This window comes from Populus trichocarpa, chromosome 12, assembly GCF_000002775.5.
Source record: "Populus trichocarpa isolate Nisqually-1 chromosome 12, P.trichocarpa_v4.1, whole genome shotgun sequence".
Classification (NCBI taxonomy): Eukaryota; Viridiplantae; Streptophyta; class Magnoliopsida; order Malpighiales; family Salicaceae; genus Populus; species Populus trichocarpa.
This window is the reverse complement of record NC_037296.2, coordinates 1,998,014-2,117,065: the sequence shown is the minus strand read 5'-3', so window position 1 is coordinate 2,117,065 and position 119,052 is coordinate 1,998,014. Positions and strand designations below refer to the sequence as shown.

Below are 119,052 nucleotides of genomic sequence, written 5' to 3'. Positions count from 1 at the left end.
TGGTTAATGGAAAACACTTTTCAGTCAAAGGAAAATTTGGCTTAGTTTTTAGGAAAGTGTTTTCCTTTTATTTTGAACGAAAAATACTTTTCAGAAGTTGTGAAAAATTTAAAAATATCATATTATTTACTGATTATAACAAATTTAGTCTTCAAATTTTTTATTGCTATATATTTTGTTTTTAATCTTTTTTTTTTCAATTTCACCCCTTGGAATTTGATTTTTATATTAATTTTGGTCTTCTTTTTTATTATTGGTATTTGCTTTTCTCTTATTATTTTTTTAATTGAAATTTTTTATCTATCAAATTTGGTTCTCATTCTTTTGATTGTTATTTATTTTATTTGCAATAATTTATGAAATTATAATTATAATTATTTTAATTTTATTATCTTTTAATTTTTTTATCTGTTAGATTTAATTTTTATTATTTTAATTGTTATTTATTTTATTTGAGATAATTTAGGAAATTAGATTTTTTTTTTAATTTCATTCTCATTCAACTTTTTAATTTGTAAGATTTATTCATCATTATTTTAATAAACTTGAAAAAAAAATTAATATTTTCAAGCTTATTTTCCATGATATATCTAAATACTGGAAATTAATTTGTAATTTATTTTTTATGATACTATTAAATATCAAAAAATAATTCATAATAAAATTATTTTTTTGAAATATACTATTTTCTAGTAAATAAACGAGTATTTATTGATATTTTCTAGGCAGTTAGCAGCCACACATTATAATAGTCTTTGATTGTAGATGATATTTCAAGGATCTGCCTCTCGTACATGCAACGCCAAGATTTTCAAAGTCTGGACTCGTGAAAAGTTCATCATTTCCAGAAAAAACAAGCCAATGGTTTCTCTTGGTCAAGCATCTCATGAATTATGGAGAGGGGTGGGGTTAAAAGACTTGGTGTCTGCGGCCTGAAATCCATTTGAAAAGGACAATCTTGGTCGTGGCAGGAATCTCTCCTCTTCTGAAATTGGGATTAAATTCCACCATTGACGACAAATCAAGCTAAGCACTCACCCTTTAATTTATTTTCTCCAATTTTCAAATATTATAGCAAAAGGTAACATCTGGCTGCTAGCTCAACTTTTGTTTTATCTCTTATATTTAATACTATGTTTCGTTCTCCAAGTGCAAGCGTGATTTGTGATCTACACACACATGTATATACTGAGTAAGTTTTTGTTTTTAAAAAATATTTTTTAATAATTTTGATGTATTAATTTTAAAATAAAAATAAATATTAATTTTTTTATGGGTATAAGCTAACTGGCATGCATTAAATTAATATGCTGTACCAATTGAATTAGATTCTGATCTGTCTTGGTGTACTAAATATGTCGTTCTGTCCAGCATATATTCTATATTAATCATAAAAAGTACTGTTGTAAGATATAAGTATATATTATTTGATAAAAAAAGAGTACTATGTAACCAACAACACAGACCAAGATTATACAAATGACAGAGCTAAACGTGATTGAAATGGCTACTAGGGATTTGTTTACTGGTTTTAGGGTTCGATATGATGGTCTAATGAGATCCCCCAATTTTTCAACTTGAGAAGAAATTTTATATTAATTTTTCTAAAATATAACAATCATTTTTTTTCTTATTGAATCCTAAAATCAAAGGGGAAAAAAAGCAAAATAGGAAGAAAGCTACGTGAATGCCTTGACTATGAAGTATGAACCTCCCATGATCTATTTTCATTCTTAAATTTGGCTAATTAAGATCCTGTTTGTTTTTGTGTTTTCAAAATGCTTTTAAAAAAAATTATTACTTTTATTTTTGTGTTTTCAGATTGTTTTGTTAATTATGCTGATGTCAAAAATAAAAAATATATTATTTTGATGTATTTCCGAGCAAAAAACACTTTAAAAAACAATCACTATTATACTCTCAAATATCCAAGATATTTGTGAAAAAAGAATGAAAAATTGAACTTCCATTATAAGGAAAAAAAAAGATTCTATGATACTTTTAGATTTGGTGGCTTAGATTCTCCCTACATTTTCAAATTAGTTAGATTTGGTGGCTTAGATATTGTGTTTCAATGAGAATTTTAATTGCATAGTACGAGGCGTGCTATTAATTTTTTTCCGAAAAAATATTATGCTTCGACTAATATATGAATTGACTGAAGACATCTTGAAGGGGCCGAATTAAGTTATTGATACATATTAATAATATACATGTCTATTGCGTACGTATACTAATCAATAACTTTGAAATAAGAAAACTATGTAAACAAAATATTGATACAATTAATGTTACTAAAATTATAGTTTTCTAATGACTAATAAAAATCTTATTGGACCATGAAGTGGAGGTGTAAGGTTTATTTCCTTAACTATTTATTAAAAACTTATGTTTTCTAATTTGACAGACATTATTGTTTATATATATAAAAAAAACACAGGTGTTTACGCAGTACAAGGAATGTTATGATAACCTTTAAATTCATGACCAGAGTTATCATATCAAGATAACCTCATAGAAAATAAAAATAATTTAATTTACTTCGGATTAACATGTCAAATTAATTTGTGACTCTGATTATGAAACTGAAATAACCTCGTAGAGAGTAAATAAAAACAAATTATGAATCTTAACTCTTAATTGACCTTACAGATCCAATGTTGAACAATAAAATTTGTAAAAATTTTAATTAAAAAAATAACACAAAAAATAAGTCAAGTCAATCTAGGTTAACTCGTTAAACACTATATCTGGATCACAATGTCGAGATAACCTAATAAAACATGAATTGAAATAAATCATGAAGCCTAATTTTCATTGAAACACAATATTAAATAGTGAAATTGAGAAAACAATTAAAAAAATTAAGTCAACTAGGTTAATCTGCTAAACTCATGACCTGAGTCATGAAATGAGGACAATCCAATAAGTCATGAGACTAAGATAATCTATTAGAAAGAAAAAAAACAACTCAATTTAACCGAGGTTAAAATGCCAAATTCTGTAACCCTAATTATGAGATCAAGATATCGATATAAAAAAAAATCAAAACAGATTATGAAACTCAATTTCCAACCAATTCAATATTGAATGATGAAAAAAAAAATTATACAATCCAAGTCAACTTAGATTAACTCATTAAATATTATTCTCGAATTACAAAACCAGAATAATATTATAGGTTATCTCGTTGTTACAAGAATATGTTAACAAATCTAATATTAAATTAAAAAAAAAAAACAGACTTATTCGCAAACACATTCGAACATGTATATGTACTGGAATTACAGGTGACTGTGGAGCTAGCTAGCTGGCCTGGAATTATTATAGGTTTGATTCAACAATAAATTAACCATGACATGTGCACATTTACGACACAAATGCGACATGACTCGCTCTTCCTTCTTGTTCACATGCCAAGATTAAAAGAAATCATCCATTATGGAAGTCCTTTTCCTAAACAACATGAGAGAGAGAGAGAGGTTGAAAGTGGGATTCCCAAATCTTGATCTTGATAACATCGTTCCAATATGCTTATAGTAAATTATATATATCGTCCTAATTTACCTTATCCCTTAAATCTATGAATCTAGGGGCCGGGCCATCCACGATATGGAGACCGAAAAACCCTTAAAAATTGTAGCTCCTAGCTAGCTCCTCCTCCTCTTCTATATATATGGAGGTTCCACCTCCTCTATCTAAGCATTGAGGTGAAGTAGTGTCCATGGAAGAGAGATCAAGAAATGGGCATGTTTTTGGAGAAGCAGACATGGCGTGGTATTGATCCGGTTCGTCTTCTGTATTTGCATCAGAAGTTCTTCGCTGAAGACGAGCCGAATCAATATCACTCTTGTACGCTTCATTCTCTAATCTTTTATTTGTTTCAAGAGCAGAAGAAACACACTTGTAGCTACTATTTATGATGCCTGACGGTGTTAATTGATGGAGTTGCTTAATTTCTTGAATATTTTTTCTACTCTCTTTTTTCCTCCTCTACTTTTTATATTAAGATTCCTTCTTCATTTTCTTTTGAATGAATTTGGTTAATGTTTTGAGATAGAAAAATTGAATATAATTAAAATATATTCCCTTGCCTTTATTATTTTATTTTGGAATGATAAAGATTTATTTCAAAATTCTTTCAAATTAGGATTCATATTTTGGCTTGATTAATTCTTCATCGTCTATTTTGTTGGATAAAGGTTAGCGAGTTTAATTTTTCGTATATAGAAACTAATCTCATTTACTGTGTTGAAGACATTTATCTCTGGACCAATACAAGTAGAAAACGCGTAAAGAATAAAGTTTAGATTCTAATGTTATTGATATATTATAATTGTTAATTAATTTGTTTCCAATCTTTTCTTCTATTAGTTTTCTTTAAATTCATTGTATTTCTCATAACTATTATCTAAATTAATGGTTGTTTCATTAATAAATAAATCAATTATTATAAAAAAATTCAAAACTATTTTAGAAATATATATATTTTGTATCATTGTTCCTTTTCCTCAATCAACTATATATATATATTCCTGAAACACTGATCAAACACAATATTAAAGCTCATGAGAAGTGTTTTTGTGGATCTACTAGTTCTCCTTCCTATCATTGTTCAAAACATTTGTTAATGGATTAAGTTTAATTTCTGATGGTGTCTGAGGTCTTTTCTTCTTCCCATTTTGATGGATATATTGCATCATTGAGAAACACATTGGCTATAACTACTACGATGTGCATCCCAAAAATCTCCTATGCGAAATTTGGTCTTAAAATCAAGTTCTGGGTTACTGTATACTGCCAAAGAAATTAAGTGGTAATTAATGCCAGAGAGTATGTCAGCAGCAGGATAATATATAACCATTCTTATATATCGTGATAGCTAGGCTGATAATTAAGCAGTACTGCTCTTTCATACCTGATATAGTTCATGTTTCTGCCTAGGTTTTCATCATATTGTCATTTTGCGTAAAAGTTATACCGTCTTAATCAAATTTAAGATACGTGAAATATTACATATTTTCTAGCAATAGTCATTAATTCGCTAATATCATGAGTTGAGCTACAATTAGTGCTACAATTAGTTTATTATTTTGTAAAATGACCTTAATTAACATACCTAAATATGTTTTTTGAGACATGTAATTAACTAGTGTCCCAACTATGGCCGTTTTTCGGTTTTTTGATAATTTTCTTTGAATAATGGAAACATCAACAGATAGATTTGACTATTTATATATGGCAAACATTATGGTATAAGTTCTGTTTGTTTTTATGATTGAAAAGTATTTTTTAAAAATTAATATTTTTAAATCGTTTTAATTTACTAAAATTAAAAATAAATTTTTTTAAAAAAAATATTATTTCAATATATTTTCAAATAAAAACATACATTAATAACCGATCGCTATACCGAGGTCAGAAGATAAGATTCTTAATTGATAGATTAATGGGATTCTTAATTGTAACCAATAAATAAAGAACATCTTAGCTATGGCTGCTTTTGCAACCATGGCAATCAATGTCCATACCTGCAGATAATTTCTTTTTACCTGTAAAGGGATAATATTATTTAGTACTAGCTAGGTCAAATCTATTAACAATAACTGAGTGCATATTCAGGTGTTATAAATTTGCCCATGGCGGCACAACCTTACAAATTCCTCGTGATCATACAGTACCAGGGATCGAGCTAGGAGGGACTTGGAGTCTTGTTAATTAATTAGCACAATTGCATGCCCAAAGAATAGGGGGGAGAAAAAGCATTTGTCACTTCTTTTTTATTTCAAGTCAATTCTATGTTTGTCTAGAGCAGCCAGCCTCCCTAGCCAAGTACATTAATTTGATTTTCCATTGTAAAAAAAAAACATGGAATCTAATTTCTTTCACAATTGAAATTGATTAAAAAAAATACATGTGAATCTCCTCCTAAATAACAAAAAAATATCTATTATTGTATTTCTATAACCGTGTTATTATTATCTACTACTTTATATATATATATTGTTAGAACTTAGAATTAGATGTTCAACCAACAATCCTTTCTAATATGGTTTTATAAGAAATACAGGGTTGTCCATATACAAACCAACATAAGTATGCATCATCACAACATCTGAACGGTAAAACTTTTTATTTTTTCCTTACACACATGGATATCTAATTTATCCTCTACTAATGTTCTTTAGATTTGAAAGAGAAAAATTAATAAAACTTTCAATCTCTTTACAATAATCTTTTATATACAACCCTGTAAGAAGAATCTCGATACATCCAAGAACAATTATCCATTATTTATGAAACTTATTTAGAATATTGATGACAATATTTATTAATAATGTAACCATCAATTTAAAATTCAACTTTGATAATTAAAAATAAATTCACAATCTAATAACCACTTATCATTTGTACAGAAAATTAATGTTGCATCAAAATCTAATAACCAATAAACAACAAGTAATTGGTACCCAACTAATTTATCTATATTTTGTTTAATTCAAACTTATTCAATCTAAATTAACACCATCTAATTGTTATCAATCCCATAAAAAAATCATTTTTTCTAAAATTTTCAATTATTTGATAATTTTTTATTAGTGTTCTAACAAAAAATACAAGATAAATGGGCTTGTTTTTATTTTAAAACAGTAAAAATTCCATCCAAAATTATCCCAAACATATATTTAATTTTATATTTAAATTCCCATCACTCTAATCAAATCGAACTAAAACCAACTAAATGTAATCTTATTGTCAAATATCTTTATGGCTCTGGTGCCCAAATAACATATTTTCTCTCGTATCTCTCCTTTTCAAATTTGTCTTCATAATTCTTAGGACACCATTTCTATTCCCGACCCTGCCAAATACTTGCACAGAAATTGCATGCCATTACCTACCTGTTGCCATCATACGTATTGCAGCGTTTTCATGTATATGTTACTGGATTTATAGGTGACTGTGGAGTTTATAGGTGAGTGTGGAGTTTATAGGTGACTGTGGAGCTAGCTAGCTGGCTGTCATGGAATTATTAAAGTTTTGGTTCAACAGTAAATTAACCAGGACTGTTAAAAAAAAAAACAATAATTGGTAATATTTATATTATTTTATCAGATCCAACCTGTTGATGTTGGTTAATGTGAATATTAGTATATTACAAATAATAATAAGTAAAAAAAACAAATAAATGAATATTATGAGTTAAATATGGGTTGTGATTTTAAAAAATCATCCAACAAGTATAACTCGTTTAGTTAGAAAATAATTCTATAAATATTATTTTGTCCTCCTTACTCTTCATTTTATATATACTATAATGTGCATTGCGAAAAACAATTATATCTTAGAAAGTGTAATGGTTTTTTAGAATAATCAATAAATAAGAGAATTTATATACTTAACCTATATATATTTGTAATATATATTCATAAAAAATTCAACTTAACCCTATATTTATCTAACTTGTTCGGGTCCTTTTTTTTTTTTTTTTTTGAATGGGTCAAGTCTATGGGTACCAAATATAGGGTGGATATAATTATGGGTAACAACCCGACCCGACCCGACCATGAACAACCCTAAAATTAACCATCACATGTGCACATTTACAACACAAATGTGAGATGACTCGCTCGTCCTTCTTGTTCACATGCCAAGATAAAAAGAAATCCTCCATTATGCAGGTCCTTTTCCTAAACAACATGAGGAGGATTGATAGTGGGATTCCCAAATCTTGATCATGATAACATTGTTCCAATTAATATGCTTATATAGTCCTTTACCTTATCCCTTAAATCTTTAAATCTAGGGGCCAGGCCATCCACAATATGGAGACCGACAAACCCTAAATATTGTAGCTCCTAGCTCCTCCTCCTCCTCTTCTATATATGTGGAGGTTCCAGCTCCTCTATCTAAGCATTGAGGTGAAGTAGTGTCCATGGAAGAGAGATCAAGAAATGGGCATGTTTTTGGAGAAGCAGACATGGCGTGGTATTGATCCGGCTCATCTTCTGTATTTGCATCAGAAGTTCTTCGCTGAAGACGAGCCGAATCAATATCACTCTTGTACGCTTCATTCTCTCATCTTTTATTTGTTTCAAGAGCAGAAGAAACACACTTTTAGCTACTATTTATGATGCCTGATGGTGTTAATTGATGGAGTTGCTTTCTTGAACATTTTCCCTACTCTTTTCTTTTTCTTCTCTACTTTTTATTAAGATTTCTTCTCTTCATTTTCTTTTGAATGAATTTGGTTAACGTTTTGAGATGGAAAAAATAAATATAATGAAAATGTATTCCCTTGTCTTTATTATTTTGGAATGATAGAGATATAATTTCAAAATTCATTCAAATTGGGATGCAGTTTTTGGCTTGATTAATTCTTCATCGTCTATTTTGTTGGATAAAAATTAACGAGTTTGATTTTTTATATATAAAAACTGACCTTATTTACAGTGTTGAAAACATTTATTTATAAACAAATACAGGCAAGAAACGCGTAAGGAATAAAATTTAGATTCTGATGTTATTGATATACTATAATTGAATTTGTTTCTAATCATTTTTTTTAGTTTTCTTTAAATTTATTGTATTCTCATAACCATTATCTGAATAATTGTTTTATTAATAAATAAATTGATTATTATAAAAAAAATCAAAATTATTTCAGAAATATTTTTTTTATATCATTGTTCCGTCTTTACATCCAAACATATTTCTATATTATTTATGTGTATATTATATATATATATATATATATATATAAAACACTGATCATACACAATATTAAAGCTCATGAGAAGTGTTTTTGTGGATCTACTAGTTCTCCTTCCTATCATTGTTCAAGAAATTCGTTTCTGGATTAAGCTTAATTTCTGATGGTGTCTGAGGTCTTTCTTCTTCCCATTTTGATGGATGCATCATGCATGATTGAGAAGCACATTGGCTATAATTACTACGATGTGCATCCCAAAAATCTCCTGTGCGAAATATGGTCTCAAAATCAAGTTCTGATCAGTTAGTGTATCCTGCCAAATTAAGAAATTAAGTGGTAATTAGTGCCACAGAGGATGTCAACAGCAGGATAATATATAACCATTCTTATATATCATGTTAGCTAGGCTGATAATCAAGAACTGCTCTTTCATGCCTGATATATTCCATGTTTCTGCCCAAGTGTTCATCATATAGTCTCACCTGCTTCCATAGATTGTTACTCTGCGTAAAAGTTATACCGTCTTAATCAAATTTATGATACGTGAGATATATATTACCTGCTTAATTTTCTAACAAATAGGCAATAACGCTAATTAATATCATGAGTTGAGCTACAATTAGTGTATTTATTTGGTAAAATGACATTGATTAGCATGCCGAAGCAGTATACTTTGCCGTCCAAGCTATAGACTAATAGACATTTAGCCCATTGGTGCATGCTCATATATATATTAAGCTCCATTACTGATACCCTCGTTAGATTATTGTCTGATTGCGGATTTAAAAAATCAAAATCCGTACCATGTTCATATTAAGAAAATAATGCTGTGCTTTCTGCTAAATTTCCTGAGAATCTGAAGATGACTTTGAATGATGGAAACATCAACAGGAAAGTTTAAATGTTCATTAATTTATGGCAAGCATTATGGTATAGTGTGAGAAGATAAGATTCTTAATTCATAAATTAATGGGTTTTATTGTAACCAATAAAGAACATGGCTGCTTTTGCAACCATAGTCACCAATGCCCGTAACTGCAGGTAATTTTCTTTTTAATATTAATTATTTAATACTCGGTCAAATCTAGCTACTAGCTGTGTGTTCCATGGAATCTAATTATATATACGTGTGTGTGTGTGTATAGGTGTGAACTCCATGCGTGCAAAACAAAGCAGAGCTTGAATAAAAAAAAACAAAAAAGCGAACAGCTACAACAACAAATTAGTGAATCAAAGAACTATTATTTCGATATAAGTACTTAGATATAAGATATCAAGTAATGCCGTAATTAATATTATCATAAATTTAATTTAAAACCGTTATATATATATAATGAATAATCAAAGATACTTAATTTAAACCGTTAAAAATGAAGTGTTAAAAATAATTTTGTATTAATTTTAGTAATTTGGCATTGGTAATAAGATGGTTGTTGGGGGTGGTGGAATTAGATTTTATAAGAAAACAAAAGTTTGGGGTTGATTTTTTTTTTTTATCTTACACCTCATTTGTTTTTGTGATTTAACTGAGTTTTTAAAAAATTAAAATTTTTTAAATTAATTTTTTAAACATTACCTTAGCGATTACAGTTACTTGGCGCCTTTTCCACGACAACGTCCTTCATGCTCCGGGGATAATTCCCATACTCGCACCGACTAACTTCACTTCATAGACTATCACCTCTTGATTCTCCACGTGTCCCATCAAATACCAAAACATCTTGATTCTATTACGTGGCAATACCTTATAGATCACATGCACAATAACCATGGTGTAGTGACACACAGTGTTCGTTGACTCCAAGTCTTCGGTTATGTGCTAGACCATAAAGAAACGATAAATTGCTAAAAATAAAAATAAAAGATGAATAAGAATTTCTTCCCATTTTCTTTCACTGCCTGCTACCCTCTCCCTATCTTCATCAAACCCTAAAGTTTTAGCTCTGCATTGGAGACTCTGCTGGTTTTTCTTTCTGATCATCAGGTCAGTTTTCTTTCCGTGTGTGTTTTAAGGGTTTGTTTGGTTGCTGAGAAAGTTGGCATGACAGAATGTATTAATATGTGTTTTGTTTCGAGTTGGACTGTTTAATTTTTTGATTAGGAATAATTAAGTAGATTAAATTTCTAATCAAATTATGACAGGTTTCATATATACATATATATAGTATGTATGCACCTTTCTTTTTATTTTTTTATTCTTTGGTTTTTTCTGTGCTTGCTTAGTGATTTATTAGTGAAAGATTAGAGGAAATTTGCTTCATTGTGTGCCAAATCTGATTATCTAGACATCCAATCTACTGTTTTATACCTAAAACAAAGTCTTGGATGTTATGTTGGATATTTTATCAATCTATTTTAGGTTTGAAATTTGTACAGGTTTATGCTATTTTCTGCTTAATTTTTATTAAATTGATAGGAATGGTGAAATTTGAACTCGTGACCATTTAGTTATAAAGGTTTTAATATCATGTTAAAGAACTATCTCAATTTATTAGCTTAAACTATTAAGAAAGATCTCAAAATATGATTTATATTATTTTCCAACGATACATGGATATCGCCACTTAGAGACTACAAATTCAAGAGAAGAAAATTAAAGAAATTTTGAAAATAATCGATTTTGTCTTAGGTATGCGTTCTTGATTTAGACCCTTGAGTCTTAGCAAACATGCATGCGGGTGTTTGTATGTGTGCGAGCGCTTGCCAGAGAAATTAGTTGAGACTTTGGAACAAGGATTTCTTTATGTATGCAATCACGAGTTTTAAATTATATTTTAAAAAATATCAGTTAATGGCATTGCCAAAATCTTTCAGTTTTGACTAGACTATGATGATCCATGAGATTGTTTTCGAACCTTACTATTAGTTCAGCTGTTTGAATTTTGAGAAGAAATTTTGATTTCGGTTTCCCCTTTTTGGCAAGTGAAACAAGAAAAATCCGTCTGGTGTATATTTTCATTATACCTGTTTACATTTGCTCTCAAAGTTGTGTTGTTTGGTTGAAGAAGAATACGTCTATTGTCTAAGAAAATTTTCTGAAACTGATTGCAGACACAGGTACTTTCTTGAATGTGAGTTGGATTTGTGGCATTGCTGTCGGAAGATTTCAAGAAAGCGTTGGACTCTTGATTCGTTAATTTTGCGACTTTTAGGTAACTTGATAAGAGTTGATGATCTATCTGTAGGTTTTCCTTAGTAATGAGATGGCAAGGGAAGTTATTGTCAATGCATCAATCGTTTCAGTATCGGAGTTGCTTTCACATACTGTAGTTTCCATATTTGACACAGTACATGCAGCCAAAGAAGTGCTCATTCAAAAGGAGAATTTCAAGAGATTTTTGACGTACTTGGAGAAGACAGCATATTTCTTGAAAGATTTAGCAAGGTTCAACCTAGACCATTCTGAGAACTTGAATAATGCTGTAGAGATTCTAAATAGTGAGACTAAAGTTGCTAAGAGGCTAGCTGTTGAGTGCAGCAACAAGAACAAGGTCTATCTCTTACTGAATTGTCGAAAAATTGTTAAGCATTTAGAGGCGTGCACGAAAGAGATCGGTCGTGCCTTGAGTCTCATACCTCTTGCCTCTTTAGATGTTTCATTGGGTGTAAGTAATGAAATCAGCAAGCTATGCAAGAATATGCTGGATGCAGAATATCGAGCAGCAGGATTGGAGGAGGAAGTCTTGGGAAAGATTGAGTGGGCAATAAAGGAGGGAAATGTGGATGAATCTTATGCAAACAATTTATTGGCTAGTATTGCTGAAGCTGTTGGGATCTCTGGTGATCGGTCAGCTTTGAAGAGGGAGTTTGAAGAATTCAAGAACGAAATTGAAAATTTCAAGCTAAGAAAGGACATGGCAGAAGCTATACAGATGGAGCAGATCAGTTCGTTTCTTGGAAAGGCTGATGCCACTACATCTTATGAGGAGCGAGAAAGGAAGTACCTTGACAAGAGAAATTCTCTGGGTAGACAAACTTTGGAACCTCTCCATTCATTCTTCTGTCCAATTACTCAGGATGTAATGGTTGATCCTGTGGAAACTTCCTCTGCTAAAACATTCGAGAGAAGTGCAATAGAAAAATGGTTTGCAGAAGGGCACAACCTTTGTCCCATGACCTGCACTACCTTAGACACTTCGGTTTTACGACCTAACGTAACTCTTCGTAGATCGATTGAGGAATGGAAGGAAAGAAACAACTTGGTTATCATTGTTTCCATTAAACAAAAACTTCAATCAAATGAAGACCAAGAAGTTCTTCAATCATTGGGCAAGCTGCAAGATCTGATGGCAGAACGAGAGATGCACCAAGAATGGGTGATGTTGGAGAACTATGTGCCAGTTCTTACTGGACTTCTTGGTGAGAGAAATCGTGAAATAAGAATCCATACTCTGTCCATCCTTTGCATCCTTGCAAAGGGCAGTGACCACAATAAGGTACATCTCAAGACCATTTTCTTGCTTGTGTGCGCACGCACGCACACATTATTTAATTGTTCATCATTGATAAGATAAAAAAAAACCTGAATAGCCATGTAATGTTCTTTGATGGGTCATCATGTAAATAATCTCACTTTCTTATTTTTCTCTTTTAGCAACACAAGGTAGGATGATACTTTGTCAATTCTGAAGAAGATGGATGCCCTCAACTTTCTCACAATTCATCTTTATATATATGTGTGTGTGTGTGTGTGTGTGTGTAATTTTCAGATGTTTTATCAAGTTGAACATGCTATTTTGGCAGGAAAAAATTGCTGAAGTAGATCATGCACTTGAATTTATTGTTCGGTCGCTTGCACGCCAGATTGGGGAAAGAAAGTTAGCCTTGCAGTTGTTACTTGAACTATCAAGAAACAATGCGGTGCGAGATTTAATCGGAAATATTCAGGCCTGTATTTTTCTCCTAGTGACCACATTAAACAGTGAGGAAGTTGAAGCTGCCAGAGATGCAGGAGAGCTTTTGGAGAATCTGTCTTTCCTTGATCAAAATGTTATACAGATGGCAAAGGCTAACTATTTTAAGCCACTACTGCGGCTTCTTTCTTCAGGTATGCTTTTATAATGGTATTTATATTTCTTCAATGATGAATCTAATAACAGGTGTGCTACTCAGTTGATTTAGCGTTTCGCAATGATTAAAAATTCTTATCGTCAAGAAATCTTGGTCATTCATATGCAAGCTTTACTCTGATAAATATCACCGAGTTCAAATGTCTGACCAATGATTATATTTCCTTGAGAAATTAGTGATCAGCCGAGGATAATATTCCACATGATTGCTTGTTAAGATGTGTGTTTAAGGTTGTTTGTCTATTTTCTTACCTAGTAACTTTTTATCGAGATGACTACGACTAGTTTCTTGTCACTTGATGCAGGGCCAGAAAATGTTAGAATGGTCATGGCTGAGACATTAGCAGAAATTGATTTGACTGATCACAATAAATTATCCTTGTTTAAATATGGGGCACTAGAGCCTCTTCTTCGATTTCTCTCGAATGATGATTTAGAAGTGAAAAAAGTGGCTGTTAAAGCTCTTCAGAACCTTTCAAATGTACCAGAAAATGGTCTTCAGATGATCAGAGAAGGTGCAGTTGGACCTCTGTTTGAAATTCTTTATCGACACAGCTTATCATCACCAAGTTTGCGCGAGCATGTTGCAGCCATAATTATGAACCTTGCCATAGCAACTACTTGCCAAGAAGCTGATCATGAGCAGATCTCATTACTGGAATCTGAGGAAGATATTTTTAAGCTCTTCTGTCTAATTTCCTTGACGGGTCCGGAGATTCAGAAGACCATTCTTCGAACTTTTCTTGCAATGTGCCAATCTCCTTCCGGTGTAGAAATAAGAGCAAAACTGAGACAGGTATGCAATCCTATGAGCACTTTTAGTATCAAGGAAAAGAACTCTGACCTTATTATATCCATGGCACTTTTAGATAATGCAATGTCCTTTTGCATACCCAGATTTTCTTTTCTGATCTTGGAACAAATGATCAAAAATAATTTTTGTATGGGTTTAGGCCTCGAACATTTTGGAAGAATTATGTAGCAACTAATTCAAATTGCCTATTCCCTCATTTTTTAATGCTTTTGCTATTTGTAGCTCTCTGCTGTCCAAGTATTGGTTCAATTATGTGAGCATGATCATAGTATAGTACGGGCAAATGCCATGAAGCTATTCTGCTGCTTGACAGAAGATGGTGATAACAACATCATTTTGGAACATGTGGGTCAAAGATGCATTGAGACCCTGGTCAAGGTCATTATGGCATCAACTGATGTGGAGGAGATTGCTGCAGCCATGGGTATTATTTCTAATCTTCCTGATGACCCAAATATAACTTTGTGGCTTGTAGATGCTGGGGCAGTTCAGGTCATTTCTACCTGTCTCACTGATGAGAGCAGAAATGCCTCACACAGAAAGCAGATAACAGAGAATGCCATTAAAGCTCTTTGTCGTTTCACTGAGAATCAGGAGTGGCAGAAGAGAGTAGCCAAAGTTGGAATTATTCCGGTGCTTGTACAATTACTGGTTTCTGGAACTGCTTTGATGAAACAAAGTGCTGCCATTTCACTTAAACAGCTTTCTGAAAGTTCAAGTTCCTTAAGCAGCCCGGTGAAAAAACGTGGTCTTTTCTCCTGCTTGGCTGCACCAGTCACATGCTGCCCTGTACATCTGGGAATTTGTACAGTGGAATCTTCCTTCTGCATTTTAGAGGCTAATGCACTGGAACCCCTGGTGAGGATGCTTGGAGAAGCTGATCTTGGAGTCTGTGAAGCTTCATTAGATGCACTCCTGACATTGATCGATGGACAAAAACTACAAAGTGGTAGTAAGGTGCTTGCTGAAGCAAATGCCATTGTTCAAATTATAAAGCTATTGAACTCACCTTCTGCCAGGGTGCAGGAGAAAACACTGGGAGCTTTAGAGCGAATCTTTCGACTATTTGAATTCAAGCAAAAATATGGAAATTCAGCGAAGATGTCATTAGTTGATATAACACAAAGGGGAAGCAGTAGCATGAAATCCCAAGCTGCTAAATTACTTGCTCAATTGAATGTTCTTAATGAACAATCCTCTTATTTCTGATTGTTCATCTGAAAGATTTCCGTTCTTTTTACACATGTATTTAACATTTCCTTCTGATAACTTGCCTTTACACTAAATTAATGAAATTAGAATTTAATTCTTTCACATATTTTCTTTCATGTTTTCAAATTGTATCCTACTTGTTATTCAGAAACCTTTTGCAGTCATCGACAAGACTAGATTCGTCGACCTCGGATAACTACAACGAAGGTTCTGCAAACATATAGAAGATGCCCAGTTAGATGGCAGCTGATATGCTAGAAAAAAATATTCATGCCAACATTTTAAAAGTAACAGGAAAAATCTAAGAATTTGATAAATATAAAAGGTTGCACATCCTATCAACAAGTATCTCATGCTTATAATTAATTTAATTTAATTAAAAAATTCATTTAAAAAAAACCAGATTCAACATAGATTGAAAAGGAAAAACTAGAGATAACTTGTGTTATTTTCAAAACGACTTAAAATTTTCATAGAAAGTGAATAAATAAATTAATAAAATGTTGAAAGATGAAATTGATAAAAAAAAAACTTAAAAAAAAAAAAAACAAGCAAACACGGGTGAATCTCATGAACTTGAGTTAATTCTCAAGTCCATAATCCATTAAATTCTAGATCTGAGTTCAACTAAGAAGTTAAATACTTTATGAATTAAATCTTGAAGGATGAAATCAATAAATTTAATTTAATTAAAAAATAAATCTCCTTTTAAAAAAAGAACATCTAATAAAGACCGGAAAAAACTCGAGACAACTTATGTTATTTTCAAAATGATAGAAAAATATCATAGAAAACGAATAAAAAGAATGTTGGAGGATAAAATAGAAAAAAAAAAGCTTCAAAAAGAAGAAATAAAACAAGCAAGCCCGAGAGAAAATTCCAGTTTCGGGCTCAACCCAAAAGCTCAACACCTGAAGAATTAATTGTTGGAGGATAAAATAAATTAATTTAATTTAATTATAAAATAAAACTCATTTTCAAAAAGCTAAATTTAATAAACAAGCCTAGGTGAACCTCGTAAACTCGGATTAATCTCTCAAAGCCACAATTCATTGAATTCTAGATTTGGAATAATTCAATAAGCTAAACACTCGGTAAAATAAATGTTGAAAGAAGAAATAGTAAAAAAAATCAATCTAAGAAAATTTTCAAGGTAAAAAATAGCAATAAAAAAGGATTAGATTTGATAGAAAAAAAATTAAGAAAAATAAAATTATTAAAAAACAAACAATTTTTAAAAACCATCCTTGAAAAAAATATATCAATTAAAAGAATAAGAACTAAATCTGTCAGATGAAAAAATCAATGGGGGATGCAATTGAAAAAATTCTGTAATTTTATAAATTATTTTAAATAAAAAAATTATAATCAAGAGAATAGTTATCAAGTCTTAAAAAAATAAAATTTATGGATCGATTTAATTTTTTTAAAGGTTAACACATAGTTTTGAAACCAGGACCGGCCCGGCGGGTCGACCCGGGACCCGGTCGACCTGAGCCTAGGACCGGTCCGGGTCTAAGTAAAAACCCGCCGGGGACTTGGCCCGGCGAAACCCGGTCGACCCGGGTGAGATCCGACTTTTTTTTTTATATATATACATAGACGTTAAACGACGTCGTTTTGACCTTTTAAAAGGCCAAAACGACAAACGATGCAGAATTGTAGACAGGGAGAAAACCTAATTAAATAAAAAGCAATTTCAATCGCGAAGAGCATAGGAGCAGAAGACTCTTGATCACTGTTTCAAATCTGCAAATAAGGTTAGACTCTTGTTTCTCTTCACGACTCTCCTTCTTTCACTCTCTCTTTTTTTTATTATTATTCTTTGTTTTTTTTTGAACTTGCAGTGTCGGAGTCAATTAGAGCCAAAACGAGGTTTTATTTAGTGATTGATTACTTATTTCGCAGATTTGAAAGATATACTGCAACTTCAACATTGTATCTCGGTTGTTGTTGGTTTAGGATTGTTTCAGATGATTCTTTGGTATTTTGAGTATGCTAATTTTAACAGCACTGGAATGAGGCCAGTTGTGCTTACTACTTGGGTTGTCACTGTTGGAGCTGTAAGAAAAACTATTGTCCGCCTCCTTGTACTCTGTGTTTCTATGGGGTATGGTGTTGTGAGGCCTACTCTTGGTGGTCTTACCTCCAAGGTGCTTCTTCTTGGAATTACTTATTTTTTGGCATTCGAGTTGCTTGATATTACCGAGTATGTGGGGACTCTTAACGACCTATCAGGAAGAGCAAGACTGTTTTTAGTTCTTCCCGATGCCTTGCTCGATGCATTTTTAATATTGTAGATTTTTACAGCTCTTTCAAAAACATTAGAACAGTTACAGGTAACCATTTCTGCGTTTAATGTTTTCTAGTCTTGTTGCTATCCTGCTTGTTATTTTTTATCATGTCAGTTTTTCCATTTCTGTTTCGTGTCGTTTCAACTTTCAGGAACTTAAATAAATTAATTTCATCCAGGTGAAAAGAAATGCTGTTAAGTTGGATATCTATAGGAAGTTCTCAAATGCATTGGCTGCTGTAGTGTTTGCTTCTGTTGCTTGGATAGCATATGAGGTATCATTTCTGGACAGAAGCACACCAACTTTTATGAAACCTCTAGAAATTATATTTCTTATGGTAGAACATGTTATATCTTCTGTTTGTCGGTTCAGTGACCTCACAAATTTTGTTATGGAGGTCTTATAGCCTGTTATTATGCCAACACTCTTGGTGTGCATTTGGTATTGTTTGGTATTGAGTAGCTGTTGTGGTTGTGGTTTGAAAAAAGTTGTTTTTATAAAAAGTACTTTTAGTTGAGGTTGGTTTAAAAAAATAGATGTTTGGTTAAAACTGTGGTTGAAATTGAGGTTGAAAAAAAAATAGTTTAATGTGTTTGGTTAAGAATGCTTTTGAAATTGAGGTTATAAAATAATTAAAAAAGATATATATTAATATTGATGGTTTTTAATTTAAATATTGTAGATTTAACTACCACTATTACATCATTAAATAAATAATATTTTATATCAAATATTTTTTATTATTTCGTTATCTTATCTACAATTTCATCACGTATGATATTGTAGTGTTATTGAATAATATTAAACACTAGTTTTTCGAGTAAAACACAATTTAAAAAAAAAATTAACGAGTCAGACACGGTCCAATAACAGTTGAGACACTATTCACGTGAACAATACCAAGTGAGATTCACCTGCACTGTTCACATGAACATGAACAGTGTCCAGGTGAATTCACCACGGCACTGTTCACTTTAAGAAACAGTGCCCAAGTGAATTATCACCTGCCATAAGACGTGGCCGCGTGAGAGCTGCTTCTCACAAACCAGTGGTGTCAACAGGCCCCACATACATAGTAATTTGTGTTTTAATATTATCAAACGAATTGTTTACGTGGTTTGTTTAAAAAGCTGCCGCAGCCGCGTAAACCAACGTATTTAGGATTTGTTTGGCAGTGTGGTTGCGGTTGCTTTTCAAATAGCTTTTCGTGCCAAAATGCATGCCAATGATGTTTTTTTATTTTTTAAAAATTATTTTTGACATCAGCACATCAAAATGATTTGAAAACACTAAAAACATATTAATTTCAAGTTAATAAAAAAATAAAAAATTTTCAAATTTTATCAAAAGCGCTTTTGAAACGCAGAAACAAACAGGGCCTTATACTGGGACAATTAACTAGCACTTTTTTCAAGAAGAGTATCTTGAACTGGATTCTTCATTTTAAGGCGTGCTCCTTGGCATTCAAATATTAATATAACTAGCTGTTGAAAGATTGGTTGTGAGAGGAAGATAAATGATAATGAAAAATACAGATAGTTCTTTAAAGGGTCTGACAGGGGGATTTAGATAATTAGAAGAGGCTCTCTGTTTGCAAAAATACAGGCACTTCTTTCAAGGGTCTGCACAGGGGATTTAGATAACTGGAAGGGGTCTCTGTTTGCGTATACTCTTTTTTGAACCAAAACAAAGGCAATGATTTTTAAATTATAAGGCCAATGAAGTAATGTATATTGTATCTTTGTTAAAATTATGTCAAAGACCAAAAAGCCACTGAATGCTATTTTATTTTGATTGTAGACAAGGTTAAATTAGTAATTTAACAGTTTAGAAAAAATCGAAAAAACGATAAAGCCCTCATTCCCCTGTTTAAGAAATTTTGCTGAAAAGGCTTAATTATTTTGGAGCTAATAGCGAAAGCATAATTTCCGATGAATTCCCTCTTGGTTCACAATAAAATTTTGAGCCATAATAGTTTTTTTTTTTTTTTTTTAAATATGGATAGAGAGTCTCCATCCAAAAGAGTTCTTGTGCAAGTGAACACCATTCCTGAAATCACTTCAAACTCAAACATGAAAGTCCACATCCACTCTGGTTTTTCCTTCCAATACTTGGTCTGAAACTATAGCAGTTCCAAAGATAATGATCTTCTGGAAGAATTTAATCCATTTGATTGCATAATAAGATGAAATCTTCAACAAAGTTTTTCATCTAGGAACCCATTATCAAGCACAGCAGCAACCAGCTGTCTGTATGTATTGACAGAAGTAAATATTATTGTTTCGAAAACGGGGCAAAAGGAGAGTAAAAATATACAGTTTGATCAGAGAACTGGGCAGCCATCTACAATGATCCCTTTGGCAGTTGGACAGCTAGCCAAGAGGCATCCTTCTGGGTTGCTCGAATTGCTTCCCCACCATGTCAGGTCAACATCCCAGTATCCGAGAGCGAAAAAGATCAACAGAGTCATAAAGGCTGTCCCGGCATCAAGGCCACCAGAGAGCACGTAATTATAACGTTTCCACCATTCTGTTCGATATCTGAACAGAACATATCCAGAGAGGAATCCAACAACAATCCAACTGGTGTAGTTCACAGCAGAAGCTGGAGGCATCATTGATGTTGCACCTAACAGGACTGGCATGTGAATGAGGCTGATCCATTCCTTTCTTGGGAATGCTTTATGGAAAATCCAGACTATGAGAGGAGCTACAGCCCCACCGAGAAAGAACCAATTGACACCTCCATATTCGCCAAGGTTGCCAAAGATTCTGCGCGGTCCAACCAGCCCCCATATGACAGAAGCATCAAAAAACACCCTGTCCATCGGGCATTTCCATGGGCCGTTGTCTTGACTACAAAGATTGGGAATGGCATCCATCATCCACCAGGCAGTTCCTAGGTATACGAGTACAGCCACAAGTGTTCCTACCACCTGCGAAGTCATTATGTTCACTGTTGAACCTTGTACATCATGTTATGCACTGATTTGAAACTCACAAAAAACTAACCTGTGCCATGAACATTGATCTAGGTGGAATTTTCATGTAGTGCCCTAGCTTAAAGTCTGCTAGAAACGTTAGAGCTTGAGTCATGCTTATATATCCATACACCTTGAAGCACATATTAGCAACCGGCCGCTCTGGATACATGTACCCTATAATGTATTCCGTGATAACGTTAAGACCTGGTTGCTGTTTACCCCGAAGAGAACAAAAATATCAGGATATTATGATGGGGTTGCACTATATATAACTGAACTTAGCTTGCAAGCAGAAGTCTGAACATTTTTACCTGATTTGTGGTGGCACTGATGATACCGATTGGCAGAGTGAAGAAAAATGCGATGGCACAAGCTAGCAGAACACCCCACCAAGGCAATTGAAGTGATTCATTGTAATGCTCACAAGCAAAGATTATAGCAGCAATGTTTATGACAAGGATGATGTAGAACCACCATGTGGGAACTGATTTGTATTTCTTCATGAGCCTTGTATGTATATCAATTTTCCTTCTGCCCCCAAAGGCCCTTTTGCTTTGCTTCCATAGGTCACTGCATGTGGCAGGTACAAACAGAAAAATTAGGACACACAAGACAACAGCTTCACCTAAAGGTTGATATCTATGTGATGGAGCTTATTACCTTCCATTAAAGAGTAGGACATGCATAACAGTAGCAGAAAGTGTGGCAAATCCAAGGCCATAAGTCATAGAAAAGAAGGTGCTCATGTGTATTGGCCCAAACTTTGCATAAGCATCCCGATCCAGGTGAAACTTTGAATTGATGATGTTAAGGATGTCGTACTCCTCACCCTTTTCTGTAAAAAGCTCATTTGAATATAATGGAAAGTTCTTGGCATTGTAGACATTGAGCCAGTAACAGATGGGTGTCATCACATACATTATTAGGGAAAATCCAACTGCAACATTGGCAGTAGCAAACCATGGACTAGCTAGTGGACTTCCAAGATAAGCAGAAACTGTAGCCCAATCAAACCCTACAGCGCCTATTCCAAGTCCTTGCAAGCCTGAACCTAGTTGCTGAACCAGAACAGACTTGGAACCAAGCCAACAGACCCAAGAGAAGGATGTTAACATGGTGAAAAGATAACCAGGCAAGACATAGTATGCAAAGCTGCAAATTATGACTAGGAGAAAGAACTGGGTACGACTTGTGTAGCCTTTCAGTCTTTTCTCTTTCTCATGTAGTGCCCTGCATTGATCATAGATTCAGACAAACAATTAAAGATACAGCCGTGCTATAAATACAGCAGCCGATCGATTAATACAGATTGCAAATACACATAATTACCTGAACAAAGACACTTGAACCAGATTAGATGGCCACCACATTTCCCCTGGCTCCACCAAATATTTCCGGAAAAGACCAGCCCAACCAAATCCTAGTACCTGGAATACATCCATAGAGCAACTAAAGGATCATCAGAAACCATTCTATGAACTTTCTGCGAAAGGGCATTCAAGATCATACAGAAATACCAGCATGTTAATTAAACAGGGCAAAGATCTGACAAGGAAAAGGAAACAAACCTGAGTAGTAATCATAACAAACAAGGCGGGAACAAAAGTCAGTTTCCTCTTGTAATATAGCTTAACAGCAGTGAGAATATGCGTAGCATAAACAGTTCCAGCACCCGAATTGGCAAATATTGTGATCAGCACATGTTCCTTAATATTAAAAGGTCCAGGATTCATGGTAAACTCCCAGCTTGTACCCTCAAAGAACTTGCGAGTGGTCAGTTTTTTAGCCATTAGATGCCCCAATGGCACCACAGCAATCTGTGCAGAAATAGACGAAATGAACATCGGTTGTGTCCTGTACCAGAAAAACTGGTTTACAAAGGACAAGAGGACACAAGAACCAAGACCAAGAACCCACATTCTGAACGTCAAAACAGGCAAGGTGGGGTCATCAGTTTTCAGAACAGTAAGATCTACTTGCTTTACTGGACACTCCTCTTCATCCTCTATTTCCATGGCCTGAACCTCATTTGCCCCAGCCATGATCTCAAGATTCGCAGATAGTGAATGCCCCAAGAACTGTCTGTCTTTGCTCTTGTATAAAAACGGGTGTAGTGTAGTGTAAGTATCCGCTAGAAGAGCTCTAGGATTTTAAGGAGATTCTTAGCAGAATACAAGGAAAGATTCCGCTTAAAGGCCAGCTAAGTGTGAAATGGTCAGCACAAGGATTCGATGAATTTTATTGGATTCGGATATTTTGCAGACCTCATTATGTGAGCTTGGAAAATAAAGGCACAGTGTCACATGCCTTGTTATCTGGTAGCTGTTCACTCACAGCTTGGTCCACTACGTTTTAGCTTGATTATAAATGTTGTTGTTATTGTTTTTTTAAAGTGGTTTTTATTTTGAAATATATATAATATTTTTTATTTTTTAAAAATTATTTTTGAAATCAACTAATCAAAATAATTTAAAAATATTAAAATAATATTAATTTTAAAAAAAATTAAATATTTTTAAAATATATATAAAAAAAAAGTGACTTTCATTTTCTAGATGCAGCTAGTGCTGCTTCTTTGTCCCCTATGTTGATGAGATTAATAGCGGTAGCAGTAAATGTACGCATGCAGGGCTGGTGGTTGGATCTGAAATTTCAGTTCAGGAGTGGCAGCCAGTTGGAAAAAAAAATTCTCAATATAAAAAAAATGATTTATCATTAGTTATTAAAATATTTTTTTTGAATTGTAACAGGGGTGTTTTTGGCATTCTTGTAACTTTTCCCCATAAAAAATAAAAAGATTTACACCCATTGCAGTAGATAAGCGATACAGAGATCTTAGGATATAGTTTTTTTCCATGTCTGACTCATAGAGAATATTTGGAAATATAATAGGAGTTATTTTTTTTAAGTGTTTTATACTTCAAAATATATTAAAATAATTTTTTTTATTATTTTTTAAAAATTATTTTTGATATCAACACATTAAAATGATATGAAAACATCAAAAACATATTAATTTAAAAAAAAATTAAAATTTTTTAAAAATACTTTTCAATTCGCAGTAACAAACACGAAATGACTGCTTATTAGAGATATAATTTTTCATAACAAAATAATTTTTGAAATTAATTATGATTAGAGATTAACTACAATTAACTGGCACCAAAGCAAGCATCCAAATTAACCCTCTTTTTTTTTTTATTGAGATAAAGATTATGTGTAATTAGAAAGGTTTTGGAGGAGCGGTTAGGCGCGCTCTCATCGCTTACGAGGTTTGGGGTTCGACCCCTCTCTTCGTCTGCAGCCGGTCTCTTGGAGAGCCCTTGCCACCCGGAGCGGGGATTAGTCTGGACAAAGTCTGGGATGCCCTGGTTCACACAAAAAAAAAAAAAAGAAAAAAAAAGAAGAAAGGTCTTCTCTCGACATACATATATGGTCAATAAAAGAAATGTTAGGAAAGTTGAAGACATATAGGCATATAGTCCATAGGTTGAATTTCCTTAGATTCCATGGCTTCTATGAAGTCTAAGTACAGCCTTATCTTTACGACCAAGACAAAGGCCCCCAGTTCCCACCAGTTAGGTTCCTCACAACAAACTTGTCTTAGACATTTATTAGCGCCATTCATCCATCAACTGTTTTAATAAAAACAAAATTGAATTCTAAATGGAATTTAATTTATAAAAATACTACAAAAATATATCTTTGTTTTTAAAATACAAGAAATAAGATAAAGGTAATTAAAAAATAAATTAAATTATATCTCTTAAACTCAATTTATTTATTAATTAAATTCAAATCAAATAATTTAATTACAATGAAATAAAAAATAGAATTATTACAAACAACAACCTGTAAGTACTGATTAACTCGGACAAGACATCGTAGTTGTACTTATCCATGCAAATCATTTTCAACAAGGAGTACAAGAATATTGAATTGCTTTCACATCATATTAACAATTTCTAAATACTTTTTAACAAGTTGATAGATTATATATTTGATTAATTTTATTTATAAATATATTTTTCATCCTTGTATCTCTTTAAATATAGGTAAATAAAAACATCTATTGTATTTGTTTATACAAAGATCAAGATCTAAGAACATCTATCACCTAGGTGAATCAAAGTAAGAATTCTTCGAATTCAGTTTATGTTTAAAGATTTTGATTTTTTTTTTTCAATTCTTAAAATATTTATTGTTCATGCAAAACAGGTAGAGCTAGCGTATAGTCGAGGGAGCATATTAATCATCATTGATTATCTTATAAAGACTCTTCATGAATGATTGAAGTTATCCCAATAAATTTTGAATTAAATATTATTTTTCCCCTCGTTAATTAATTAATTGGAGGAGGATGCAGAGAGTTAAATAAAAATATATTGAAGATTCTTTGCAAGAGTTTCTTTCATGGTGCAATGATTATGTTAAAGCTCCATTAATGGCCTCATTGATGTGTCCTGATCCATCAACCATCAACAGTTTTTTAATAAGAAAGCTGTAGTCATTTTGGACTCTTGAATATTTATTAGCATTGAAAAATTAAGAAATATTTTACTAAATAGATATAATATATTTTTCATTTATATATATGAAATATTTCTTAAAATATGGGGTGTGTGTGTATTTCATATGGATTATTTTTTAATTTTTTATGGGATAATTATATATATATATATACATAAAATATTTATTAATTTTTTCATATATAGTTTATGTATAAAATGCTTTTTAAATTTTTAATGTTAGATATTAAAATCTCACTCATTTTTTTTTTAATATTTTTTTTCAAGTTTACTTGCATTGTTTCGTATCATGCCAAGTTTAATCATTATATATATTATAGATAACATAATGTCTTTAATTTCATGGATGACAATATCTAAGTCTATTCAACATTCTAATCAAAGTTTCCAAGCAACTGACTTTTCTTCGAGTTCACACATACAAAAGATAATGAAAGATTTTAATCATTTAATATTCAAATCTTTATATAAATGACCTAACCTCTCAAATTTGAATGTACAAAACTCTTATATGAACGAAGAGTCATATCTATAAATCAAATCTGAAATGATCAAACCTTGATTGTATGAAATAAATAAATAAAATCTCATATATATATATATATATATATGAAACACAAGGAAGGGGATGCCATTGGCGGCAGCCTAAAATAAGGTTTGAAAGATAATGTTTTGTAGAGGGGACAGAGATTTCTTTTTTATTCCTAGAGGTGTTTCTCCAATCCTTTTTTTTTTTTTTTGTCAAATTTTTTATTTTTGCGAAAAAATAAGCTACCGTTTTGAAGAAAACATGCTTTACATTACTTATTATGTGGAATAATAGTGTTTTTGATAAAACATGTATATGTTTTTGAAAAGTATTTTTCAAATAAAAATAAATTAAAGTAATATTTTTTTAAGATTTTTTTATATTATCACATTGAAACCATTGAAAAACATCTTAAAATATCAGTTTGATGATTTTTATAAGTAAAAAACATTTAAAAAAACAAATTAAATTATAAAAACAAAAACTTTATAAATCAATGAGCAAATTTGAATTTGATGCAACGAGAAACTCTTGTGATATAAATAGGTTCATTCCCATTTAGAAATTATTAGTGAGATGGTTACTGCTATGCCATGGGACAAATAATTTTTTTTATCATAAAAAAAAAATATTTATTCGACACTAGCGTTTTTAAAGAAATAAAAAAATTCTAAAATTTGAGTAATTGAAAAAGATCACATGTGCTGTTAGAGCAATGATTAGGAAAGCAAACAAAAAATATATATATTATGAAGCAAGCATCTCATGGTTATATTAATCAATTAATTTAATTTAATTCAAAAACAAAATTTCTTTTAAAAAAAAACTCAAGGTAACTCATATTACTTTCAAAACAACTTAAATTTTTTATAAAAAAACAAAAAAAATATAGGAGGATGAAACAAAAAGAAACAAGCTTAAAAAAGAAAAAAAGAAAAAGAAAGAAAGCAAACTCAGATTAATCTTTTAAATATGTAATTCGTTAAATTCTACTTTTTAGCTCAACCAAAAAGCTCAACACTTGATTAATTTAATATTAAATAATGATTTATTTTTTAAAAAAATATTATTTTTAAAAAACTAAATTTAATAAAGATAAGAAAAAAAAAAACTCACCGTACCTTTACTATATTCAATGATGAGTAAGTGTTATATAGTTTTGATTAATCAAAATTTTAAGATGATTGTTTACAATTTCTTTTTAAATACTCTTATACATATAATTTGTTAAATAAAATAATGGCCAAGTATTATGTAAGAAGTCATCAAATTAAATTACTGAAAAGTCTTCATTACTCTTGAGTTAAGCCAAGCTTAAGATTTACCAACCTCTCATCATCGATTGGCTAATTCAGCTGGTTAACTAGTTAGAAATTTAGATGTCAGCTTGCATCATCCAGACAGCATTCGCAGTAGAATATTCTCTAGATTTCAAGAGAAAAGGATTGATGGTGGCTTCCTCATAAAATAACTAGAAAGCCCTTATGAGTTGACTTTTCCAGGTCTTCATGATCATGAAGCACTAAATATTGTACTAATGCAGGCTTGCAGAGGAATGGGAAGAGCTGCCGATTAAGATGGATTAATTACTTGAGACCAGGATTACAAAGAGGGATGCCTTCTGCAGAAGAAGAAGAGACGATCCAGGCCCTTCATCGCAGATAATTATAGTTATTAAAAAGCATCACTCTTATATAATTAAGGACCACCGACCCTTGAAAATTAATTTGTAGGAGTTAGGGCTTGGATGATCATTATCATTTAGGTCAAATAATATAGATTATTACTCAGCGCTAGCCTAGCATGCATTTTCTGAACTGTCTAGCAAGGCAACTACAGAGGACTTTTTTTATGAACAGGCAACAGGCCATTGCAGGTCAACTTGAATTTTGTAACCTAAACAATGATGCAAGGAAATAGAAGAATATGATTCGATTTAAAACCCCTGAATTCTTTGCGCTGAATTCGCAGAAACATTATGGGATTAGTGTTTCTGCATTTAGCATTAATTAACTACTGCATTATTCCTGATCAAAGCAGAGATTTTATGTCTTTTGTGTCAATAAAGCGGAACTAATGGAGACAATCTGTTCTGAACTGACTAGGTGGTCTCCGATAGCGCAGCATTTGCCTGGAAGAACAGATAATGAGATAAAGAATCATTGGCATTCCTACTTGAAGAAAAAGTTTCTTAAAGATGAAGGAATGGAGTCTTTGAAAAGAACTCAATCTGACAGCTCAAACTCAGACATTATGGAACTTTCACCATCTCCGAAGAGACTCAAAATGCAAGCTTCAAGTCTTGAGTCATCAATGAGCACGGAAAAACCATCAGCTGATATCAACCGGTCAGTTCCAGAGATGTTGAGTCTCCTAAAGAACCTAAAGGAAGCTCCTTAGCACCAAAGGTTACGTTTGCAGAGTGGCTTTCACTTGACAGCTTTGCAAGTTTAGGTGAGCCTATGGATTCAAACAGTACATTTGATCATAATGCAAGCTTCCAAGACAATTTCATGCGTGATTACTTACTGGATGAAAGAGTATTTGGTGGTGAGTATCATAATTCACTAAGCCATGGTTCGAGCGGCGACATTTTTAGTTCTGAATTCAAGTTTGAGAGCCAGAGTCCAGGAAATGAGTTTGATTTTAGCTCTGGAGAGGATTTATGCGGTGACTTCAACTTGAGCAAGATTACATGTGAGGGCTTGGTTTCCAAAAGCAACTACGAGGAAGAATAATCTCCGATCATACAACAACTGGAAAAAAAAATTAGATTGACTCTCAAATAAAAGGGCCTGCAGAAAAAAATATATTTGTAGCTAGACTCTCAAATAAAAGGGCCTGCAGAAAAAAAAATATAATTTCCACAAAACCAGGTGTATAGATGATGAAATAGGCTATAGTAATCAGTTGAGTTTGTGGTTATTCTTCCATGTAGTTGCTTTTGGAGACCCCATGAGAATAAAGAATCTGTCAATTTCTTGTCTCTTGATGATGCTTAATGCTTATAATTTCCATGTTTTCAACACCAAACACTTCCCAGAAGTGGAGGGTTGCCGAGACGATTCGGTCACCGCGTTATGGAAGCAGCTTTTTATTTATCAGACAGTGTCACATGCATTGTCCAAAATTTATAATAATTATTCACGCACCCTCAATCTTTCTTTAATAATTTGTTTTCTAGAAAATAACCTTATCACCTATAAAAAAACCTGAGAATTAAGAAATAACCAAATTAAAAAGATTAAAATATATACCCCTAAACTCAAGTATAAGTTCTTTTAATTTCAAGAGCAATAAATTATTTAATTGTGTTGGAACTAAGTAAAAGATCAAAACACCCCGAGTGCTATTTTTTTTTTTACAACCAAGATTAAATTAGTAATTATATTGTAGTTAAAAAAAATAAAAATAAAAACTAATTTGACCCAATTAATTCAATAATAACTAATGATTCCAGTAAAAATAACAATAATATCCCCACCCCCGAGGCCATGGATTTTTTTGAAAGAAAAGTAATATGGTAAAAACACTATTTAAAGTCACGATGTTTTGGATCTTAGAAAACAATGTTTGACTAATACCACTTGGATTTTTTTTAATTAATCTTCCCAATGAATGATTTGATGTTATCCCAATAAATTTTGAATTAAATATTATTCAACCATGTTTTCCCTCGTTGGAGATTCTTTTCAATAGTATTATCTATCATAGTGCATTGATTAATTTGGTTAATGCTCAAGTAAAGCCAAGAAATATCTTGTTGATGGGGTAGGTTTAGTAGACCCGAATTAACCTACAATACAAGACGTTTTTTATGGTCCTCGAGGTTATTATTTAGAAAAAAAAACCCTTACAAGCATCTGAAAATATATATTAACCATTAATTGAGGAAGAGAAATTAGTATTCCCCTCTTTATATGTTATTATTTATTGGAATAATAATTTATTTTTTTATTTTTGTATTTCAATATTAAACTTATAGAGAATTGAACTTTGTTATTTATTTTAGTTTTTTTTATATGGGGTTATCATAATTAAAAAAAAAACATATTGGCATTGAGTTAGTGTTTATTTTTATAAGGTTATCATGATCTTAAAAAAACATAATAGCATTGAGTTGGTACTTGGTTTTTTAATAATTTTCCTTTTTTAAGATAATGACCCCATCACCCATAAAAAAACCTGAGAATTACAAAATAATCAAATTAAAAAGATTAAAATACCCCTAAATCCAAGTATAAGTTTTTTTAATTCCAAGAGGAATGATATAATTTAATTGTGCTGAAACTAAGTAAAAAATCAAAATTAAAACAGCCTGAGTGCTTCTTCTTTTTTCAACCAAGATTAAATTAGTAATTATATTATATTTAAAAAATAAAAAAAATTAATTTGACCCAATTAATTAAATAATAACTAACGAGTCCAATAAAAATAACAGTAATTAATATACCCACCACCAGCCATGCCATGAATTTTTTTGAATGAGAAGTAATATGGTAAAAATACTATTTAAATTCACGATGTTTTGTATCTTGGAAAACAACGTTTAACTAATACCTCTTAGATTTTTTTTTTAATTAATCTTCACAATGAATGGTTGATGTTATCCCAATAAATTTTGAATTAAATATTATTCAACCATATTCTCCCTCGCTGGAGGAGGATGCTTATCATTGAAGATTCTTTGCAATCGTATTATCTATCATAGTGCATTGATTTGGTTAATGCTTTGTTATCTTCTTAGCCAAGTAAAGCCAAGAAATATCTTGTTGATGGGGTAGGTTTAGGAGGCCCGAACCTACAATAGAAGAAGTGTTTTTTTTTTTTTTTTATGGTGCTCAAGGATATTATTTAGAAAAAAAAACCTTACAAAGTAACTGAAAATATATATTAACAAGAATTAAGAATTAATAGAGGAAGGGAAATTATTAACAAGAAATTGTTAAATAAAGAATGACAGAAAAAAAAACAAATGTAATTATTATGAATTAGATTTTATGATTTATTTCAATATATTTTTTTTATAAGATTATCGTGATTTTAAAAAATAGGCGACATCTATTATTTTTATCATATTATTAAATTAAAAAATGATTCAAATAAGAATATAATTATCAAGAATTAGATTTTATAATTTATTTCGATTTATTTTTTATAGGGTTATTATAGTCTAAAAAAACATTTTGGTATTGAGTTGGTATATTCGATTTTGCAAGTATCTTTTTTTTTTTATCATGACCCTAAACCATAAAACAAAGTTATTAAACTCAATAATGGATTTCATGATCTAGGTTGTGAGTTTGATGGGTTAACCTAGATTGATTCAGGTTGATCAAATGTGTCGTTGTCTTAAATTTTTTTTTAAAAATATCATCTTGAAAATATTTTAAAAGTCAAACCGTATTTTTACCAATTATCCAAGTTTTTTTTAATTTGTTAAGTTGATCGGGTCATGTCGAGGTAATTTATATACACTTTTATTTAAAGTTCAAGCTAAATAAAAAGTATATATGATCCAGAGATTTTAAATTTAACCTGCTGAATTAAATTTAATAAACTATTAAAGCATTTCACTTGATCTTGGTATTACCTTTTTACATGTAAAAGATTTTTTTTAACGTAGCGCGGAGAATTATTTAGTTTATGCCATTTGTTTTAGTTGACGCTGAATAAAATTTTTAAAACCAAGTGAATTAAGTTTAATTCAATTTAAAAAAAGATAAATTGTCTCTCAAAATCAGAAAAGCACCAAATTGAAATCCTCAACTCAATCCCTTATGTTAGCTTCAAGATCTTAATTTAAAAAGCGAAGAAAAGAGAACAAATTTTCTTGATCACAAGAACAAACCGAAGGACCAAACCCCTTTAGTTCTAGCTAGTTGATGAGTTTGATACTGCACAAAGATATTTTTCCTGAGAATTTACAGTAAGAATCTAAAAAAAAACGAACAAGAACTAGTAACCTTATCCTAGACCAGCCCGTGATCTTATCTTGAGCAAATGTGATTAGTAAAAAGCATCCAGTTGTCACCCATTTCGAAAATCATTTCCAACGAAAAGCCAACACTTTGATTTTTCATGAGTGTGTTTAATTTCCTGAGACATCGACACTTAATTCTCCTTCTGACCTGTAAGAAAAAGCTCTGAAAAATAACGTAAGCTATCTAGAAACAATATAACATGAAATCTTTGAACAAGAAATTTATATGAGGTAACTCTATTAAGATTGAGACCATATGAAAGTCAAGCAAATCAAAACCATATTAAATTAAATTATTCGACTTACCTATTTCACTAACCAGTATTCATTTATTCTACTTATAATTTTGTCAAAGTAGTGGTTTAATACAGGACCAGGCTTTTTTTTTTTTATCGTGGGTATTTGGACTAGTTTACGCGCACCTCGACTAATCCCATGGATTCTGAAGTTAACAACCATGTAAGCTTTCAGTGGCCCTGAGATTTATGAGATTCAAACCGGTGACCTCTAGAAAACAAATTTAAAATCTGACCAGTTGAGTTATATCTCTCAAGTTTACAAGACTAGGTTTTTCTTCTACAACTTTGATGTGCCGGTTGAAATTCACTTGGTTTACAGTTGTCTTTTCTTGCATGTTCATCTGAATATATATAAAATGTAACTCATAGTTCAAGCTGTAACACTACGAAGGAGAGAGAATTGTTGAGTTGATATATAAAATAAAGTTAAGATTGTATCTTAGCTTGTTATATATTCCTTCAGTAGATTATGCGGAATTGTGAGCCATTATGAACTCAATTTTAAGATGGTGGCTTATATGCATTCTTGAAATAGCATTTGATTATTGTTTTTGAGTAAAAAGGATGGAGAAATTTAGAAAATATACGTCTTTGTATATTTTTCAGATTTATTATATATATATATAAATCAAATAAGATTATTGATCTTAGAGTGATGATTTTCTTATCTTTAAAGTTTGATTATCATCTCTCTTTTATTTATCCTTCTTTCCATTAATAATTCAATCCACTTACTTTTCAAAACATTCAGCCAATAACCATCCCCCAATCAAGACGGCATTGAAGATGAGGTTTGTAATTTTATTTCCTATTTCTTTACATAAAGTATGTGTAAGATTGAATGAAGAAAACAAGAAGGAGTAGGAGGAGAATTAAGAGATTTTAGAAAAATAAATAAATAAATAACAGAGACATGAGCATACGTAGAAATATATTTAAAGATTATTGATGTTAATTATCGTTCATAATCAAGTTTTAATCAACAAATTATTCACGCAATCATAATTAGGTTACATGAAAATTTCAGAACAAAAAAATTATTACATCATCAAACTGAAAAGGAAACAAACATGATACATTAAACGTTGAAATTCAATAGATTGGAAGTAGTCATATCTTAAGTCGTTGCGCAATCTCTTGCTCAAAATTGTTCTGCTCTTGTTTTTTTCTGTTTTTTTCGTCGTCAAGATGCTGACTCCCTGTGTATGTTCTGAATGCTCCGCCGCCCCAAGCAGCTGTTATAATGGAGTTTATGTACCTCGGGCCTTACATAAAAAAAGAAAGGAAATCGTTTTCCTAATCTGCCAGGTATTTTGCCTTAGGTTGCGGGCTGATTTTGGGTAAGAAAACGTGTGAATTACGAACTTTCTATTTCTGGAACAATTGTAGCCCTTCAAAATCATCTTTCCAACGCATCTGTTCTTGCAATTTTTTGACTTCTATGACTCTCATACACAGGCCGATAACCGAGACAGTGTCAGCTGCAAAGACTCCATGATTGATCTGGACTTTACATGCTTTCAAACAGCAAAACTAGTTCTTTACTCCTCGTAAGAATTGTGGGCCTGTGTCTCTCCTTTCCAAAAATATAGGAAACACTTAAAATCGAATTACATAGCTCCAGTTATGATTCGAAAGTAACAGATCAATTAGAATTTGAACTCTAAACTCAGCCAATTACCTGTCTCTTCACGTAATCTTATTTTCAACCTAATTTAGCTAGTAGGAAACATCATGAGCTCCAAGAATTAATTAAATAAACATGGAAGTTCCTAAAATTCTAAATAAACTAGCTAGGAAACAAATAGAACACTCTAAATAAAAACAATTATGGCTAAGAAAACGTGCGAAATAAATTCTCTTATTAATTATTCTGTTTATTTTGCAAAAAGAAATTGAATTTATAGAAATCCATCAAGGACATATAAAACAGGAATTTCTTATTATCTCAATTAATAAATTTAAAAAATCCAGCTGATTAGGCGGGATTTGGGTAGTTCCTAGGTGATCAAACTAGTAAGAGTTCGAGTTAAGATATTAAAGTTCAACAAAAATCTCAATTTCTTGCCACATCTATCTTGCAAGGTTTTAAATTTTTAGAGAGTTTTTGTAATCTGGGACAATCTTTTATATATTTTCCCTTCTTTCAATATAAAAGTGTGATTTAATTAAAATTATCAAAAAAAAAATTGGTTGATGTATAAGCTGATCATTTAAGTATATTTATTAAAAAAATAAACACTATACTTTTACAAAATGCCTAAATTACTCATTTAATTAATGGTACTCATCTTGTCGAATTCTAATAAGTTTAATCATGAAGTGAATGAACACTTGAGTAGCATTTGGTTAGCATTCAATGATAAAAATAAAATGGAGACAGTAGAGATAGAGAAGATAAGATGAAAAATAAGACGAAAAAGAAAAGTGTATAAGATAAAATAATTGTATTTGATTATGGTGAACAAGACATTATAAAATATAAAAAAGTTTATTTTAACCTTAATATGAATTATTGTCAAATTTATACATTTTTAAAAATAATTAGATTTGTTTTCAATTTAGTTTATATTGAGTGTTGAAATTAATAATATTATAATAATACTAGTTATAAAACTCGGATTGCCATAGCAGATTGATCCGGTACCCAGGCGACTTGAAGCTTGAACTAGTCCGAGTTTAAAAAAAAATAAAAGAAGGATTGACTCGATCTGACCCAATTAAAAACCTAGATCAACTTAGGATAAACATGAGTCAAAATCTTGTTGATTTTTTTTTTTGAATTTTTGTTTCGTTCAAAACAAGGTTGCTTTGGTTATTTTTTTAAAAAAAAAAAATCAGGTCAACCGGGTTGACCCTCCTTACCCATGACTATGGCCTTGCCCCGATCGATCTCCAAGTTGAGTTTTAAAAATATAATTATAACAACTTTTATACTTATATTAACCTGAGTCAACCTAGGTTGACCCACCCAACCTGTGACCAGGGTCTTGTTCCAGGTTGGTCCTCGAATCAGGTTTTAAAACTATGATAATAACTATTTTTATTCTTATGTTGACTCGAATGATCCCAAGCTAACCCTCTCGACCCGTGACCCAGGTTTCTGCTGGGATCCATCCTCGAGTCAAGTTTTAAAATTTTGATAATAATCATTTTTATTTTAAGTTGATTCTCCTAACTAACTTGTGGCCTGGATTTTTTTCTAGATCAGCTCTCGAATTAAATTTTAAAATTATAATAATTATTATTTTTATTTTTTCGCTGACTTTGCCCAACCTAGCCATGATCAAAGCCAAAGTTTGGATATCCAGATATAAATAAAATAAATAGCTAGATCGAGACGGAATGAGATGAGACAACAACAACTAGTTGACATCACTCAAGTAGCAAATGCATAATAACATAGCCAAAATGTGTATTATCAAGAAAATAAACTGTAATTGTCAGCAGCATCAGCAATCAGCTGGGAATATATATTTACAGAACTAAAATTACTGTAGAAAGTGAAATGAGAGTAAAAGAAAGATAGAGAGTTTCATCAGAAAACTGGGCATCCATCGACAAAGATCCCTTTGGCAGTTGGACAGCTAGCCAAGGGGCATCCTTCTTGGTTGTCCGGGTTGCTTCCCCACCATAGCAGACCAACATTCCAGAATCCAAGACCAAAAAAGATCAACAGAGTCATAAAGGCTGTCCCGGCATCAAGACCGCCAGAGAGAACATAATTATAACGTTTCCACCATTCTGTTCGATGTCTGAAAAGAACATATCCTGAGAGGAATCCTACGATAATCCAACTGGTGTAGTTCACAGAAGAAGCTGGAGGCATCATTGCTGTGGCACCTAACATGATTGGCATGTGAATGAGGCCGATCCATGTCTTGCTTGGGAATGCCTTGTGAAAAATCCAGACTATGAGAGGAGCTACAGCACCTCCCAGAAAGAACCAGTTGACATTGCCATATTCACCGAGGTTTCCAAAGATTCTGCGAGGCCCAACCAGCCCCCATATGACAGAGGCATTAAAGAACACACTGTCCTGTGGACATCTCCATGGGCCGTTGTCTGCAGCGCAAAGATTGGGAACAGCATCCATCATCCACCAGGCAGTTCCTAGGTATACAAGTACAGCCACAAGTGTTCCTACCACCTGCAAAGTCATTATGTTCACTATTGAGCCTTGTACATCATGTTATGCACTGATTTGAAACACACAAAAAACTGACCTGCGCCATGAACATTGATCTAGGTGGAATTTTCATGTAGTGGCCTAGCTTAAAATCTGCTAGGAATGTTAGAGCTTGAGCCATGCTTATATATCCATACACCTTGAAGCACATATTAGCAACAGGCCGCTCTGGATACAGGTACCCTATTATATATTCTGTGATAACATTCAATCCCGGTTGCTGTTCACAGGCAAGAGTAAGAAATTCAGCATATTATGATGGACAATCGACTTGATAAGAATCAAAGGTTTCGACAATTTTTACCTGGTTTGTAGTGGCACTAATTATACCAATTGGGAGGGTGAAGAAGAAGGCGATGGCACAAGCTAGTAAAACACCCCACCAACGCAACTGAAGTGCAGCATTGTAATACTCACAAGCAAAGATTATAGCAGCAATATTTGCAACAAGAATGACAAAAAACCACCACATGGGAACTGATTTATATCTCTTCATTAGCCTTGTATGTATATCCATTTTCCTTCTGGCTCCAAAGGCCATCTTGCTTTGCTTCCATAGGTCCCTGCACGTGGAAGGTACGAACACAAAAATCAGACCAGAAAAGCCAATGTCATTTTAGTCTACAGTAACTAAATTTGATGGAGCATACCTTCCACTAAAGAGTAAGACGTGCATAACAGTAGCAGAAAGTGTGGCAAAACCCAAGCCATAAGTCATAGCAAAGAAAGTGCTCATATGCACAGGTCCATGCTCTGCATAAGCATCCCGATCGAGATGAAATTTCGAGTTGATAATCTCAAGGATCTTGTATTCCTGACCCGTAGCTGTGTATAGTTGATTGGAATATAAAGGGAAGTTCTTGGCATTGTAGACATTGAGCCAGTAACAGAGGGGTGTCATCACATACATGATCAGGAAAAATCCAACAGCAACATTGGCAGTAGCAAACCATGGACTGGCAAGTGGGCTTCCAAGATAAGATGAAATCGTTGCCCAGTCAAATCCTACAGCACCTATTCCAAATCCTGATAAGCCTGAACCTAGCTGCTGAACCAAAACAGACTTGGAACCAAGCCAACAGATCCAGGAAAATGATGATAGCATAGTGAAAAGATAGCCAGGCAAGATATAGTATGCAAAAGCGGAGATCATGACTAGTAGGAAGTACTGGGTACGGGTTGTACCGCCTTTTGGCCTTTTCTCTCTCTCATGTAGAGCCCTGCATTAATCATAGATTCATACCAATTAGAGGGTATAGACTTGCTAAAAAACAGCAGAGCTTGTTTGTTCAAAATATAGAAAGCAAATACACAAATGTACCTGAACAATGAGACTTGAACCAGATTAGATGGCCACCACATCTCCCCTGGCTCAACCAAATATTTCCTGAAAATTCCTGCCCAACCAAATCCTAGCATCTACAAATTCAGAAAGGTCAATAGAAAGATCAGAAACCACTCAGAATTTTCTTCCAAGTTACATGCATTTGCAGAATTTGACACAATCCTTGTGTAATTTCCAGCATTTGGATCACTGATGGTAACAAACACGTGGAAATTGCAGTAATCGTTCATAAATCAGCTAATGAACAGTAAAATTAACTTCCGTGACTCTCAGACTCAATCTTAGATTTCATTAACCAGTAAGAGTACTTCTCAAATTAATTTAAAAACATGCACAAAATTATGTAAACACATTAAATAGATTAACCAAACATTCACTGATCATGTAATATTAAGCATGCTATTTAACCATTCCAAATATAACAAAGAAAAGAAAAATAGTGATAATATGAACAAACCTGAGTGGTGATCATAATAAATAAGGCTGGAATGAAAGTAAGTTTCCTCTGATAATATATCTTAACAGAGGTAAGAATATGGGCAGCATAGACAGTTCCGGCACCAGAATTCGCAAAAATTGTAATCAACACATGTTCCTTTATATTAAAGGGTCCAGGATTCAATGTGAACTCCCATCTTGTACCCTCAAAAAACTTACGAGTAGACAGTTTTTTAGCCATTAGATGCCCTAAAGGCACCACAGCAATCTGTGCAGAAATAGAGGTAACGGTCAATGGCTGCGACCTGTACCAGAAAAACTGGTTTACAAAGGATAGAATGATACAAGAACCGAGACCAAGAACCCACATTCTGAATGTCAAAACAGGCATGGTGGGATCATCGGTTTTTGGAACTGTAAGATCTACTTGCTTTATCGAGCATTCCTCATGATCAGCCTCAATTTCCATGGCCTTAATCTCAGATATCTCAGCCATGAACATATACAAAAGCTAGGTCAAGAACTTATTGAGAGAAGGATTTGTTTTGCTAGGCAAGCAAGAGTTGAGAGATGAAGTAGAACTTTACGGAGATTCTTCGCAGGATAAGTGAAAACTGTTTGCACAAGGATTTATGAACCTCGGAACTCTCATTGTATACTAGGATTTATATAGTAGGTATTCTTACGTGATTTTTTGTTTTAAGGAAAAAAAAAAAGAGTTTTATTTTCACATGCATATCTTCAGTCTCCTTTCATCTACAACTTTATATAAATATAAGAATCTCATAGTTTAATTTAATTTGAAATTGAGTTAGGAATCCTTATCTTAAGCAGACTCGGGATCTTATCTTGGCAAATAAAAGCAGGGATGAATTACATTAATCTCTTTAATATATAATAATTATAGCTAGCATTGAAAATCTTGAATATTTGTTAGAAACCCCTTTGCATATAAATAGAAATAATACAAATCTCCTTCGTATATCCAAGATTCCCTTATATGGATATAACACACACACATATATATAAAATAGTGATAAATAATTTATGAATATTTAAATTTTTTATCTAATAAATAAATAAGTAATTGATAAGATATGAATGTCAAGATATCCAATATCATGTCCAACTCTAAATCTGAGTTATCCTGTCCGAGTGGTTTCTGGACATCCAACTCAATTTGCACCTAACTATGCCACCTTAAGCACAGTGCCAGGCGTTGACCCAATCCTATCCCCCATCTCTTCTGTATGGCAATGAACAGGAAGACCCGGCCCATGGTTGCACCCAGAGTGGAACACGATAAAAGGCCTCCATATCCATTAATGCTTTCTCTCGTTCCCATCTCTGTAATACTAGCAAGTTGTTCTTAAGAAGAAACGTGCCTCCTTTAAGAGTACAGTCACGAGATCGTGCACACAATCAAAGAAAAAATGAAATAAACCATCCCCATATATACTCTTGCAATATCTGAAAACCAGCAGGCTTCCTCCAAACTATCTACATAAAATCACGAAGCAGCACCTTATAAACAGGTTTATCTGACAGAACATTACCAATAAGACTCAGTTGACAACTATAGAGACCACTGGCAATTATATCTTTTCATCATCAAAGAATTATACAATTTTCTCCTCTGCCTCTAAATTTTCATCCACTGGGAGACTAGACAAAGGAAGACCATGCGAGGTCATGGTGTACTTGGAAAGAACATTAACAGATACAACTGTAGTAGAAGAAATGAGAACCCTGAAAAAGGAGCTAGTGAAACCCTAGCGGCAGGATAAGAAACTCTGAAAAAGAGAGAGACTGAGATGACAATTGGATAGAATGAGAATCCCAGCCAGCTATTTCATATTCTTTGTATGCGATGAGTAGTGGGTTCTTGATGAAATCTCTTCCTTTTAAATCACTTTCACATTAGAACAGGATGAGAGATAATGGCCTGTAATTCTTCTTGAAAACATATTTTTTAGTGTCTAAAACTACTATAACATCCTAGCTAGGATCATTTCATCTCAAACCAGCTAGCGGTACCCTTTCCTCTATCGATGATGTCAAATACCAGATAGCATTGTTGAAGCTATCCCCGTTCATAGCAGGCAGGTTCATCATTATAAGAACCAACAAAAACTGTTGAATTAACAAAGTTAAAAAAATACAGCAGCAAAAAAACAAAGTTAAACAACATAACTTTTCAACACTGTACTTGCTTTTACTTGTTTCATTAAAAAAAATATCAAATTAATATTTTTTTTAATATTTTTCAATAATTTTAATATATTAATATTAAAAAAATATTCAATAAAAAATATTTTTAAAAATTACATACAAAATTTAAATGTCATTTAATGGGCTTAAAACTGCTAATAAAAATCTGAATGCAGTGGTGCCCAACGAACTTAACGGTCTAGCTGTTTAACTGTCCAGTGAATAGTGTTCAAAGCGGGTCAGCACCCAAAAATAAAATTTCTCAAATAGGGTTTTTCATAGTTTCATATGCCTTGATGGCATTTAAAAGCTGTGAGAGATCTCTTAAAGGGAGGGAGGGCATTTTTATATATAATACTCGATTTTAAGCTTCAACTCCCTGAAAAAATTTAAAATCCTCGGAAGATCTCAACGGACATAAAATTCAGTTTGAAAAATTTTTCTTGCATAATATTTTATTATAAGAGATCTCTTAAAGGGGGAGGTAACGGTCGAATTATATTTTAAAAAAAATTAGAATTTTTGCAATGAAATTAATTTGGAACTAGCAATACACCTCCTCATTGCGGGGGTAATTCTTTATTGGTATTTATATAGTCAAGTGTTTAGTGATAGTGATAATGATAGTGTCTAATTTTTTACGTGGCCAGTATCATCCACTGATACATGTGATATTTCTTTCTAGATGATGATAATTTTTTATTCATTTTGGTTTTTATTAAAATAAGTAATAAAATTAGTTTTTTTTAAAAAAAATCAAAACCAAACAGAAAACGATTCAAACCGACCGGTTTCGGTTCGGTTCGGTTCAAGTATTTTAGAATAAAAACCGGTTCAAACCGGTTTGACTCCGTTTTTTCCGGGTTGGCTAGGCTTTTTCTCTGTTTGACTCGGTTTTTTTCCGGTTTCAGACTTATAAAATCGAACAACAGTGGTCGGTTTTTTTAAAATTGTAATAAGTTTAATTAGTTTTTTTCACATTTCAATTTTTTCGATTATTTTTTTAATTTTCTTAATTTAATTTATTTTTTAGTTTTTTTCCTCACTTCTAATTCTTTCGTTGACACTTGACAAAAGTAGATCCCCTTTTAATTTCTTATATCTTTTATAAGAAGATTGCATTTTTAATGCATTATCTCTCTACTTTAGTGTTCAACCTTTTACTCTATCTATTTCAGTACCCAGATTTTTTTATTATTATTTGATTTCCCTTAGTCAACTAAGAGAAGAAAATGCTGACATGGTTGGGCTCCATTTACATGTGACTCTGTCTCTAATAGACACATAGCAAAAAAAGTGAGTTCCACTAATTTATACAGGAAAAAAAATAAAAAATTTAGTTAAAATTAAAACAAATTGAAAAAAAAATGAAAAATCAAAATATTTTTTTATTTTTTATGTATCCTTACTGTCCTACCTTCCTTCCTATCCTTCCTTCCTATCTTACCCATCACTTTTTTCAACTCAAACCACCAATAATCATTTTAGAAATTCCCAATTAATCTTGGGTATCTACAATCAAAGAGCTAAAAAATAGTCAAAATTAAAAAAAATTAATATTTTAATTTTCCTTCCCTTATTTCAGCTTTAATGAAAAAGCCAAATGAAATATCAAAATAGTTTTTTTATCGAAGAAAAGTCGTGTTAAAAAAAACTAAAACATTAAAATAAGTTCTTTAAATATTTTTTTTCATCAATTAAATTTCTCAAAAAATAAAAAATATTAATATTACATATATATTAATATTCAAATGGAATGTTTTTTTATTAGAATGTACATAAAAAAAATTATATTTATACTATTTAAAAAAACCTTATAAGCAATTTTACTCGATTTTTACCATTAGAAATGCTTTTACAAACAACTTTCACATTGTCAGCCATCTCTCTGAGCACCGAATCCAAGAAAACGATTAAGTAAACTATTCTGGTTAGTTTTTTCTCTCTTTTTTTCAATATATATATATATATAGTGGGACCCATATTTATCACGTGTCAGTTAGATGCTGCCATTTGTCAGTAGATCCAGACAACGTTAGTATTTTTCAGTCTAAGGTAATTGAGGGAACTTTTAAATAGAAAAAATAATAATTGGGTGCTCTAATTGATAGAATAAAAAGGTTGGATGCTGTAATAAAATAATAAACGAAGCTGGCCACTCAAAATACAATTTTCTATCTTGTTTATTCTCTGTGTAATTACTAGTGGGGCCTATTTTTGCCACGTGCCATTGGATCCCAGCTAGCCACGTTAACTTTTTCCTGTCTCAAGTGACTGATGGAAGTCAATAATAAAAAATCAAAGTTTAAACACTCAAATTGATAGAATAAAAGATTGGAAAGTAATAAAACAAAATAATAATCAAAGTTTTCCCTTGAATATATTAACATAATCACATTCTTGTATTATAATAGTTATTATAATTATGCTTATTTGCGTTGTTCTATAATTATGTGAAATAATAATAGATGTAAACCCATGAAAATTGCTTCACCCATATTTTTTTATAATTTTTTATATCATTTTTCTCAACTCAGTATCTGTACGTATTTAAGGGTTTTTCTTCCGGTATTGATTGAAATTGAATTAAGAAAATTTATATCAAAATATTTTATATTTTTTATGCATATTTAATTTATTTTTTTAATTATCCTTAATTAATTTGTTAAAGAAATGCTAAATTGCGTTACTTGATTATTTTCATTTTACCCTCTGTGAAAGATTAATAAATGGATGAAATGTCAGGGTGTCATTGATATAGAACAAACTATTGAATAAAAACTATATACTTAATTTAAAGGAGTAAATGGAGATTATCCTACGATATTTTCACACTATTGTTTTTTTATCCTTATCTACTCTATTATAAATTAAATATTCATTTCATTTCATTTTAATGCAAGATTAGAGAAAAAGATATTATAATTCCTTAAAAGGCACCTCAATAATCTCCAAATTAAGTTCTTTAGAGAATACATTATTTATTCAGAGCTAAACTTATAGAATACATAAGTTTACGGATTTATCTCTTTTTTTATATATAATTTTAGGAATTTGTCTTGATAATGGTGCTGTCAAATAGCATTAGCAACTGTTTTATAAAGCAGGTCAAATCAATAACCCTCATCAATCATGTCTCACGTGAAGGATTAAATGTAGTCGCAGATCGATGGTCTTGTTGCCCAAGGAGTACTGTACAGGGAGAATGACTTTGCAGCTTGGTTTTAAAGTTCCATGCATCTTGTCCTCCCTTTCCCATCTGCTTGATGGCAATTCTCATCTTGTTCTAAAAAGAAAAAAGAAAAAAAGTTGAAGAGCTTCGTCTTCTTTAAAATATGGAAGAACCCTTTATTTTCACCTTTTTAGATTTTTTTTTTTATTTGGACAGTGTATTTTATCGTTTAACACTGAAGGGTTGGTTTGGTAGTTAAAGAGCTTCGTCTTCTTTAAATATCATCTTTCCAACAGCATCCAAAAGAATTTGCTAAAAATTCCTATGAATATGAAAAATGTGTAGAGGGTTGCTGCGCTCTTCTTGTCCAGACAGTAAGAAAGTGCAGAAAAAAAACTTTGGCCTGAGTTTTTATTTCAAAAACCACAGATATAGATCAATGGAAGTTTCAGTGATCATACATTTGGTCAAAATCAAATATTAAAAACAGAAAGGTATGGCATTTAAACGCTGCAACAATGCAAGTTTTGTCCCTTTACAGCCATAATTTCCGGTTGAAGATGAAATTAAAACCTTCAGCCTCTTCGATAACATAAAATAACCTGACAAAAGTCAAAAGGAAATGGTTTGCTGTTTTGCACTTTGACAGAAAAATATATTTGTCTGAATAAAGCTTTAAGAGGACCAGTTTTTTTTCAAAACGTTTTCAGTTTATAAATATATCAAAACAATATTTTTTATTTTTTAAAATTTATTTTTGACATCAGCATATCAAAACGATCCAAAAATATTAAAGCAAAAATTAATTTTAAGCAAAATAAATAATTTTTTGCAAACCTCTATGTAGACCGCACTCTAAATAGGAGCTTATCGCTACCAATTAGCTGCATCATAATTGATATAATATCCATTATTAGAAGGTAGGGTTCTTTAGGGATGTCGAGTTGGGTTTTAGCTCAAAATTATATCCAATTTAATTTATAATATTTTAAAAATTGTAAATAATCTAACTCATTCAATTTTCTTAGACTCGAGCGAGATGGATATATTAGGTTGTACTAATTTTTTTGTGAAAATTACATATATTCATGGTTAGATTTATATTATTAATTTTCATGGATATGTATTTAGAGACGGGCTTGCAATATGGATTGTAGATATCATGGCATCTCTAGTGTTAATTCTGATTTTCATACTTTGCACAGCTATTAAATTTTAGTTATCTCTATCTTCCCTCCATTAAAGAGACAAGTTATTTTTTATTGTGTTAAGAAAAATTAATGTGAAGTTCATTAATAAGAATTTTAAAGCTGAAATATTTCTAAATAAAATAAAAATAAATGTTCAATCTATAAACTATAAAAAAATAAAAACAAAAGAAATATAAAATATATAGATTAAATCGAGTTGATCGGGTTTTTTAAAATTTTGACCCGTCACCCAACCCATAATATTTATATTTTAGTTTTGTTTACAATTATTATATATAATATGCATATTATTCAATTTTGAGAAGTTAGATCCGTATAATGTAAATATTACATATTAACCATTTTTATATATAAAAAAAATAAATTGTATTAACAGTAGTAATAAAGCTTCGTTTCTCTCCCTCACTCAGGAAAACCATCATAAAGCATATCATTGGTGGCAAGCAATTACCTTAATTATTGAACAAAATAGCAAATGATACTGTTATCATTATCAAATCATGGGCTACCTTGCTCTGTCCCTCTCATTGACGTTTTAGTTGTTGATTTGGCATCTCATCTCAGCTTTTTTGGATGGTGTGTTTTACAAGACAGTAGCTCAAGTCCATAATGAAAGGGGAAGATCAATCACTTAAAATGGCCCTGCCCCTCACTGTGCAACACTTCTGACACAACTGTACCCACAGATTCCTTTCTTAATTATCTTCCTTTCCTCGCCTGGTCTGATGAAAACCCAATATGTTGAAAAGGAAATCCCAGCAACAGTTATATTCCCATGCTAGCTCGCTAGCAACCTAGCTAGATCTTCTTTTTATCATAATTACTTCTTTTTTCTACAACAAATTTTCGATCTTCTTTTATCAACTGTACTGGTCAACAGACACATGTGAGCATAACCAAACATTATTGTTTCCATTTCTCTATGCTACTGAAGATCTGGGAGCCTTTTAGTAGCGAACATAATTGAAAGAAAATGGAAGTACTCCAGTACTAGCTATGAGAAACATATGAACAGACAACTCGGCTGAAATTTATATAATAATATCAATAACACCCCTTTTCAACCTAATAAAGAGATCTCCAAGATGATAGATCATTTCGATCGATAACATTTAAGAATTGTACTCAAAATAAACGGGACTCACTGCATGCGAATTTCTCAAGACTGGGCATTAACACCATCACCACCGCATCATGGTATATGTATATGGATCAAATATATAGAGATGGGAGCATACATATACCAAAATATATAATTATATTAATTATATATCTCTCTTGCTATACATTAATTTCTAGTAAGAGAAAAAAGAACCCCTTAATTCCCCCAATATTAAAACAAGCACGAAAAAAGAAAGAAAGAAAGAAGTAAGGCTGAGGATGATGACATAACAAGAAGGTAACAACCCTCTCACAGACGACAAACAGTATTAATGGTTCACTAAAACAATAACAATAAAGATGACAAACTCGTAATTAACTTCACCGTTACAACTCTCTAGCTATCATCTTCAACAACCGGCTGTCAAGGGCAGTACGAGTTTTCTGTGCTTCATCATGCACGATCATTGATATATCAACTTATTTACCTGTTTGAAATAGGGTTTGGACCGCTAGGAACTTCATGAGCAGCAGCTCCAAACTTGGTACGCGTAGATTTTGATGATGAGGTGGAAGAAGAAGAAGTACGTGCGTCTTGCGTTTGTTTTGGATGCAAGTTCATGGTAGTAGAGGCTGGTTCTGAGGATTCTAATAGAAGCCTTTTGATGGAAATCGATGCCGCCATATTTGTTGGGTTTATGGGTACTTTGGTGGAGGTAGTGAGTAAAATAAAAATGAAAAGAAGTGCAAGTAATGAAAGGAAACGGTGTGCTTTTGTGCAGGTTTGATGATCACTGATTGTAGTTGACTGTGTTTTTGGTGTTGCCATGCAGTTAATAGACGAAAGAAACCACCCCCAAGAGCCCACAAGGGTGCAATATCCATGAACCAGCACCAAGGCTAGCTAAAGAAGGGAGAAGAAAGAAAAAGAAAAGGAAAGAAAGGGAGAGGAGGAGAAGCTTCAGCAAAAGTGAATGTAAAGGAAAGTTCGAAATTCGATACACGTTTGCTGAGGAATTAAGCACCAACTTAACATGGAAGTATATATTAAAGATGTTGCTATGACTTTGTGTATTTACAAAGAAACCCTTTTCCAAGATATATGAATTTTTTTTTATAGAGTTTTCTATTAAAAAAAAGGGAAAAGAAGAAGAAAGAAAGAAATACAGGTTTTTTTTTGGGTTAATTGTAAGTATTTCAATTACAACTAAGTCCCTTTTCGAACAATTATAAAAGTGCAATCCCCGTAGTAGCTAGGTGTATTTAAAAATAAATTAAGAAAATTCTTTTAAATATGATCTCAAGATTTAAAATTTAAAAATAAACTAATGAAATTTAGGATATTGACCTGAATGCATATAGAGAATATATATGACTTTAAAATTATTCCGAAAACACATAATCTGAATTGATATATAAAATAATTAACTTGAAGATATCTTTATCGATGAATAAAAAAAATATAATATTTTATATTGTTACTCAAAGCTCTACTCATGCCTTGTACCTTTTTTCTATTATTTTTTAATTTATAATCACATTGTTGATGATTTAATTACAACTTATAGGGGGTGCTAAAGTCTTGACCTAGGACATTAATGCAGTATATTTAATTTATTGATGGGGCCTTATTCTTGTAAATCAAATACTTCAAGAATCTTGAAAGGTAAAGCCAGCACAAAAATAGACAGAGAGAAAGATCAAATGGTGAAAGGAGGGGTGGTGGCTTTAGGGCGGTTCCCCAAGAAATATTTCTTTGACTCGGAGGAGAACTAAATAGTAAATAATAAATAAGAATAAAAAACTTTTTTTCTCACTTTTTATTTAATAGCTAATAATTTTTCATCTTTTAGTTTACACTGATTTTTACCTTATTATATGTCTCAGTTTAGAATTAATCATGATTCTTTAACATCGGTTAAAAGTGTGGTTACTTATTCTTTTAAAGTTGCTTAGGCACATAAAATTAATAATTTATCACTTGATCTTTTCACTTTCATATGTAAATTTATAATTAATTAGATTCTGGATATTGAAAATTAAAGATATATAAGAATACTTCAATGGAAAACAAAAAAACACACACAGATATATATATATATATATATATATATATATATATATATATATATATATATATATATATATATAAAGTGCAGAATAATTGGGTTTTTTCAATCATTAGTTCAATTAGAATTAAATTCGTTATCAATTTTTGCTTCCTTCTGTTAATTACACTTATAGGTCATATAAATATTTGATTGCATGCTTTATTTTTTCATTTATAAAAAAATAATAATTTATAACATGTATTTAACCTCAAAACTTAAAATACACACGATATTTTAAATAAAAAAAATTAAAAACAAAAAATTCTCACAATTCATATTGTTTGATCAATTTGTTTTTGTTGATCTAGAGTTCTAGTTTTAGTCAAAATCTTAAAATAAATTTTATAAAGTTACCCCCATCAACATGCAAAATGATAAAAAAATAAATTTAGATAAAAAATTATTTTTTTCAAAAACATGGTGTCATCGCAAAAATAAATATCACCTAATAATACGATGTAAGATGCTTTTTTAAGAGTGTTTTTTAATTAAAAATTTATTAAAATAATATATTTTTATATTTTTTATTTTTTGTACACAATATTAAAATCATAAAAAATATCTAAAAATAATATAAATTAATGTTTTTTACAAGTAAAAAACAATTTAAAAACTACTTTAAAAAAGCAAAAGCTACAGAATATAAACCGGCACTAAATTTGGCAACTTTTGTACGTAGAGCAGGAGTAATTGTTTTCAGGAAACTAAGAATAGGGTAATTACAAGGAGCACACGGAAAGCAAAGCATCGTATTCTCTTCCAAGTGAACACACACTGCTGCATCCTTCCATGGTGAAAGGCCAAGAAATGTGACCGTCTCCCATGATTGATGGGTGATGCATGGGTCCCCACTGCCTGGAAAGCTAAGGCCAATTTCGTAATTCTATTTGATCCATCACGCATCCATCATCGTCTTCGTCAGCATATTATACATATACAGGCATCGTCTGGTACAGTACTGGACAGGACATGGAAATGGACTGAATTTAACTGAGCTAGACAATCCTGTGCTTCCTTGGTGCACTGAACAAGAGTAAATGAAATCTCTTAACAATTTATGTTAGTTTTTATGTTTTGTTTTGTTTTGATTTGAGAGTTTTTGGTCATCTTATCTATGGAATATATGGTTTACTAGTCTCTGAAACAGAAAAGTTCTTGCAATGAAACCCCTACTCGTAAGCTATATGTACACCAAACACTTCACAACAACTCGTGACATGTCTAATATATCTATATAAATGCATCGAACACTTAATGATAATTTGTTTTGTCTTGTCTCTGTTTAATATACCAAACACATCACAGACGATGATATCTTCAATTATGAGTGTGCATATACAACTGGGGATTGACTTTATGAGTAATAATGCTATCTGGTCTCGATGGCTTGCCGTCATAAGAGGTAGTTGATAATTACAAGGAGAGAGTTTGGCAAAATTTCCATGTAGCCACGATTTCAACGAATTTTAATGAAGACAATACATTATTTGATACAAGACAAGTGTCCATGGAAAACTTTGAAAGTTTTCATTACTTCCATGGCTATGCATAAACCAACTGGCTTGTTCTTCGACACCATGGTTTTCTCTTTTAATCTATTTCATCCTCTTTATATGTTTATACGTTTTGCTAGCTAGATAGTATTTTGATGTAAAATTAAAAGTGCTTTAGAATTATAGCATTGGTTATTTTTTAAAGTGTTTTTTCATTCAGAAATATATTAAAATAATTTTTTTATTTTTTAAAATTTATTTTTAATATTAACATATTAAAATGATCTGAAAATATAAAAATATAATCTTAAATAATATATATATATATATATATATATAGAGAGAGAGAGAGAGAGGGAGGGTGGTGGTGGGGATAGTGTCTTTGAAATATGTTATCTAATCATGGAGTCTTTCAACTTACCAATTAGTTTGATGTTTTATTTACTTTCCATTTTTTGCCTTTTATGATATAATAATTGCACTTCATAGTTCATGTAAATTAATCTGGCAGGAGCACATTGTACAACTGGTGATGAGATTGGTTCTGTCGACCACCAACAACAAATATAGAAATCAAAGCAACTAGTCTTATTGGGTATTGTCCTCCCTTTACATTAATTTCTTGAGAAGTAAAACCAGCCTTTTTTGCTTTTGATTAGCCTTACAAGGTCGGTAGGTAGGAAGTTAACCTCAACAACGTCCAATCCATGGATATATAGTTTGTTCCTCGTGGTAGCTAATCAACTGTTTTTAGTCTTTTCTAGCTACTGTTACACACCTCTCTATCTTTCTATATATATATATATATATATAGTAATTCAGTATAGGGCTCAAATCTTTGGAGTAGATTCTAAACTCAAAATTTTGTAGCTACTCTTATTCTTACACGAAATTCTAAATACTCCATGTGCTGGTTCCACGACATTTTTAGTGCCAAAGTCAATGGAGACGACCTTAAAAAACTTGAGTATGCATCAAACCCAAAAAATCAGGAATGATTTCACCCTTTTAAAGACAAGCCTCTATAATTAAACTCCTCTTTTCTTGTATTAGGTAAGCTGTAACCTGTAAGTTAGCAACATAATCGATTTAGAGCATACTATTATGGGCCAAATTGTCAACAAATTGAGGTAAGCTCCCATTCCGTATAATCGGGTTTTGTCGAGCTCTCTTTCATATTGTTCAATTCTCGGAAGATAAAGGTAATTTGATGAGCAGGATTACATCCTCTCATGTCCTTGAAAAAGATTCACCGGTCATTTTCTAATTCTTATTATTAGTCTTCATGATCGGTTCAATAATTTAGATTAAGTGGGATAAATAAATTAATAAGAACTTAAATAGATTTCTTTTTTAATTACCATGCTCCAGTTCATTAATTGTCATCCAATTTGATCAATCTTATTAGCAATTGTTTTTTTTTTTTTTTTTTTTTTTGATTCACGTGGGGTGTCCGGGCCAGCTTACGCGCACCACGACTATTCCCCACGGCCCACTGGACATCCTGCAAGCCCAGGAGCAGGTAAGGCACCGCGGGGGTGACAGGCGTGCACATAGAGGGTCGAACCCGGGAGGGGGGGCGGAACAAGTCCACAATGGACCACAGCAGCTAGACCCTCAAGTGCTGGGTACACACGAGAGCTCGAACCAGGGCACTTAGGCAGGGCAAAGTCTGCCAAGGCCACTGAGCTACAAGCCCCGTGTGTTATCATACATCATGACTTCACCATTGTTGGACTTCACCATCTCGGAGAAAGCATGTATAGTTTTTATATGAATTTCATGTAATACAAACATATCCACGCAATTCTATCGAATTCCTCAAATTGACTTCACCATTGTTGGACATCGATTCTCACTTTGAAACCATCCAATCCTCCCGTTTCCTTGTATAATTCGAAGTAACAAGAATATATCTTGAATTAATAAATTTATAAAAAAATATGTTATAGTTTTGGTTTTCTATAGTTTTTGCACAAGCCATATATGCATGATATTATTAAATATTTAGATCAGGGCAATATTATCTATGCATGTAATAAAACAAAACATTAGAAGGAGTGTGAGGAACAGCTAGCAATAGTTAAGCTTTTCGCTGCTGATTATAAAGTAGAAAACTATTATAAAATCTTTGACAATTGCCTCAGTGTGCATTAATAATCCATACTTTGTGCTGCTAACTGTCAAGAATCAACACCAAGATTTTCATTCTTTGTTCTAGAGGATCAACCTTTAAGTATCTTCCGATTAGCTAGGTTTTATGAAATGATACTTTTCGCTTTTGGGAAGGAAGGGAATTTCAAAGCTGGGACGAAGTTTTTGTTAAGGAATCACTTTGTAAAGCATATAATAATTGCTTTCGAGAAGGAAGGAATTCCAAAGCTCTTAGTTTTTCTAAAGAATCACTTCGTAATTAAACCATATAATTAATTAATAATTGCTTTCAATAAGGTTATTGATCTTCTCCCACTTTCATGGAATTTTTTTTTCTTAGGCCGGGGATTATAAATAACAATGATAAATTACAGTTTTTATGATCACAGTGAATTAAATCAGCCTCCAATACAAAAAATAACCATTATTTTACCTTCGAATTCGTGATCTTTTGCAAGTGTAACTAGCTAGGTATAAAAAAAAAATAGAGAAAGAAACATGAGAAAGAATATTTAAAAAAAAAAACTGAAAATCATGGGGATATTTTTATTATTTTTTGTGGATATGTTTTAATCTTTCATCTTTTTATTTATCTTTTTGTGCAAAATGAATATGTAAAATAAATATTGGTAATTATTTTAAAAGTATTCTAAGATCTTCCATATAATAATCAGCTCACATGGAATTTTCTTCAAGCTGGTATAAAAATATATTGTCCAAAGAAGCATATAGCATATGAATTTTTGAAAACCTTTCAGTACAATTAATGCCCCCACTTAAAGCTGATTTATCTGTGGAATCGACAGAAGGTGGAATATTTTGTTTTCCAATCAACATTTTCACTCTATCTTCCCATTTTGGCCTTGGTATAGGAAAAAAAAAACCCAATCTTTATCACTGTTAGCTGGCTGTGCCTAACAGCGCAGACCACCAGTTTGAAAGACAGACGAGTTCTTGTGTGGGAGCTTTGATGGCCTTTTGTAGGGTCCGAAGGCCTGTACATGTAGAACCTGATGTTACGTGTAAATTGACAGCAGGTCACTTTTTTTTCTTTTTTTCTTGTTTTTTGAGGGGGGCGGTGGGGAGTTTCCTCTTTCTGTTTTTTGGTGTGTGATCTTTTGCTTCTTGCCAATTCTTTGTAATATTTTCTTTGTAATTTTTTGCAGCACCTGTTCCTGAAGAGATCCTTGTGTGCTCGAGTCGAGGAGGAGAGTTGCCTCGTTTTATAGCTGGAGAATTACAAGTGAAATCCAATGCCAAAAGCTAGGTAGCCCTTTTGTTCCTGATTCTAAAGTTGTCTGGAAAGAATTAACTATAAATCTAAAATGCGTGAAGAATCCGCTGCATAAAATATACCGTGGATTCTCTCATGTGATATTGTGGATAGACTATTCACCATATTTTTTTTAAAAAAATAATAATTATTAATTATTATTGGACCAAATTAGAAACCAATTTATTGGAGAATAATAAGATTTAAAGATAAAAGATCAAATACAGAAGCAATGAATGGCTTTAAAAATATTTAGACAAAACAATTACTATAGTCCTCATATTTTATAAATTATAAATATTGATCCTTTTAGTTTCTGAAATTTTTGGGAAAAATCAATTTCAGTCTCAAATTTCATTTTTTTTTTTAAGCTCTAATTTGAGAGAAGTGAGAGAAAGCAACTAGAATCCTACACTAGAGAAAGAATATTTTTTTGGAATTGATTTCGGCAATAAAAATAATCAAGATTGGTGTCGAATTATCTCATTTGATGAGAGGAGTTCACATTAATTGTTTTTTACCTTGAAATTATCTAGAAAAACATATATGAGCTCGGTTAAATTTTTAGTTTCGGGTTGATTTCAGTTTTTGAGAAGATTGTTAGAGGTCATGAACGAATTTATCAAGTTGCCTAGGATGTTTTCTTTGTGTTTTAGATAAAAAAAATAGATTGAAAATTATGTTACGAGGTCAAAAAACTTTTTGCCCTGTTTTTCCAACCATTGTACTAGTCTATATCAAACGACTTGTCAACCAACTTGTTTTTCTTCAAGAAAATTAAGGATCCATAAAAAAAAAAAAAAAAGAGAGAGAGAGAGAGCTCAAGTACATAGGTCTACTATTTCAGGCCTGTGTGCAAACCTTTACTAAATGAGTCAAGCACGTTGGTCTGGATTTCTAATTAAACACAACAATACCTAACCTTTTTCTTTTAAAAAAATTATTTTTTTTAGTTAATTCCTTTTTATGCGTATTTTTTTCAAGATAGTTCTTAAATTTATATGTTAATCAATATCCCTTTTATTTTGTTTATCATACTCTTTTAAATAGTGGTTATTTTTTAATTATTTTTTATAAATTTAATTTTTTAAGAGATTATTCTAATTCATTTATATGTTTTATATAAATGAAATTTATTTTAAAAAATTAAAAATATTATTTTATGGATAATATTTTTAATATGTTTAAACTTGAAAAATATTTTTTTGCCTTCAACTTTAATTAATCAATTGCATGTGTGGCTATTTTTATGATCATTTAATTAAATAAAAAATCGATTTTGTAATCAAAGTCGTTAAACACAATCGTGCCAAGGATTCAAGTTGTAAGATTAAATATATTGGTTTATATCTAACTTTTATTATTTATTATTTTTTATATTTATTTATCATTAATGATTTTTTATTCCGGCACAACACTCGAGCCCACGGGCACTAGACCTAGCCTAGGGCTTGAGCTCATTTCCATGGGCATTTGGGCCCAATCATTTTGCCTAACCTGTGGGTTTTTTTGGGCTTTTATGGATTTTTTAACCTCTTAAATTTAAGCTTGTGCTTAACAAAAAAAATTTATTTTAAAAATTATTATCAATAACTCCTCAAATCTTTCATGTAAAGACTTATAAGAAAAAAACTCGGTTATCATGATTTGTCCGGTGATTTTTTTTCGTATGAGAAAGTGGTGGGAAGCCCGGAGAACCCATAAACTATGCCTGTCTAAACTGCTCCCAAATGTGTCCTTTAGAATGTAGCAAGTTAAAAAAGGCTTCAACCAATGATGTAGGAGAGTGTAACAAAACCAGTTTATCCTTACTGTCCCACCAACAGTTGGCTCTGGTTTGATAAGAAAGCTTGCCTGAAATTCCTCCAAGTATGCTGCTTATGAAGAAAAATCTAGAGGAACCATATGCTCGGCGAACTTCAGGTCCAAAGGATAGCAGTGACCAGCGTCCAAGATCCACATGAAAAGCTCCAGATTGCTGCATTTAGGGATAAGTGTTAGACCCTACATTTTGCAATATCAAAGTAAAAACACAAATGCACGTAAAACTCAAACTGATAAGACTATTTCATGCTGTGTTATGACAGCAATTAATTTATCGCCAGTCGGTATGGTTGATAACGTTTTCCAATAACTAAAAGTTGCATGCTGTGGATAAACTTGCCTCTTCAAGATTGTTACTGATACTTTCAAGTTCCAACGATTGATTTTGCCTTGTTCATCAAGAGAGATGGAAATGTAACCATGTCAACAGCCCCCTGACCTTCGATTTCCTCTGTTACACTCAAACACCTCTGATACTTTGGTCCCTACAACAACCACAATGGCACTGACAGACAAAGGCATACATTCTGTTGAACCATCAAACAAATTCCTTTTTTTTGGGTACACCGGAGACCTAGAGGTCTAGTCACCACCCTAACACAATAGCCTACCATGGCCAAACACAGTACTTTCTCAATGGGCACTCTGGGTACCAATCATCAAGCTACTGCTGCGAATAGGAATATATTCACCTAATAATTTCTCTTCTTTAATAATATCAAATGAAAAACTATAAGAGTCGGGTGGGGTATTCACACTTCAAAAGTAGTTATTTCATGCGATTTTCATTTTCTAGTGACACGTTTTATGTTATATAAGAAGCTATTATCTAGTATACTAAAGAAATTTCCAAAACAAAAGGTGATGGAGTCCAAAGTTGTCTTGAGTGGTGCTTTGGCTGTTGTATCAATGGTGGTGCTGGTATTTTCAAGCCAAGCAATTGATGATGGCTCAGATTGTATGGATGTTTGTTTGGAGGGTTGTGCAAGTGCTGATAACCCAAAACTTTTAATAACTTACGTGAATAATTGGAATAGCCGGTGCGGCTAAATATGCTATCATCGACGGCGCGACAACTCATGGTATCACCACTATAGAAGAGAAGAATTAAGAAGATGGATGTAACGCCATCATGCATGGCTACTCTCTTCTAAATAAAAATTGAGAATTGAATGTTTTCTCATGTTTAATATCATTTGCTCCAATCTTTTTTATGTTTTCTGGGACAGTCCAGACACAGAAATTTCCATCACTTTGAGATCGAACGCAAAAATCCTGTCAGCCAAAAAAAATTCTTCTGTGCACGGGTCAAACCTTGGGAAGGCGTTTGGTTTGGAAAAGAGAAAAAAGACACCGAAGTTTTACAGACATAGACCAAAGAATCGCACCAAACTCGTACATTCAAATCTGCATTTGAACAAATGTAATGCTAAAAGTAGTTGCATCAATACTGAGCCAAATGCTACCTGACAGTAAAGGAATTAACAAGTGGGAGAGAAAGGTTAGCTTAAAGGTCAGACAACGATCCTTCACTCCGGTCTAAACTACAGTCAGGAACTCACAACCTTGGATTGAAGCTCATCATTGTTCCTACCATCGAAATGTCTCCTCAAATTCATATCAACAGAACAAAATGTACCAAAAGAATATGATCGCTACGTCTCAAAAGAAACATTTTCTTGATCTCGTCCATATGTTCACATATATTTAGCCCATTCTTGAAACAGTATTGTACCTCCTACATGAGATATTGCTTACGATTTGAAAAGGTATGAGAAATATCTACAAAATGTTCTTGATCCGGGCAGTCTTTTTGTCTATGGCGTCTATGGAACACCATTACCACAAAAGCCAATGGGTCAATACAGTAGCCAGTAGAGGTGAATTAACTTCTTACTATAGAAGATCCTCAATCCAGATCCTTGTGCATAGATCCAAGTGACACAGTTACCTATAGTTTGATGGCAGATTTTTTCAGCTGATAAGTAACAGGCAATTACAGCCCTCGTAGATTGCCATGTACCAATGATGAAGAAAGGTTTCAATGATCATCCTCAATGCAACGTATATCTAACTAACACGGTGTTTGGGATGAAACAAAATGAATCCTGAACCAGATATACAATCAACTCAACGACCTGAATATACAAGCAGGGATCGTGGTAGCCCGCACAAGGATGTGCCATTTTTAAAGTGAAGCAGCTAAACAGCTAACCTGCTTCCAAGCCAGCCTAATAAACACCTATCAAGCCTGCTAGCAATAGGTATATTAGCTAGAAAATTGCCACCGATCAAGCCTGCTAGCAATAGGTATATTAGCGGAGCCTGATAATGGTAAAACTGCTTTGACAAAAAGAGACCAGAATGCATCCATGTCCAAAAATTCACAATATATTAAACTCCAATTCTCATAGTGAAAGCTTGTGACTGGACTTCGTTAAGCTCTTGGCAGGCGAATAAAAGTTGGCTTGCATAAGCAATCTTAACATTCAATGTATGAACCCGCTGAAAGACACTCAAGGACTCTCAAATTTCTCAACCACAGACCAGAAACTCAGATTTAATAGTATACTAAAAACTATATTCTAACCCAGCAACCTGGGGAAAACTTTCAGGGAATAGATTGACGAATCGAGAAAATATATTCCACGCAGAGTATCCTACATGCATGATAGTTACTTCAGATGATGAAAATATTAAAAAAGACCAACAAGAAACAATTTCTTTTATTTCCTAGACAGACCATCCATTTCTTTTTCAAAAACTTATGCAAGCAGTAAATAAATAAACAGTGTGCCTATGAAATGTGATGTGAGTGCATGTGCATGAATGCAGATATTTAATCAATGTGAGTGCCCATGTTCTTATGCATCTGTATTTGTGAGCACATGCATGTAATCATTTGTTCCCAATCCCAAAACATAGGCAAGCGCGGATAACTACAAGTCTTCATTGGTACACACAATCATATGAATCTAAACCCAATCCATAGGCAAACACAGATAGACTTCATTAGATCAACTAGAAATAAATTCATTGGTATCCTCCAATATGCATAGGGGGACAACCTTAGTAATTCAAAACAAACAAAACCCGCATTTTTTTAACACAAAGCACGCTTTATCCGAGTCACTAACAGTTGCAGAATAATTATCAAAAAGCACGTGATCACGTGTATCCTACTAAAGGTGCTGATTCAGATATTCATGTAATTCCTGAAACTGCAAAGTTGTGGTATCATCCCCCATTACATTCCCCAGTTCGCAAGTCCTACAGAAAATTGCCGTTTCCATGGTTTAGCCTGATTGATCGTTTCACAATAAAGTTTTCTTGCAGAGCACCTAACGGCCATGAATAATAAGAGGTCGGGCGGATAAAAAAGAAAGCATAAATCACCTGCCAGACCGCGCTATTCAACGCTTGCCACGATGCCCGCCACCTGACCTTGCACCAGGATAGCGAGCAAATTGCAATCTTAAATGGAACGAATCGCGGTCATGCTCATCAAATCTATAACCTGCAAAATCGAGCTCGACTGTTTCACGTTGCACGACTAACCACGCTTTGAACGACGAATTAGGGGATCAATAGATAGCTCATAAAAGGCGTTGTAATCATTTATCTCAAGTACATAAGCGCAGAATATACCAAACGTTCATCATCACTGTTGAACACACCCAAGTCGAAAAATGTGAAAACACCATACAAATCCTGAGAGACAAAAATGCAATGCAAATGAGGAATGGGCGAAGACAGGCCATCTGATTTACACGGTATGGGGATTGAAACTGGGAACCGCGTATTCTCTCGTGTTAGCTAGCCTGTGCATAGCATAGAATGCTGAGATGAGGAGACGCAAGGCTAAACTTGACATGAGATACTGACAGCATCATCATTGGATCACACAAAATACAGTTAGCCATATGGGTAATCATATAGGCCTAAAGCAGTTTAGCTAACCTATTCAACCAGTTTGGCTTGAAATCCATCAATAGTCGATGATAACTCGAGTAGGTTTAAAGTTGTCCTTGCAGTATATAAGTGTCAAAAATGTCATGACGATTTGATCAATCCATCAATATGATCAATCAACTGCCCAAATTTTCAAGAACACGCCTCGCTAATCCACTTACCACCACTCAACTATTCCAAAGCTGGCTCAAATCACTAAAAAATCTTTAATGCCACACAGCTGAGAACCCACCCCAACCCACAAAAGAAACTAAAAGGAAGTGCCAAAGGCATTGGTGCAATTATATAAAAAGTTAAAAACTAGCATCGAAAAGGAAACATTAGATAGTAACAGATACAATGGGCCTGCAAACTGATACATGAGACTAAAACTCCCTAAAGGGGAAAAAATGTAGAGCATGTTAAGTTCACCTTGTAATGCATCCATGGCAGTGGCAGCATGTGCGGGACTCAAAAAGTCAACAAAACAGAGTACTAGTGGATCTCCCCCAGGCTGCACATTTTAGCAACCAGTGAATCCATTAATGTTCTAAATATTGATTCAGCACATACTAAAATAATATAAAGGATGATGACAATCATAATAATAACAATATCTTGAAGACTCACATGTCTTGATTCCTTGCTTACAAGTCTCACTTCTTTGTAGCCAACAAAAGGGCGAAAGATATCTGTTAATCCCAAGTGAAGGAACAAAAGAAGAAGAGAAAAGGTCCAAGAGTACTGGAATTACATGTGGAAGGCTACAGAGCAATACTAGAAGGGAAAAAGTCCAAGGAAAACTATGATTACATATGGAAAACAATGGAAGGATACGGGAAACTTCCCGTCGTGTACAGTCAGAAGGCAAGCCCTCCACAAACAGTGTGCTGCTAGCATCAGGAGGAAGGGAAACCTCAGATCTTCCACTTCCCATGCGCAATGACCTGTCTTTTACACTAGCCCCAGGGTCCATGGGCCCCATACTCACCATGCGTGTGTCATCAACAGGATGACTAGGCACCCCACTCATGGCTCTAGCAGACTGTCCCCCACCATAAGATGAAACTGTCTGAAACATTCATTCAATTACTCAGATAACTTTTAATCATGAAGCGAGTGACAGAGGTAGACTTGAGGTTAAAAAATAAATCAAGTCAACCATTGTCAAAGACTTGTAGCCGCTAACATGTAATTTAAGAAGATTTTGAACATAATTTTTTTAGACAGTTTTGGGTATCTACAGATTTCTTATCAAATTCAAATATTAACTTTGTTTTGGTATTGCGAGTTGGTTTCTTTTTATGACATTCTTCTGTGCCTGTATAAAAGCAGCGTAGTTAGACATTCAAGATAGGCTATCATAACTAAAATTTCTCATATTATTATTTTCTGTGGTATCCCCCCCTTTTTTCAACTACATGAAAAGAGATAAAGAATAACCAAGTACCCCACTACGCAAGTAACGGTCATAAGATGCTCCGATGGAGTCTGAATCTCTGATTACATGAAGAGCCCCTCTATCATCATCACGGGAATAATAACTGGATAAGTCACGGCCGCTTGGGATATCTGCAAGATCAAGCATGTATTTCAACATAAATAAACCATCTGAATAAGTTGAAAGGAGGAACATGCTACTGCTGCACATCATTCCTAAAGCATGGAAATAGCACTAATGCATAAATCTTTCAACAGAATGTCAAAAACTGATCTAGATCAATAACACACAGATATTGACAAGAACAGAAGACTACTACATCACAGATAATCAACATGCTGAAATAACCAAGGCTTCACAGAAAAGGCCGACAAGAAATATCCACCAAAATTGAGACTTTAAAAAGCTCCAGTTAAAATACAAAGGAAATAGCAAAACCAAAAACATTATAACAGAAAACAAAAATAAATAAAAAAGAAGATTTCTTTTTCTTAAATATAAACACAAAGACAATAAATTCTCCAACAACAATAATTCCCATCTTATAACGCATCAATATCATAAATTCCTTTAAAAATCAACAGCAAGATTAATTACAAGATCAACCCTTTCAGCTGCCCTTTCCTTTCAAAAACAATTAACACAAAGCCTTCCGCCCCATTACCAAAACCCGTGATTAAGCAAGCTATCAAGCAAGTAAATCAAGCAGGGCATGCCACAAAATGTTAAAAGAAAACCCTGATTGACTTATGCATATAAGCGGGAAAAGACGGAAACTTTACTATAGAATTGAAAAGAAATGAGTAGTAATTTTGAAGTGGTACCGTAATCGATGCGAGGGCGTTTTCCGGTGAGAGAAGACATGGACTGCGGCGGCTGCTGCCGTGAGTCGCCGGCATATCTCCAGTAACTATCCGCCATGTCTGGTTAAAGAAAGAGAAAAGGAGGGGTTTTTAAGACAGAACTGAAACTGGAAGTGAAACCAACAAGAACGGGAGTTAAGTTAGATACGAGGGGAGGGAATCCAATCAACGGATATTTACTTTTGGGAGGGGCTATTTTTGCTTTTTAGCACGCTTTTTTAAGAGAGAGGCGAAATAACTGAGAAACGTGACATTTAATCTTGTATTGAAATTAAAATCGTGACATTTTAAAAATATTATGAAACGAAGAGAGGAGAGATAAGAAAACACATAAAGAAAAAAACTCAAATACACCTGAAATTCTAATTACAACATTACTAATATTAATAGAAAAATATCTACAAGACATTCAATAACATCATGAAAAGGTCATCGAAGGTAACTTGGAACACGGCAGTTAAAGGTAAGTGAAGCACAAGCCACCTTTAGTGGAAAGTATGCACGCAGTCGAGTCCTTATTTGTCTTCTTTTCTTTTTCTTTTTCTTTTTTTTTTCTTGTTGAAATTTTTTTTCTCAACATAGTTGTCCAGATTATCTTACGCGTACCTCAACTAATTCTACGAGCCTTGAAATTAACGACTATATAAACCACCTGTAACCCTGAGGTTTGTAAGACTCGAACTGGTGACCTCTAGAGAGCAAATCTATGGTCTAACTAGTTGAGCTACACCCCTCAGGGTTGTTGAAATATTTTTTTTATTAACATGGGTGTTCGGGCCATCTTGGGCGTACCTCGACTTATCCCTCGAGTCTTGAAGTTAACGACCATGTAAGCTTCCATTGGCCCTGAGGTTTGTAGGACTCGAACGGGTGACCTCTATGGAGCAAACTTAGAACCTGACCAGTTGAGCTACGTCCATCATAATTAATTTTTTAATTGTACTAATGATGTCTAAATAGAGTTTCAATGTGTCTCTAATATTTTTATTATTATTATTATTTCTTCTCTCTCCTTTTTATAATTTGTGAAGAGAAATGAGAGAGAAGGAAATAAATAAAAAGATATTGGAGGCACATTGTAGCAACGACTACAACACTACTGATACTATCAAAAAAATCTCAATAACAATGACCAGAGCGAGTCACACTTGACGCTAAAAAACAATGAGTCACCTAACACTTTTGGATGATAAATGTGACACACTCAGGTCGCCATTAGTGATAATTCTTGGTGTTATTGAATTTATCTTGTTGAGATTTTTTTTATGGTATTGATTATATCGTAAAAAGAAAGAAAAAAAAAATCTTGGAGGCATATTGAAACTACAATTACTATACCACAATTACCTTAAAAAAAATATTGACTGAAAAATCCAATAACACCCAAAAAAGATCATCAACAATAACTTAAATGACTCATACTTATCGTTAAAGGCAAGTGAGCCATCTATCATCTTTAGACAGCAAGTGTGGCGCACTTGGGTCATCATTGGTGACTATTCTTGATGTCGTTGGATTTGTATCGTCGAAATCTTTCTAAGATTCCAGTAGTGTTGTAATCAGAATTTTGGTATATCTTATTTAACTTTTTAGTGGTATTTTAAGGTTTTATCATGATATAATATATGGTGGGATTTTTCTGTATGTATATGAGTGTTATAGACACACATCATCATAGTATGATTTAAAAGTTTGAAATAGCCTATTTTTCCTTTTTAGAGAGAGAGAGAGAGAATCCAATTGAATTAAATGAAATGTTCATTTTAAACTGTTATCGATAACATTAGCTAATTAATTAAATAAAAATTTAAATTGTTATTTGTTAAAGGTGTATATACTTGATGATTTCAATGAGATGGCTCTCAATTGACTAAATGTAAGGAAGAAAAAAGATTGAGAATAGGATTAAATCTCTTGGAGATATCTCAAACTCAACCACAAATTTAGATGATTGTGAGTAGTTTTTTAAGGAATAGTTGATTGTTTGCCCATAAAATACAGATGACATGACTATTAGTTTGAGGAATTTGAGTTATTTATATTAATAATGTAAATATATATATGTTATTCATATTCTTTACAAGTTTTTTTATTACTATCCAAATGATTAAAAGAAAATTGATGAATAATACAATACTATTATTTTGTATACAATCACTTTTACACATTAAATTGTTTTTTTCTTTTATTTGATCAATATCATAAATTGTTTTAATCGTTAGTCTAATATAATATATATATTTTTGGTGTTAGAAAAAATAATTTTTTTTAATATGCTATTATTTTGATTTCCCCCGAAAATTAGTTATAAATATGATGTTTTTCTTATTTTTTTTGATGAAAAAACATTTCTTTATTTTCGACATGTGAACATCTTTTTAAATTTTTTATTAAAAAATAAAACTAAAATGGAGAAGGCATAGACTGCGGTGGCGCTCGCCGTGAGTCGCCGGTTTTATATTTTGGGAGTCAATTTTTATGTTAACAATTGTTTAGATTCTGCCAAAGTGAATATATATAATCTGTTTCTCGCTTTGCCATTAATATATTGTGAAAATAATACAATAAAAAACTTAATTGAAAATTAGAAACAACTCGTTGAGTTACAACTTACAGCAACGTCATTAATGCGACCAAATTAAATTTTAAAATAATAATAAATTAAAAGCTTCAACAACACCAACAACCTTAATTTTAAACCTTATAGTAATTAAAAAATAATTAATAATATTCATTTAGTTATTTTTTAGATTTATTTTAAAAAAGAATAAATATAAAAAAAAAGATGAAACTTATATTCATCAAAAGTAATAAGAGTATCTTTATTTAGAATTTATTTTTTCTAGTTATATCTATTTTTTAAAATAAATTAATATAATAATTAATATAATATTATTAATTACTTTTTAAATAACATAAAATTTCTCGCAACTCTACTATCATAGCCTTCGAATTAATAAATAAAAATTGTACTCCCACCATTTAAATTTCTAGCCAACCTGCAAGCTTAATGGTGCATGACGAATCTGTGATGGTGACCAAATGTTTTTATTGATGACAACAGGGTTGCAATTGTCTTTTACCTGTGTATGATATTCATTTGGGAATTTGATTACAAATTGAATAAAAATTGAAGGAAAAGACAATTTAGAGACGCGACTTCAAACATATTGGTCAATTTCATGTCCTTAGTATGAATAATTTGTACAAACATTGTCCCGACTAGGTATGGGTAAACATTTTGATTTTGTTTTTATTTTTATGTTTGAAAAGTATTTTTTAAAAAAATTATTTTATTTATTTATTTTAAATTATTTTTTTAGTATTTTTAATTGTTTTAATATGTTAATGTCAAAAATAATAAAAAAATATTATTTTAATATATTTCCAAACAAAAAACACTTTGAAAAACAATTACTACGGGAATACCAAATCAACTCTTAGTTTTAATTTTAATAAATTTTGTTTGGTTTTAACCAAACATTTTAAAATCAAGATAAAATCCAAACCAAAATGTGAATTCATTTTTAGTTAAGAAATGATTTTTTTTTTCTAATATTAGAAGTAATTTTATGGTTTTTGGTTTATTAAACTTCATTTTTTTGTTTTTGAATATTAGGTTTCACAAACTAATATCATCATTTGTTATTAAAAAAGCACTTAAACCAAAAAACCGAACTAAATTTAATTCAGTGTGTTGAAAAAGTAAACTGAAAGAGAAAGGCCAACAAAAAGCAAACCGAAATCTCTAAATTCGGTTTGATTATTCGGTTTAAACCAAATAGTGGTCAATCGAGGGACTGATGTACATAGATTTTGAAACATGAAGGACTAAGTTTTATCTGTGTTCAAAACTAAAGAGTAGAGAATAATAGTCAGTTATTAGCTTTCTCCACTGTTATTCAATCTCTTGGTCGGTCAACCTTTTGCTTTGAAGTACTCTCTCTCTCTTACAACTCCATAAATTTGATCTCAAGACACTGATCATACTCTCAACACAATATTCTTTTGTGCTCATCTTTGGATCAGCTATTTTGGGTCATCCTTCATGTGAGAACGTCTAATTTCCTCCTCCTCCTCCTCTTCTTCTGTTTAATCTTGCCATGCTTGTTTTCATGAACATTTAGTATTATTATCAGTATTATTCATGTAACTTCTATTCAAGAATTCTGTTTTCTTTTGATGCTAAACTTTGCAGCAGCTATATATGGCGGAATCCGGTGAGAATCCCTTGTACAGCTGCAGGAATTGCAGAAATCCTCTTGCCTTCAGTACGGATCTCTTATCCAAATCTTATCAGGTGACAAACAACTTAATTATTTGTCTATCCATTCAGAAAGAATATATGGTAATAAAATTATCAATTTAAGGTGGGATTTTTTTATTTTTTTCAAATGATTTGGTGGCTAGGCAAGATCAGGACAGGCATATATGTTTTCTCATGTGATGAACATTGTTTTGGGACATAAAAAAGACATGAAGATGATAACTGGGATGTACACAATTGCTGGTATCCACTGCAGCAGTTGTGGTCAGGAGCTGGGCTGGAAATATGTGAGAGCTTTTGATCCAACACAGAGGTTCAAGGAAGGGAATTTCATACTTGAGAAATTGAAGCTTGTGAAGGAATATTAGATATTCACACCTACAAGACTCATTTCAAGAGAGATTCATGTTCTAAATGCCTCATATGATGAGGATATGTGTTATTTGCTATTGAGACTATGTTTGTGTTTGATTAATGTTATGTGAAATACTCGAAAATAATTTGTGTGTGTGTGTGTGTGTGTGAGAGAGAGAGAGAGTTTTATTTAAAACGTGTCTATTGAGGAGACAAGGAAAGAGATATATAATAAATTTATTTATATAATTATTTTAAAATAATTTTTTGTATTTACAAAACAACATACATGAAATACAATCAGACATTTCTTTCTATTTTTATTATCTTTCAAAAGAGTAACGAAATATTACTTTATTAATTAATGCTCTAATCATGTGGGATGGGTTCCTAGTTTCGAAATAACTTAATCTTCACACACTAAAGCTAATCTAAAATAGCCTAAAAAAGTTCAAGGACGAGTTTTAGAGATTAAATTGAATTTAAAAGGTTTTTCAGGTTAGTTTATTTATTTTTCCTTTTTAAAAGCTTTTATTTATTTATTTATTTACTTTTTAATTTATTTTTTTAGAGTTTTGCTTTGTTATTTTTTAAGGTTTGTCTTCCATGAGATTAGTACCGGATTCATAACCCGAGTCACCGGTTTCAAAAGTTAACATGAGTTGACTTTTGTTTTTTAGTCCTTTTCTTAAATTGATTCATTTTAATTTTATTTTTTAATATTAATTTATTTGAAATTGATCTTCCTACCTTTTTTTTCCTTTTCTTTCTATTAAGGTAAGATAGATCTTGTGCTTATGATTGTGGGGCTTGCAAGATAACCTAGGTTAACTAAGATTACTTTTCGTTGATATGGAGTTAATTTTGGGTTCATGATCCGAATCATCGATTTCAAAGGTTAATAGGGATCAAACTTTTTTATGATCTTTTTTAAAATTAAATTATTCAAATTTCATCATTCAACATTTGATTTATTGGAAATTGATCTTTGTATTCTTTTTTTTTTATCGGGTTATCCTGATAATTTTTTTCCCACAATTTCATCCTCCATGGGCTTTTTTTCCTAACAAATTTAATCCCAATTCTTTTTATTTCTATTTTTTCCCCTTTGACAAGACTTCTAATTTGATTTTTTCTTCACAATTTTATCTTTCAAATTAAATTGATTCAGAATGAAGCTTATTTATTAAACATGGTTCAAGAATTTCATGATTTTGATGGTTACAAAGTTTGCGAGTTAACCTGATTTAACAAGGTTTTTGTTGTTGTTGTTTTTTTTAATTTTATCTTTTATTAATGAGTTGTTTTATAATTTAGGTTGGCTTAAATCAAGTTATTTTTCATTGTCATTTTTTTTTATCTATTTATTATTGTTGCTATATTTTTTAATTGTATTATTTAAATTATCAATTGAATATTTTTTTGCTCTACCTGCAAGTCAAGTACCATAAAAGTATAACAATACCAAATATACCGTTGATAAAAATAAGAAAGACTTGAGAATCAAGCTCGCACGTGTGTCATTTTTCTTTTCCTTGTAGCTGAAGTTATGTGTTGATTCTTCTGCTTTAATCCTTTCCAGCTGCTGGTCTTTTGTGCTATTTTTCTCAGTCAAGAAGTTGAATATCTTTCAGTATCTCTTGTTTTCTCAGTCTAAGGTATATTTTTTAATTATATTATTTAAAATTATGGTTTTGAAAATATTTTTTACAAAACTATGGTCTGGTTATCTAAATTTAAATTTCACTCAAAACTTGTTTTTTGCAAACTCATCTTTAAGGGATGTTTGGAATTAAGTTTCAAATATTGTGTTTTAAAAATATTAATTTTTTTATTTAAAATTAATTTTTTTTTTTTTATTGTTTTAATGTGCTAATTTTAAAAATTTAAGGAAGAACAACTTTAAAAATACTTATTAGTACACTTCTAAAGACATGTTATACAAAAAAATGATTTGAAAGGTTATGAGGCACTCGGTAAACTTGATTCTCGCTCAAAGCCTGGTGGGGTTATTTTTCCAATTTATTATTTTTATTATTTTGATATTAAAATATAATTTTTAAAAATAATTTGTACATCAAAGGAATTTAATAATTTTTTTAATTTAATTTTTCCATATGGAATCAAATATTTATTGATGCAAGTTAGACAGTAAGACGAGAATTAATTATGTTTCAGGAATTATTATTTCTTCTGTTCTTAATTTCAGTAATGTGGCGAAACTCAGTGCTTACCCCTTGAACAGCTGCGAAAATTGCAAAAATCCTCTTGCCCTCCAAAGTGATCTTTCTCTAAGATCTTGTTTGGCAGTGTGGTTACCGGTGTTTTTTAAATAACTTTTCGTGCTAAAATGCATGTCAATGATGTTTTTTTATTTTTTAAAAATAATTTTTGACATCAGCACATTAAAAAGATCCAAAACATACAAATCATATTAAATTTTAGCAAAACAAAAAAAAAATTTCAATTTTTTTAGGAACGCGGGTTGAACCGTGTTCCCAAACGCTTCCTAAAGCTTTTCAGGGGACTGCTTAAAAACTTGTTGACCAATGATTCTTCATTACTTCTCAAAAAATAAAAAAATTACAAAAAAGATTGATTTTTTTTCTAAATTAGTGAAATTCTTTCATATATTTATTTTAACAGCCGTAAGACTAAATAAAAATAAAACTACCTTGGATGCGTACTCGTAAACAACTATCCAAATAGTCTGTTCTATGATGTTGGCAAAATTGCACTAATTTTGCGACTTGGACTTTGGTATGCTTTTAATGTTTTAATATTAAAAATAAAAAATAAAAAACAATATATTTTAATGGAATAATAACATTTAATTTTTTTTTAATAAAATAATATATTTTGATATTGTCCCGTTTCGAATCCCGGCAACTAAGATTATATGGATACACAACTTCTATAATTAATATTGTAGTTTATTAACTTTGAGTAGTAGCTTAATTGGTCAGGTCTTGAGGTTGTTCTCCAATGATCACAAATTCAAGTCCTTTCAGGACCCCTGAAGACTCACATGATCGTTAATTTTAGAATTCGTGGGATTAATCAAAGTCGAGTAAGCTAATCCGGACACTCATGTTAATTAAAATAAAAAATATATGGCACTTAACAACAGTAATATTTGGACAAATATCATGGTTTCTAAACACAATAATATTAAAATATTACTTTTATAAACCACGAAATTATTAAAATATTTAACCAAAACTCTGTAACGTGTATTACTTCACCATTTATTTCTTTTCCGTGCTAATTACACAATTTAACCTATTTTAGAGTAATCAAAATTGAAGATTAGACAAATGAATTGACATATGACCCAGAGCTTGAGACTTGTGAGCACCAATGTTGGGTTTGGTTCTTATTTTCTCGGATGCAGTAGTTATCAGCAAATCAATTCCAGCATGTTCTTAATCTTACTTCCTGACAGTGACAAAAAATAAAATGAATAAATATTTTTGGTCTAAGATTAATAATTTTTTTAATTAACATGAGTGTCCGAACTAGCTTACTGATTTCATTATATAATTATATAAATTAAATTTGTTCGCCATCCCAAAAATTAAAAGGGATTTAAAAAAAAAATAGATGGATTTGTTTCTCATCTTATCAATTCATTTAAAATTTATTTATTTTTTTATATGAGAAATAACATGGTTAAAACCCAATCCACAATGGACTTGATTTAAATGGTTAAGAAATAATAAAAAATTATTTTTGTTTAATTATAATGATTAGTAATAATAACTGTATGAGTTTCCGATAATCCAAGATATTCCTCGCTGACTTTTATAGCCAATGATGGCACTGTTGCAAATACTCTTAAATAACAATAACAATAAGGTCATTTCAGGTGTGCGTACTCTTCACAAGCGCTTTGTGACGTCTCAAACACGGAGCTTCCTAAGCGCTAACAAAGTCGCAAACGATAGCGAAAGCTATTGAATCCTCTCAATAAATCCGCCCTCCACGCGCTAATTTCAGCGCGTTCTCGTCTCAGATAACTAACTCCACCATGTTTTGGCTCGTGTTCGTTTTGTGCGTTTTTTTAAAATGTCTTTTTTTTTTAATTTTTTTTTAACAATAAGACATTAAAATTATTAAAAAATATTAAAAAAATAATAATTAATAATTTTTTAAACTAAATACTGTAAATTTTGAAAATCAGCATCCCACTCATGAGTCCCACTCATTTTAGATGAGTTATTTTGGAAAGGAACTTTCTATAAATAAAATTAAACCTATTTTTAGATATTTATGATATTATTTTTTATTAGAAATCAAACGAAGTACTGTTCAATCTATCTATTTCGATTATACAAGTTCTTCAATATATAAATATATTATATGCTATTTTTTATTACGTGAAATTAATCACAGACCGTATGGATAAGATAATATATGACATGAAGGAAATATATTTTAACTGAATCATTTGTGAAACCCTTATAGTTTGAAGACTTTATAGTAGAGAATGACAGACCTAAAACTCCAATGTCATGGCCAAAAATAAGAAAAGATGATGGCGGTCCTAGAAAATGTTTAATCATTTATCTCACCAATTCTAGATATGTTTTTATAAAAAATAATACAAGTAATTTTATTACTTAACCACTATTTTAACCAAATATTTTGGACATGTTTTTTTATTGAACAATAACTTCAATTATAATTTTAACCAAATATATATTTTAATCAAATCAATCACAATTAAAATTTATTTTTTTCAGATCACAGTCATAAAAATTACCACAATATCAAACATACTCTTAATATATACTACATTCAACCAAATTGAAACTGAACTATTTGCCTACTATCTCATGGAAGTTTCTTCATTATTTTTATAGGCTAAAAGTTGAACTCATAATCAAATAAAATTCTAAATTCTTGTTTATTGTTGTGTTTCAAACTGTAATTAAATAGGTTTTAAAAATATATTTAACTTGAAAATATATCAATTTAATATATATTTTAATATTTTTAATAATTTAATGTGTTAATATTAAAAATAAAAAAATATTTTAATATATTTTCAAATAAAAAATATATTTAAAAATTACCTACTGCACAATAACAAACACACTAAATACTATACACAACTAAAGAATATAACCTACATCTTGAGTTACATAGATTTGTGTCCGAAGTTTCTACCTTTGCCTCTGTGTACTTAAAAAACTACCTTCGCCTTTGTGTATTTCTTTTTTAACTACAGCTGTGTTAGTGGTTAGGTAATATTAATTTGATATCTTTGATGTTCTTATGGTTTACTCTTTCAAGCCAATCAATAATCATTGCCCTCATCAACCCCACATTTTTTTTTCTCTAAAAAATGTAATATAACCGTACTTGGAATCTACACTCAACTTTAGAGTTTGGTCTAAACTAGTAAGCTAACGTTGTTTCTGGCTTCCTGTTTCAGACTTTTGGGTCATCATTGAATTTGTTGTAGGTAAAGGAACTTGTGCTTTACGGTCTTTTACTTATCTTTTTAGCCTTGTTTTGATCACAAAAGAGTAAAGACTGCAATTTTACTTGATCATCATCTCCTCTTGGATTTTCTTGCCGTGTGAGTGATCAATCTTGGATTTATTTGGTTCATGTGTTCGTGTTTGTGTTTTGTTGGTGATCAGTAAGGTGTTTAAACCTTGAAATTGTTGATTAATGGCGGAATTGGTGGGTCCAAGGTTGTACAGCTGTTGTAATTGTCGAAACCATGTTTCACTTCATGATGATGTAATTTCTAAGGCTTTTCAGGTGAATCACTTGAATCTTTGATAAAATTGTTGCTTCATATTTTCTTCTAGCTGCTTTTTTATGATAATTGGCTGTTCCTTGTCCGTATGTCTTGACTTGGTGCTCTTTGTGTTATATAGATTTTCTGTGCAATGATCTTTAGATCGACATGGTTTCATTTTATCAGTGAGAGAAATGATATGGATTATCCTGTTCATAGCATTTCTCTTATCCATTGATGGCAATCTATGTAGAAAATCAGGTGATAACAGACCCTTATATCAGCAAGTTACTATAAGCGAGTCTCTGATGAAGGGTCTTTTGTCTTCAATAATGTGAAACCCTAAAAATGATACCTGCTTCTATGTCCATAAGATTGTTGTATTCAGTTCAATCTCTGATTGCTAGTTTTTTTATCAAGTAATTCCGTTTTTCCCCCCGCTATACAATGGAATTATATAGTATATTATGATAGGAAGCAGTGACAAGAATTCTGTTCAAAATCTTCTTCATAATTTTGTTCACAGGGAAGACATGGTCGAGCCTTTTTGTTCTCTCATGCGATGAACATTGTCGTGGGACCTAAAGAGGACAGGAATCTCACGACTGGTCTCCACACTGTTGCTGATATATCTTGTGCCGATTGTCAAGAGGTGCTGGGCTGGAAGTATGAAAGAGCTTATGAGGCATCTCAGAAGTACAAGGAAGGGAAGTTTATATTTGAGAAGTTAAAGATTGTCAAGGAGAACTGGTAGCACCCCATTAGAGTCCTTGTATTTATTCCAGTGTTGATTCAGCTGCGTTGTTGCTTGTTGTGAAGTTCATCTTGAACAGGAATTTGTCAACTAATTCAGATTGTCAATTGTCCCTAGTGGTTCATCCTTGCATTGTTCCATGTATGAAAGATGGTTGGACTCTCAATTTCTTTGTTAATGGAATTGTGATTTGCCTGAAAAGGATAATGTTGTTATTGCTCTATATTCAATCGTACTTGGTGGTAGGTATTGGTCTTTGATGCAAGACTCCTGGTTTCCGCTTGACTGGCTGGAAGCAGATGGAAAAGAAACTTAGAACCTGGCAAAGGTTTGGTTATCTATTCACTTGTCTATCTGCAATTCTGTATTCGAATCTGAGATTAGCAAAACAATGAAATCCTAGATTGCTGGCTATTCTTTGGTATACATGCTTGTCTGAACTAGGTGATCTAGAGGAGACTGATGTAGAGCTCATTTCTGATGTGGTTTTATAAAACCCATTTGGAGTTCATTTATTTTTTACTTTGATCAATCTGCAGTTTTCTGGTGCCTGCATCATTTACATGATATAGCAAGCCAAAGATCAAGTAAAATTGCTCTCCGAAAACTCACTGCTCCTTTACTGGTGCATTCTCTTATATGAAGTAATAGCAACATAACATGCACCATAACAACCAAACATCATTGGCATTTAGGTTTTTGATGGATTGGAATCTTATTACTGGACATGTTTTTTTAAGCTGCTTCATCAGAATTTAGTAGTTTTGTTTTTAATCAGAATATGATACCTCCCATGCAGTTGAACCTCTTGAAGTCCAAGATCGGTTAGAACCACCATGTCTAGCATCTTTACATTTCTAAAAGCTACAACTACTAGTATCAGTGTCTGCTTTAGTTACAAAAGTAGTAAGTTAACATCAATGATCACATAAGAATCGGATCAAACAGTACAACATTGCGTGCGCACATGCACGTCCCTTGTACTTGTAGGGAGAAATCAAGAAATGGACAGTAGAGCTCTACGATTCTGATAATTCCTTTTGCTTCCATTTCCTGGGGAAAAATGGCCCCGGCTTTGTTGGTAATTTCAGCCAATGCCTCCATTCGATGAATCTTCTCAGCTTCCAGGTCTGCCACCTCTGTTCTCATTTCTTCAAGCTATGCTTCAAGCTTTGAGCCTTTACCAGATGAGTCTCAGTATCAGAAAAGGCCCTTTCTGCTTCAAAAAATTGGTGAGCAAGCCTCTCATGACAAGACGCCAATTTCACGGTTCCGTATTGTTCTGTAGCTCCTCTCTGCAGAAGAGAGTTCCAAACGAAGAAGAATATAGGATGTCATGGCGTTGTAAAAAGCACGGTAATCTGCACCGAGGGCACAAAGAGTTGTGAAGGCACCATTAGCTTGAGTGGTCATAAGAGCTGCATCCTTTGGCTTTGCAATTGCTAAGAAGGATACCGATACATTCTTCACTGCAGGAATTGTCAAGGCATAAGCCTGGAGCATTTCAGCTGCGATCCCGCTTGTATCGGGCACGTGGTTCGGACCAGAAAGCATAGACAGTATATCATCATCCATTTTTTCTATCTTTGGAGACAACAGAGTGTCGTAGGCTTCATCACAAGTCCCTGTTCCATTCACAGGCTCAACAGGAAACGTTGTATTAGTGTTCTCCATCTCAGTAGCTCCAGTTTCGGAGAGCTTAGTCTTCACCCTCCGCTTCTCCTCGTGTCTGAGATTCTCATTTCTTCAACTCCCCTTCTTCGTGGCTAATATTGTATCTTCTTGTCGTTGGTCCTCAGATTTGATTATTGTAATCCTCTTTTGTCTACGCAAGTTTGGACCTCCTCCCTTTCCCATCTTCACAAGAATTACTAATACTCTCAGAGAAGCACACGAGTGAGCACAAAATTTAGTTCTCACACAGTACAAGTATTAGCAATATCAGCATAACAATGCTTAAAGCTACATATCACTAACAACACTTTTAAGAGCTCAAGAGATTGATCCTATCTAAGCAGTCCTAACTTTGTTGCAGGGAATGGTTTGGTACACATGATAATTTTGAACTAGTTGTTCTTGAGGATAGAATGGTGCTGATTTCTTATAAGGTATTAAAGAACCCTACAATGTCGGCTATTTGGGTACGGCTTGCAGATTTCTAGTGCCTTAACGCATACCCTTGGGTGCTTAAGGATAATTTTTTGACCCTGAGAAAGAGTCAAAGTGGTTTCTCAGCTGAACACCTTCCCTCATTATTGTCAATTGCAAATCTTTTGAAAAGGGTTGGGCTTTATCTTGTTTGCAACCAAATATCGTTTATGAATCTCGCAGACTTGTTGCACATAAATTATAGAAATACAAGAATCTTAGGGAAGATCAGATTTTCACCACCTCTAATGATTTAATGGAAATGGCTATATCAGTTCTTAAATAAACAAATCTCTACCTGGAGTTGGCGAATTATCTGCAACGGCTAGAAAGTGTTTCCAATTTTCCATAGCCATTTGCTTATCCTGCAAAAGACTCCTTCAGCTCTCCACTTTTGGCAGAGAGCAGGACGAGCTGCCTAAATCCACTAGCTTAATTTAGCACTGAAATTACCAGTCTGAAAACAGGCATGATGTGGTTTAACCACTTACATGTAATATGAACAGGCAAGCCTATGCATTGTGGAGCTGGAAGTTGATTGCTATTGTACAAGTGCATTCCGTAACAAGGAAATGAATTAGATAGCAACAAGCCAGTAAACCATAATCATCTGAACCAAATTTATGATGGAACATCGCTAGCATGACTCCTATTCAACTGAGCATGCAAGTCAATAATGGTGGGTCTAAAGTTGAAAGTACTCTTTCTTGCATCATTTATTCCTAAGAGATTCCAAAATGGTTTAATTACAGAAGGTAAGGATAGTACTATTGTCCCTATAACCAAATCAGTTGAACAATGTGCACACATGGTAGTTGTATGAAGGAATCAAGAAGTGGAAAGGAGAGCTCTAGTCTCTTCCATAGCAGCTGTAGCAGCCTCTAGTCGGCGGAGAATAGATTTAAGTGTTTCTTTGGCTTCCTTTGCCTGTGCAGCAATAGTGTGATGTTTTATCTCAGTTTCAGCCATTGCTTCCTCCTGCTGAGTCTTCTCAGCTTCCAGGTAAGCCACCTCGGTTCTCCTTTGTCCAAGCTCTGCCTCAAGCTTGTCCAGCAAGGCCTTGGTCTCTTGATACCTTGCTTCAAGAGGAGCAAGGTACTCTTTGGCTTTTTCCAGATTTGCCTCAATTTCAGAAACAGCCCTTGCTGCTTCAGTAGATTGATCAGAAATATTCTCATAAGAAGATACCAACTCTACAGCTTCCATGTTCTCCTGTAACTCTTTCTGAGCTGTAGAGAATTCAGAGCAATGACGAATGTAAGATCTCACATTATTGTAGAGCGAACCACAATCAGCATTGAGGGCATAAAGAGATGCGAATGCGCTGTTAGCTTGAGTGATCATAAAGGCTAGATCCTCTGAATTTTTAGTGATTAGGAAGGATATCAGCGCATTCTTCACTGCAGGAATCGCCAATGCATAAGCCTGGCCCAATTCTGCTGTGAGCCCACTTGCATCAGGTACTTGAGGGGGACCTGAAAGTGTAGATAGTATATCACCATCTGCTTCCACTTCCTCTGGATCTGAAGCTGTGTTATTGACTTCATCATATGCCCCCATCTTCTTCAAAGTCTCAGGAGACACCACAGTGTTTGAGGTCCCTGTCCCAGCAGTTTCCACCTCAGGGAGCTCCGTCTTAAACCTCCCCTCCCACTCGTGTCTCAGGTTCCCACTTCTTGGAACTCCCATTTTCACGGCTGACATTTCATCCTCTTGCTCTTGGTTCTCAGATTTGATTAATTTCGTTTTCTTTTGTCCAGAAATATCCACACTTGCTTCTTGAGTCTCCCTTTCATGTTGCTTAAGCCCCTCAAGTTCAGGTCTTGCCCTTTTACCGCAAGTCATACCCTGCAAGGTGCAAGCATATATTAGTGAACAAATTTGGTATCCTGTCAGTGTAACTATTATCAATATCAGCACATACAATGCTTAAGCCTATAGATCATTGACAAGATAGAAAAGTTCAAGAGTTAGATACTAACAAAATGTAATCTTAAACAATGCATCGTCAAATGTCAATATCAAAAAGAGAAAAATACTATAACAAATTGCCACATACAGATACTGAGATTGTAGCTGGCCTGCTGCTATAAATATAACTTGTCAAAATGGGAGAGAGAACCCCACCTAGTCCTCTGCATATTGCCATCATCCTTAACATGACCTGACAGAAGGGAGCCAAGATATAAACTAGAGAAAGAGAATATAGCCCCCCTCAATTTTTCAGTTTATTGCTTTGTTGTTCTTCATTTTTTTTAAATTAAAGTTACCATGATAAACGCCTTCAATAGCATTACCATTGTCAGTTTAATATTGTGGAACAGAAACTAAAGGATCTCCATGATCCTTCCTCGACAGAGACTTACAAGAATCACACATGACAACGTGCTAGAGCAGTAAAGGGAACTCTTATTACATGCATTTCTGTGCTCATAATATGAGGCTAAGCTGATTATCAGAATGAAGTTTCTTTTTGAAACTCAGATCCTCACACCCCATTAGTAATTTAGTATCAAGCAATTGATCAAACATTTAACACATTTACCGTGAAACTTCGGCCCATTGTGCCAAAAGAACAATAAAGGAAAAAAGAAGAAAAGAAACAGATTCTTGGAAGCAAACATTTCTATTATCTAAAACCAACATAAACAAAACCTGATATGATCAAGACAATAGTGCATTCTTAGAAACTTACCACCCACCACAAACACACACAAAGTGGAGGCAGGGAAATGAGGATGGTAAGATCAGAAAAGCAGTGACCTTTTCCAATTTTAGCATGTTTTGATTGTTGGGAAAAGACAGGAGCTTGAAAATAAATTTTGAGCCCCTGAGCTCCCATCATTTCGAATTCACAGGCAAAAAAATCCTCCATTCAACTGAAGCTGAAGACTAGCATTATGAGGTTATTCTCACTTCTTAAAACCCATCAAAGTAAAAGAAGCAAAAAGAGACAGAGAAAACAAACCAATTTTCTTTCATGATCTCCTCTTTTCTTGGCAACCAAAAGGAATATACAAGTGAAAAATGTGTGTAAGAAATCTTACCATGTTAGTGTTCCTGGGATTTCTTGACTGTAAGACATGGTTTCTGGGTTGTTCAGCTTCAGTGGCAGCAACTTTCCCTCTTAGTCTTCTTCCTTCTCCATAGCATTCCATTGTTGAAAAGCTTCTCAAAGTTCTCTTCACAGGAACTAATATCACCAACCTCTGTAGCAACCCACCTTGTTTTAGAAGAAAACTGTGATTTATGTTTTTGACTAAGTGACCTTTTCTGTTGCAGTTCACAGCTTTGGCAGAATGGTGCTTCAAGCATGACTGGCTTTGCACACTTAAGCTCCTATCCCATGTGATATAGATGCCATTTTTGGCACTAAAATTTAATGAACAAAACTGCAAGAAAATGATTTTATTTAATGCTCTATCTGCCTTTTGATCATGCAATATTTATATGGTGCAAAAAAGGGACATAAATAATATTAAAGGAATTCATTGACATTGACAACTGATGATTAATATACTTTAGGAAAGTAAGAGTCCTTTAGTCCTAATTGTGCATTAGGGATGATAAATTAAGTTTGCATGTCATGTTTCTGTGAAGTGAAATTAATTGTTTTCTATCTTGTTACCATGCATGTTAAAGGAAAATTTTAAAATTATTAAAATCAGGAAGCCTCAATGAGATTTTTAATATCTAAAGATCTGATAATCTATATAAAAAGACAATGATTATTTTAGAGAAAACGACTTTTAGAAATTCCTGTAAAAATTTAAGCGCAATTATACGGTCAAATCAAAAGTTATGGTTCTTTTGAGTTGTTATTCTGATCTGGCATGACCAAATCTCCTCTTGGATCTAGACCTGTTACACTAATCTATAAATGCATTTGTTAGGTCATCCACGTAATTTGTTTGGGGCAGATTCTCATTTAGTTATATCAGACTCACACCTAACTGTTCAGAATTACTCACTACTTCATGAACAATAATTTTTTGAGATTTTAATTGAAGTTTATTTTTAAATTTACAAGTTGAACAAAGACAATTTTAACTCATAAAACATATTTGAAGGAAAAACTTTATAAAATTATGATTTTTATATGAAATGATCGACCAGTTAATACAACTGGATCCAATCGATCGACCGGTTGAGGCGGAAGATTATAGTTTGACCATGTTGTGTTTTATAAGCGCGGTATAATTAAATTGTGTTATTTCACCAAATCTTTTTAGAACGGTACAATTCTATTAAATTTTTATGTTTATTGTGATAATATTTTTTTTTTAAATCCAAATCTGAGAGGATTTAAGTATGTCACTACATCCTCAATTCATTCTCGGCCAAAAGGGGTAGACAAAAACCCATGTCTTGCTACATGACCGCGGAAATTTTTTCTCAGGGCTTTTGTAAACCAACACAAGCTGGGAGAACACAAGCCAGAGTCCAGGCATTCATGCACCATGAGCTCGATGGATTGGAAACTTAGCTGGGAATGTGTGTTAGGTTGCAACATTAGACCACAGTAACATCCCTACTTTGGCTCCCACACAGTTGGACCTCAAGCCACAATGATGGGTAGCAAACACCTTATCTGGCTAGCTAAATTCCTAAAAGCTACCATTCCCAATAATAATGTCTGCCGTTTAATTACCAAAGGTAAGATAAGATGAAACAAGTTCTACAATGATCACATCAGATGAACTACCAAAATACTGTCGCGCCTGTGCCTCGTTGGAAAATCATGAAACAGAGAGGTTAAATGTCAATAATGGAGAAATTCAAAGAAGTTATCAATTCTGAGGAATTCCTCTCTTCATGTTGACATTTCAACTTTCTTCCTGCTCCTCGAATTTGATTTTTGTTTGGAGATATCCATAATCATGACCTTGAATCTGCATATTGATCTAGCCCCTCAATTTTTGACCTACCCCTTTTACCATCTTCTTAAAAACAACTAGCCATACTCTGCAAGATGCAGACACGCAGATGTATATTAGCTAATGATTCAATTCTCAAAATTCTAAAAAACAACTTGAAAGTCTAAATACTGTCAACCAATTATACCCCACAATCTCAATCATTTGTAGAGAAGAGGTGGGGGGGGGGGTATATACATGAATTCTGACTGAGTTACTCAGTTGCAACTGCATAAGAACATACTCCTCCGCAAGGGAGAAAGTACCTCCACGCGTCATGGAAGAAAGCAAGCAATAAACCAGTAAACAATATTAGACCCACTTCTAGTTTTCTGCGTTGTTATGCTCTCCTCATCTATCTTCTCCATCATTTTGATAAAACAGACATAGAACTTGATTCAATGGAAATAAAATTCCTTATCCTGATGATAGACAAATAAATTAAACACCAGCATTCATGTATGTTTTCTATACATCCCAAATCCTCATCTTACTTTCCTTCATATCCTTGTATCAAAGTTGCCACGACAAATCCTTTAGATATCATTACTAGCATATTAGTTTAATTAAGCAGAACAGAAACTGGGAAAAGTGTAGCATCTTTCAAGGCATATGCGCAAATAGCAAAAATCATACACAACTTGTTGACTGAGCAAAAAGGAAGACAGGTAAAGCCGGTCATTATATGTTTTCAGCATAAAGTATGCCTAAAAATCAAGATGGATTTTTCTTCTAGACCTCAAATCCCTGCGCTTAGTAGTATAGAGGAACGATCAAATATTTGCTGCTTTCACCATGAAATTTGAGCTCAGTGCACCAAATGAAAGGATAAAAATAGTCTTGGAAGTAAACATTTCTATTAGCCAAAATTCTAACCAAAAAGGCATAAAGCCTCCACTCTACTGAATCCCTTAGACTTGAGTATGACCATTTATCACTGCCCATTTAAAAAGGAAGCACAAAATGGACAAGAAAAGCACCTGCGATGTTTATTTTATGATCTCCCTTTTCATCGCGACCATAAGGCATACACAAGTGATAAGCGAGTGAGTGAAATCTTACCATATTGGTGCCCTTGGGTTTTCTTGGCTGCATGAGAGGGATTGTTGGTTTTGAGCAGTAACATTCTATCCAGAAGGCACATCTGCTTCATGGGTTCCATTGTTGAAAATATCTCAAAACTCTCAATAAAAACACAGAGCCAAAACACCAACAGCCACTAAAACAACCCACAACGCCTAATGCCAAGCTAACACCCAACTTCTGCTTCCTCATTTTATCACATAGCAGGAAACAGAAGAGACACATGGAAACGAGGGGCTTCATGTGCTACACGCAGCTACTCTGCCTCTGCATGTGATATGCATGCCAGTTTTGGTACTTAAATTCAATTGCATACAATCGAAATATTCAATGTTAAACAAATTTGTTTTGACCTTTCACATAGTGCCCAAAAGAACATGAGATATAGAATGACATTACTGCTGTTATTTACGTTGACAACAATCAGCTTAGAAACATAAAATCTCTTACTGCAAATCATGGAATAAGGGAAGTTATTTAAAGTTTAGACTTGCAAGTTTTCAGTAATGTTCGTGCCTATAGTTGTTATCATCTAAATGTTTTATATAAATTTTTTGTTTCTCAAACAAATCATGCCATCTATTTTGTGTTCACCAAGTTATGTGACATTCTACACATCTTTCTCTTAAACAAATTGTGTTATGTGAAATTAGAATCTTATTTCTCTTAAACTAATCATATTATATTTCAGTCGCATATAATATCATTACCATCATGAATTTATTGCACCTAGGCTGTTTCTATCTACATTGAGAGTAATCTGCTAATAATAATAACACCAGATTTCATAGAAGATGAAAACTTTACTCTGAAATTTCTAGTTGACTTTTTAATAGCAAAATCTTTCATCATACTTCTGTAATTGCATAATAAACATTATGTATAGTCTTTCTATGTAATGACTAATGAATTTTATTTCAATAGATTATTTTGTCTATCAAATAACTACTAGTATGTTAACATGAGATATCAATTGAGACATGACATAGAAGGTAAGGATCCTTGAGTCACTAGACATGAACAGAATATTAAAGATAAGATTTTCTGCCAATATCAACGAAGGAAAGGCAACTTTCCATGGTTAAGTTGAAGGTCACCTCTCATAAAAAGAAGTAGCTTGTAGGTCTTCAGACAGCAGTAGTTGTATTCTCACATGCTATAAAAATTTGTACAATGCTGGTATATGTATCACATGCTAGCTTGTTGTATACTTGTATTACCCATGTACTATCCCTGTTTTCATGTGAAGGGCTAAGTAATCTAGAGTAGCATAAATTTCTTCTGCTCTCTTATGAGATCTGTCACAAGCAAGAAAGGAATGAATTTCATTCTTGTCCTCGATCCAACTGCATCCAGGGCTCTTGTGCATTCCCCTATCCTTCATCATGCCTCTTACTCTCGCTAGGTCAGTCCATCTCCTAGCATAAGCATGTAAATTAGCCAGTAATACATAGTTTCCACTATTGTTTGGCTCCAATTCTATCAGCCTCTCTGCTGCAATTTCTCCCAACTCAATATTACCATGAGTAACACAGCCTCCAAGCAAAGCACCCCACAAAACTGAATCACATTCCACAGGCATTTTCTTTATAAGCTCATAAGCTTCATGAAGCTGTCCTGAACGACTTAGAAGATCAACCATAGATGTGTAGTGTTTTAATGTGGGTTTAACGTTATAATACCCCATCAAATCAAAAAACTCACAGCCTGTCTCGACTGATCCAACATGAACACATGAGGAGAGAACAGACAGGAAAGTCACATGGTCTGGTATAAAACCTAAGGCCAGCATTGTTTGAAAGAGAGAAATTCCCTCTTCCCCATGTCCATGCATCGCACATGCAGTAAGCATGGCATTGTGGGACACCAAATTAGGGTTTGATATCCTATCATAGGCTAACTGTGCATACTTTAAACTTCCACATTTTGCATACATGTCCACAAGGGCTGCTCCTATGTGGACATCTGTGTCATAACCACATTTAATTGAGTGTGCATGAGCTTGTTTTCCTCGCTCAAGAGTGGCCAACCTCGAGCAAGCAGGGAGAATTATTCCAACTGTGTAAATATCAGGCCTCAACTTTGAGATCTGCATTTCAGAGAACAACTGCATTGTTAAATCTAACTGTCTGTTTTCCACAAGACCTGCAAGAATGCTGTTCCATGTATAAATGTTTGGATGATAACCATCTCCTTTCATCTTCTCAAGAAGATATTGAATTCTTTCAATCTGGTTACTGCGAGCATAGCCTGAGATCAGAGCATTCCATGTTGGCACATCCTTCTCCATCACCTCATCAAAAGCCACCTGGGCAGCCGTTAGGTCCTGGCATTTAGAGTACATTTCCACCAGAGCCCCACCAACAAAGGTATCCGATTGCAAGCCCTTGACAATGGCTTGGGCATGTATCTCCTTCCCTTGCCTCAAAGAAATTGTATCAGCACAAGCAGTCAAAACACTCCCTAAAGTAAAAGAATCTGGCTCAATCCCTTCTTCCATTAGCATATTCTGAAACATGCTGAAAGCTTCATCAAACATGAAGTTTCTAACGTAACCTGAAATAATCGAGTTCCATGAAATTAAACCCCTTTCTATTCCTAAAACATCCATGCAATCAAAGAGCTCCTTGGCCTTGGAGACATCACCGCTTTCGCAATACCCAACAATCATTGTATTACAAGATAGTACATTTTTCACTGAGAATTTTAAAAAGATCTTAGCCGCACCTCCCATATCACCACACCTCCTGTACACATCAACTAATGCATTCACCACAACAGGGTTAGAGATAAAATCATGTCTCGTGATATAACCATGGAGTTGCTTTCCAAGGTCAAGCCTTTGTAATCTAGCACATGCTGGAAGAACACCCGCCAAGGTTTGAGCATTCGGTACAAGCCCTTCTACTTGCATTCTAAATAGCATCTCTATGGCTTCCTCATCATAACCATTCTGGGCAAACCCTCCTATAACTGCACTCCAAGAAACAACATTTGGCATAGAATAATCTAAAGACTTCATTTTCTCCAAAAACTCCAATGCCTCATAAACCATCCCATTAGCAGCACAAGCTGTTATAACAGAATTCCATGTTACACTATCTCTTTCAGGCATCTTTACTAAAACTTTCTTAGCATCATCCAAGCTTCCACATTTACCATACATATCTATCAAAGCATTACTCACATAAATATTCAAACAAAACCGAAACTTTATCACCAACCCATGTAACTGCCTCCCTAGTTCTACACTACCAAGGCCACTACAAGCCTTAAACACTAAAGGAAACACAAAGAAATCCAATTCAACACCGTCAAATTGCAATACTTGAAAGAGTAAAAACGCTTCCTCAAACAGCCCATGATCCAAATACACACTAAGAATTGCTTTCCACGAATGCAAGTTTCTCATTGGCATCGTTTCAAACAAAAAGTCTGCATCTTTTAACAAACCACACCTTGCATACATTTGAAGCAACTTGGTATCTATAAATCCATCAGCATCGAACCCAGTTTTGATTGTGTGAGCATGAACCTGTTTTCCCAGTTTTGGGCATTTACAAGAATCAAGAACTGAAGCATACTTGCTTGTATTTAATGGCTTATTGTCTAGTAGAGAGAAATTGGACCGGTTTTTTTGCTGAGAAATGTTAACTGGTTGATGGGCTTGTTTCAGTTTCTGAAAGGAAAGGGCAGTGAGGTTGTGAGGAATGTTGGGGACATGGTTAAGTGGTGATGGTGGGCAAGCAATGGGTTCCAGCAGTTGGCTAGTCATTTTGGCTCATGGACATGGCAAGGTGCCCCTTCTCTTTGCAAGAAGACAAGTCGAACCCATAAACATGGCAAATTGCTCAACGGGTGAATTAGTAATTACATCATATATATGGTCCTCAAATATTTAGTTTTTGTTCATTCTAACCCTTTAAATCGACATAACAATTCTTTCATGTTTAGTAATAATTACTTTTTAAAATATTTTTTATTTAAAAATATATTAAAATAATATTGTTTTATCTTTTTAAAATTTATTTTTAACATCAATATATTAAAACAATTTAAAAATATTAAAAAAATAATTTTAAATAAAAAATTAAATTTTTAACAAACAACATTTTAATTATAATGTCAAATACATTCTAAAAATGCATTTATTAACGCAGCCAACGGCATATTTGGCCAAGTTTAACTAAGTCTAAATCTTTATTTTAAACATGTAATTTATGATAATGAATAATAATGGATGTAATTTTTAATTTAATTATTAAATCATGCTAATATTTTATTAAATTTTTTAGAGATTTTTTTAAAGGGTAAATTTTCGTAGCTATCAAGTTACTATTTTATATATTTTTTATTTTATTTAAAAGACCTTAAATTTGTTGTTACTTCCGTCAGCTTCAAGAATTCACAGCACAATAACCATCTAGATGGTAGCCCAGTGGTAAGAGCTTGGAACCAAGAGGTTTGCTCCCTCTGTGGTCTCAGGTTCGAGCCCTGTGGTTGCTCATATGATGGCCACTGGAGGCTTACATGGTCGTTAACTTCAGGACCCGTGGGATTAGTCGAGGTGCATGCAAGCTGGCCCGGACACCCACGTTAAACTAAAAAAAAAAAAGAATTCACAGCACAACGGTGCTTTTTTTCTTTTTTCTTTTTTTTAACAATGCACGACAATTTCATTTGCATCATAAATAATAATATAAATAATAATATGTACTAACAATTTATTTTTTTTACACCCTTTAATAAAATCAACAAAGCCAAGATGATAAACATTTAGGTGGTGACCCAATGATAAGAATTTGAGATCAAGAAGTTTTTTTTTTTTTTGTGATCTCAGGTTCGAGCCTTGTGGTTGCTCATATGATGGCCACTGGAGGCTTACATGATCGTTAACTTTAGAGCCCGTGAAATTAGTCAAGGTACACACAAGCTGGCTCAGATACCCACATTAAACTAAAAAAAACAAAGCCAAGATGATACATTCATGCGTTCTTGGCGCTCATCACATGTTTTTTACACATAAACGGTAAACGTACGTTGTTATCTTAAGATTTTATATTTACTAGAAATGCTCTTAAATACTAATGGAGTATTTGAAAGTTTGGTAGTTTTTATTTTTTTATATTTTTAAAAGTATATTTTACTTGTAAAAAATTAATATTTTGTTTTAGTGTTTTTGATAGTTTTGATGTGTTAGTATAAAAAAAATTATTTTAATATATTTTTAAGTAAAATATATTTTAGTTAAATATGCAAGTAATTTAATAATATTTTTTTATTATATTTTATTATTGTGCACATTTACAAATTATATTATTCTACCAATTCTTATTAAACCGTGTTATTTTACTCTTTTTTTTTAAAAAAAAAAAAAACAATCTATTAAGCAAAAATAGCCTTAGACAAGATGGAGCTACTGCTACGTACTGATAGAACTTCTGTACATTATAGATTTAAGCTCCCTTTTAAGAGCAAATGCAAATGAGGTCCAAATCTCCTTTGAGACAACTTGATTTAGGGAGCTCGGTCCCTTCGATCATGCTAGTGCATCGAGCTCTCCCTGTCAGAGGAAACTTGGAGCCATAGTTGTCTCGCATGCATTTTGGGTACCGGGGAATAAGTGAGCAGAAATGAACGATGAAGAAACTGCACGATAGCATGGTGAGCAAGATCCCCAGCTTCTCTATCAGACAAGAAACTAGCCTCTGCTATAACAAGTTAAAGGGAAAATACAAGCCAAATTAATACACACCAAGACAATGCAACTTGAGCAACCTTCTTCCTCTCAGTAGGTGCTCTCGCTAGCATTCACAGACACATGTCAAACTGCATCCAGATGATCAGTGCAATATGTACATGGCTGCTGCACATTGAGTTCCAATAAATGCATAGATATTGGATTTGACTAGCAAGTCCGTACATGACACCATAACATGCAAAGAAAAAGAAAACAAATTTCAAGACAATAGCTTGCAAAATCAACACAATTATTAGTTTGATAAAAAGGGAAAATACAATGGGTAGCAGAACGAAAATTTGGTACTTCACCACATCTCAGAAAATGCAGTGCATGAGATGATCAATAGCTAGATTGATGCTTAATTACTTCGATGGTCAACTTATCATTTTTCCTCAAGTAATGAAACAATTTCCTCAGAAACCAACCGTTGTAGAGCACGAACTTGATGGCCTCCTATAATTGTGATACAAAAACCTTCAGAGAGAAGTCACAATAAACCGTGAGAAAACTTACCAGATTGATAAAAAATAAAAAAAAAACAGGAACCCAAAAACATGTGCAGGTGCGGTGCTGGGCACCCCCAGCACTCTTTGTGGGCAAACTTCTATCATTTTGTTTTTCTTAGCTTTTCTAACAGTTTAGATTTAGAAAAAGGAAAGTTAAAGATTTATTTTCTCATATTTTCTTTATCCTTTCTTTTTTATTCCTAATTTTAGCATCCAAATAAAAAAGAAAATGAAGACATGGCCCATGCAGGTTTCGAACCTGCGACCTTCGCGTTATTAGCACGACGCTCTAACCAACTGAGCTAATAGGCCAGTTGACATCTCGCTTAGCTCTATTATATAAAACCATAATTAATACTAGGAATTTTGTTTAAATATCTGCCCGTCTAACGTCATTGCTGTCTAGACCTTTTGATTGCAACTATGGTATCTCTCTCTCTGGATGATTATTGGCCCCTTGTTATGCATCAATCTACCATGGAGTGGATTTGTACATGCTTAGCTATCTCAAAGTTCGAGGCTGTATATATATATATACATACATACATACTTTACACCTCAACACAACCATGAAAATCTCCAAGGGAAAACATTAAACATTAATTGATGAAGGTTCTAATCATAGCCTCTCAGTTATTGATAAAAAAAGTTGGTCATCAAAGCATTAACTCTATATATCATTGAAATTTGTTCAATTTTTTTTGCTTGTATAAATGATTTTGGCTTCTCAATATATCCTTTGGTTCTTCCAATTTTATATTTCTACCTTAGCATTTGCCAATCACAACCCCCGAAGAACACAAAAAAATGAATAATACATTTGATAAATAATATGATTTTACTTTAGGGACAAAAAAAAAACTGAAAGATTTGGCCCATGATTCTGCAGCCAAGCTAAGAGGCTACTTAAAGCGGAAAACATTCTGTAATTCAAAGATAATTATTGAATTTTAACTCCATCACTGTCTGCTATGATCAAGAGCTAGGCAGCTTTCAGGTGTCCATTGTCATCCAGTCCAGCAGTTCTAAATAATTAACGTGACAATGAGTGACCTATAGACGGGGACATCACTGGCTTCTGTAGATACTAGCTACTTTCACCATATTAAGCCTTCATCTTCATGCATACTTGGATAGCACTCGAGGTTGTGGGCATTTAGTGTCTTACACCAGTATAGAAACTTCTATAGGTGAAACCCTGATGAGGTTGCAGCCGGCATCAACATGTGGATCCAGCATGGAAAGCGTAATTATCTATGTAAGCAATTTCCTTGTTTGCATGGAGTCGGTGCAATTGAGCGCGACATGCATTACATGGGGTTATGTGCAAAAAAATGAAGATAGAAGAAGATAACGATGGAGTCCAAGAACAAACTTTAAGTTAGCCTCCAAATTATAACAAGAAGTCTCAGTTGAGTGCCGTAGTTAAAAATTTTCCCATTGAGGTTTTTTCTTTTTATGTAAAATCTTTACAGAATTTCCACTTGAAATGTTAAAATTAATTTGAAGGGAATCCATCAACGAATATGGATGGAAAACCTCAATTAAAAACTTTTCGAAACCTTAGAAATCTAATTGAGATAGGGAATTGTTCGAGTGTAGACAAAGATTTGTTTGAAGACTCGATCAAGATCCTCATCTTATGACTAAAAAGTCTACCAGTGTGAAAAAAAGAAATAACTCTTGCCGCAACACAAGAACCGCATATATTCTTATTCTTCCGCAATCTCGTTAAAGAAAGGGCTCTTTGCCACCATACAACGGCCGGGTTCATCAAATAATGAACACCAATTACATTCGCAGTGCCTAAAATTCAACCACTGATTCCGGGGACAAAGGCAAGTTGCCCTCTCCACGGGAAGGGTTAAAAATATTCTCTATAATCGTCACCGACACTAGAAAAGGAAACATGAAACATCTGTCAATTTCATTGACAAATTTAGAAGAACAACTCAGCATAACAAGTTATTAGAAACATAATTGTTTAGCAAGAAAAGGGTCACCCCACCTCCATTAACGGCTTCAAGGTGTCCACATTGCATATAATAATGCAATAACAAATGTATAATCTATGCAGGATGTGCATACTATTTTCTTGTAAATTAATGATGGGAGTATGGTGATGATATATATATATATATATATTTCTTTGAAGGATTTGCTTTGTTTAGTGGAGAACATTATTCCTTGGCAGAGTAACCGAGGGGAATGTTTGTGGGACCTAACTAAGGAGACAGGAGGTGAATGCCAGTTCAAGCTAGAGCTTCTTTGTATTTAAATATACAATGGGAAAAAAAGCGGGCAAGCAATTGTCTTTCATAAAATTGGGGCAAAATGTTGTGCAAAGAGTTCAAATTGAGTGTCTAAAATAGGAAAATCTTGTAGCTAAGGATCAAATAGCATATATATATATATATATATATAAGACATGAGTAAGTTTTACATTGTGTGTCAACCTACCGCAACCCTCCTCCTTGGTGGAAAGATAGAATAGGAGAAATAAGAGGATCAAAAAGCACATTCCAAAAAATAAGAGGACCAAATAGCAGGAGTGCTAGAATAATGAAGTTGAATCATTGAAAAGAAAGTGGAGTAATTCATATATTAAAAAGGGAAAAATGCAGAATTGAACCCTTGATTAGATTGATATTAGAAACCAAGCGATAGGTGTTATCTAAAGAAGCTTGCATTAGATCTCCTATGGGGAGAAAGTGGCATACCATGTGGAGAAATGGCTAATGGGTCATACCAAGTCGTGATCTGGTGGTTAATCTTCAGATCCTACCTTGCCTCATGAAGATTGCTTTAATGGGTGGAAGAATCTCAAAGACCAAGATAGTGTTGACAAGACCCGACACTTCAGGACCTGTTGGCAAGCAAAAAAGCAAGAGAAAGAGAGAGGAGAAACACGAAAAGTGCTGTAAAGGATTGACAGCCATCATGCCAACTCACTTCAAGCCCAAGAAAGTGAATAATCCATATGGAAAGAATCATCAATAATCATACCATAACGCAAATCCCAGTTCTTAATTAAAAATATTAACAAAACTAGTCAAATCATGTTCAACATCATCCTCATCACAGTACATGTTACACACTTAGAACACTTAGGTCCAAACTTAAGCTAGGTAGGTACCAACAAGTAACTCTTGACGTGAAACCCAAAAGAGAGAGCTAGGTAAGTACATATTCTCTTTGTTCTCAATTTAAGTGAAGCCTGTAGACTTCTTGTTCCATCTTGAAGCCGTAGCTAAAATAAGCTTCAAACATGCATCCACATTGAGTAGGAGTGAGGAAGAAGACCAAGCAAGATGAAGTCAAGAGAAGGGAGGGAAAATAAGGCTAGAGATGAAAGCAAGAGAGAGACATGGAACCCTACCTGTTAGCTAGTTTTGATTCAACATATAACAAGTCACTCACCAGGTGAAGAAAAAAAAAGGTGGGGGGAGGGGCTATATTAAGATCAAACACAAGGCTAAACATTTTTGTGACCATATCCATCATCTCTGTTAATTACCATGATCCACCACCTAACATTCCATTCCAATACCCAACTGGAGCATTATCTCTTTGCTCTCTGGTATTCTGTTCAAATTCAGTATTGCTTGGAACTTGTTGCTTCAAGTCTTCTATAGGAAACAAAAGCCTTGCACTACCACAAGTCTCGTGCACCCCTTGAGTGTTACTATACCCACTTTCAAGCCCTTCTAAAGAAAAATTCTGAGTTGACTTGAATTCTTGTAAAGGAAACCCAGTTGAAAACATGGTGTTGTTTGAATCGGATAGTGGTGGAATTGACATGAAAGCACTAAATCCTCTTGAATTCATGGCAGTACTCTTGAGAAACTCCATAGGTGAGACGTGATGATGATGATGATGAGAGGGAGATGTACTTGAAGGATTAGGGTTTTGATGGTGGGTTTTGTTGCTTTCAGTATCAAAAGGTATCTCAACAAACTCAGACAAATTACTATAATCGTCAGCTGATGGGGGGTAAGCTAGATTTAGATCTTGACCTTCATGGATCTTAGGGTTTTGAGAAGCTGAATGGGGGAGATTTGGCTGGGTCAGATCAAGAGGAAACTTCTTTGAAGCAGCTGCTCCTGCTGCTGATGTTGATGCAGTACTTGATGACCTCTTGTTCTTTCTTGAACCACCACCAACTGGAACATTTCTTAAAGACCCACCTGCAGTCCAATACCTTCTACAAGTCTTGCAAAAGTACCTTGGCTGAGAAAGACTATAGTTGTTGTAGTAACAAAATTTGGTATTAGTGGAATTGCACCTTGGACAATTCAAAGCTTGATCCTTTTGAGGCCTTGCCCTTCTCTCTAACACATCAGGCCTTGAACCTTCCATTGGATTAACAGCACCAATCCCCTGAAAGTGAAAAACCATGGACACAAAAAAGCCATAATTTCAGGATTCATACAACACAAAACAAAGCCCTCTCACAACTCTTCACTCCAAATTTGGTAGATGAATTAAGATGGAGAAAAGGAAAGTTGAGAGGAAACAAACAAGACATAGAAAACAAAAGGAGACTTGTTAACCCTTTGAGGATTACACGCAACAGGAAAAATAAAAACACTATAAAAACTTTTCTAGGTGCTTTATCAGATGGTGGAGATAAAAAGAAGTGCAGTCCTCTCAACTTTCAAGAACAAAGAACACATAAATTCAAACATTAGTGGGGGCTGATGAACAGCATCATCTCATGGAGAAAAAAGTGAACTTTACATATACTACCAAGCAAGTAGTAATCAAGAAAAAAACATACATACCACCAAACCAAAAGATAAATACTATTCTAATTAGCCTTGAAAACCCCAACCCAGAAAAGGAGAAAAGGGAAAAGAACAGCATGATTGTGTGTAGAGAAAAAAGACGGTGTCTTTACCTGTGCCCACTGAGTAGCAGTATCCATGGATTAAAGAGGGGGGGAAAAGGGAGTTATGCAGTCTTTTGCTGAAGGAAAAATCAACAACTCTCACTTTCTAGCAAACTGGTCTTAAAAGCAAAAGATGGAAACACATGAGACTTGAGAGGGTATTTGTGGTGTCTTCTTGGGTTGGTGTACTCGTTGTTTACTAGCATATCAAGAAATGAGAAGGGACATTCTTGTCTTTTTCTATTCTTTCGTTATCTTAGTTTTTTTCGGTTACAAAAATGAGTGTAAAGAAAGAATAAGAAGAAAACACATGACGGCACAGTGTGAGCATAACGTGTTCGATTAGTGTTTCACAGCGAGGGAAAAGATACAGAAGCCGTGCGTAGTTGAAGAAATTATTTTTAAAAAATATATATGTTTTTAAAATAGTTTTAGTATGAATTTTTATTTTTTAAAAAATAGGATTTACAAAGAAAGATATGTAATTTCTATCTTTATTATCTTTTTTTAAAAAAATACGTGATGGCAAGTATGAGTATAATGTGTTTAATTAGTATTTCAAAACAAATTAATAAAAGAGATATTTATAGAAGATGAATTTAGTTGAAGAAATTAATATTTTTAGTTGAGTTTAGTTGAAAAATCGATACAAATACATGAAATAAATTTATATTTTTAAAACAGTTTTAAAATGAGTTTATATTCTTTTAAAATAGGATTTACAAAAAAAAAAACAGTTTTAAAATGCATCATGATAATGATTTTATTTTATCATCTAGATCAAAATATGGACGTTATTATTTAGAGAGAATAAATCACCCATCGATATCATCATTGATCCATACTTTCTTCCGTTTCGAAAATAATATTACGTCTCACACTTTATTTATATATAAGTGTTAATTTCATTTATAGAAATATATATTTCTACGAATGAAAGTAATTAGATAAAAAAATATTACTTTGGTATATATGAAATGAGTGTTCGATAATATTTTATAGATGTTCTTAATTATAAAAGGGTTTTAGGTTAAAAAAATATTAATTAAGAAACTCATGTTCTTACATTTTAAATGCAGACCAGGTGTACTGCCAGATAGAAACAAGGATATTTGGAGAGAAAAAACTCGAATTAATTAGGATATATATGTCTGGCCAAGTAAGATCCCCCATGTGCTGCAAGAACCAAACCCTTTCAAGATCCTAATTATTTGCGAAATTTATGTGAACACAGTTGATTTTCCTGGCATATGGTCAATGTTTATTGTTTTATGGTGTCTTTACGCGGTTGCACAGTGTGCTTTAGTGGGTAATCTCTGACCAGAGAACGAGAGAGAAAGCAATAATGATTCTCCTCCTCCTCCTCCTCCTCCTCCTCCTCCTCCTGGTTACTTTTCATGAATTCTTTATTATTCTTGTTTTCTAGTGATCCCTTGATTTTCTTTAGTGAGAAAACCTGAGAGAGAAAGGGCTGATGTAGGGCGGCTTCTTCCGCATGACAGGAGTCAGCAAGTGGCAGCAGCCCTTGTAATTGGACGACATTTGTGCGGGCATTTTGTGTCTGGAAAGAGCAAGCAGAGCCCAATTCTAATTCGTCTTTGTTCCCTATGTTCTTCCGAGTAAAGGTAGGCGACCATTTTTTGTCAAAGGAATTTTGATAGAAGTCTATAAATGCATGCATGCCCTACATATTTAGAAATTATGAGGCTAATATAATTGACCATTCACTACTGGGATACTTGGGAATGACTCGATCTAAAGACTTTGGGAGTCATGAAAGGGTCAAAACAATGGTTGAAACTTACCTTCTAAGTGACAAAAAATCTATGAAAAATGGCACCAAGAAGGTGCTGCTTTCCTTTTCAAACCCACCATTTTTCTTTCCCCTGCGAAAAACAACCACTACATACTACGGGGACATGCTAGCCAGCTATTGAATGCTGAATGTGATTAATTAGTAAGCTGAGCTGTAACACTCTCTCTAGAAGCACAAGAAAATTGTAAAAGTTTAGTTTACTTTCTTTTTAGTTTTTTTTTTTTTTTTCATCATTGCTTTTTTATTTAAAAGATCACTTAGTGATTCTTCTTGCTTTTTTATTCTTCTAATAAGTTAGAACGATCTCATGATTTGACTTGAATTGTAGATTTAATAAGATTCGGGTTGACTCAACTTGTTTTTTTATTTTATTTTTACCAAATCTCATCCTTTTATATTTAATTAGTTAGGAATTAAGTTATATTATTTAATTTTAAAAAAATAATTTTTTTACTCTAGATTATAGTGATCATTTTTTTTTTGATACATTATATCCTTATTTATTTTTTTATCATTTAATTTAAATAAAACTAGTTTATTTAATCTAGTCATCTCTATAACTTGATATTATAGGATTTAAAAAAAACAAAAAACAAAAACAGACTTGGAACAATGAATATTATTTTTTACATAAAAATCCTGACCCAATAACGAAGCGCAGATGATTTTTTTTATTACCTAAGCCATGATGAGTTTATATATTTCAACTCTAGCAATACAATCTAATTCGATGATTAACCACGTAATAAGAAATTATTTTTATAAATTTTTTAAATATATTAATTGTAGAATAATTATGATATATCACAGTGATAAGATAACGATGTTATAAGAAAATAATAAAATATAAATACATATGATAATAATAATAATAATAACAATGGTAAAAAATAAAATGATAATAAAATAATAACAAAAACGATGATAATAATAGTAATAGCAATTAAAATAATTAAATAATATATGTAAATTAACTACTATATATATATAAAAAAACAAAATTTTATGCACTAAAATTGTTTTCAATGAATAAAATAAGTTTATGGATTAAATATGATTTCACTTTAACGAGTTTTGTTATATAATGTTCTACACAAAAAAAATTAAAAAATAATTATAAAAATATTTTTCAAAAAATATTTTATACCAAAAAAAAACGTGGTTTAAATTAAATAAAAATCATCAAATTTATATTTTCTTATTTAAAAAATAAATTTTAACTGTAATTAGAATAATTAAAATGAAAAAAAAAATAATGCGAACTTTAAAAATTACATACATAAAGTCTTCAATGCATGGTAGCTTTTTTATCCAATTAGCTTGTTTTATAAACAAATTGATTAATTCAATCCATTTTAAATTCTGTCTTAAGAAATAACGCTTAGATTTATTGGGATTTCGTCAGAAAATTAGGACTTAGTTCTTTTATTTATTTATTTATTTTAACATATAAAGTAATAAAAAATAATTACTGGCGTAGTGGCGGCGGCGGCTCGAACCCCAAGCCAACTGGATAGAATATAAACGTGGTGCATACGTACATTCCAAGAAGTGGAACCCACAGAAGAAACGCCATGAAATATCGAAACGTGTCTATGAAGTCAGAGAGAGTGGGCCCTTCACAATCAGAAAAAGAGAATCTGCAGCGACCGTTTGATCTTTTGTTGATGATTTGAGGAAAGAATGGATGGTTATGTTTTAATCAACGTCATGTGATGGGAAATTTGTAGGGCCAGGAGTTGCCGATGCTCCCTGGTGCATCACACGTCATCTAAACCTCTTTTCGAGTTGGTTAATTGCCTCTTCTTAAACCTGTCGAGCAAAGTTATTAAAATTCCGGGTGATGGATTAGCCATATTAAACCCCGTTTGTCATTTTGGTTAAAATACTGTTTGTTTAAAATTTTATTTTTTAAGATTAAATTTTTTAGTATTTTTAAATTATTTTAATGTGTTGATGTTAAAAATAAATTTAAAAAAATAAAAAAATATATATTATTTAATATATTCTTAAGCGAAAAATACTTTAAAATATAATTTTTATCACACTTTTAAATAGACCCTTAGATAAATTAAAAAAAATATTAATTTTTTAATATCTATTTTTAAAAAATAAATTAAATTTCAACCCGGTTATTTTAATTGTTAATGGATTTATTAAGTTAATCAAAATAGATGGAATCAAATTTAATTTGAACCTTAATATAAATCAAGTTACATAATTAGTTTTCTGGGCTAATACTATTTTTTAGGTTTTTATTTTTTATTTTTTTAATTCCTAAACAATCAAAGACAAATGTAGTAATAAGGTTTTCAGGAATTATTAGATGCTGTCGACCGGATTTAAAAATAGATTTTTGATGGACTGAGGTGTAAATTAATTTAATTAGTTGAATAAGTGATTAGTTTTGACTCCATTTGTTTTTAGTTTTTATTTTATTAAAAGGCTTTTTCAAATATATGTGATCATGAAATCAATAGAAAGTAGTTAATTAATTGTTTGAATTTATAACCACTTATATTTAATCTAGTAAACTAAGGAGAGAGAAAAAAAACTCATAAATACTCATATAAAAATGAAATATATCATGATAATAATGAATAAATTATACTTTTATACATGGAGGATAAATAAATATTCAAGACCGCTAAATGTTTCTTTTTAGGGGTGATCATTTTCAGTTCGGTTCGGTTCGGTTTTTATCAAAAAAAGTAACTAAATCAAATTTAAAAAAAAAAAAAAAAAAAACCGAACCGAAACTGGTTCAAACCAACCGGTTTTGGTTTGGTTTTTAGGACAAAAACTTATTCAAACCGGTTTGGCTTGGTTTTTTCCGGTTTGGCTCGGTTTTTTTTCCAGTTTTTTTTGTTTGGGTTCGGTTTGGTTTTTTTGGTTTCAAACCTATAAAACAGAACCGAATCGGTCGGTGTTTTCAAAATTTTAATCGGTTTTTTTTCACGGTTCGGTTTTTTCAGTTATTTTTTCCCGGTTTTCTCGATTTAATCGGTTTTGCGGTTTTTTCACTAAAAAAATCATAAATAAATAATAGAATAATTTCTTTTGATTCACCTTTTTTATATATATAAAAATATACGACAACAACCAAAAGTTATCTTAGAAAAAATCAAGATGTTTTTGGATAATTTGCAACATGTTGTAATAAAATAGATTATATATGTTAATGGATGAAATTGGCAGCTCGCACGAGCCGATAAGCCATGTTAATTAGCTAATAACATGATTTTCTTCTCAATAAAAAAAATTATAAATCGATGAGGTGCGTCTCACCAAGCAAAAACCAAATTTAAATAGAGTAGAACATAAGTTAAACCAGACACACACACAACATATTTTACTCTTCTTCTTCTAGATATCATCGTCTTCTTCTCCACAACATTAAAGAGTCATTAATTCCCAGCTCACATTTTCAAGGAAACCCATGTATACTCTTCTTTTTCTTGAAAAAAAAAAAAAAAAAGGAAAAGAAAACTACATGAGTTGAACGAGAAATCGTTGGTGTTTTAATTAATGGGAGCGATATTCCATGGTATTTATTCGGGTACCAAATTAGGAGGCAGACAGCAATGTTTGACTTACTTTCTGCTGAAGAATATTCCTTTTTCCTGATTAGCGACTGAGCTTAAGGTTAATTAGTGAGGGTAAATATGATTTGATTGGGGAAATCATAAACAGTGGGATCAAATCAAAGGACCCACTTGTGTGGTCTATGCTTCAATGATGGGAGAAAATGAGAATATTCACGTTTGCTTTGCCCAGGCACTTGGCTCACATGCAAGGATCCAGAAGCACACCATTGTTTTAGCATGGATGTCTCTGTTTTTTCTTCCCTTTTTGAAAAACAAAAACACATGGGAAGGAAGGGAGGTCACTAGCACGATTATTAAATTCCACCCTGTTTGATAGTTGGTTCAATGATTCATCGTTTCAGAAATTAAATTTGAAATTATAATAACTTTTGTATTGTCGTTTGAAAAAAATTATTTTATAAAAATTATTTTTAGTTGAGTTTAGTTTGGTAAAATATATGTTTAGTTAAAATTATGGTTGATCAAAAAGTAGTTTAATGTGTTTGATTAAGAATGTTTTTTAAATTAAAGTTATAAAATAATTAAAAAATATATATATTAAAGTAGATTCTAAATGCACATCTCATTCATCTACCAAATATGTGAGATAGCAAAGGTTTTTGGCAAATTAATTAGTAGATACACCAAAAACTCACCAGTTAAAACTTGTAGTATCTGCTTGAAATTAAACCTGTTCACATGCATCTCTCAAGAAGGAGGGATAGAAAACAACAAATCAAATAATAGCCCTTTGAAATTAATGTGACAATTACGTTATTTCGAGGTCACTTAGGTTAAAAATCAAATTCACATCTTATTTCTCGAGTTTTTAACCATCATCAAACCCAGTTTAGCCCAGCCTGCAATAACAAATCTAGCTCGAGTCAAGCTTGTTTTCTAACCAGTTGACTTAATTAAACTCAAATAACCCGACATGCCAACCCATAACTTGATTAACTTAACCAAACCTATATGTGTCCGGTCTGGGTTAACTTTAATTTATTTATTTTTTTGCTTTTTTACCAGAAGAAAAACCATTTTATTTTTTTAAAAATCTTTTTTGTCCAAACAATATACCGAGCTTGGGCTTGACTCAACCCGTAACCCAATCCAATCTCATGATATCCATGCGTCAAACTCACTTTAACATCCATCCATACATATCATTGGAAGGAAAAATGGAAAATAGCAATGCATATTGTAATACAATGAATTAAACAAGTAATTAAGACGAAGCCTTTCGGCCCCAGAAGACTTGGGCCGGGAAATATACCATCACCATGAGAATATTACAAAGACCACCACCTATTCATAAGCTCCAAGAAATTCTTAAAAAACAAATACTGAAGCCTTTCCCTATCAAAAGAAGTACTTAAAAAACACACCGAGAAGGCATTTATTCTTAATTACTTCGGGTGGCTCTGCTAGAAAATCACAACTATAAGCTAAGAAAACTACCCCAAGTTGCCTGGAATCATCGATGTTTTACTTTTATCGGCAACTAGAAGTGAATTTGGGAAACATTTGTTCGATGGTCCCAAATCTATAGAACCAACAGGCTACTGATAACACTCAAACCAAGTAAGTGAACATGAATTGAGTTGGGAAATCCAGATCAACATAAACAAGTTATTGATGAACGTTAACCAATGCATGAATTATTAACAACTTGCAGCCAAGCACTAGTCATCTTTTTAAATGTTATCATATATACATGAATGAGCTTTGGCCATTACTACCTAGACTTAAATCTTAACAATTGTCTTTCTGTTTCCTATGTACAGAATAAACAAGGAAATCTAAACATCAAATGCAATGTGTGATTATGGTAAACGATACTAGCATTGCTCGAGGAGGAACGGTGGGGACGCGGTATAATTAATTTCTACCTTAGATCCACATCCACGCGTTCTGGATTCCCCCTTTCGCTTTGGTTGTTGACAAGTTCCATACCAAGCTGCCCTTTGTCTCCGGCACCAAATGCATACAGTTTCCCAGATTCAGTGAGTGCAAAGGTGTGGGCATTCCAGTATATGGAATTGGTTAGGCTGATCTGCACTACTCGCTCCTTCACCTCCTTCAATGATGTTACTAGCTCTGGGCTTAACACATTGACATGCCTATTTCCCTGAAGAAGAGAAGTTTTACAAAGTTAAACAAGCTTCAGTAACTTCATCAAAGAATCATGCAAACATCAATATCCAGAGATAGCATTTCAAAATCTTGGTCAAATTAAGACAAGACAACAATGAATGCAACATGAAGCATTATGAGTTTCTAATGTCGCCATCACCTTTTAAGTATAGGTATATAATAGAGGCGACATTAATAATAATAGGTTAATCAATCAATCTCTGTTACTGTTAAAGGAATATGGGAAAAAAAAATGTAATTTATTCTGTAATGACTGCATAGAGAAATAAACATTATAGAAATTAGACCATTGATCTTGAATTGCACTTCAAGTGCCAAAATCATGGGGGTTACAGAAAAAAAATTGTTCATGAGACCAGGAAATTAGGCAAACGTTTTTCCTTCTGCATTAATGAAAACAAAATCTATATATATATATATATATATATAAAACTGGAGGCCATACCTGTTCATCAGCAGCAGCATTATGACCTAGACTAGCAGATTCACCACAACCAAATGAGTATACGTCACCCTCATCAGAAACCACGAAGGTTGTGTAATCCCCTGTAGCAACATTAACAGCTTTGACCTTGCTCAATGCTTCCACCACCTTAGGAACTGATTCACACTCTTCATTTCCATGGCCCAAACACCCATAGCGACCCCAACCCCATGTGCAAACCCGCCCATCCCTTCCTACCACAGCAGCATGCCATGCACCAGCGGCAACCACCATTGGCTGAAGGTTCAAAAGCTGGAACTGTTCTATCAATCGGGGGTATTTCTCATCAGTTCTTGATCCATGTCCAAGCTTCCCACCCAAGCCACATCCAACAGAGTATACTGACCTGGTATACATCCAAAATATAACACAAAAGATGAGAAACTACTAAACTGCTGTAGCCAGTTCAATAGCAGTCATGACCAAACAGTGATGAGACAAAAGAATATATCTCAAGGATTTTGGAATGGTTAGTAGGAAATATTAAATTGTGGACAATCTTAAACAGAACTTAATTCTTATCCCGGGTTTAAAAGTAAATTCCAAAGAAAATTTTTAGTTTTTTCTTTTGCAATGTTGCATGATTAAGAGACACTCACATGCCACTAGGATGACAGGCCAGAGCAAGAAGGTAACAGTATCCAGCTGCAATTTGTACCACTGGAATGTTCTCAAGTGCCCCCAACAAAGGATGGGGTTCAACATCATTTGGCTCTGTCTGATGACCAATTCTGCCATCATTTCCCCAAGAAAATGTATAAACCCTTCCTTCTCTGGACAATACAGCAGTGAAAAAATTTCCTATCACAGCTTGCACCACAAATATGTTTTTCAAGGACTCAACCAGCTGTGGAGTTGTAACCATTTTAGATCCTTGAGCTCCGTACTCAGCTTCACCAAAGGAATCCTTTCCAAAGGCATAAACCCGCCCAGCATCACTAATCAGCATTGTCCTACCAGGTCCAGCAGCTGCTTGGATAATTCGAATGCCTCGGAGGGATCTGCAACACAGTGAAGTTCCATTAACTTTCTCTAGCACAGCAATCACTCTTTGCATTTTCCTCAATTAACAATACATGGTGTAAGAAGTGATTGTAGAGGTTGAGCAACCTGATTTGCCGAGGTCGCCACTCCTCTTCAGTGGTGCCATGCCCAAGTTGTCCTGAGCTATTAGAGCCAAAGGAGTAAACTGCTCCATTCGATGTCACAGCAATACTGTGACCAGGTCCTGCAATTGCCTGGGATCTCTCCCTCCTGCAACATGCTTCTCCAGCCAGCAAAAATCGCAGGACCAGTTTCCACGAGCCCCCGCATCTTTGTTTCAAATCTTGGCGTTCTTCAGGTGCCATTGGCTTAAATATGGCTCTTTTTTGACACATATCCAGAGCAGCAAGCTCTGATATGGATAATTCATTGTCGGGGGGGAAGTTTGCTGGCTGCCTAAAGAAGGAGCATGTTGCCTGCAATATGCACAATGGAAATCAAATCAGCAGCACTATCAATTCTACCAAATAAAAAAGAGCTTCACAGTCACAAGTTAAAGAAAAATATCACTTGCCTCTAGTTTTGCAAGATCTTGAGGATCCAAGTTACACGCGGTGAGAACATGAAGGACAATTGATGGATTGGTAGCTAACGGGAATTCTCCAGGAATCAAGTCCCCAAAACAATGGCGCTGATTTCGCTGATATGTTGAAACAGGAACAGCAACAATGGCTGTGACAGTGACAGGTTGATCATTGATGTTATGGTATTGTATAGTTGGGGTTCCACTCGTAGTGGCATCCATGGGCATTGCCAAATTATCGCAGTGCCTGAACGTTGCAGGGTAGAGGATTTAAATAGCTGAATAAAAACAGACAAACAGATACCGACATCACCACATTGTAATCCAACATCGTACTAAGAACTAAACTTTTCACAGTAAGAGAATCTCAGCCAAAAAGCATTTACCTTAAATTATAAATCTATCAGCAAAGTTCAATTCTCAAATCAAACCTACAAAATAAAAACACCATGCAAATGAAAACTCCTCGAAAGCTAAGATAAACCACAAATCCAAACTAGCTAGCATGATCATGGACGGAGATATTTTGATCAAACCAACAGTGGCAGCAACTAGTAAATCAATCATCTTTACATTCCAACCAAAAGAGGGTCTCAAAGTTTCAAAAAGCAAAAGATTTTCCTTGTACACAAAATGGGGTGGTTCCATTCGATGATCAAGTGCAGAAAAGTGTATCAATTTTCAATTTTTATCTTTAATCATCAACATCACCATCATCATAGCTGCAAATATATTAAAATTCATGATGCAAGAAATTAATTCTAATCACTCAAGAAAAAAGCTTTGGCAAGGAGTAAGAATTAATTACACTTGCATACTGGATTTTAATATTTCAAATGGATTTTTTTATATGATCTATACAAAATTAACACCATAAAGTCCAAGAATTTATCAAAGAACCATACCCAAATCTCAAATTCTCAGTCTCCCCTGCTTCTCTGGTTCAATATCCTCTGTTTCTGCAAACCCTTTATTTTTTCTTTAAATTCTCTGCCAACAAGTCAACAAATGGGAAACAAAAAGCCCCTACAAGATTTTCCAAGAAACCCCATGTTGTTCCTCCTGTTTCTCCCTGATCTGGCCAGCCAATCACCAGTGAACCAAATCAAGAAAAAAACATAAATGTTTCAAGACTGAAAGCTCTACCTTGAATTGATCAAAGAGCAAACTGAGAAAATCTCAAAAGGGAGATCAGTGGATGCAAAAATACGAGAGATGATGATGATCAAAGGTTAGATATATAAAGAGAAAAAAATGGAATTAGATGTGTAGTGGATGATGATAGAGAGGGTGAGATCAAATCAAAGGGCTATATATCCTATATGAAATTCCGGGTAATTTATGTTTTCACTCATGTACATGCATCGATATTTCACTCCTATCCCTATAGTTTAAAAACTCCAATACCATCCTTGCATTTTTTTTTAAAAAAAAATTCAGTTAAATTTCAAGACCCGTATCAAGAATTGAAAGGTTAACTTGCTTGCATTAATTCAGAAAAAGTTATTTTTTTAATGTTTAAATAATATTATTTAATTTTTTTAAATTAAACTTGGTGTTGATTGAATTCAATAGATTAATACCCAATTTGATATTGCTGCATGCTTGTGTTTTTTGTTTTTAAAAAAACTTTTAAATTAATTTTTAGTTATTTTTAAATCGTTTTAATGTATTGATATTAAAAATAAATTTTAAAAAAATATTATTTTAATATATATTAAAATACAATTACAATACCAAACACTACCTAACTCCCATTTAATTAACTTTGACATCTACTTTTGATGAAGTCCTAAATCAATTCATGTTACCAAATTAACTTACATAACCAAGGTAATTTTAATAATAATGGTTTAGATTTTATATTTTTACTAAGAATTCTATTTAATAATATGTTTAAATTACTTTTGAAAATGATTTAAGAAACTGATATGTGTTTAGATAAATATATTTTTATAAAAATACTTGTTTCAAGTTACTAACATATTTCAAATGAATAGCAAAGCTATAGTCTTTTTTATGGTGTTTATTATATTTTTTCTAACTTGTATTTCATTTCTTTCTTCCAAATTCATACATATATCATAATATCTAAAACATGATTAAAAATAAAAATAAAAATTTTAAGAATAAAAATTTTAAAAAGTAATTTATTTAACTTTGGAGGTAATATCAGAATTTAGTGGGGGACAGAAAAAAAGGGATACATTAGAAAATATCAGATAATTAATATATATTTTATACATCTTATTCTGAAAGATTCAAAATTATTTTTATTTTTGTTATTTCAGCTAAACATGTTTATATCTTTTTTATATTTATTTTTATAAAAACAACCTAAATAAATACCGTGTGTTGAGTATTGCACTGCAAAATATTTTTTATAAGTATTTTTAAATTGAAAATACATAAAAATAATTTTTTTTTTAATTTTAACATTAAAATTATATATATAAAAAACTTATAAAAAATATCAATAGAAGAAACAATCTGAGAAGCAATTTAAGAACCCAAAGTGTACAGGCAAGCTGAAAACCCACCGGGTCAAAAAGGAATATTCATTCATGTTATCATAATGACCAAGAAAAACTAATCCAACACGCAACAGTGAAGTAGCCTAAGTTTCCGTTTTTAACAAGTAAGCACTCAAGAAGTAGCCGAGTCATCGGATGTTCTGGGTTCATTTTATGGGTTCGAATATCCCTCACGATTTGTAATTTTTGTGGGATATTTTTAAATACCAAGACAGATCCTCGTTGATAAATAACCAGTATAACTCTTGAAGTCATGGAAAAATATTTTATTTGCTTAATATTTAAGGATAAAAAGAATAAATAAAGAACTTGCAAGTATGAACAAGTTATTGGATAGTATTTGGTCAAGACTTGATCTGGGATTGTTTCTGGTGTGATCATCATAATGGTTGTAAGATTATTCAGACACCTTGAAGCCCAGATGCATGCATTGAAATGGGCTCCAAGAAAGATTTTCTCGTTGAAGTCCTGTCAGACTGGGAAGCAAGGAATCTCTTTCAAGAAGATGGCAGGAAGCTTCACTGATACCCCTCCTGAAAAAATAAACAACATCCCCATGCATTAAACCAAGATAAGGTTTGCTGCAGACGTTCTCTGTTCTTTGCTTTTGAGCTAGAGAAATAGTTCTTGATTTGCGATTTCTGATATGATTAGCGCAACCAAGCAAGACAAGAATGATATAGATTGATTCATGAATTATTGCATTTTTATTAAATTGATTGTAAGCAACCATCGTGTATGATAGCGTCACGAAATCTAAATTGGAGAGAACATGATGAGTACAATCACAGCTAAATCTAATTAATGGGTTAGATTGGTCAACTCAAGTATTTATAAAAGAATGGAGAAATTACGAGCTTGTTTGACTATCGAAAAATCATTTTAACTATGAGAAACAAGAAGAAGCCATATGGTACTTGATCCTTTCTGAAGGCATCACTAATTTATTATATGATCACCAGCACCAATATGCTTGGCAGTTGCCACTATTTAAGCACTGTTTTTTTAATGCAGGAAGTTGCATATTCACACAATTGACTCTGCACTCCGCCTATAATCTATTGGTTCGACCAGTAACTCGATCGATCCTCAAAGGTCGGGGATAATAACATGATGAGTGAGCTGCAAATATTGTAGGAAAATATTCAAAGCGCAAATAACGTAGATGTGCTGTGCCTGGTCTTGGCTGTGACAGAGTTTCTTGAGCTGACATGCTCTGTCCAGCCAACGTGCAAATCGAAGCATCATCACTTACTCTGAACTTGGTTTTGCTTGCTCGTGTTTGACGTCCTGTTCTTCAACTTGTCTTCAAGGGGTATCTGCTGGTAGATGAAACCTAATATAGAGTGGGGAAAGTTAAGAGTACAAGAGGCGAGACAAATGCTGATAGGTTATGCTGCTGCTGCTTTTGTGAATGTTGAAGATATCTTTAAAAGCAAATTTCTCTTCTTGACTATATATATATATATAGAGAGAGAGAGAGAGAGAGAGAGAGTAGGCAAAAAAGATTCCTGACGTTGGAAAAATAGATAGTGTCAATAAGTGTATGTGAAGACTTTCGAGTTATACTGCTCTTACGATGACTAAAATTAACAAAGACAATGGATGATAATTACGGTAGCCATTTCTATAAAATATTATTTATTGAATAGTGTTTTATTTTATTTTTTTGTATTTTTTTTAATTTTATCTTGTTGACAACTCAATTTTTTTTTTGTTTATTTTTTCAATCTTTAATATTAGATTATTTTTAAAATTATATTTCATAGTTTTTTTTATTTACTTTATGTGTAGTTATTCTATCTCATGAACTTAGTTTTTTCCCCTTTAATTTCAACCTTTAATATTTAATTTATTGAAAATAGAGTTTTATTATTTTTTTACTTGTTTTTTATGAAATTATTCTGATCTTATTATACACGTCATGAGTTTAATAGGTTAGCCTGAGTTGACTTGAGTTTTTTTTAATTGATTCTTTTTAATTTTATCTTTTAATATTGTGTTGGTTGAAATTTGAATTTTATAATATTTTTGGATTTATTTTATATAGAGTTATCCTGATTTAATGACTCGAGTCGCAGATTTAACAGGTTAACTCCAGTAGTTTTTTTTATATCTTTTTTAATTTAATAAAATTATTTTTTAAATTTCTTTATTCAACATTGAGTTGATTAATTTATTTTTTATAGGGTTATCACGGTCTCATAATCCAAGTAACATATTTAACAAGTTAATTTGGTATATTGTTGTCTTAATATTTGAAAAACAAATATCATGAAACATATTACCATATCAATATTTTTTAAAAAAATATTATCTACTATACATCATATTTTAAGTTTATTTTTTTATTAGAAAACATATTAATAATACTTGAATAATTTTTTTTATGTTAAAAAAATTAATTTAACCCATATCGCAACAAATGCAAATAATTAAACTTATTCTAAAAACAAACATGATAGGCAGTATCCATTTTTGGGCAGCTGCTTCACAGTAAAAATCAATGTGTTGAAATGTTCGGTTGTTATTTTTATGACTCTCTTGGCACGTGACAAATGGTCAATGTTTTTGTTTGCCACATTGAGGCCACATGATTATACATGCACCAGCTCGCTGGAGAGTAATGCTTGATAAGACCAAACTTTCTCAGCAGAGCTTTTTATTCTCCCTCATTTCTGTCCGCCTCTGCTGTCGACAATCTATCGAGAAGCGTCAACTCCTCATAGAGAAGCCATATATGAGTGAGAAACTCTCCACCTTGTCTGAGTTGTTGTGCGTGCTGATTTCCGCTGCTTTGTCTTCCGGCATGGTATAGAAATTCAAACCAGCAACTGCCAATTGCGTCCCATTTTTTCTCCATGCGCTGACAGCACATACGTGAAGAAAGAATACATTACAAGCAAAAAGAAGAAGGGAATAAGGGAGATTAAATACAAAGATTACACAGATATGTAAGTGACACCTCTTCTTCAGGCTTAGTCTGCAAGCAGTTTGTCAGGTGATTAGCAAGCACGCACCCCAAGGATAAAAGGGATCCACTCAGTTGTTGCTCTATTTGATTTTCACCGGTAATTGAATCCTTGTGCCGCTCGAACAACCATTTGGAAGCCTCGATTTTAATCTCATGTTTTCTTTCTCTTTGGGTGCAGACTTGATCATCTAACTTTGATTCAAATGATGCAATTTCTTTCCTGCCCTCATCACAAGTGCCTTCAAAGTTGATCTGACCAATTGCCCCACTTGCTGGCAACGTTTCAGGTGAAATGGCGAGGAGATACATCATATATCTGGAGATGCGCTTGCTCATTTTCCAGTTAAATACAACAGTTTCTGCACTACCAGATGGTCTGGTTTCTTTTTGGGTGAAATAATCATGATCTAGGTGATAGCATAGTTCTGTAGCAATGTGCCAAACTATGATTGTCTGCTGTAACTCTATTCCAGTACTTAATATGTAAACGGTGTCCTTGGGCAACATAGAACGCAACGACACAGATCCTCTCCACGAAAGTGCCATCATACTTTCTGTGCCCTGGCTTTCTTTAATTATAGACCAAAATTTCTTGGAATGCATGACTAACCATTCCTTCAAATCCTCTGGGACTTGACGATAACCTGCATATCGTTGTTTTTCTAGCTTTTCGTTGATTTTCAAGAGCTCTAAGATTCCACGAAAACCCATGGGTTTTTCGTTGAAGAAGTAGCTTAGCAAATTGAATTGACCCATGTAATTTGACCATCTATGATTTCTATGTATTAGGAGAGAAGTAATGTATCGTGAGAGGCTAGGGAAATTATGTTTTCTCATCCAGACAAGAGTACGGTCTGAGAATAGGAATGCAAGCGCCGCATAAAGCTCCAAAACAATTGCCACAACAAGCAAAGAAAAAGTAATGCAAAGATCGACCTTTGAGTACTTATGTACGTTGTGGGGGGCCAAAGAAAATAACACGAGCACAACGCTGGTGAGAAGAAAACTGGTGAGCCGCAAGACAATTCCACAGGGGGTGTAGGACACTAGTGCCTTCGTATACAGCAGGTCATACATAAATCCAAGCTGGATTTCAATTACCTTAAAAGCATCTTTAGGAGACATTTTCTCCAAAAGATTTGAGGTCTCTTCTTGATGTTTAGCCAATATGGACGGTTCTATTGCAGTTGTTGAAACACCAGCTAAGAGGCTCTTAGCCATCTCGAACATCCCATAGGAGACTTGAAGTAATTTATCATCAGAAATATTAGAATAATCTTGAACATCAGAAATAGACTGCAAGATATTATGATGAGGGGATGTTGATGCTTTAGTACGCTGCTCATACCTTGCAGACCACAGGACCCATGCTCTTTCTCCATACTTAATCAGCCCTGCCACCATTATTGGAATTGTTAGAAATGAAACGCGGGACCCTGTCCACCCTGCGGAAAGGATGTAAAATGCAAATCCTGTCTGGCCGACCAGTTGAAGCAAGTTCCTTGACCATAACTCGTTGTCCTCCAAAGAATACGCAGTGATTGTGTCAGGCCCCCCCAAGTGCAGTAAGAGAAAAGGTGCCCAAAATGCTGCCAGCTCGAGTTGTGCATCCAAAGGCCCAGAATGATAAGAAAATCGATTTGTGAGGATACCAAGTGCAGTTGTTGCTATTAAATCTGCGAGTAAGTAAGCAGCCACACAATAATCTTGATCCAAATTTTGTTAACATACTTCCTACGATTGCCGAGAAGGATGAGTATCACTTGGAGTAAGAGGCTAAGCAAAACCAATGCTTGCAGCTGCCATTCATTCCACAGTTTCTTCAAACATGGATAGAGTGCCTCCATCGGTATCGTCCTATATATATGCAATGAAACAATCAAATTACAAACAATTGAAACAAAATTGCAACAATCAGGTTCAAAAAAAGTAAAGTAGATATGTATACATTTTAATTCATGAAACAAAAAATACAAAATAAGCTACTTCAATATATATTCCATATGAACATAAAGAAAATCGAAGTTGACAATATGCGTTCACCTAGTAGAATGCAAATTAATGGAACTTGGTTAACATCATTCCAGAAATTAATATGCGTTTACCTCTTTATAAGACGATGCTTGTTAAATTTCGGCCGCGAAATATGATAATTTAGCTGAGAGTGAATATTCCGAGAGAGATTTTGAAAGATGAAACCTTATTGATTGATGTTATGGTTCTTGAAGTTTACATGTATAGAACTAGCTAGCAAACGAATATCGTTAGTACTTGATACCCTTGCTCTCCTCAAGAAAAGAATTTTTATAAAAGGGAAAGCTTCTAATACAACAGGCAAACATCCATGTTTTATTTTAAATAACCGAGAGCTTTATTAGTAAGCAGAATACCATTGAGAGAATGGTATTTTGGATGAAAACAAGTACAAAGATATTGTCCTTCCTAGTATAATGGTCCTGATTTCACTGTATTTTTTACCAGGATTGGAACGTATCACAAGAGTATTCTTTTTAGTGGGGCGATAACACTAAAAAGAAAAATTATCTATCTTAATATGATCAAGGGAGTCTAATTCTCTCTTCCTATAATTAGCAAAAACTTGTTTCAATCATAGGGAATTCAAACAACTACTTCAAATACAGTATCATAAAGTAGTGCTTGTCGAACCCAGTACCTATGAACTTATTAACTAAATGAAAATTGGCGCATATACTATGACTAATTATTTCACGTGGATTTTATAACCCTGTTATGAAAAAAATGAGATATGCATTTAAAATGCATGTTCCAATCATTATATATATCATGAGCGATATGAAAATGAAGAATCTTTTTCTTTATTCAAGTGAGGGTCTTTCTAGTTTGTATGATTTAATTGTTGATCCAAAAAATTTCTGCAATAAAATTAGATAGTTTGCTAGGTAAGATAGTTCCTCAACTATATATGCTTGTGGAACATATAATTCTCTTCGCCTTTTCTTTTTGTTCCCTGAATGTTGAATGTTGATGTTATGCATGTCCCTTTACTTTCTTTCTTCACTTTTTCACAAGGTAGTCTCATGAAAATTATGAATTAATTCCAAACTTGCATGCTATGCCATCGTGAGAATTCAATTAAAGTTATATTGTTTTATATATGTTGGAAAAATTGTTTAAAATCATAATTAATTAATGGAGATATTTAAAGCCAAATTAAAAGTGAGGTTAATTTTGAGTTAAATTATGAATTACTTTTGATTTTCTGCAAACCTAAATAGTTTCTTTAAGTTAAAAAACATCATATTTAAAGTAAAAATATTCAGGTTTTATGAAGGATAATCAAAACTGATAATAAAAAGAATTTTATCGGTTTTGATTTCTAAAACTCTCTAGAAAAAGGGACGAAGAAGATTGTTTCTGGATGATTTTTTTGCACTATTTGGGACAATTTCTGCAAGAAAGTTTACTCTTCTTCTGCTCAAATTTCCAACCTTTTCTTTTCAACTTGAAGCTCTATTTTTCTTTTGTATTTTTCTTATAATCAAAATTTTAGGTTTAGTTTTTGTAGAGAGATATTAAGTACAAATTTATTTAAGTTCATTGGATTTTAATTAGGAATGCAGCTAAACAAGATGATATCATTAGAATCTTAGGATGTGTATTAAAGTTAGTTCATTTGCATAAAGTGAGGAATAATAAACCTTTAAAAATAAAAAATTTATCATTGAAAACAACAAAAATTTCACATTGATAATACTCTAAGAGTTTCAACAAGGAAGTCTCCTAAACCAATTTTATTTAAATATATTTCTATACATAATTTGTATACATGCTAGGATTATTTTCCTATATGTTATGCAAGTTAAATATATATTTGTTTAGGGCTCATGCTAGATTTGTATCAAATCAAACATCTATGCTCACTTTTCTATTTATTTGTGATTTTTGGACAACGATATATATATATAAAAGTAGTAACAATACTATAAAATATTTTCAGGAGGCTTGATCCATATCTTTTAGCAGGAACCGAAGGACCAGAATGCTTGAGATTTGTCATTACCATTATAGAATTTCTTCTCCCCCAAGTGAAGGATTAAGGAAAGGGAAAATGTCAAAAGACCAGAGGCTAGCTAGCTAGGTGCAGAGCCAATCCCATGCTTCCTTTTTTTAGCTTTTACTATATGCAAAGTAACAACGGCAAGTAAAGAAGCAAATGCTACTTTAAACAGAGGAAAATAGGAATAATTGTTCTTTTGTTGGCTTGTAAAGCACCTGCATGGAAACACTTAATTCTCTCCTCTCTTTTTCTTTTTAGCACCTTGATTTTTTTTGTCCATTTCACGTTCCTTCTTCTTCTTCTTCTTCTTCACCACGAGAACTTCAATATGCATAAATGTGTGTGTGTGTGTGAATTCTCTCTCTTTTAGGTATATATAAGGGTCATTATAATTCTACCATTCTTGTCCAACTAGTGCGTAAATTAAATTTCTGTCTCTTTTGAACAGATCAATTGACGAAACTCTTTGAGAGGTCTTTAATTCTTTGGTGAATAATTGAAAAGGACAAAAAATCCTTATTGACGGAGGAATGAAACAATGTCAACCTATAGTAAGATATGGTTCAGATGCAAGAGATAATGAGTTCTTAAAATTTTTAATAAAAATTAATATTAAAATCCTATTAGTCAGTTTTGAAAAGTAATTTTTTATTTAATAACTACATACATGATGAATGTATAATATAATATATAACAAGTTTATTCAGAAAACTAGTCCTCTATTATCTGTAATATTGTACTTTTTTTCCTATCAGAACATAAGTAAAAATAATTGAGGACTATAAGAGAAAATATTTTTCTTTATCAATTCATATTTAGAATTTATTCTCTTAAATGACTTGTTATGGAATAAAGTACACTTTTTTCAAAAAGTTTTGAATTGTATAGTTTTTTCTTTTCCAATTACTCATTAATTTTGATATTTATAAAATCAAAGTTCATTGTTATAAGATATTTTAAGATTATCCAAAGGTTGGCTACATGTTATTAGGATTAATGAACATAATTATTAATAATAAAGATGTGCTATTAATTTTGGTAATATATTCAAAGATAGTACATGCATCTAATTAATGCATATATAATTACTAAATATTGTCAAATTTTATTAATATCATTATGGTTATTTTATATATCATTGCATGGTCCAAAGAGAACATAGTATACATTTATTATTTATATAAATTATTTTTCTAAATGTTTATCATGTTTTTAAATTTTGATTTAAAGTATTAATGTTTAAATATTTTTATTAATCTTTGAAGTATTTATTATTATTTCTCTATCTTTGTATTCTTAATCTAATCCAATATTTAAAGTTTTATTTTACCTATGTGTTTTAAGATATTGATTTAACACAAACCTGATATTAAAAATGTTAATGAAAAGTATTTTCATAAATATTAGAAAAGATATTGGGCGAATGAATATAATAAATAATATTAAGAATGCTTTTTCCAAAACTAAAAGTGCTTAGAAACTTATGAAATTTGTGAAAGAGCATTATTAAAATTATATATTTTTTTTATTAATGTGGGTGTCCGGATCAACTTGTGTGTATCTCAATTAATCTCACGAGTTTTGAAGTTAACGACCATATAAGCTTCCAGTGACCTTGAGGTTTGTGAGACTCGAATTAGTGATCTCTAACGAGCAAACACAGGACATGAACAATTAAGCTATATCCAGTTGCATTATTAAAACTATTGATAAGTCACTTGATGGGATATTAATAAGTATTTTGACTATCATAAAGTTTGATGATCCTTTAAAAAACATGGTATTCAATACACAATATTAAGTACAACATGATAAAATGTAGCAAAAAGAGTAATCGTATTTTATTAAATATAATCAAGAGTATGTTAAATCATTCATTATATATGCATTATAAAAATTGTCATGTATTTGTCAAATAAAATTCCCAAGCTGTAAAGCAGTCTCAAAAACACCTTATGAACTATGAATTTGATTGGCAGTTTTGGCCGCAAAAAGTAGATTTGAAGAAGAAAAATATAACTCGTGTTCATAACTGCAAGTTTACCAAGCATATATCATAGTTTCTCTTTTGCAAGCATACAAAATTAGAGTCTCTTTTCCCAGGAAAGAGATGGTTGTTTTAAATTAACTCCTCTTCATCTTAACTAGTCGTTGTTGGCGATGCAGGGGAATAATCGAGAAACGTCAGCTCCTCAAAGAGAAGCCAGAAATGAGTGAGAAACTCTCCACCTTGTCTAAGCTGTTGTGCGTGCTGATTTCCACTGCTTTGTCTTCCAGCATAGACAAGAAATTCGAACAAGCATCCGGCAATTGCATTCCATTTTCTCTCCATACGCTGACAACATGTACGTGAAGAAATAATAAATTACAAGCTAAAAGAAAATGGAAATAAGGGACACTAAAATGAAAAAAAGATTAAACGGATGCTCACCTCTTCTTCAGGCCTATCCCGCATGCTCTCTATCAGATGTTTAGCAAGCACGCACCCCAAGGATAAAAGAGATCCATTCAGTTGTTTCAAGATTTGGCTTTTTTCGGTAATTGAATCTTTGTGCCGCTCGTACAACCTTTTGGAAGCCTCGATTTTAATCTTATGTTCTCTCTCTCTCTGGATGCCGACTTTATCAAATGATGCAATTTCTATCCTGCCCTCATCACAAGTGCGGTTAAAGTTGACATGACCGATTTCCCCACTGGATGGCAACGTTTCAGGTGAAATGGCGAGGAGATACATCATATATCTGGAGATGCGCTTGCTCATTTTCCAGTTCAATACAGCAGTTTCTGCACTACTGGATGGTCTGATTTCTTTTTGGGTGAAATAGTCATGATCTAGGTGATAGCAGAGTTCTGTAGCAATGTGCCAAATAATGATTGTTTGATGAAACTCTGTAAAACAACTCATGAACAGAATGGTTTGATCATCTGCATTGGGCAAGAAAGATTCCAACGATGCAGCTCCTCTCGCACTCCTGGACATAAGTTTAACATCCTCCGGACCCTTTTTTAACATATCCCTAAATTTAATGGAATGCATGACTAACCATTCCTTCAAATCCTCTGGGACTTGAGGATAAGTAGCATATCGTTGTTTTTCTAGCTTTTCGTTGATTTTCAAGAGCTCTAAGATTCCACGAAAACCCATGGGTTTTTCGTTGAAGAAGTAGCTTAGCAAATTGAATTGACCCATGTAATTTGACCATCTATGATTTCTATGTACTGGGAGAGAAGTAATGTATCGTGAGATGCTAGGGAAATTATTTTTTCTCATCCAGACAAGAGTACGGTCTGAGAATAGGAATGCAAGAGCCGCATAAAGCTCCAAAACAATTGCCACAACAAGCAAAGAAAAAGTAATGCAAAGATCGACCTTTGAGTACTTATGCACGTTGTTGGGGGCCAAAGAAAATAACACGAGCACAATGCTGGTGAGAAGAAAACTGGTGAGCCGCAAGACAATTCCACAGGGGGTGTAGGACACTAGTGCCTTCGTATACAGCAGGTCATACATAAATCCAAGCTGCATTTCAGTTACCTTAAAAGCATCTTTAGGATATATTTTCTTCAAAGGATTTGAGGTCGCTTCTTGATGGTTAGGCAAAATGGACGTTTCTCTTGCAGTTATTGGAACACCTACGAAGAGACACTTGGCCATCTCCAACATCCCGTAGGAGACTTGAAGCAATTTATAATCAGAAATATTAGAATAATCTTGAAAATCAGAGATAGACTCAAACATATTATGATGAGGGGATGTTGAATCTTTACTACGCTGCTCAGAGCTTGCAGACCACAGGACCCATGTTCTTTCTCCATACTTAATCAGCCCTGCCAACATTATTGGAATTGTTAGAAATGAAACGCGGGAACCTGTCCACCCTGCGGAAAGGATGTAAAATGCAAATCCTGTCTGGCCGGCCAGTTGAAGCAAGTGCCTTGACCATAACTCGTTGTCCTCCACAGAATACGCAGTGATTGTGTCAGGCCCACCCAAGTGCAGTAAGAGAAAAGGTGCCCAAAATGCTGTCAGCTCGAGTTGTGCATCCAAAGGTCCAGAATGATAAGCAAATCGATTTGTGAGGATACCAAGTGCAGTTGTTGCTATTAAATCTGCGAGTAAGTAAGCAGGCCACACAATAATCTTGATCCAAATTTTGTTAACATACTTCCTACGATTGCCGAGAAGGATGAGTATTACTTGGAGTAAGAGGCTAAGCAAAACCAATGCTTGCAGCTGCCATTCATTCCACAGTTTCTTCAAACTTGGTAAGAGTGCCTCCATCTGTATCGTCCTATATATATATATAAATATATATGAATTGAAACAATCAAATTAAACACAATTGAAACAAAACTGCAACATCAGATTCAAAAAATGTAAAGCTGTGTACAATATCCGATATGTACAAAAGAAAATGAATAACATATTAAAACAAAAGCTGACAGATGAAATTTAGCTAATATCATTCCAGAAATTAATATTCATTTCCCTCTTAGCTGAGAGAGAATATATTGTCGGAAAGAGAAATTGAAAGTTGAAATCTTATTGATTGATGTTACGGTTTTTGAAGTTTGTCTATGTAGGACTAGCAAACCAATACTGTTACTTGATACCCTTGCTCTCCTCAAGAAAAGAATTTTTACAAAAGTGAAAGCTTTCGACACAACAGGAAAATATCTATGTTTGTATTTTCTCTCAGTACTGTATGACAATAACAATTGCAAGTAAAGAAGTAGATTATATCCTCTTCTTAAAAAGAGGCTAGAGGTGTAATCATTCTTTTGCTAGGACAGCACATGTATGGAACACATAATTCTCTTTTCCTTCTTTTTTTTATCTGCTCTGGTTGCATTTAGTTATTGTCTCAAGACACAAGAAATCGATGAAGACTTGTTTTTATGTACTTTATGTATATTTTAGAATTATAAAAATTCGCTACAAAACTATCCTAAATTTATTTTTCATTTCTGTCTCATCAACCAAATATGTTTCTGTTTTTTTCATGTGTCACTTCTATTCTTGGACACTATTGAATCATCGGCATTTATAACTGCAGATTCTACACCCGTAACTGCAGATTCACCCACAACTTGAATTGTAACTGAAGATACTATAGTAACTGAAGATTTTAGGTCAAGCTTACAGGCTACTATCACTGATCATGCATAAGGAAAAAAGACTGAAGTCTTGGGATTCAGTCTTCACTGTATATATGAAATCCGCTGGAAATTTGCTCCAAATAACGGCAGCAAATATTCAAATGTGTTTTTTTTTTTTTTTTTTTTCCTTTTCTTCATCATGTTAGTCCCAACATCATTTGATGCTCAGACAAACCAATTCCCTCTTTTCAATCCCACCTCATCTCTCAAAATCACTAAGCTTAACCGTCTGAACTATCTTATAATTTGGAAAGCTACCATGGTTCCATATCTGAAAGGCCAAAAGGTTTTTGGCTATGTAGATGGTACTCTCAAACAGTCATCAAAAGAAACTACTACTGAAAATGGAACACAATCTGCTAATCCACTATTCTTAATTGTCTCAATGCCTCTTTTACTGGTGAAGTTCTTGCACAGGTTTCCAACTAATCCACTTCTCATGAGTTATGGCAGGCCATTACTACTGTTTTTGCATCTCAATCTAGAGCTCAAGAAATCTAGATACGGTGTCAACTCTCTACAGCCCGTAAAACCACTAAAACAACAAGTGAATATTTCATGAACATCAAACAACTTGAATATAATCTTGCCATTGCTGGACTACCTCTAAAACCTGATGATATCATCACATACATTCATGCTGGTTTAGGACCAGAATATAACTCTCTTGTAATTACAATCTTTTTTCGTGATGATTCACTCACATTGGAAGAGGTTTAGTAAATGTTACTTATGTGTGAGGCACATATCCAACACCACTCACAGTTTGCCCCTATCTCTCCTATATCCGTTCATGTTGCTTAACGACAACCACCTGTCTATGGAAATCATGGAAGTGAAAATTTCTTTCAAACAAATGGCGAGGGGTGTCATTTTGGCAACCAATCTCGTGGTCTTGGTAGAGGTATTACTTCACCCAGTAATTTTGAAACATGGTGTCAGTTATGTGACAGGTTTGGACATACTGTATCTAGATGCTATAAACGGTATGATCCTCTCTTCTTGCCACCACCTCCTCGTCGCAATGCACAAGCTCATTTCTATCAACAACAAGAAGCATCTTCCTTAGAATGGCATCCTGATTCAAGAGCAACGCACCATCTCATGAACAATATCAGCAACCTTGATATCTGTAGTGAAGAAGAGTACACTGACACTAATTAAATTCAAGCTGGTATCACTCACACTGGTGCTCCCTCTTTATCAACATCTTCCAAATCCTTCGTTCTTGACAACATTCTTGTAGTGCCCCAAATAACAAAAAATCTTATCTCAGTTTAAAAATTTGCTCGTGATAATCATGTTTACTTTGAGTTTCATGACACTTTCTTTGTTATTAAAGACTACTCTGGGAACATCCTGTATAAAGTTCACACCAAAGATTGGCTGTATTGCTTTTCACAGCCTCTCTAGCAGCTTGCTTGTTATGCGTTTGTTGGCTTGTAAAGGCAATCTCATGAATTATGAGTTAATTCCAAACTTGCATGATATGCTGTATTATTAGAATTGAGTTGCATCTGAGAACTAGACTCATGGAAAATTAGAAGGTTGTCGATATCAGTACTACCAGGCTAAGTTGTAGCTGAACTAGGTGGTGTGAAAAAAATCTTGAAAACCGGCTATGCTCTTCTCATCTACAACTCTTGTGAAGTTATTATTATGAATATCTAAACACTAGACTTCTTCATACTTAATATTTCCTATATAGCCTAGCAAGTCTGATCAGTTCATTAATTCTTTCCTTTAGAAAAAAAAACCTTTTAACTTATTGGTCCAATATTTTTTGAAACAAAGCTTATTCATATTTTTCCTTTTCCTACAATACCCAGCTAACGAGGCATTTGAAAAACTTTCATCCTTTCTTTGTCCACAAAAAAAAAACTTTACAAAAAGATAATACATTTTATTTAAGCAACAGGAGAGAAAGCAAACAAAATGACTGAAATATTTATTTGATCTTACCTTTTATGGTGCTACTTGCTAGTTACATTATTCTATAATAATAATAATTATAAAATAATACTTTTTCATGGGCCTTTATCCATATCTTCTAGAAGGGAATCTAAGGAATAGAATGCTTGTGATTGGTCAGTACTGTTTATAGAATTAACGTTTTCTTCTTCACAGGAAAAGAACTAAGAAAAGGAAAACGTCAAAAGACGAGAGAATAGATGCAGAGCCAATGCCATGTTTCCTCTCTTTTTAGCGTTTTTCTTTTACAATATGGAAACAACAAACGCAAGTAAAGGAGCAAATACTGTATAGAACACTTAATCACACCTCTTTTTTCCCTTTCCACGTACCTTCTCCTTTCTTTTTTGTTCCTTGATGTTTTTTTGTCCATTTCAAGCTCCTTCTCCTTTCTTCTTCTTCGATTATTCTCAACGAAACCTTCAAAATATATATATAGAAGTGTGTGTGATATTCTCTGTCTCCTATATGTATATAAAATGGTCATCATTCCACCGTTCTTGTCCTGCTAGTGCATAAATTATTTCTGTTTCTTGGGAACAGATCATTTTAGAGATCTTTAATTACTTGGTGAATAATTGAAAAGGATAAAAAATTCTTATCAACGTGAGAATGAAACAATGTCAAACTTGCTAGGCTATATAAGTAGTATTTTAAAAGTGTTTAGCCCTTCTTTTTATTTAATTAATTAATTAGTCCACCTGAGTAGTAGATGAGAAGAGCATAGCCAGTTTTAAAGACTTGTTCACATCACCTAGTTCAGCTATAATATGGCTTGGTAATACAGATATCGATCAAATTCTAATTTTCCCTTAGCCTAGTTCTCGGATGCAACTAAATGTTAATAAAAAAATGGAATCAAATTTGAAGAACCAACAAATTAAAGGGTTGTTTTTGAATTTTATAAGGATTAACGTGAAAATCTAGATAGAAAAGAGAAGAAAAGAGGGAAAAAAATAATGAATGGCATCAAACTGCCATGAATGGTGGCACACGTACCACCTCAAGGAGGTTGAAACCTTCCAAACATTGTTTTCTAAGATGATATTTGATGGTTGAACAGCCCCTCACGCGTCACCAAAACAGCCCTTGAAGCCCTTTTTTTTTGTTACATGCCTCCTTACAGGGACAGAAAAAAAGAAAACCT

The 119,052-nt window shown here is 32.9% G+C and overlaps 11 protein-coding genes, 1 long non-coding RNA gene, 1 other non-coding gene and 1 pseudogene across 22 annotated transcripts; 5 read left to right on the top strand and 9 right to left on the bottom strand.

The window, feature by feature from the left end:
- Positions 1-10,531: 10,531 nt before the first annotated feature.
- On the top strand, positions 10,532-15,910 carry LOC7464292 (U-box domain-containing protein 43). Its single transcript, XM_002318410.4, has 5 exons — positions 10,532-10,697; positions 11,765-13,149; positions 13,457-13,760; positions 14,088-14,578; positions 14,819-15,910. Exons 2-5 carry the CDS (start codon positions 11,917-11,919, stop codon positions 15,803-15,805), a joined length of 3,015 nt encoding a protein of 1,004 aa, XP_002318446.3. The 5' UTR covers positions 10,532-10,697; positions 11,765-11,916; the 3' UTR covers positions 15,806-15,910.
- A 1,549-nt stretch (positions 15,911-17,459) lies between these two features.
- LOC7496419 (uncharacterized) lies at positions 17,460-18,528 on the top strand (annotated as a pseudogene).
- Positions 18,529-20,250: 1,722 nt separating this feature from the next.
- On the bottom strand, positions 20,251-23,367 carry LOC7496418 (oligopeptide transporter 9). The gene is made up of 6 exons (XM_002317763.4): positions 22,654-23,367; positions 22,415-22,512; positions 21,746-22,315; positions 21,397-21,655; positions 21,114-21,296; positions 20,251-21,037 (listed from the first exon to the last, which is right to left on the bottom strand). Exons 1-6 carry the CDS (start codon positions 23,125-23,127, stop codon positions 20,426-20,428), a joined length of 2,196 nt encoding a protein of 731 aa, XP_002317799.2. The 5' UTR covers positions 23,128-23,367; the 3' UTR covers positions 20,251-20,425.
- A 4,852-nt stretch (positions 23,368-28,219) lies between these two features.
- On the top strand, positions 28,220-28,881 carry LOC112323645 (MYB-like transcription factor ODO1). Its single transcript, XM_024582737.2, has 2 exons — positions 28,220-28,491; positions 28,584-28,881. The coding sequence occupies exons 1-2, from the start codon at positions 28,220-28,222 to the stop codon at positions 28,879-28,881; spliced, it is 570 nt and encodes a 189-aa protein (XP_024438505.2).
- A 6,926-nt stretch (positions 28,882-35,807) lies between these two features.
- Positions 35,808-39,024, bottom strand: LOC18103649 (oligopeptide transporter 9). Its single transcript, XM_006376595.3, has 6 exons — positions 38,417-39,024; positions 37,936-38,033; positions 37,265-37,834; positions 36,919-37,177; positions 36,652-36,834; positions 35,808-36,575 (listed from the first exon to the last, which is right to left on the bottom strand). Exons 1-6 carry the CDS (start codon positions 38,897-38,899, stop codon positions 35,964-35,966), a joined length of 2,205 nt encoding a protein of 734 aa, XP_006376657.2. The 5' UTR covers positions 38,900-39,024; the 3' UTR covers positions 35,808-35,963.
- Positions 39,025-54,817: 15,793 nt separating this feature from the next.
- Positions 54,818-61,537, bottom strand: LOC7464291 (RNA-binding protein 1). 4 transcript variants are annotated; one of them, XM_002317761.4, is made up of 7 exons: positions 61,164-61,530; positions 60,349-60,470; positions 59,736-59,970; positions 59,529-59,590; positions 59,331-59,412; positions 58,344-58,464; positions 57,937-58,217 (listed from the first exon to the last, which is right to left on the bottom strand). In XM_002317761.4, the coding sequence occupies exons 1-6, from the start codon at positions 61,258-61,260 to the stop codon at positions 58,361-58,363; spliced, it is 702 nt and encodes a 233-aa protein (XP_002317797.1). In that variant the 5' UTR covers positions 61,261-61,530; the 3' UTR covers positions 57,937-58,217; positions 58,344-58,360. The 4 variants fall into 4 exon arrangements, with proteins under 4 accessions (XP_052301670.1, XP_002317797.1, XP_024437779.1 ...); XM_052445710.1 differs by lacking the exons at positions 57,937-58,217; positions 58,344-58,464 and adding an exon at positions 54,818-55,101 and having other exon boundaries at positions 61,164-61,535; XM_024582011.2 differs by lacking the exons at positions 57,937-58,217; positions 58,344-58,464 and adding an exon at positions 58,495-58,658 and having other exon boundaries at positions 61,164-61,534.
- A 3,547-nt stretch (positions 61,538-65,084) lies between these two features.
- Positions 65,085-65,969, top strand: LOC7464290 (uncharacterized). The gene is made up of 3 exons (XR_002977019.2): positions 65,085-65,252; positions 65,401-65,502; positions 65,613-65,969. It is a non-coding gene; the product is annotated as an uncharacterized LOC7464290 (long non-coding RNA).
- A 5,080-nt stretch (positions 65,970-71,049) lies between these two features.
- LOC7496416 (protein yippee-like At4g27745) lies at positions 71,050-72,533 on the top strand. Of its 2 annotated transcripts, XM_002318407.4 has the most exons (3): positions 71,050-71,293; positions 71,475-71,598; positions 72,105-72,533. In XM_002318407.4, exons 2-3 carry the CDS (start codon positions 71,506-71,508, stop codon positions 72,330-72,332), a joined length of 321 nt encoding a protein of 106 aa, XP_002318443.1. In that variant the 5' UTR covers positions 71,050-71,293; positions 71,475-71,505; the 3' UTR covers positions 72,333-72,533. The 2 variants fall into 2 exon arrangements, with proteins under 2 accessions (XP_002318443.1, XP_024437773.1); XM_024582005.2 differs by having other exon boundaries at positions 71,053-71,598.
- Positions 72,534-75,171: 2,638 nt separating this feature from the next.
- LOC7496414 (uncharacterized) lies at positions 75,172-77,881 on the bottom strand. 2 transcript variants are annotated; one of them, XM_002317759.4, is made up of 3 exons: positions 77,528-77,881; positions 76,540-76,644; positions 75,172-76,328 (listed from the first exon to the last, which is right to left on the bottom strand). In XM_002317759.4, the coding sequence occupies exons 1-3, from the start codon at positions 77,636-77,638 to the stop codon at positions 75,309-75,311; spliced, it is 1,236 nt and encodes a 411-aa protein (XP_002317795.3). In that variant the 5' UTR covers positions 77,639-77,881; the 3' UTR covers positions 75,172-75,308. The 2 variants fall into 2 exon arrangements, with proteins under 2 accessions (XP_002317795.3, XP_024438116.1); XM_024582348.2 differs by lacking the exon at positions 76,540-76,644.
- A 1,219-nt stretch (positions 77,882-79,100) lies between these two features.
- On the bottom strand, positions 79,101-84,312 carry LOC7496413 (pentatricopeptide repeat-containing protein At2g13600). The gene is made up of 3 exons (XM_024582117.2): positions 81,577-84,312; positions 80,459-80,746; positions 79,101-79,445 (listed from the first exon to the last, which is right to left on the bottom strand). Exon 1 carries the CDS (start codon positions 84,252-84,254, stop codon positions 81,696-81,698), a length of 2,559 nt encoding a protein of 852 aa, XP_024437885.2. The 5' UTR covers positions 84,255-84,312; the 3' UTR covers positions 79,101-79,445; positions 80,459-80,746; positions 81,577-81,695.
- A 2,654-nt stretch (positions 84,313-86,966) lies between these two features.
- On the bottom strand, positions 86,967-87,040 carry TRNAI-AAU (transfer RNA isoleucine (anticodon AAU)). The gene has a single exon. It is a non-coding gene; the product is annotated as a tRNA-Ile (tRNA).
- A 2,691-nt stretch (positions 87,041-89,731) lies between these two features.
- LOC7496412 (dof zinc finger protein 1) lies at positions 89,732-91,813 on the bottom strand. The gene is made up of 2 exons (XM_002317757.4): positions 91,629-91,813; positions 89,732-91,108 (listed from the first exon to the last, which is right to left on the bottom strand). Exons 1-2 carry the CDS (start codon positions 91,653-91,655, stop codon positions 90,242-90,244), a joined length of 894 nt encoding a protein of 297 aa, XP_002317793.4. The 5' UTR covers positions 91,656-91,813; the 3' UTR covers positions 89,732-90,241.
- Positions 91,814-98,651: 6,838 nt separating this feature from the next.
- Positions 98,652-102,525, bottom strand: LOC7496411 (ultraviolet-B receptor UVR8-like). 4 transcript variants are annotated; one of them, XM_052445989.1, is made up of 7 exons: positions 102,133-102,525; positions 101,614-101,658; positions 101,219-101,505; positions 100,771-101,120; positions 100,260-100,661; positions 99,622-100,006; positions 98,652-99,150 (listed from the first exon to the last, which is right to left on the bottom strand). In XM_052445989.1, exons 3-7 carry the CDS (start codon positions 101,453-101,455, stop codon positions 98,908-98,910), a joined length of 1,617 nt encoding a protein of 538 aa, XP_052301949.1. In that variant the 5' UTR covers positions 101,456-101,505; positions 101,614-101,658; positions 102,133-102,525; the 3' UTR covers positions 98,652-98,907. The 4 variants fall into 4 exon arrangements, with proteins under 4 accessions (XP_052301949.1, XP_052301950.1, XP_052301951.1 ...); XM_052445990.1 differs by having other exon boundaries at positions 101,219-101,474; XM_052445991.1 differs by lacking the exon at positions 101,614-101,658.
- A 3,745-nt stretch (positions 102,526-106,270) lies between these two features.
- Positions 106,271-115,426, bottom strand: LOC7464289 (uncharacterized). Of its 2 annotated transcripts, XM_052445837.1 has the most exons (3): positions 114,645-115,426; positions 106,727-108,171; positions 106,271-106,627 (listed from the first exon to the last, which is right to left on the bottom strand). In XM_052445837.1, exons 1-3 carry the CDS (start codon positions 115,054-115,056, stop codon positions 106,424-106,426), a joined length of 2,061 nt encoding a protein of 686 aa, XP_052301797.1. In that variant the 5' UTR covers positions 115,057-115,426; the 3' UTR covers positions 106,271-106,423. The 2 variants fall into 2 exon arrangements, with proteins under 2 accessions (XP_052301797.1, XP_002317790.2); XM_002317754.4 differs by lacking the exons at positions 106,271-106,627; positions 106,727-108,171 and adding an exon at positions 112,804-113,109 and having other exon boundaries at positions 113,206-115,421.
- Between the last annotated feature and the right edge of the window lie 3,626 nt (positions 115,427-119,052).

Bases quoted from the DNA above. Each gene is read 5' to 3' on its own strand.
- LOC7496414 (XM_002317759.4), bottom strand. From the start codon at position 77,638: ATGGAATGCTATGGAGAAGGAAGAAGACTAAGAGGGAAAGTTGCTGCC. The intron at 76,645-77,527 runs GTAAGATTTCTT...CCCTTCTGTCAG, and splicing joins ATCCCAGGAACACTAACATG to GTCATGTTAAGGATGATGGC. The intron at 76,329-76,539 runs GTATGTGGCAAT...TGCACCTTGCAG, and splicing joins CAGCTACAATCTCAGTATCT to GGTATGACTTGCGGTAAAAG.
- LOC18103649 (XM_006376595.3), bottom strand. From the start codon at position 38,899: ATGTTCATGGCTGAGATATCTGAGATTAAGGCCATGGAAATTGAGGCT. The intron at 38,034-38,416 runs GTTTGTTCATAT...CTGAATTTGTAG, and splicing joins TTATTATGATCACCACTCAG to ATGCTAGGATTTGGTTGGGC. The intron at 37,835-37,935 runs GTACATTTGTGT...TGATTAATGCAG, and splicing joins GTTCAAGTCTCATTGTTCAG to GGCTCTACATGAGAGAGAGA.
- LOC7496416 (XM_002318407.4), top strand. From the start codon at position 71,506: ATGGCGGAATTGGTGGGTCCAAGGTTGTACAGCTGTTGTAATTGTCGA. The intron at 71,599-72,104 runs GTGAATCACTTG...TTTTGTTCACAG, and splicing joins TAATTTCTAAGGCTTTTCAG to GGAAGACATGGTCGAGCCTT.
- LOC7464291 (XM_024582010.2), bottom strand. From the start codon at position 61,260: ATGGCGGATAGTTACTGGAGATATGCCGGCGACTCACGGCAGCAGCCG. The intron at 59,591-59,735 runs GTATCCTTCCAT...TGGGATTAACAG, and splicing joins TACACGACGGGAAGTTTCCC to ATATCTTTCGCCCTTTTGTT. The intron at 59,413-59,528 runs GTGAGTCTTCAA...TAAAATGTGCAG, and splicing joins TAAGCAAGGAATCAAGACAT to CCTGGGGGAGATCCACTAGT.
- LOC7496418 (XM_002317763.4), bottom strand. From the start codon at position 23,127: ATGGCTGGGGCAAATGAGGTTCAGGCCATGGAAATAGAGGATGAAGAG. The intron at 22,513-22,653 runs GTTTGTTTCCTT...GATGTATTCCAG, and splicing joins TTGTTATGATTACTACTCAG to GTACTAGGATTTGGTTGGGC. The intron at 21,038-21,113 runs GTTAGTTTTTTG...ATGACTTCGCAG, and splicing joins GATCAATGTTCATGGCACAG to GTGGTAGGAACACTTGTGGC.
- LOC7496412 (XM_002317757.4), bottom strand. From the start codon at position 91,655: ATGGATACTGCTACTCAGTGGGCACAG. The intron at 91,109-91,628 runs GTAAAGACACCG...TTTCACTTTCAG, and splicing joins CTGCTACTCAGTGGGCACAG to GGGATTGGTGCTGTTAATCC.
- LOC7496413 (XM_024582117.2), bottom strand. From the start codon at position 84,254: ATGACTAGCCAACTGCTGGAACCCATTGCTTGCCCACCATCACCACTT.
- LOC7464292 (XM_002318410.4), top strand. From the start codon at position 11,917: ATGGCAAGGGAAGTTATTGTCAATGCATCAATCGTTTCAGTATCGGAG. The intron at 13,150-13,456 runs GTACATCTCAAG...CTATTTTGGCAG, and splicing joins AGGGCAGTGACCACAATAAG to GAAAAAATTGCTGAAGTAGA. The intron at 13,761-14,087 runs GTATGCTTTTAT...CACTTGATGCAG, and splicing joins ACTGCGGCTTCTTTCTTCAG to GGCCAGAAAATGTTAGAATG.
- LOC7496411 (XM_052445989.1), bottom strand. From the start codon at position 101,455: ATGCCCATGGATGCCACTACGAGTGGAACCCCAACTATACAATACCAT. The intron at 101,121-101,218 runs GCAAGTGATATT...TGCATATTGCAG, and splicing joins AAGATCTTGCAAAACTAGAG to GCAACATGCTCCTTCTTTAG. The intron at 100,007-100,259 runs GTGAGTGTCTCT...GATGTATACCAG, and splicing joins GCCTGTCATCCTAGTGGCAT to GTCAGTATACTCTGTTGGAT.
- LOC7464289 (XM_052445837.1), bottom strand. From the start codon at position 115,056: ATGGAGGCACTCTTACCAAGTTTGAAGAAACTGTGGAATGAATGGCAG. The intron at 108,172-114,644 runs GTTCCCGCGTTT...CAGGGTGGACAG, and splicing joins CCTTTCCGCAGGGTGGACAG to GGTCCCGCGTTTCATTTCTA. The intron at 106,628-106,726 runs GTGTCACTTACA...ATGTGCTGTCAG, and splicing joins AGACTAAGCCTGAAGAAGAG to CGCATGGAGAAAAAATGGGA.
- LOC112323645 (XM_024582737.2), top strand. From the start codon at position 28,220: ATGGAGACAATCTGTTCTGAACTGACTAGGTGGTCTCCGATAGCGCAG. The intron at 28,492-28,583 runs GTCAGTTCCAGA...TTCACTTGACAG, and splicing joins CCATCAGCTGATATCAACCG to CTTTGCAAGTTTAGGTGAGC.